We start from the raw sequence: 138,380 nt of genomic DNA on the forward strand, positions 1-138,380 counted from the left end.
GTCTGGAGGCCATTAGCTCCTCCTTGTTCAGGTCAGCTGTCTCTGTGTGTTTCTGAAACCTGGTCTTGTCCTCTCCATCTGCATTTGGATTCTAGTTAGACTCAGTGTTTAGGTATGGGTGTTTGCTTCTGTTTCCAACAGGTACTAGATGAGGGCTCCATGATGGTGGATAAGTTAATTGTTGATCTCACTATCTGGGAAGGGCATTTATGGTAGCCTTTCCACGGATGCTCAAATTGTTAGTTGGCGGCAGTCTAGTAGGCCTCTAGACCTTTCTTTAGGTTTAGTTTTCTCTTCAAACCAATACTGGCTCCCTCTTTTATGTTTGTTCTCTCTCTCTCTCTCTCTCTCTCTCTCTCTGTCTCTGTCTCTCTCTCTCTTCTGTCTTCTATTCCTACCCTGACTCAATCTTCCTAGTTGCACATGTTTTCCTCTCCTCCCCCTCTCTTTCTCCTAGTTCTTTCTCCATTCACTGCCCCCCCACTTCCCCTGTGCTCTGGGGGACTTGTCCCTTCCCCCTTCTGTGAGTGACTTTATATGAATCTCTTAGAAAACACCTTGTATCCTAGTTCCTCTGGTGGTGTGAATTATAGGCTGGTGATCCTTTGCTCTAGGTCTAAAATCCATATATAAGCGAGTACATACCATGTTCCTCTTTTTGTGACTGGGTTACCTCATTCAGGATGGTTTCTTCAAGTGCCATCCACTTGCCTGTGAATTTCAAGATTCCACTATTTTTTTCTGCAGAGTAGTATTCCATTGTGTAGATGTGCCACATCTTCATTAACCATTCTTCAATTGAGGGGCATCTAGGTTGCTTCCAGGTTCTTGCTATTACAAATAATGCTGCTATGAACATAATTGAGTATATGTCTTTGTTGCATGGATGTGAATCATTTGGGTATATGCCTAAGAGGAGGGATTGCTGGGTCCTGTGGTAAACTAATGCCCATTTTCCTGAGGAACCGCCATACTGATCTCCAAAATGGCTGTACGAGTTTGCACTCCCACCAGCAGTGGAGGAGTGTTCCCCTTTCTCCACATCCTCTCCAGCATAAATTGACATTGATGTTTCTAATTTTAGCCCTTCAGGCAGGAGTAAGATGGTATCTCAAAGTTGTTTTGATTTGCATTTCCCTGATAGTTAAGGATGTTGAGCACTTTCTTAAGTGTCTTTCAGCCTTTTTGGTTTCCTCTATTGAGAATTCTTTCTTCAGTTCTGTACCCCATTTTTAATAGGGTTATTTGGTGTTTTGTTGACTAGTTTCTTGAGTTCTTTGTATATTTTGGAGATCAGTCCTTGGTCAGATGTAGGATTGGTGAAAATCTTTTCCCAGTCTGTGGGCTGCTGTTTGGTCTTGTCCACTGTGTCCTTTGCCTTATAGAAGCTTCTAAGTTTGAGGAGGTCCCATTTATTAATTGTTGATCTCAGTGTCTGTGCTCCTTCAGTTATGTTCAGGAAGTAGTCTCCTATACCAATTTGTTCAAGGGTACCTCCTACTTTCTCTTCTAAGAGGTTCAGTGTGGCTGGATTGATGTTGAGACCTAGCCAACTCTTATTCAAAAAACAAACAAACAAACAAACAAAATTTAATTGGGGACTTGCTTACAATTGCAGAGGTGGAATCCATGATCATCATGGTGCTGGAGATGTAGCTGAAAGCTACATCCTCATCCACAGGCCAAGACAGAGACAGAAATACTGAGCCCAGCACTAGCTCTAGGCCTGAAAAGAGGGAGTCCAGAGTTTCTGCAAGTTCACAGGAGCAGAAATCCACTCATTCAGACATTCTTATGATGATGGAGCTTCAAGCTGGCTAATGTCAACAGTGAAACCTCTAAGGGAGCCTGCACCCTCTGAAGATATGATCAATATCAAGCCAGAACCAGTTGATCTCATTGATGAGGACCTCAATTCTGTCCAAGAGAATCCCTTATCTCAGAAAAAAACAACAGTGGCACTTACATATGGTTCTTCTCGCCCTTCTATTGAAATTTATCGACCACCTGCAAGTAGAAGTGCAGACACTGGTACTCATTTAAATAGGCTGCAACTTCATCAGCAGCAAAACAGTTACTCACACTGCCAAGCAGCTAGATGTACAGAGCAGCCAGGTATATGAAGCAGGCTGTTTGTGTGAACCAGAAGTGCTTAGCAGTGTAGACGATACTTACAGCCCCTTCTTCAGAAACAACTTGGATAAAATGAATATTGAGGACGAAAACTTTTGAAAGAGAAAGTTGCCTGTGGTAAGTTCAGTTGTAAAAAGTACAAAGATTCAGTCATGATGGAGGAGGAGGAAGATGAGGATTACGGCTCCCGGATAGGAAGCTTGTCCAGCAGCGTGTCGGTGCCAGCAAAGCCTGAGAGGAGACCTTCTCTTCCACCTTCTAAACAAGCTTAACAAGAATCTAATTTTGAAGGCTATCTCTGAAGCTCAAGAGTCTGTAACAAAAACAACTAACTATTCTGCAGTTCCACAAAAACAGACACTTCCAGTTGCTCCCAGAACTCGAACTTCTCAAGAAGAATTGCTAGCAGAAATGGTTCAGGGGCAAAGTAGGGCCCCCAGAATAAGTCCCCCTGTTAAAGAAGAAGCAAAAGGGGATAGTACCGAAAAAATTCAAGGCACTCAACAGGGGCAGTTATTATCCCGACTGCAGATTGACCCAGTAATGGTAGAGAAAATGGAGATGAGTCCAGCTGAGATGACTGATCTGAGTGTGGCACAAAAACCAGAAAAGCTTTTGGAGCACTGCAAGTACTGGCCTGGCCTGCTTGTAAAAATGGGGATGAATGTGCATACCATCACCCCATTTCACCTTGCAAAGCCTTTCCCAATTGTAAATTTGCTGAAAAATGTTTGTTTGTGCATCCAAATTGTAAATATGATGCAAAGTGTACTAAACCGGATTGTCCCTTCACTCACAAGAGTAGAAGTTTTTTTTTTTAATCCCAGCTATACTCTCCCTGCAACAAGACCACTCCTACTCAAACAAGGCCTCCTAATTCTTCTACTCTCCTTCTAATCCTTCTCAAATAGAGCCACTCCCTGATGACTAAGCATTCAAATATATGCACCTATCATAGCCACTCTCATCTAAGCTACCACATTAGCCAACCACATACCTCCTAAAGAAGAAATGCATTTGATTAAAACATAAGCATCTCTGTGTACATTGACATTAACTCAGCTCCTACCACATCATTGTTGCCACAGTGCACCACAGATTAAGATCTGCCCCTGCACCTTCACACCCTACTTCCTGCCAACAACACCCCCACACACACAGTCCCTACTGGTTGATTATAACAAACAGCTGAGGAGAACCTTTGGCATTTATACATTGGCAGGTCCAGCCTCCAGGCTTTGAGAACACAGTCCTAATCTAGTGAGACACCAAACAGCACAACTAGGGAAGCCAAAGCTCACAGGTTTGCTGAGATAAGTGGATTATGAAGATTCACTAACTTGTCTAGTAGTGGTCACCTAAAGAAAGGAGAAATGGGGTAGTTTTGAGCCACTCAGGACCACACACTTACATCAGGACCCAATAAAAGCCAGTCACCAAGATGCAGGACCATGGATGGAAGGGTGCTGTTGCTACGTGGAAAACTTTACAGAACTACAGAGAAGAGTGAAATTCTGAGAAATGGTAAGACTATAAAGAAGACAAAACAGGACATCTGTGTGTGACCTGGGACCTGGGACCTGGGGGAAATGTCTCCATCCACACACTGCCAGGCAAAACTAACAGGACAGACTTCAGACCGTCCTTCCCTGCTTACTGTGTGTGGAGGGGTTGGGCTCAGTATCTAATGGGGAATTTGGGGATTTGCCTTGTGAGATTTTTAGAGATGTTTTGTTAATTTTACAATTTATGTTCACCAGTCATTTATTATATGCACCCATGGGCACCTGGAGATGCCTTGATGCTACACTGGGTCAGCTGTTTGATGTTAGTGAGACAGATGTCATGTAGCATGAGTGAAACTTCATGCATGACAGAACCACCCCTACTAAGGAACTCCAGAAGGTAACACAGTGTTACATTTCTCCTTCTCTCTGGAGGCAGGGAAGGGGAGGGAAGATTCTAGGGCTATGAGAAGAGGCAGGGTGGGGATAGTCTCTGAGGCATGGAAGGAGAAGCTGGAGGGAAACTGGTTTCGTTTCTCTCTCAAGGAAGAGTAAGGTGGCTCCTCCACCCTGCCGCCAACTTGAAATAGCCCCTGGCAACTTCTCAAAGGCAGGTTCTTCCGGGAGCAGGAAAAGGACAGGCATTGTCAGAGGTCAAAGGACAATGGGAATGGAGATCTGGGCAGCATGGACGGGGTGGGGCAGCAGTGGTCCTTGAAAACCATCCTAATTTTCAGACCTACTGGCCATAAGCTTCATTTCTGCAAATGCCTATGTATCTATCTCTCTAGGGCTGGCTTTAGTGAATATGAGGGTAACCCACATACACACCATCCCTTCACCGCTGTAAGGTGAGCAGTCCTCCATCCCTCCCCACCAAACAAAAACACCTGGATGCTCCCCATCATGTTTCCTCCAGTGTCTCACCTTCCAGACATCACACAGCAGGTGACCACAGTGACAGCCCTGCAGTAATTCACTAGCACTCAAGAAAATGCAGAGAAAGGTATTTTCCCCCAGATTCAGGCTTTGATTGGCTGCATGGTCTTGGAAACACCACTGGCCCTCTCTGGACCTCAGACCCTTCATGATAAGCTAAAATAATTTTTCCAGCAATTCCCGACAACCCTTTCTGTTTTGAGAGAGGATTGCACAAGTTCTAAAACCCTAGTCCTCTTTCAGAGATGCCAGAGCTAAGAGTTCACAGCCTTTCATTCTCAGGGGCTGTCAGTTCTACATAAAGTCTGGAGACATAAGAGACACTATTGCAGCACCTTATTCTGCACTATGGTTGAAGCTGACATGATATGCAAGTCAATGTAGACTCCTCACTTGTGATGACTGTCCTCTTTGGATGGGAGGTTAGCAGTGGGTCAAGTCATATAGAAACCTTGCACCCTCTGCTTGATTTCTTTCTGAATCATCAATTCCTGAGAATAGAGAGATGGCCCAGTGGCTAAGTATGTCAAGAGACTCAAAACTGCACCAGGGCACCTAACACCTACTTCTGGCCTCTATGAGTACCTGCATGCACACACACACACACACACACACACACAGAGAGAGAGAGAGAGAGAGAGAGAGAGAGAGAGAGAAAGAGAGAGACAGAGAGAGACAGAGAGAGACAGAAAGACAGGAGAGGCATATAGACAGAGACAGACAGGCATATACACAAACATTTAAAAATATATCCTTTTAAAAGTAAAGTCTTTGATTACAAAAATTATCACAACATAAGTAGACTCTCAATTCTTTTAATTTGTCCTCAAATCCTTGCTGTTCAGCAGGAATCTGGAGAAGGGAAGATGCTGTGTCCTAGGATTCGCCATCCCCTCCCCAGAGCCTTCATAGTGTCCTAGATGTTGGCCAAATCCCTTGGCTTCACATGTCCAAGCTCATCCTCAGGAAGAACCCCCCACTCCCATGTCCTATGTGAGGTCATCATGCAGTTACCCAGTACTCATCCTGAAAGACTATTGGAGACAGGTAGCCCCAAATTACCATCCCTTCAAGGGGTCATCTATAGCCTACTTGCTGATGGAGTCTCATGATTCCCTAATTCCAAAGGGGAATCTCCCCGAAAACACTTCCCAGGATCCTTTCCTCACTTCTTTCAGTCTAGTTTAGCCAAAAGGAGGCTCTGGTGGATGATAGAGGTGGATGATCCAAAAACCAGGTTCTTCCTTCCTGTGCCCGACCCACAGCATCTTCAACTGTCAATCCTTGCCTCTCTGCTTCCTGTTTTGCTAACACACTTCTGCTGGGGAGGAGCTAAGCCTGAAAACCTTGTTGTTTTTCACTGTGCTGTGAGTCAGTATATAAGCCCACTCTGTCCCCTCAATAAACAGCATTCAGCATTCCGACATTTTGCTGTTGAACGAATCACCCTATGTCTCGTCTCTTATTTCAATCTCTAGGTCTACGCCTGATTTGTGGAACAGATTTCGTAGTGTGTGCGCTACAATGGGGGAGGATCTTGTGAGGCCCAGTCCTACCCAGGGGAGCTAATAGCAGTGGAGGGCTGATTGGGGAGAGGAAGTCATTGTCTTCAGTGACATCATCCTGGTGAGCTTCTCACATTCCAGTGGATGGTGTCACACCCATACTCACATGAGTTGGCTGGCTAAACTTGATGGGCTTATAAAAAATAAAAATAAAAACAAAACCAAAAAAACATGAAAGTAGAAAAGGACTTGATGAGAAGAGGGGAAACCAGGAGGTGGATGTGTCTACAAGAAGATAAGGGAGGATACAAATGTGACCAGAATGTATCACATACACTTTTGGTGGTGCACTCCTTTAATCTCAGCACTCAGGAGGCAGAGGCAGGCAGATCTCTGAGTTTGAGGCCAGCCTGGTCCATAGAGCAAATTCTAAGACAGCCAGGACTACACAGAGAAACCTTGTCTTGGAAAAAAAGAATAAATTAATCTTAAAATATCAAGGATTTTCCTTTTTCTTCTTTGGCTATCTAAAGACAAGGTGGGTCGCCAGCAGCTCTACTGGGGTTACCTGCAAGGAGTTCCATCAGGGTTCTCACTCTGGCCATGTCTGCTCAAACCTCCATGGTCTCACCTAGAAATACAGGCTGAACTTGTGCAGGCATCATTTCCATGAGTACAGGAAGGATATCAGACTGAGAGGCCTTCCTTGAGGATTTATTCCAGACCATCTACCCATGAAAGAGGTCATGCTTGTCTTTGAAAAAAAAAAAAAAAAAGAGTAAGAACTTCAAAAACATTCAAGTATTCTGACACCAAGCAACTACCACTGCCCTGCACACACAACCTGAACACTACAGCCCTGTATATCATAGCCATCAACAAGGACCCGCCTTGGGTCCTTACGATGTTCTACAGTAGCCCCAACATATATGGCAACAACTCATGGCATAGTCCACAGGCTCCTATGGGGAGCTTAAGAAGCATACAATGCTTCCCCAGTCTTTCAATCCCTAATTTTTGTATGAGTGGCACTTGCTTACAGTCAATTTCAAAGATTGACAGGGAGGGTTAATCACTAACTGCATTTCTCTCTAGATTTATAATGTAGCTACTATAGTAACCTGGGACTCCAACCCATAGAGAGCCACCTTTGGAAATTCCCAGTAAGAACCCTGCAATCTAGTTTATGATGCCCTACATGAAATGGCACCTCATCATGGAAAGGTGTGGTGAAAAGTAGGGGTGGTAGAACAGTGGTAGGTCTCTTGGCATAGGCCATTCTCAAGTGGGTTTTGTTGTCTGAGTCCTGCAAAAAACCACCACACAAACACACACAAGGATGCAGTTAGTCCACTAAGCCATCTAGGGCAGTATGTCAACCAGCTTGATACACATTTCCAATAAGCTAAGAGGCATGGTGAGACAAACTTAATAAAAAATAACTAAGGACAAAACTGAAGAATCCTTCCACTGAAGGACTTTCAAAACCATCCCTTCCTATGGTCTCTGACTCCACTTCATACCTCCACACACATGTTGGCCACTCTGGGGACTCCCCCAGCCACCCATCTCTCCCTCTTCAAGTCCCCTGACCTTCAGCTGCCAGACCCTTCCTGCCACCAAATCCCCCAGAGGGACCTGGAGGCAGAACAAAGCACCCAGCATCAACCACTATTCCTGTCTTGTACCTTCACCCTCCAGGAGACAGGAGAGGATAGAGCCTTGAACCCATACCCACCAGGAGAGGGAGACCCCACCTGTATCCACTGGAAGAAGGGATGGGAATAAGACAGTGTAAGAACACATCCACCAACAGAAAGACTTATATGACACAACCAGAGAGTAGAGATTCTGTACCAGCAAGACCTGAATATCCCAACACAGATGAAACAGAAGAGAATGACATTAAAAACAACTCCATGAAAATGATAGAGGCCCTCAAAGAGGACATGAGAAAATCTGTGAAAGAAATGGAAGAAAAAAACAAACTAAAAAAAATGCAAGAGATAAACAAATCTCTTAAAGAAAGCAAGGAAAGCCAAGAACAAGAATCAAACAGATGAAGGAAACAATTCAAACAGTCCATCACCTGAACACTGAAATAGAGACAATAATGAAAACGCAAACTGAGGGAAGGCTGGAAATAGAAAAACTGGATAAACGATCAGGAACTACAGATGCAAGCATAACCAACAAAATGCAAGAGATGGAAGAGAGAACATCAGGTGCTGAAGATAAACTAGAGGAAATAGACTCATCAACCAAAGAAAATTTAAAATCGAACAAATCCTTAACACAAAATGTCCAGGAAATGTGGGACACTGAAAAAAAAAAAAAAAAAAAAAAAAAAAAACCCAAGCCTAAGAATAACAGGCATAGAAGAAGGTGAAGAAAACAACTCAAAGGTGCAGAAAATATATTCAACAAAATCATAGAAGAAAACTTTCCCAACCTGAAGAAGGACATGCCTATTAAAGTACAAAAAGCAACTAAACATCAATAAACTGGACCAAAAAAAAAAGTCCCCTCGCCACATAATAATCAAAACACCAAACATACAGAAAAAAGAAAGAATAAGAGCAGCAAAAGAAAAATGCCAAGTAACAAATAAAGGCAGACCTATTAGAATTACAACTGACTTCTGCATGGTAACTCTGAAAGCCAGAAGGTCCTGGATAGATGTTCTACAAACACTAAGAGACCACGGGTGACAGTCCAGACTACTATACCCAGAAAACTCTCAATCGCAATAGATGGAGAAAACAAGATATTCCATGATAAAACCAGATTTAAACAATACATCAACTAATCCAGCCCTACAGAAAGTTCTGGAAGGATTACTCCAACACAGAGAAGTTAATTACACTCACAAAAACATAGGCAGTAGATAATCCTACTTTATCAGAAGCCAAAAGAAAAACTACTCATAATACCAACAACAACAAATCCAAAACAAACAAGAATTAACAATCAGTGGTCATTAATTTCCCTCAATAGTAATGGTCTTAACTCACCTATGAAAAGACACAGGCTAACAGAATGGATATGAAGACAGAATCCATCCTTCTTCTGTATACAAGAAACACAACTCAACTTCAAAGGCAGACGCTACCTCAGAGTAAAGAGTTGGGAAAAGATTGTCCCATCAAACAAACCCAAGAAACAAGCTGGTGTAGCAATCCTAATATCTAACAAATTACACTTCAAACTAAAATCAATCAAAAAAGATGAAGAAGGTCATCTCATATTCCTCACAAGAAAAATCCATCACGATGAAGTCTCAATTCTGAATATCTATGCCCCAAATTCAAAGGCACCCACATTCATAAAAGAAACATTACTAAAACTAAAATCCCACATAAAACATCACAAACTTATACTGGGAGATTTCAACACCCCACTTTCAACACTAGACAGGTCCACCAGAAAAAAACTTAACAAAGAAATAAAAGAACTAACAGGACACAATTGGGTTTAACAGACACCTACAGAACATTCCATCCAAACACAAAAGAATATAACTTCTTCTCAGCTACACGTGGAACCTTCTCTAAAATCAACCACATACTTGGCAACATACGAAACCTCAACAGATATTTAAAAATTGGAATAGTCCCCTGTATCTTATCAGGCCACCATGCTTTAAAGTTAGACTTCAGCAACAACGCAAATTGCAGAAACCCTAAAAACTCAAGGAAATTGAACAATGTGCGATTGCACCATTCCTGGGTCAAGGAAGAAATTAAAGACTTCCTAGAATTCAATGAGACAGAAAACATAACATACTCAAACTTATGGAACACTTTGAAGGCAGTGCTAAGAGGAAAGTTCATAGTACTAACTGCCCACATGAAGAAGCTGGAGGATAGTCACACTAGAGCATTAACAGTACAACTGAAAGCTCTAGAACAAAAAGAAGCAAACTCACCCAGAGGAGTGGATGCCAGGAAATAATCAAATTGAGGGCTGAAATCAATAAAGTAGAAACTAGGAAAGCAATATAAAGAATCAATGTAACACAGAGTTTTTTCTTCGAAAAAATAAGCAAGATAGGCAAACCTTTATCCAAACTAACCAAAAGGCAGAGAGAAAACATGCAAGTTAACAAAACCAGAAATTAAAAGGGGAAAATCACAAAGGACACTAAGGAAACCCAGAGAATCTCCAGCTCATACTCTGAAAACCTGTACTCCACAAAATTTGAAAATGTAAAGGAAATGAACAATTTTCTTGATAGATATCACTTACAAAAATTAAATCAAGAGCAGATAAGCAATTTAAATAGCCCTATACCCCCTAAGGAAATAGAAGCAGTCATCAGAAGTCTCCCAACCACAAAAAGCCCAGGACCAGATGGCTTCAGAGCAGAATTCTACCAGAAATTCAAGGAACAGCTAATAGCAATACTCCTCAAAGTATTCCACATAATAGAAGCAAAAAGGATCATTGCCAAACTCTTTATACCAGGCCACACCACACAAAGACACAACTAACAAAGAAAACTACAGACCAATATCCCTCATGAACATTGATACAAAATTACTGTCAAATCAAATCCAAGAATACATCAGAGGAATCATCCACCATGACCAAGTAGGCTTCATCCCAGGGATACAGGGATGGCTCAACATATGAAAATCCATCAACATAATCCACCATATAAACAAACTGAAAAAGAAAAACCATAGGATAATCTCACTAGATGCTGAAAAAGCCTTTGACAAAATTCAACACCCCTTCATAATAAAGGTCTTGGAAAGATCAGGGATAACAGGAACATACCTAAACATAATAAAAGCAATATACAGCACACTAACAGCCAACATTAAACTAAATGGAGAGAAACTTAATGTGATTACTCTAATATCAGGAACAAAACAGAACTGTCCACTCTCTCCATATCTCTTTAATATTGTACTTGAAGTACTAACTAGAGCAAAAAGAAAATAAAAGGAGATCAAAGGGGTACAAATTGGAAAGGAAAAAGTCAAACTTTGACTATTTGCAGATGATATGACAGTTTACATAGTGACCAAAACAACTCCACCAGGGAACTCCTACAGCTGATAAACACCTTCAGCAAAGTGGCAGGCTACAAGATTAACTCAAAAAAAAAAAAAATCAGTAGCCCTACTTTATATAGACAATAGAGGGGCTGAGAAAGAAATCAGAGAAACATCACCTTTACAATAGCCACAAACAACATAAAGTGTCTTGGGGTAGTACTAACCAAACAAGTGAAAGACCTATTATAACAAGAACTTTGTGTCTTTAAAGGAAGAAATTAAAGAAAATATCAGAAAATGGAAAGATCCCCCATGCTCTTGGATAGGTAGGATCAACATAGTAAAAATGGCAATCTTGCCAAAAGCAATCTACAGATTCAATGCAATCCCCATCAAAATCCCAGCACAATTCTTCACTGACCTTGAAAGGATAATACTCAACTTTATATGGAAAAACAAAAGAACCAGGATAGCAAAAAAAAAAAAAAAAACCTGTACAATAAAGGAACTTCCAGAGGCATCACCATCCTTGACTTCAAGCTCTATTATAGAGCTATAGTCCTGAAAACTTGGTATTAGTGAAAAAAATAGACAGGTAGACCAATGGAATTGAATTTGAAATCCTGATATTAACCCACACACCATTGAACACCTGATTTTTGACAAAAAAGCTAAAATTATACAATGGAAAGAAGAAAATATCTTCAACAAATGGTGCTGGCATAACTGGATGCTGGTGTGTAGAAGACTGCAGATAGATCCATATTTATCTCCATGCACAAAACCTAAGTCCAAATGGAGCAAAGACCTAAACATAAATCCAGCCACACTAAGTCTCTTAGAAGAGAAAGTGGTAGTACCCTTGAACAAATTGGTACAGGAGGCCACTTCATGGACATAACACCAGTAGCACAGACACTGAGATCAACAATTTATAAATTGGACCTCCTCAAACTGAGACACTTCTGTAAGGCAAAGGACACGGTCAACAATATAAAATGGCAGCCCACAGACTGGGAAAAGATATTTACCAACCCCACATCTGACAGAACACTGATTTCCAAAATATACAAAGAACTCAAGAAGCTAGTCACCAAATAATCCAATTAAAAAGTGGGGTACAGAACTAAATAGAGAATTCACAATATAGTAATATGAAATGGCTAAAAGACACTTAAGAAAGTGCTCAACAACCTTAGCCATCAGGAAAATGCAAATCAAGGCAACTCTGAGATACCATTTTACTCCTATCAGAAACGCCAATGATAGTTTATGCTGGAGAGGATGTGAAAAGAGGGGAACACTCCTCCACTGCTGGTGGGAGTGCAAACTTATACAGCCATTTTGAAGATCAATATGGTGGTTCCTGGGGAAAATGGGAATCAGTCTACCACAAGATGCAGCAATTCCACTCTTAGGCATATACCCAGAAGATGCACATCCATGCAACAAGTACATCTGTTCAACTATGTACACAGCAGCATTATTTGTAATAGCTAGACCCTGGAAACAACCTAAATGCCCCTCAGCTGAAGAATGTATAGAGAAAATGTGCTACTTTTACACAATGGAGTTCTGCTCAGTGGGGAAAAAACAATGGAATCTTGAAATTCACAGGCAAGTGGATAGAACTAGAAGAAACCACCCTGAATGAGATAACCTAGCCACAAAAAGACCAACATGTTATGTACTCATTTATATATGGATTTTAGACATAGAGCAAAGGATCACCTACAATCCACACCGTCAGAGAAGCTAGGAAACAAGGAGGACCCTAAGAGAGACATACATGGTCCCTCATAGAAGGGGAAAGGGACAAGATCTCCTGAGCAAATTGGGAGCAGGGATGGGGTGGGGGTAGGGGCGGTGAGTGGAGAGGAAGTTAGGAGAAAGAGAAGGGGAGAAGAGGAGGGGAAAGGAGAACATGAGGGACCAGAAAGATTGAGTCGGGTTCGGGGGAGGAATAGAGGAGAGCAAGAAAAGAGATACCATAATAGAGGGAGCCATTATAGTTTGAAGAGACATCTTGCACTAGGGAAATGTCCAGAGATCTACAAAGATGACCCCAAGTAACAATCTAAGCAATAGTGGAGAGGCTATCTTAAATGCCCTTCCCTGATAATGAGATTAATGACTACCTTATATGCCATCCTAGAGCCTTCATCCAGTAGCTGATGGAAACAGAAGCAGAGACCCACAGCTAAACACTGAGCTGTACTTCTGGAATCCAGTTTCAGAGAGGGAGAAGTGATGGGCAAAGGGGTTAAAAGAGGCTGAATAAACCCACAGAAACAGCTGATCTGAACAAGGGGGAGCTCATGAACCCCAGACTGATAGCTGGGAAACCAGTATAGGACTGGCCCAAACACCCTGAATATAGGTCTCACTTAGGAGGCCTGAGCAGTCTATAGGACCTCTAACAGTGGAGTCAAGACGTATCCTTGGTGTACAAAAGGACTTCAGGAGCACATTTCTCATGGAGGGATACTCCTTTAGTCTAGAAATACAAGGGAGGTCCTAGGCCCTACCCCAAATGACTTGACAGATTTTGTTGATCCCTCCTGGAAGGCCTCACCCTCCCTGGAGAGTGGATGGGAGATAGGATGACGGAGTTCCAGGGAGTGTGGGAGGATAGGAGAGAGAGGGAACGGGGATCAATATGTAAAATAAGAAAAAAATATAAAATAAAATAATGGAAAAATACAGCCCACCACAGAGACCAGCCTGGAGGATTGGGGCAAAGATGGGTTGGGGCAAACTCTGACTGCAGTCTAAGGGGTGAGTCAGTCACAGACACCTGAGGCTTGACCAGGAGGATCTCCAGCTTAGACTTTCTGAAGTCAGTGCTCAGAGTGTTAATGGCCACCTAAGATTCTCAAATTGGCACTTAGTACATCAGAGTTCAGAGGTGGCTTCTAGAGACAAGACTGGATCTTGAGGGATCTGACCTCACCTATGGGTTAACACAATCATGAATCCATAACTGAACAGATTGACCATTAGCTGGTAGGACCTTCTTGCAGGAATTTGGTCACTAGGTTCATGCAATAGAACATTTCATGTTTTATTGGATTGGCAGAAAACCTATGAAGTAGATGTTAACTTGGGAGATATATTTACCTTATGGTAATTTAAGTAGTGGGGATTTTGCTGTGGAATAATACTTCTGAACAGTGTGAGTATGTATTATTCTCATTGGTTAATAAAAAGCTGACAGGCTGGTAGCCAGGCAGGAAATATAGGAGATACAGCCAGACACAGAGGACTCTGGGAAAAAGAAGTCATATGCAGAGGGAACAGGAGATGAACATACCATGTTAGGTTAGTAAGGGACTGACATATGGCAGAGCATAAATAAGAAATATGGGTTAATTTAAAATGTAAAAGCTAGTTAGTAATAAGCCTGAGCTATTGGCTGAGCATTTATAATTAATAATAAGCCTCGGTTGTTTATTTGGGGAGTAGGTGGTTGGGACAGGAAAACTCCTCCTACAATTGATGCTTTCAAACTGCAATTGAGCTAGACTTTATAAAAAGGCATGGTAGGATGTAGGAAAAAACACAGTAGATAGCTCAAAAAACAAGTTGAAACCATGGACCCAAGATATTGGAATGTCTCCAGGAGTCCCATGCTAGGGAAAATAAAATTTCCAGAATGAGATTTCACACAGTTCTGACTTGTCAGGCAACAATGAGTCAGTGATGCACAGGACTACACCTTGACCACTACACACACCTTTTACCCTCTGTTTAAACTTAAGCCTCACATCAGAGCATGATATCGTGATATCTCTGTTTTTCCCCACACGGCCACATTGACTGACTATCCTTTCTCTGGTTGTCACTATGATTTGTCTCTTTATTGACATTTTAAGGATAGATGATCAACTCTCACTTGTTCGGAATACAGGGCCCAGGCTCTGGCCCTGGCAACTCTGGTAAAGACCCAGGTGTCCTGACTTCCTCATTTGCCCATTTTCTCCATCAGCTTCTGTCAACATCAGACTATCCAGAGAAGAGCTGGTATGAGCCTTGCTCCAGATCTACTTCCCAGTTCTGAGAGAAAATCATACTCTCAGATCCAAGCAGGGGCTGAAAGTGTGGGACATGGGGCACACTGTACAGTCCTGCCTTACTGATGTCAAACTTGGTCTAATGGTCTAGCTGGAGTTACATCACAGTTTCTAAAAGCACTGCGACAGATTGTCTTACTGTGAACTCAGGGGGTCACAACTGTGCTTCAAATCAGGTCAGGCTGCCTGTCCTCAATAGGTGAATGAAAAGACCAAATTAGAAGTGAAAAGCTGAAAAGAGAGATTTATTAAATGTGGCCACATTGGAAAGAGGGACAAAGAGATTTAGTGAACCCCTCAAGTCTGTATTCTTAGGTGCTGAAGTGAAACTGAAATTTAAGTAGACAGTCATGGATACACACACCTGAACAGTCCCTGTCAGGGTGTGGTTCTGCCCACTACTGACCTGCCATGATCTGGGTTGCAGTTTTATCCTGTAAGGTGATCTGATGAGTGGGTAGAGCCCTGGTGAAATATCCTTCTGGGAACCTATGAAGTCCCATTCTGGCTGGCACCTTTAGTTTCTCCCAGAATGAAATTCCTGGCGCAATCCCTATTCCTGGGCAGTCCATTGTTCCAATAGATTGATGGACACAAATGTCTCTTTAGAATAACTTCATTTCTGCTAGGCCTGTTACAATGCTCCTTTTTTCTCACCCATGACAATCAATAATTCTTTTTGTTGCTGTTATTTGATAGTTGATCTTTGGTTTTTTGTTTTGGCTTGGTTTTGGTTTGGTTGTTTTTGTCATTTGTTTTTGAAACAGAGTCTCTCTACTTTAATCCTAGAACTCACTATATAAACTAGGCTGGTCTTGATTGAACTCAGAAATCTGCCTACTTCTATCTCCTGAGTGCTAAGATTAAAGGCATGTGCCACCTTGCCCAGCTTTCAATAATTCTTCATGTAGAATATTTCCTTCCTTTCTTCCTTCCATTTTTCCTTCCTTTTTTCTTTCTTCCTTCATTCTTTCCTTCCTTCTTTCTTTTCCTCCCTCCCTTTCTTCTCCCTCCCCCTCATTTTTTTCTTTTGATTGGTTGATGTTTTAAAACAGGATCTTATTATACTGGCTAGCATGGTATTCACTGTGTAAACCATGCTGGCTTTGAACTTGCAACAATCCTCCTGCCTCTGACTGTAGAATCTTTTCCCTTAATCTAGGCTGAGATTACATGGAACAGAAAAATGCAACCAGCTCAGAATACATATGCAAGAAACAAATCTGGGATGTTGTAACCTCTAGTACCTTGGAATGGCTTGTTACATCGACCTCACCTATGATGACTGATACACAGAATAACATGACTATTGTCTCTCCCTCGTTATCCACACTGCTGGCAACAACCATGAAGTTGCCATAATACTGCAACTGCCTTATGCAAAGGGAAGAAATGTGTTACTATATCCCAAAACCTCAAAATGCAGGATGCAGACCTGCAGTGGAAGAAGCTAAAAGGCAGAGGCAGAAAACAGCTACATAACTGCACTCATCAGTGTGGGTGGGGCATAGGCCAAGGGCCTGATGCCCTGGGCTATGAAGGAAGGCTTTTCTTAATGAAGGACCCTTTTAAACATAGGTTGGTCTAGTTAAAGGAGTCACATTCGATTTCCTCATCCTTAAGAGAAGTGGACAGAAGAAGAGAAATTGGTTGGAAGTCTTAATCACCATCCTCCTGTGCCAATAGACACAGGCAACGAAATGCAGAGCTGTGCTGATGCCACACTTGCCTAGAATCACTCACTACTTTTACAGCTCACAGCATCCTGACACCCAGCATAAGGTCTCACAAGAATAAAAGACAGGTGGCATATCTCAAGGACACATCCATGACGTGCAAAGTTGGAAGAGGAAATAAGACTCTGCAAACATTCAATCCCCCTTTATGACACTAGTCATATGCCTGGCAGCCAACCAAGTCATTTGAATATGTTCTTCCTGGATATATGCAATGGCCAGGAAAAAGTAGTCAGAATGTGAGGGCCTAGAGTGGAAGAGCTGATCTGGACAGGATACAATGCCCTGGTATGGCCCATCAGAGAATAAGCAATCAACTGTGTGGCTTTCTCCTGACTTCAGGAGCTCCCAAGAACTTGCCAGATCCATGAAGCTACTTATAAGAGCCCAGACACAGGGGAAGATAAACGTGTATGATTTTCTTACATGAACTCTAGTTCCAGAATGCCTATGAGTAAAGCCAGGTACCTGGTATGATTCATTCTGGATATGTTCTAGCTGCTTCTGCCCCAACACTGTCTGGGTCAAGTGCTTCTGTGGAGCTTCTAATTGACCTGTCAGGGCTGGTCTGAGCCTGAGGCTGATAAGATGCAGAAGACTCAGCTGGGCCCACATAACACTGCGGAAACCCCATTTTCAGTAGCCTTAAAAAATTAAGAGCTGAGCCAGGCGTTGGTGGCGCATGCCTTTAATCCCAGCACTCGGGAGGCAGAGGCAGGTGGATCTCTGTGAGTTCAAGACCATCCTGGTCTACAGAGAGAGTTCCAGGACAACCTCCAAAGCAATACAGAGAAACTCTGTCTTGAAAAAAAAAACATAAATAAATAAATAAATAAATAAATAAATAAAAATGAAGAGCTGAGCAGGTTGTTGGGTGAGGGGAGCTACCAAACAAAGTCTAGGAAGTCTAAACCTGAGCTCAGAGAGTGCCACAGTGTGGAGGTCCAGGACCAAAGTGCATCAGAAGGCTTGCAGTTGCTTACCAAAAGTGGGGAACCAGATTGGGAGGTAGCAGCAAGCAGCCTGGAGATGGCATGCACAGTGGCAGATCTGGCACATCGCGCAGGACATCACTGAAAGTGACCTGGGGAGACCATGGTTCCAGGGCATGACAGGACGGCAACACCATCAAGGAAAGCCTGGAGAGAAGATGCAGGTGCCTTGGGGACCTGAAAGGAAAGGCTGAAGTTGCCTGCTTTCTTGCCTCAAGGCTGTGTTTTCTACTTACTGATTCACATTTCCAGAAAGAACTTCCTAGCTTCTGTATGAGCACACACATAGCAAGGTGGGGCAGGGTGTTGTGGAGTGGGGAGCTTAATTGCACCTCAGAAAAAGCGATAGAGTGGAATAAGAAGGGAGAGTACATTAGGTGTGTGGAGAATATGCCCAAAGTATGTTATATACTTGAATGCAAATGACCTTTTGTAAGAAAGGAGGAGGAGAAGGAGAAGACGACGACGAAGCCAGGAGAGTACAGGAAATATGGGAGTTTCCAGACACAAAGGATGAGCCTACAAACAAAGACATAAATAAAAGGTAGCAGGACTTGAGAAATGGCTTGAAGGGGACCTGAGTTCAGTTCCCAGCACCCATTGAGGCAGCTCAGAACCACCTGCACCTCCTGCACCAGGAGATCCAGTCCCTTTTCTGGACTCCAAGGACACCAGCACACATATGGCACACATACATACACACTGTAACATCCAAGTGCCCACACATCAACAAATGATGGATGGATAGATAGATAGATAGATAGATAGATAGATAGATAGATAGATAGATAGAAAGAAAGATAGGTAGGTAGATAGATAGATAGATAGATAGATAGATAGATAGATAGATAGATAGGGCGTACTCATTGACCTACAGGCTTCTCTACCAAATTCTGGAATCTCTTTCATGTGTCCTAGAGACAAAAGACAGTGAGAAAAGACTCCAGCCATCAGGAAGAGTTAGACCTTCTTAGGACTAAAGGTGTGTGTTCCTCTAAAGTACAAACTTCCCTTACATACGACGTTGAGAGATCTTTGAGCATAAGAATGCTCTAGAAACAGGCAGTGGAACAGAGCAGGTTGTCGACAAAAGTCATTGGGAAGCAAACTGGTAGATAGACTCATGGCAGATAAACACCTCGAATTTATATACTGAAATCCTAACCCCCAATGTAGCAGTATTTAGGGGTGGGGGTCATTGAAAGGTCATTAGGTCATGAAGGTGGAACCATTACAAAAGAAAGCCCAGATGAGTACCCTTCTCCAGCTTAAATACGAAACAGGAAGTGGATTGTTCACAACCTAGAAGAGGCCTCACCACAGACTGTCCATGCTGGCATCCTGCTCTCAGGTTTCCAGTCTCCCAGGCTGTGAGAAATAAACTTCCACTGTTTCCTGTTAGTATGGTCAATTCTCACTGTCAACAGAACTGAGAACCACCGAGGAGGCTCACCTCTAGCTGTGGCTAGGAAGGTGTTGCCAGGGAGGTTTTTCTGAATAGTAAAGACCATTATCACCACCTATAGGTTCAGATTAACTCCCATAAAAATAAATCTCTTTATTTTAATGAACTCACAAATGCTCAAACAAACGTTTGTCCAGTCTGAAACTCCACACATCTTAAGGAACATTTTGTATACAGTCAGAATGACCACTCTGAAGCCATGAGCTTCCCATGGGCTTTTACACTTTCATTATCAATTAGGTCTTTAGGCATAAAGAAAGAAAAAAACTAGAAGTAACGACCTTCTAACAGGATATAGTACAGGGTGTAACTATGGTTACCAACAGTCTGTAGTAAAGAGAATAACTATGGTTACCAAAAGTATATAATACTGAGTGTAACTATGGTTTCAACTAAGTGAACAATAGAAAGGATTTTCTTTTTATTGTAATTGTCTTGACACAGTGTCTAATCTTGCTGTGTAGCCCAGGCTATCTCAGAACTCACAATTCTCCTGCCTCGGCCTCCTGAGTACTGGAATTTATAAGCAACATCAAGGGCTGGATTAGGTAGAATCTTGAATGTTCTAACACAACGAGATGATAAATGTCTAAAATGATAATAGCATAATTTCTCTAAGTGAACCATAACACATTACAGGAAGGTACTGAATAATGACCACATGATATGAATTACTATTATTTTGTGTCAATTAAAAATAAAAATACAGGGAACATGCATGGGACTGGAGAGACAGCTCAGCAGTCAATAGCACTTGCTACTTTCACCAAGACCTGGGTTCAATTCCCAGCCACCTACACCATAGCTGCAGTCCCAGAAGATCCAATGCCTTCTTCTGGCCTCAGAGGGCACCAATTATGCACACAGTACACATTCATACTTGCAGACAAAACACTCATACACACAAAATAAAAGTGATTAAACCTTTAAAAATAAAATAAAGGTGGGGAGGGGAGCTGTGACATGCAATCTTCTGAACACTACGCAGCTGTCACACTCCTGAACTCACTAGGGTCACATTTAGAACCCAAGACAGGCACCAGATCAAGACAACAGTATCAGTCAGTAAGTTCCAACTGGACTGTGGGTCCACGGACACCTATGCAATATGCTGCACATACATACATACTCTCAGGCACATGCATAAAATGAAATGTTTAAAAGTCCCACTTGTGGAGAGGGCTTCTGCTCAGGGCACCAACGAAGGAAGAAAGGAAGGAATGAAAGAAAAGAGAAAGAGAGAAAGACAAAGAAGGAAGAGGAAGGGGAAGAAAATAAATTTAGAAACTTTATAAAAGTTCAAGTTTTATCGGGGGCCATAAATGTATGATATTGTGTTGTTTTATTTGGTTTGTTGTAAAGGCAACTGCTACAATGGAGAATTGTGGGGGACTAGCAGGTCTAAAGAAACAGTAAACAGAACCAATGAAGGCAGGCAACATGAAGGGAATCTATCTCCAGTACCTGCTCCCCAGGCTACCAGTACCTTCTGAAGCACCGAAATAACTTCCCCTGACTATGGTGCTATTTTAGGAACTGTGTGAGAATTACCAACAGTGATGTTGGTGGCATGGGAAGTAGAGAGCCAGTATTCACATCTGATTTCCCTAGGCTGTCATTTTGATGCAGAACCAGTACAGCCACTGCTATGTCCAGAGTTCACCCTGGCTTCAGGTGCACAACTTCAACCCAATTTAAGCCTTTTTTTTTTTTTTTTTTTTAATCTCAAATATGTCCATCTGGCTTCTGTAGAACATGCATGGACTTTTCCAAAGTTATAAGACCTTTCCAAAGCTATCTTGTGGTTCAGAAATTTTCATAGGGATGAAAGGAATTCGAAGCTGCTGGCACAAGTACTCCATGGCCAATAAAGGCCCTGTATGCAAAGGTGGGCACCATGTATGAAATGGCAGTGTCATTTCCCAAGGCAGGTCCGCTGAGTCAGGGGAAACTATTTTAACCAACAACCAAACAGCCATCTCTGAACTTGTACATCGTGCAGATGAAGAGGTATTTATTCAAGAAAATCCTCTAGAATGTTTGAAGACAGCAAGCACCTGAAACCCTTTGAGGAAAACGCACTTATTTTATCCCCAGCCCAGGGGTAATGAAAACAATTCCAAGTGGGTACAGGCAAGCCTGAAAGACCTCTGCTCCTGTCGGCTCCCAACTGAGGGCTATAGTTCACCATACTATGGGTGTTGGATGTTCAACCCTGAAAAAGGGGCATCCCACGTGGCACAGTCGTCTCACAGCCCGAGAGTCTTCCAGAGGGCAGCAATGTTTTCTTCATTATTTAGAGAATGGAATATTAGCTTCTGCAATCAAACCCATATAGATAAGGCAAGTATTTAGTGCCTCTTGAGTTTGCTCTAAATAGGGGGAGGGGTGAGTTTAATGTGTCTAGACCAATACAGCTGTTAATTTCTCAGCAGAGTACCACGAGAGGCTTTTTTTATATCAAATTTGACAACACAACTAAATTTCCAAAACTTCAAAATATATGATGGTGCATGTGTATTGTGTTAAAATACCAATAATAATAGTATGTTCTACATCAATAACAGAGGCACTTGCTGGGCTCTGTAGTCTCCTGAACATAACTTCAGAGGAGTCCAACACATTCCATCAAAAAAATAAACAGTAAGGGGCTAGAGAAACGGTTCAGTTGTTAAGAATACTCTCTGTTCTTGCAAAGGACCTGCTTGGGTCCTCAGCATCCACATCAGGCACCTCACATCTGCCTCTGACTCCAGCTCCAGGACATCTAATGCCTTCTCCTAGCCTGTGAAAGCACTCACACTCATATACAAATGACCACACAAACACACACACACACACACATACACACACAGATACACACACAGAGTGAGAGATACAATATACACATACTTCCACACACATCTATCTTTTCTAAATAAAAAATAAGTGAAGAAGAGATGCTTCGGCAGAGGACCTGGGTTCAGCTCCCATCACCTGCATGAGGATCAACACCTTCTTTTGGCCTGGCCTCATGAGCAGGGCTCACACATGGTGCACAGATACACATGCAGACAAAAGACACATAATAAGGCGGGGGTGGGGGGGTGGGGGGTGGGGAGGACACGCAGCCAGAGGGTGAGGGGGGTGGGGCAAACTTTAATCCCAGAATTTGGGAGGCAGAGGCAGGCAGATTTTTGTGAGCTGTCTCAAAACCTGTCTCAAAAACAAAACAAAACAAAACAAAAACAAAAACAAGAAAGACACATAATAAAATGAAATAGTTAATAAAAATAAAAATCCCACAAAACATGAAAGTTCCATACTGAGCATCTGCATTTTCTTTGACTAGAAAATGGCATGTTTTGAGCTGGCTGAGTTCCAGGCATGTGACTTGTGGAATTGACAGGCAACTCATCAGGCATATTCTCCTGGTCCTCTTCCTAAAGCATGTTATTTCCAGGGAAAAGGGTTTTTGTTGTTTTTTGTTTTTTTAATTTTTTAATTAAAAGCCCTAAGATATAAAGAAAACCTCCTGTTTTAATACTTTATTTAACTTTATGTGCATTTGTGTGAAGGTATCCCATCCCCGGGAACTGAAGTTAAAGACAGTTGTGAGCTGCCATGTAGGTGCTGGGAATTGAACTTGGGTCCTCTGGAAAAGCAGCCGGTGCTCTCAATTGCTGAGCCATCTCTCTAGTCCCTCCAGGGGAAATTGTAAAGATGTTCCAGGAATGTGACTCCTCTCCCTCTGCCTTCTGTATACTGCATACTCTATTTCTCTCATGGGGTCTGGCTTCCTGGAGCCAACAGAGGGTGGGACCGGTCTAAAACTCCACTTATCAGTGATTTCTCTGACTCCAGATCCATAAACCTCTTGTCTGTCAACAGCTGGAGAATTTCAGTGAGCCCCAGAACAGCCCCACACCTAGGAACCTAAGGCAAGTCAAGATAAGCCAGACTAATAAAGCTAGTGTGGTTGTGTACAGTACTGGCACCATTTATGCAACAGGCCACTGGGCGTTTCCCTAAGGAACCTTCTACCAGCTAATCACACAGACCTTGGAGCTCACTTCCTCTGCTGCTGGACAAACATACTTTGCATTCTCTTCCATTGTTACCAGCGGTTTTGTTTATTTTTAGAGTACCATCAAGCCTGAACCTAACAGCCTCAACAAGCTAGGTTCTGCCACCCAAGCTCAATATGTCAATTAAAAAGGCCAATGTGGGGCTAAAGAGATGGCTCAGCAGTTAAACATGTGTGCTGCTCTTCCAGAGGATGTGAGTTCAGGTCCCAGCACCCACACAGGGCACCTCACAGCAAACTGTAACCAGTTCCAAGGGATCTGGTGCCCTCTTCTGGCTTCCTCGGGCATACACAGAAACATACACATAAATAAAAATAAAATTTAGATAAATTAAGTGTACTGATAGTTTATGTCGATTTGACACATACTAATATCCTCTGAAAGGAGGGAACCTCAATTAAGAAAATGCCTTTACTCCCAGCACTAGGGAGGCAGAGGCAGGTGGATGGATCTCTGTGAGTTCGAGACCAGCCTGGTCTACAAGAGCTAGTTCCAGGACAGCCTCCAAAACCACAGAGAAACCCCTCCCAGACCTTGTCTGGCAATCTCACAAAACATATTCTATGCTAAATTCAGCCTGTGCCCTGCTGTAAGTCACCCCAATACAGTGTAAAACTTTTTTTTTAGGTTGTGGTTGTACCTTGCCCTGAGAAGGTAAGTAGCTTTTGATTCCATTTTAGGATGTACCTGGGAGGATAAACAATGAAAACATCTGTCCTGCTCCACCCACATGACACAGGCTGATAAATGACTTAGTCCTGAGAGTAAAGAGGGTACCACCTATAAATTTATCATGATGACTAAGACTATAGACACATGTAGGTATATTACCATCCTACCAGGAGGGCCAGTGAGATGGCTCAGCATTAGAGACACTTGCCACTGAACCTGAAGATCTGTGTTCAATATACTCAATCTACAGGGTAGAAGCCAGCCCATTCCCACAGGTTGCCCTCTGACTCCCCACACAGGCTGTGGTATGTATGCTGCTTCCCCACCACACCAAACACACACACACACACACACACACACACACGGGGGGGGGGGAGGGAGAGAGAGAGCAAGCTCTTGGCTGTGGCATGTATGCTGCTTCCCCACCACACCAAACACACACACACACACACACACACACATGCACGCACACGCACACACACAGAGTGCTCTTAACTGCTGAGCCCCTGACTTTAGTTTTTAGGGTAAGTTCTCCTGTGGCTCAGGTAGCGCTCTAACTCACTGTGTGGTCCATGCTGATCTTGAACTCTGATCCTCCTGCTTCAGCTTAACTGCCGAGATCCCACACTTAACGGGATTTCTAAGGATAGACAACTGTCCAACCAACATGCAAAGACGTCAAAGACACATCAAGTATAATTGCAGTTACAAAACAGTGTGATATCAGCCAAATGGAGGTGAATTTTGCATGTGTAGAAGAAAAGATTTGGAAAGCCAGGACCCAAATAAACCACACAAAGAAGTGGCTTTTCGTGAGATGAGATGTGGCGCAGAGCAGACTCACGGGTCCTTCTCTCTTTATTTCAGTCTGTCCTGTATGGATCTTTTATAAGCAGCTGTTACTTTTGGAATCTGAACTCCTAGTATTTTCCTAATGTAACGGCTTAGGCAAGATGAAGGTGGAGCTCAATGATGGGGAATGGGGTGTACATCAGTGGTGGGGAGCAGGGTGTGATGCAGTAGCAGATCATTCGGGTTCATCAGGTTCAGTACCCAGTACTATAAAATGTTCAAATGCCTGCAAAACTATTTTCTCTCAGCTATATATTTAATCTAAGGTAGCTAGTTAGGTTTTTTAGTAGCAATCTGCAATCTGCATGCTTTGTGGATGAAAAGTATTTATGTGTTTTTTTTCACCAAGTAGACAATATTTTTTATTTCAAAATATATTTACCTATTTTCAAAAAAGTAAAAAGGATAGACTGTGGCCTAGACAGACATTCACAATGAGGTAGCAGGTGAATCCTTCTCTCAACCTTCAATGCATCCTAGGTCTAGAATGTCCTTTTCTGCTTAGGGAAGAAACTCAACTTGACAACCCCTTCCTCCAAGTTATACTTCAATATATCAACTGGTTATTTGTTTGTTTTCATACTGTGTGGCGAATACCACCTGTCTACCCCATGAAAGGAGACACTCAATGCCAACAAGCATCACTACACACACACACACACACACTGAATCTCAGCAGGTGCTACTACTCCAAGCTGGACTTCTATCTTCCCAGTTTACCCCTCCCCATTCTCTGGATGTCCACATCACTACCTTACACCCCCCCACACACACACCAAATGCCCACAAGGCCTAATCTTCAGTGCCTTAGACTACCTGAGGTTTGCTATCTAGTCCAGCCCTCTCCCTGCACACAGAAACAGGAACTGGGAGCTGCATAACTCATCCATGTACACACATCAGGGCAGAGCCATGGTCAGAATGCAAGGGGATTTCCAATGTCAGGTGGCTTCTGCTTCCTGCATGTAGAGCATGACTGATAGCCGGAGAAGCACCCTCCTGCTCCAAGTTACAGGTGTGATGCTGTCAAATACACCCAAGAGAAGAAAATGCAATCGCTGCATATAATTTTTCTTGTCATGCACAAGGGCAGGTGTTTGGGTTTACACATCTGAAGCTGCAGAGAATCAACAAGAGTCACCAGGAACAGTCACTGTGGCATCCACGCTACACACAGTTGCACTGGGATATAATTTTGAGATTTCCCCCAAAAGACTGAGGACTTGACTCTGGGGCTTTGTACCATTCAATACGACTGATCTCCTAATCAGTGTGAAGATCAAGTCAACTGCTGTAGGTTTGAGATGCAAGAGGGACAAACAGCAAAAACACCTTTACAAATTACCAGGTGCAGAGTGTGTGCTCAGCATAGAAACTGAAGTCCCCATCCTTCTAGAGAAGACACCACATAGAACTCAGCCCAGGTAACGTGGTATGACAGTGTGGAAATGAGGATGAGACCTCAACAAATGGGTGTGTGTCCGGTTAGAGATAGACCAGTTAAGTAAACAGCATCGTTGTTAGCAAAGGAGCACACCTTTACAGCACTTGGCTGTGGGGAGCACCTCAGAAGAGGCTGGTCTTTTCATTTGTAGGAAACACTATTTTCTGACCTTCCTGGTTTCTGCTCACTTACCTTATTCAGCAGGTGACTAAGCCAAGGACAAACTGCAAGGAAAGAGTCCTAGCATTCTCCTCTGAGGCCCTTGCCTGTCCCCAGGGGCTGGCCAGCACCACCTCAAAAGCTCACTCCTGAGAACTGGAATTAAGTTTGCTAAGAGTCATTTTAGGTGGGGTTTTTTGTTGTTGTCTTTAACAAAAAAGAATATAACCATACAAATACTCCATTAAGCTTAACTATAGTAACTATTTCACTACATCCAGCGGAATGCCCCATTCTATACCTCAATGTAGACAACTAATTTTTAAGTCTGTCCACCCAAAGATGTACGCCATGCACTCACAGTATTTCCTGATAGATCAGGGAAGGTGGTTTCAAAGGAAGACCTGGACAGTGCCTGTCAAAACGTACAGTGAATGTTCAGTTGTACTGGCTCACGACAGCCCTGGGTATCCAGTGTGCACAAGCTCACTATTCCACTTGTATCTCTCATCTTTGGCCTCCATCCTGCCCTTCCCTGCCACTGGAAGACCCACACTGGTAATTCTCTTTCGCTCCTGGGCTGACCTCAATCCAGTTCTAAAGGCTAGCATGCCCCACCTGTAAGAGAGCACAAAGTCTTTTGATCATGGCTTTGTTTTTGAGAGCCTCCCATAGCATAGGCATCAAACTCACTATGTAGCTGAAGGTGACTTTGAACTTGTGATCCTCCTTCCCTCACCTTCTGAATGATGGGATTATGGTTGTGGGCCACATCTATTTACAAGACACTGGGAGTGGCAAGTCTCAACTCCAGACCAGTCTTCACCTCCACCTCCTTGTGGACCCAATTTACTTGATGTCTCTCAGGCATCTCCCATCCGTGTCTAAATACACTCAGACCTCTCCCACCTATAACCAAGCATACTCCAACTCAGGAGTCACTCTCTGTGTGAGTATGTCATGATATTGCAGTAGACAGAGACCACGGTTTACTGGAAATTCAAGATTCAGTGCCATGCCATACTTAATAAGCAAGTGTCCCTACTTTGATCCCTCCCCTTCCTTAATGCTTATGTGCAGACACACCCAGGATACTCTGTGCCATGCCAACACTCAGGAGTCTTAGCCCCAACAGTGGCCACTTCCGACTATGCAGGCCCTCTGCAGCAAGCCCAGCCCTGGCACCCATTACTGCACAACACACCTTTCTGGGTACTGCCCCCCACCAGCCTTGTACATTTGTGTGACCACCCCAAAGCTGGCACCTGTTTCCCTCTTCTCATTGGTGTGTACAGTCTTGACTTCTTGACTGCTTAGTCTAAAGAGCCCTCTACCTCAGCCTCACTTCTCTTTCAACAGACGGTAATCATCAGCGTTACATAAACTATTTTATTTAAATAAAACCAGGACTGACCCTTTCCCACACACACCAGCACATGCACTCGCACACGCGTGTCCTCATTTCTGTTCTGAACAGCCACCTCAAACCCCACAGGTTCTCATTGTGACCATCCTCAAACCTGAAAATTGGGAGATCCCATTTGAGACATGGGCCCGCTTCTCCCAGCCCTGGGCAAGCACCCTCCCCATCCTCCTGGTGGGGCAGGAGGTCAGCAGCTCTGCCAAGGCACCAAGATCTGCTGTGGTTTCCCTTCATACAACCCAGGAGCACCAGCACCCAGAGCTCATCTTTGAGGCCAGGACCCCTCACTTCAGGTCAACTCCTCCCACACAAGGGAGGCTTTGCAGCCATGCTTAAAGTGCTTCCCAAAGGTTCCTGGAGTAGGTACGTACTGTCTTGTGTGAGGAAGAGTGATGGAGAGCAATTGAGCACCAAGTTCCCTAATGCCTCCCTGGAGGAGGGTGCCAAGCTCCAGTTCAACCTCCACCAAGAAAAAGCAAGACCAGAGCCACACACACGAGGGGGCGGGTAGGGGTGGCAAGGTCCCAGCCTCGAGAATCTCCCATCTTTACCCTTCGGCATAGACCCCATCAGGGACCTACTAGCACCTTGGCAATGATAAGGGCCCAGCCCAACTGGAGACAAACCACACAGACAGGGGCCATTTGGAGTTGGTCCTAATTGCCACGTTGATAACAGGGTTTGGCTCCCCTGACGCCGAATTATGGACACAGCACAGCAGCTAAGGTCACAAGGGGTGCACGGACAGAAGGTGGTGTCTTCCAGAGGCACATGGACATTTTACACATTGCTCACAGGCAGGCTAGGACAGGACAAGAGCACAGACTGCTGGACTCAGCAGTATACCGGGGCAGCCTGGGGAGCTGCCTTCTGGGAAGACAGTGCCAGTAGTCAACAGGTGAGGGTCTGTCCAACCACTTGGGCTAGGACATGTGTTCTCACATGACCTTCCTGTGTCTTCTAGACCAAGTTCCCTGAGGGGAAAAGCCAGACAGATAGAAGTCAGGTTGGAAGAGGAAATTAGAGAGCATCAGAGACTCAAGTGCCAGGAGGGGACGAGGAGACAGAGCCAGAGCGCAAGCCTTCTGGGTGGGTAAGGCAAAGAGAGAGCTGCCTCCTGAGAGGAAGGACAGTGAGAAAGCTAGGGAGACGGGACTGAGACACAGCTGCCCTTGCCCAGGGAAGGCTGCAGGCCAAATCTGGGGCAGACAGGACTCGAGGAGAAAAAGGCCTATGGGGCCCTGATTGCCCATAGAAGTCAGGCCAGCACACTGGCAACAAAGCTACAGGCTGACACTGCGCTGGTGCCGGCCCCCTCTGACTGTGCCGTCACTTCCCCGGCGTCCCCGGCTCTGGGGTCCCAGCTCTTGGCCATCCAGACTGGCATGGTCTGAGAGGCCACGCAGGTGCTCCACTGAGTCACACTTCTGCAGGTCAGAGGCCACAGTGCGAAGGCTTAACAGGCTCAGCGTGTCCGTGTCTGGGCCTGCACCAGGCCCAAGGCTGCTGCCCTCCTCCAGGCCCCCACCCTCTGCCCCTTCGATCCCACTGTCCGCATCCTCAATGCCCTCAGGCCCAGCTTCAGCCCCGACAGGGGAAGATCGCCGTGGGCCCAGAGGGTGAGGAGGCAAGCCCCGGCGCCGGGCATGAATCTGCTCGCTGATCTGCTCCAGGTTTCGAAGAGCCACTGAGTAGCGGGTCTTGGCCTGTGCCACCTGCTGCTCCAGTTCTGTCACCTTGGCCTTGTGCTCCTGCAGACGGAGACAGGAAACCTATAAGATGTCTTGAACCCATTCAGCACTCTTCCCTAAGGTCAGGCCTCCTACCCCAGAGGTCCCAGATGTCCTCAGCACCTCTAAACTGCAATACTTTGTCCAGTTCTACTACACCCTCTGAATGTCCCTCCTGACCTGAGCCCCACTCAGCCTTTCTCCCGGGTCTTTAACCCACTGGCCCCTCCTCCCTTCTCTCTATTCTTCCTCTCCATCTGGCTGGTCTTCCCCATTCCCAGCTTCCATCAATTCTCACTTTCCTCATTTACCTTTGCTTCTCGATCAGGGACCAGCACAAATCGCTCACCTCGGCCTCCCACTCCTGCAGGGTCATTTTGAGTATTAGCTAGTCTGGCAAGGTTTTACCCTCATCAGGCCCCAGCACTGATCAAAGAAGTACACCAGCACTTCCTCTACCTGCCCATTCTCCCATTCTCCCCACTGAGTTACCTCCAGGATTTGGCTGAACTGGGCCTTGAGCTCAAAGTAGGGGCGGCTCTTGCCAATGGCCCGTCGGAGGGTCTTCTGCAGGGCCTGGACCCGAGCTTCAGCCTGCTGGCACAGCCGAGTCACACGCTGATGTTCCCGCTCCCCTCGAAGACGCTCTTCCTCTGCCTCATTTACCTGGTCCAGGTTGGGAGGTAGACACACATCAATGAACTGGCACACATACATTCCTGGAATCAGCCCTAGGCTGCCAATATGCTCATTGCCCTGGGGGAACCCTGAATAGCATTGTCTGCAAAGTCCTTCCTCCACCCCTGTTGTCTACAAAGTGAGACAAGAGGGATTCAAGTTTCTTACCATCTCTTTTGGTCACAGATCTCAAGCACAAGCCTCTTCCCCACGGTCTCGCCTGTCATCACCTGTATGACATGCCACTCAGCTTTGCTGATACCATGGAAGGGTGCTACAGCTAGCTTACTCCCTAAGCATAGCTGAATACCCTCAAGCGCACTACAACTGTGCAGCCAAATAATCTTGACAGACCCCTCAGTGCCAATGGCTAGAGGTCAGGGACAGAAGACACTGCCTGTGGAAAGCCACAGAGGCATGCTAGGTTCTCCCAGTTCCCACAACAGCATGTAACCAGGAGACAGGAGAAGGCTTCAGCTACCTTGTCTCCCAGGACCAGCCAACCTCATGTCTGCTCCCATTCCTATGGTTGTCCAATTCATCTACACTCATTCATAAAGCACACAATAGAACAAAGTGTCTTCTCTAGGCATTCCAGACACACTCACTACACTCATTACCCAGGAGTTGATACATGCCATGAGCAAGCTGAGGGAGGCAGAATAAGCCCTTGCCAAGATGCCCACATTCCTAATCTCCTTTTAGGAGCCTGGAAGTAGTACACAAATTAACCCTCCAAGATATACTGGCAGAATGCAAGACCAGAGAAGGGAAACTTCCTAGAAACAGGAACAAGGAGTCACATGGCTGAACCTAACACATAAGTACTGAATCCAGAGCCACTGCCTGGAAGAAGCTCATGGTCAGCCCCACCCAGAGGAAACAGGAGAGTAGAGTGAAGGGGACCTCCTAGCAGCCCCTTACCTTACAGGTAGCATGGTTGAGCATCTCCTGCCACGTAGGGTCCAGTCGATTTTTGTCAGCCATGACACCCTGCTCAGCCACAAAGACCATCTCCCGGGCAGCATTGTGCATGCTCACAGCCCGCTCATAGCGCAATGCTGCCTTCTGTGTCTCCTGCTGGGCCTGTGGGGAGAGGGCCATCAGGATGGAGAGCCCTGAAAGGGCTAAGGACAAGAGAAAGAGGAAGACCCACTTATAATGTCAGCTTCATTTCCTAAACCACACTAAGGATAGATGCCATCAAAGCAACTCTACAGATTAGAAAAAGAATAAGAAGAAAGATACTGTCAGTGCATGGTGGCCACATGAAATTTAACCAGATTAACATATACACATACACATAAATAAAGACAAAATTATTAAATAAAAATATTTACATCGATTGGGTTATATTTATAGGATATCTGTCAAATTTACATGAATTCTCTATTTGGGTTTGATTGTCATCTCCAAGGTATGTCATTATATACAGGCACATATTCCAAAATCTAGGGGGGAAAAAAAATCTAATATACTTCTTAGCCCAAAATTAAGATAAAGACCACGTCTCAGCTCACTGGCTATGATCAAGCATAGCATCTGTTATCACTTTAACATCTGATAACTCTATCCAAAATTAAGGTAAGGGATATTCAACCAGTATTAGCCAAGAAAAAATGCTGGAAGCAAACACAAGCTTCCAGGTCTATAGGAAACAGGCTAAAAGAGCATGTCTTACAAATGGAAACAACGCAGCTGGGCATGATGATATGCATACACCTTTAATCCCAACACTCAGAAGGCAGAGGCAGACAGATCTCTGTGAGTTCAAGATTGAGGCCAGCCTGAGTCCAGGACTACATGGAAACCCTGTCTCAAAAAGAAAGTAACTATTGAGCTTTACAAAGTATGACACAGGGCTAGGGGTATGGCTCAGTAGCAAAACATTTCTTAACAACTGAGCCATTTCTCCAGCCCCACAAAGCACTACATCCCCAGAACATGCCTATCTACTGCTTTGCTATTATGCCATAATACAGTAACACAGATAAGATGAAGGAACAAAGATAACACATATTATATGACTTTGTCTTTGTAAAGTATGCAACAAAGTAGTTTTTTAAAAAAAAAAAAAGGCAAAACATAGAAATAATAGCAAAGGGAAATACATGTTTAGTTGCTTATAGCATACAAAGAAACACAGATTCACAGCAACTAACAAACTGGCTTTTAGAGTTAGTATGATATACACTGGGCACAAACAGGGTTAAACAACCACATGAATCAGAAATCCGTTCAAGGATTTCAACTTGTCAAATTCTGCATGGATATACTTTTTTAAAAATCAGACTTTTCATTCAACTTCACCAATCTCCTGCACTTCTCTAAAAGCAGGCATAGTTTGCACATCTGACCAAGTGAATGGCATAAATTATCAAGTCAAACTTTTTGTTACAGATTGTAGAATAAATGAGTTTTTTATTTTTTAATTCATTTTCCATACCCACAAGTTCTCCCCTCCTTCTGCTCCCCAACACCTTGTGGGACCCCTGGCAGTGGGACCAGGATCTATCCCTAGGGCATGAGCTAACTTTTTAAATGAGATTTATAAACAGTGTTACTGTAAAAAAAAACAACTCTACCAAATTAGGCAGTGTCAATAAAATTATATAAACTCAAGAAGAAATAATTGTAAAAACTCCTAAGTAGAATTTGCTCATGCATTTGTTTTCAAATGAATGTTAATTATCAATTTATATTATTTAAAGCTAAATCTATCATATACAAATTTAAGAAATATCTGGGGAGCAAACACTAGGCTGCTGAGAGGAGTAAGAGAAGAAAAATCAGCTTTTTCCCCCTTACTATTTCTATATTTTGTTTAATAATTAGAAAGTCTCTTCTGTCACCAAATTTAAATTTGTTCAAAATGAAACTCTGAAAATATGCAAGTTACTAGGAAGTGGCTTTTATATGCAAAATGTAAATGTAAAAGGCTAGGCTGGATGAAATTTTGTAATGAAATTTGAATTATAGGTAATAGCATGGTGATAATATATACTAAGTGGATAATATAGTGTAGAAACCATATTGGTCACATATTTTGTGATAAACAAAGACCTAGTCCCATTAATAATAATAAATATTAACATAACAAATGACCAAAAAAAAAAAAAAAAAAACAGTAGTAGAATTATTGAGCCAGGTGTGGTGGCCCATGCTTTTAATCCCACCACTAAGGAGGTAGAGGCAATCAAATCTCTTGAGTTTGAGAACAGCCTGATCTCAATGGAGTTCCAGAACAACCAAAGCTACATAGAGACCCTGTCTCATAATGGAAGGGGAGGGGAGCGGAGGGGAGGGGGAGAAGCTGGAAAAGGGAGGGGAGTGCAAGGAAAGGGAGGAAAGAGGGAAAGCAAAACAAAGAAAGAGAAAACAGTAGGATGTCAGAGTGGATATCCTACATACACCCTGAATCCTCACTACTTAAACACAGAAGACATCTAAACATCAGCAGGTGGAGCCTGTGGGTGAAGCTCAGCAGTTCTTGTCTGGTATTCCCAAGACCCTGGGTTTGATCCCAGTCCAATGAAACAGAGGAGAGGGGAGGGGAGGCCAGGAAAAGGAAGTGAAGAGGAAGAGAAGAGAGAAGGAAGGATAGAAAGAATGAAGTCATTAGTGAGACTGAACAAATTTCCCTGCAAGACCCAATGCCTCCACACGACCTTTTCTTGACCATGAGCCTATTCCTATTTTCTTATGTATTTGTATGTGCATGCAAGTGCATGTGTCAGCACAAATGCCACACCATGCATGTGGAGATTAGAGGACAGTGCACAGGAGTCAGTTCTCCCCTTTCACCATGTAGATCCCAGGGAATGAACTCAGGTTATCAGGCATGGCAGGAGGTGCCTTTATCCACTGAGCCATCTCACTGGCCCCCTGAACCCATCTCCTACAACTGTAAGAACATCCTCAACACACAGGCTACTATTCTCCACTCCATACACAGACTGGAGAGTCCAGAGAGACCCTGCAAGAAGCCCTCCCCGATTGTAGGTCAAACTGACCCACTACTTAACTACTTAGTTAGATCAACCAGATACAGTCTAGGGTCACCTGAAAAGGGAATCTCAGCTAACAGACTGCCCAGATCAGATTGACCTGTGGACCTATCCATAGGGTACTGTCTTGACCGTTAACTGATGGAAAAGGGCCCAGCCTACTATGAGAGGCACATTCCCCGGACAAGTAGTCCTGGACTACATAGGAAAACAAGGTGAGTATAAGCCTTCAAGTGAACCAGCAAGCGGGGCTCCTCATGGTTCTGTTCCAGTTCTTGTTCGGGTTGCTGCCCTGACTTCCATTAATGACAGACTGTGACCTGGAAGTGTAAGTTACATAAACCCTTTCCTCCCCTAAGGTCTTAGTATTTGTCACAGTAGCAGAAACTCAAGCATACCTCCTTAGCCAGTCGTCGAGCCTCATAGTAGGGCCGGGCCTTCTCAATACAGCTCCCCAAGTGAGAGCCCTGTGTGTTAAGCTTTCTTGCAGACTCCTGCAGGATCCTCCGATAAGTGGTCCTGGCCTCCTAGAAGGGAAGATAGAAAACAGGCATACAGGTCTCAGAACCTCATTTCTCAGACATACCCCTTTCTCTACCACTGTCTCAATCTAAGAAAACACAAATGGAGACATCTCCAAAGGCCAACCCAAGGGTGTGAGGAATGAGATACTCACATCTAGCTGTAGCTCCACCTGGTTGATCTCCTCACTAGCCTGGTTCAGATGCTCCAGCTCCTCCTGCCAAAGGAGGGTGTGAATTAGAATAGACACAAGTAGCCTCAAGTGAACTACACTAGGCAGGGAGGAAAAACAGAGAGAAAGTTCCAGCAGACTGGAACGTAAAGTGAGTCACTTGGAAAATGGATAAGAAATGCAGCAGGGACTGTTCCAATCACACCCTGTCTAGGCCAGAGAATAGTCTCACGTAATCTTCACAGTTCCACATAACTGAGTAGTCAGACCCCCACTGCAAGGATGAGGAAATTCCAGTTCAGGGAATGCGGTACTACCATGCACAGATCAAGTGGCAGTGAGCCTCGCTCTCCCCCAGGGTGCACCAGTTCGTGATGGGGGGAAGGGTTCTCCTGCCTAGGCCAGGAGGCCACTCACTCAGCTCATGCTTACTGCCTACTTATTGCTCAGTACTTTGAGAACAATGTGGAACATGGGCCTGGAGAGATGGCTCAGGGCTTAAGACTACTTGTTGCTCTTGCAGAGGTACCAGGTTCAGTCCCCAGCATCCACATGGTAGTTCACAACCATCTGCAATTCCAGCTCCAGGGGATCCAGTGTCCTCTTCTGGCCTCCAAGGGTATTGCACAAATATGGTCCACATACATATATGTAGGCAGAACACATACATAAAATAAATAAATCTTTAAAAAGAATGTAGAACACAGCACACACAGAGGTGGTGACTCACACCAGTGAGTAAAAGGCTCTTGCCAACAGTAAACCAGTGTGAAGATGGTCACAGGTGTACCATAGGCAGCAGGGTCACCTCCCTGAGCAGGAGAAAGCCAGGGCAAGATGCCTAGAGTACATCTTCCCAGCAAGAAGGCAAAGGAGAGCATGTGCTCCAGAGAGACAAGGTGAGAGGCACAAAGAAAGACCAGTAAAACAAGCACCAAAGGAAGAACAGAAAATAGAGGTCCAATGGCAAAGTGTCCCCAGAGCCTGATGCAAGATAGGAAGTCTGAGCAACGGAAGGGAAGCTTGGAGGAACCACAGAATCCGAAGTAAAAGCTATTTACTGTGTTCTAAGTGGAAGAAGAGGGGGAAGGCCCCCAAGGAAACGCAGGACACAGAAAACACAAGGGCTTGCTGGATGATCAAGACCGGGTAAGGGTTCCAAGAGGTTTTTTGACCAGATACCATCCAATGAAGTACAACTTTCCTTATCTATTTATTTTTTTTAATTATGAGCATGGGGAAAAAGGTACACATGTGAGTGCAGGTACCTGCAGGGGCCAGAGGCATCAAATTCCCCTGGAGTTACAGGTGGTTATGGGCTGCCCAACAGGATGCTGGGAACTTAACTCAGGTCCCTGTAAGAGCAGTCCATACTCTTAACCACTAAGTCATCTCAGAAGGCCCCAGTGCATGATCTTGTATCTCTGAGACAAATCACTACACCTACTTACTAGTCTGAATGTCTCACTGGTCCCTGGGCCTGAGAGAAAAGCAAGGAATCACTGGATCTTTCAGTGATGGGGCAGGGATCTGGGAAGGGTGCTGGCCACAAATCATTCTCCCTTGCCTAAGAAAACACATCCAATTCCAGATCATGGTGGTCTGAGGATACCCCTTAGAGTACTGGGCTGTGCCAAGGGCTCTCTGTATCTAGAAATGCCAGGTACTTAGCTACAGGCTCCACAGGGCAGGTGCCCAGCTCCAGGCACTGCCTCCACCAGCCCATGCAGTATGACTGCTGCTCATCCATGACAAGCATTGGACAGTAACTCCATCTTGCCCCATCGGCATAAATGTAATGTTGGCTACCATTCACCTTGCTTGGCACTTCTAGCAACCCAGTGGGAGCGGCGGCGCTGGAATAAAAGAGCTCACTTATTTCTATAATGCAGACAGGAATGTACATTTTGAAAAAATACTGAAAAACTAAAAGTACAGGAAATTGCTCCCATGCATCCAATAAAATAAAAAGAATAATACAAATGCAGAGACCTACAGTGGAACTAGGAACAAGGACATGAAACTGTGCATAATCTACCTCAAAAGAACCATGAATCAAGCTGATTTGAACCAGTCACAGAACAATGCTGTGAGCTCACATGGAATGGTTCATTTTCTGAAAGCCATTTTTTAAAATTCTTGATCTTCCTGACCCAATATCCCTAGTGCTGAAATTTAAAATGTGCACCACCACACTGAGCTATCAACCTCACCTTTAAAAAGTAAAAACCAGCCTGGGTATGGTGGCCCATGCTTTTAATCCCAGCACTTGGAAGGCAGAAGCAGACATATCACAATCTGTGAGCTCAAATGTAGGAACTAGCACCCCAGTGGCACCCCTTGCAATCAAAAAGAAAAAAAAATCAAATACCTGATGCCAATTACAGTGGGTTACACCTGTAACCCCAACACTTGGAAAGCTGAGGCAAAGAGATCCCAAGTTCAAGGTCAGCCTGAACTATAGGGTAAAGCCTGTCTCAAAAGTTCAAGTTCCAAGTTCCAAGACAGCCAAAGCTACATAGAGAAACCCTGTCTTGAAAGAGAGAAAGAAAGAAAGAGAGAGAGAGAGAGACAGAGACAGAGACAGAGACAGATGACAGACAGGAAGGAAGGATAGAAGGAAGGAGAAAAAGCCTACTGAGAGGTCTAACTAGTGCTCAAAGTTCAAACAGAACAAAGAAAAGGCCCCACTGAGAGACGGACACAGTAAGCAGGGAGAAACAGCCAAACTGCAGCATCACAGCAAAGCACAACAGGAAGCCACTGAGCACCCAAATTGTTGTTTGTGGACAGTCAGCACCACATTCCATTTGGCCTGTTCCACCAGGGACTCCTGGCACTCGCGAAAATGGAATTCGCAGAGGACAGGGTCTGAGTCAGCATGCATCATCAGTCAGAAGCCAGCAGCCAGCAGGAGGATGACCTTCTTGGGGCATTCCCAGAATGCCAGGCCACTGAGTCAAAGCATGGATGCTTGACTATAAATGTGTCTGCTCCACCCTTGGATGCTCCAAGTCCTCTTCCACAAACCACTACGGGCCCAAACAGATGAAGAGTAAATAGGGCCAGGATGATGATTACTTTACTTTGAGAGTTAAACCAACACTTGAAGATGAGAACACTGAGATTGCAAAGTCACCCTGAAGAATTGGGAGTAAAGCAAGTGTGTTCAACATAACTTAAAAAAAAAAAAAAAAAAAAAAAAAAAAAAGAAATGTATCCATCAAAAAGGAAGGAGAGCCAAACATGGTGGCACACACCTCTAATCCCAGCACTTGGGATGCAGAGACAAAAGGATCAGGAGTTCAAAGTCAGCATGAGCTATATAGTGAGTTCAAGACCATCCTGGTGAGACTATCTTACCAAACAAAACACAAACAACAGCAAAAAAAAAAAAAAAAAAAAAAAAAAAAAAAAAAAAAGGGAGGCAGAGAAAACTGGAGACGGGGCCAGGCCCATACTAGCACCACCAACCCCTTTGACCAACACACCCCACTCCCATCCACTAAGACCCTCTTTCCAAAAGTCGGAGGACTTGAGGAACTCCAACGAGCCAATGAAACCTTGATGGAGACATAGCCTTTTCTAAAGAGGTAAACACATACTACAGGCAAGTATGGGCTAGTCTCCAGTCTACTTCCAGAGACATCCCACCAGACGACACACGTGAGCTACCTGCCTGTCAGCCACAGAAACCCAGCCCTATGTCAGGGAGACCCCACCCTGAGGATAAACATTTCCGAGAAATTAAAAAAAAAAAAAAATCCCAAAATAGGTCAGAGCCCTGTGTCTCGGCTACCTCTTGTCTAGTGGGCTCAGCCCTGGCTGTGCTCTAATTTCACATCTTATCCTATTCAGCTGAGTAAATGAAAATGTTTTTTAAAACTCCCTAGTGGATTTTGATGGATCTGTTAATGGAGACACATTAAATAGACACTCCCTGAAAGGACTGAAGCACTTTTTCAAGACACATTATATGGATCACTATCAACACTAAAGCAAACTTCAATCACATGCTACCTCACCTCCTCGGCACAAAAGAACACAACAAACACTGAACGGCAAAATGTTGCAGCCTCCACCATCAGGCTGCTTTTACGTATGACTGATTCTAAATCCCTAGTGAGGGCTGAAGAACTGACCCATCTGTGCCTGTGTCATCAGATGAGGCCCTTCCCTCCCTGGGCAGCCCGCAACTCTCCACTAAGTGCTATCCAGCTTAGCAAGAGGAACAAGGATCTAGTATGCCCTACTAGTACCAGACACGCTGCAAGTTCAATGGAGATAAAGCAGACCTTATACATCCTCAGGGCACTCTGACACCCCCAGAGCCCATCTGACAGAGCTGTGATGGCAGAAAGATCCCATTAGCACCATCACTGCAGTAGAGAGCTGCAGTTTTCATCTTATCTGATTATATTTACTCTGGTGGTTACCTTCGGGACACTGCAACTCGAGTGTGCCTCTTCATTCTACTGCCTTTGCCTAATGATGGCTGGGAAAGTCCACAGGACAAGAGGCTGGTGGAGGAAGCAAGAAGAGCAGGCTTTTCCAGAGCAGAACAGGAGGTCTTCAGGAAGTGCGTTATATGCCCTTCTCCTCAAGGAACAGAGAGAGTTCCATCTTAACAATCTATAAACTCTACCAAAGAAATATACAAACGCATTTGTAAAAGAATTCTGGACTTCTGTGCAGTGAATGGGAGCTGTGCAAATCAGACAAATCAAATCCTGAACTTTACAGACAAACTGAAGTTCAAAGAAGTTAACTTTCTCAAAATTCACAAATCACAAATCATGGGACTGAAGTTGCTTGAATATCTATCCCAAGACTTTTTTTTAATGTATTTTCTCAGTGGAGAGCAAGTCTTTAGAATGAGCAAGAGAAGCTGAGTTGTTTTCAATTCAGCACTATGAAGCACAGCAGAACTAAATTACTGACTCATGCCAGAAAAGAATAGCTCACCGATGCTCCATTACAATCACACATACAGCCCAAGAGGAGCCTTACCACATACACACAAACACACACACACACACACACACACACACACACCAGGACCAGCTTTGCTTTCTTTGCAATTCATTGTCATCACCTAGTAAGACAGAGAATTCAACTCTAGGATGCTCTGGCTACCCACAAGGAGCTAAATCATGGCCCCAGACAACAGAACCTGAGAGACAACCTACCCAAACGATACACTTGGGCCTCAAACACACAGGCAGATGCTGCCCATTACCTGCCCAAGAAACTTCACCACAAAGTCCTCCTGAGACAGTACCCTGAAACACTAGAGATGACCTAGTCAGCCATTTCCCTCACAATGCCCAGTCTTCCTCATACCTGCTTCCCTGCTGTCTCTTACACAACCATCTCCCTGTCTTACCAACTAGACTGGACACATCCCATGGCAATGAACTGCTCCCGATTAATCGAAATCCTTGCAATTAGAGATTTCCTGCTGGGCATGATGGTACACACTTTTAATCCAACCCCTTGGGAGGCAAAGGCAGGCAGATCTCTTGAGTTTTAGGCCATCTAGGTCTAAAAATCAAGTTCCCAGACAGGCTACACAGCTAACCCTGTCTCAAAAAAATGAAAATTTAAAAAAAAAAAAAATAGGAAGGAAGGATAGACAGACATACAGACATGAATTTCCTTTCAGGTCCAAGGCTTATATTGCCTTCCAAATCCCTGAAAGGTCTCACAACGAGATTCTGAGAGACACTGCTGAGAAGGCAGAAAAAGTGGAAAGCTCCCCTTCTTAGTCTCAAAACTGCCTCCCAATCTCAGTCACCTCCAGTGATATCAGGGATACCAGATATCAGAAGGAACGACGGTTGTAGGCCTAACATGTACCGTCATCCAGCATACTCCAAGCACTCAGGCAGGGTCGGCTCTCCCGCCAGGTCTTCTATTGGCACTTAACACGACAAACCACAATGTTTTGTGGACATACTTGTTTCCCTTCCCAAACCCTGCCCACAGTGATAGTCTAAGGCCTCTCACTCCTCTGTCAGCTCTTCACCAAGCCTGGAATCTGGGCTTCCCGCCCCCTTCTTCCTCTCCGTCTTCTCACCTGTATCCTAGGGTCCAATTCTTCCTCTTCTCTAGGGGACAATTTGGTCTCACTGCTGTTGCTTCCACCTCCTCCAGGCTCCTCTTCGACAGGGCTCCTAGGGACTTCATCCTCTACCGCCTCTGGCCGAAGTTCCCCCTGTGGAGTCTCTCGGCCCCCCGGAGCCTTTTTGAAATCAGCCATGCTGGCTGGAAGAGGGCAAAGCCCTATGCACAAGAGAGGGCTGACATGCTGGGACCGGGGCCCCAGCTTGAGGCTTCCTGGGCTTTGGATGTCAAACAGAAGGGTTTTCTCTTCTCAAAGGCAGAAAATAAGGGGCACGGGAAGAGCCTCACGCTCGGTTAGAGGCTGAGATTCAAAGTGTTAGGAAGGTCCCTGTAACTAAAGCCTCGTGTGTGCAAAAGTTCTTCACACCCCACCACAGGGAGTCCACCGAGAGACCCCAGCAGCAACAGCTCCAAACCAAGGAGCAAAGGGGGCCTGGATCCTGGGCCGAGGCCTGCGGAGAGGAGCACCATTCGGGAGAGTGGAGGCAAGCGCCTCCAGGCTGTGGTGGCAGATGTAGAGAAGGCTAAGTCCGACCAGAGGCTAAGAGGCAAGCCTCTGGGGAGCTGCAGAAGAAACAAAGGCCAAGTTACATATGATGTCAGCATCAGAACCTTGGCCAGCAGCCTCCTCCATGTCCTGGGTCTCCCAAAGACACTAATGTATCCCCAACATGCACTTGTGTGGTCCGACCAGTCCCCACCTCAACTCCTTTCCTCGGGCCTCAAGGACTTTAGGTCCGACTCTGCTCCTGCCCCTGTTCCTCTCACTCCAGCCTCTCCCTCGTCAACACCTTCCAGACTTGAGCCCCACCCTCTCATCCACACCCTCTTTCTCTCCAGCCGGTCCCCCAACACCCTCTCCGGCTTAGCAATTCACCTTCTAACCCTCAACCCCGCCTCACCAGCCCTGCGGACCATCTGAGCCTCCAGGCTCCAACCCCACACTCTGCCGCAGTCCCAAGGTCTCAGTCCCAGCCACCCCATAAACCAAGAACAAAAACTCCCCTTCCCGGCTTTACCTCAGTTTACCTTGCTATGCGGGGAGCGTCTAGGGAGCAAACAATCTTCCCCCTCCCTCCCCGCAACAAGACTGTCCAACCAAAAACGCCCCAGCGGAGAGGAAACGGAAATACGCCATTACGTAAAATCGCTTTTCCCTCCCTTTCTCACTGACAAGCATTGCCCCGTGTGGGCTCAATGCACGGAATGCTGGCTTTCAGCGTCCGTACAAAGATGGTGCCACCCTGTGTCCAACGTCGCTTTTCCTAGCTTCCAGTTCACAGCCAGCGAGTCCAAGTGAAACGAATGCATGAATATGAGATCCTGAGGAAGACTACAGCGTGTGATGGAGACCTATAGTCCCTCCCGACAGAAGTGCAGGCAAGAATGTCGTAAAGGAGAGTGGCCATCTTGCTTTACGGCATAGAGGCGGTGCCTGTAGACTGACACTTCCAAGCACGAACCGGAAGTGGTGTTGCGGACTTCCGGTATTGGCGGCCTCTGCTCTCTAGGGATTGCTATTAAAAACAACAGTCGTTATCCAAAGGCGGTTTCTGTCGCTTCAGTGAAGCCGGCGGACTCGGGGTCAGGAAAGGTGAGCGAACCTCTCCCGATACCTGCAGTCGGCGCCATCGTTCCCGCTAAGTAGCTGGCCTCACTGGACGCCAGCCACGCCGTGAAAGTCGGGGATCTCAGCGTTAGCTCGCTTTCAGGAGGAGGACGAGGAGGCTCAAACTTCTCCCAGTGTATCACTCACTCCCTACTCCATAAATGGGTGGTCTGGATGCCCCTGCTACTTAGGCAAGAGGGAGCTAGGCTAAGAACTGCAAGGTGGAGGTGTTTGTTTGGTGCATTAGCCCGACTGCTTCAGCAGGATCAGGCTTTTCCCTGGAAACGAAGCACGCACGTGGGCCAAGTTCTCTTCCCATTGGGTTCTGTAGAACACATCCCGTGTTTGGGAAAGTGGTTAAGGAAAGATTTTGTTCAGTTAAGAACTGCATTCCTGTTTGTGTAGTGGTCTTTAGGTGTTTAAAAGGGGCATGTGAATGAGGAAGGAGAACTGGAGTGCTGTAGTGAGTGGATTTACAGGGCTGGTCAGGGTCGATGCTGTAAGGCCAGCGTGCTTCTAGTTGGCAGTTACGTTAGGATTCTGTTCCGTGCTAAAAAGTATTGCGTGGTTTGTTAAAGAACGACAAGGAAGACTGTATAAGGATTGTAGAAGGAGATATAGGGGCAAGTACAGTTGGGGAGATTGGACTTCAACTACAGCGTGAACAAAGTGAATTTTATAGTCAAAGATCGGTATTGGGGTCAGTGAGAATGCAGGGTAAAACGGAGCTGGTTAAGACAACCTAACTGGATTCATGCTGAAGACAATCCTGGAAGGCTGTGTCTATACTGAGGAGCCTGACTGCACAAAGTTCTTTGTTAAAACTAGGTTTTACAAGATAGTGTACAGGTAGGCCTAGAAAAGAGGTCAGAGACCCGACCAAAGTTAGACCAAAGAATCATTTTCATGTCTCCAAGACTAGTAGATAGAGGCCCTGTCTTTTCCTAACTATGTTGCAAAGATACATACATACATACATACATACATACATGAATGAAACCTTTGGCTCTTTGAGAAGGACACTCCTAAAGTCTAAGAAATATGTACACTGCCGTAAAGGGACAAAGGAAGGATTCAAAATTGTAGGCTTTTTAGTAAGTGCTTTAAGAAAAGTTAGTTGGTAACCTGTTACTGGCAACCAGGTGTTGCCCAGAATAAACAGTATATTCTACTGACAGCATGAGCTTTCTCAGGCATTTTAATGTGGCATAAGGGGCTGGGTTATTCTAGGGGTAGGGCTGTTGGTGCTAGAAACCATGATAGTATTTGGCGCTCTCTTTCTCTTTCTCTCTCTCTCTCTCTCTCTCACTCACTCACTCTCTCTCTCCCCTCCCTCCTCTCTCTTTCTCTCTCTCCCCCTCTCTCCCTCTCTTTTCCCCTTTCCCTCCCCTTCCCTCCCTTTCCCTGGCTGTCCTGGAACTCACTCTATTAACCAGGCTGGCCTCAAACTCACAGAGATCCACCTGCCTCTGCCATCCAAGTATCTTGGCAGATGTGATTATCTCATAGTAGACAGGTTTGGATGGAAATATTAAGTGCCAAGAGTTCTTCATTTCTCAACTCTGTTCTTCCATTCTAACCTTGTAAATAACCACTTAAGGGTTGGGGATGTAATCCACTGATGGAGATTTGCTTAGAATACCTGAGGCCCTTGATTCAACCCCCACCACATGCACCTCCAGAAACAAAATATTAAATAGTATGGACTGGGGAGATAGCTCATCAGTTAAAAGACACCGTCTGCCAAATCTGACAACCTGAGTTGGATCCCTGGGACCCAAACAGTGGAGGAGAGTACCTAGTGCCATGACCCAGCACATTCGACTATACACACAAATGTAAGAAGAAAGAGCTAAGTTAATTGTGTATACCTGTAATCCTAAAACTTGAGGGGTCTAAGGCAGGAAGGTTGCCACATTGGGCAACAATGGGATACTGTCTCCAAAAGAAGTCAAAAGTAAAAGCTTAGTGATACATACTTGCCTACATGTGAAAGACCCTAGGCTCTGAGTTCATTTCCAGCACTGCAAAAGTTGCAAGTTTTAGTTTTTAAATTCCTTTTAGATTTTGTTTATTTTCTGTGTTCGTAGTGTTTTGCCTGCATTTATGTATGTGCACCATATGCATGCTTGGTGCCCTTCAAAAGAAGACAGTAGAACACTTAGAACTGGAGGTATACATGTTTTGAGCCATCATGTGGGTTCTGGGTACTAAATTCAGGTCCTCTGCAAGAGCAAATCCTCTTAACCACTGAGCCATTTCTCCAGCCCAAGAACTAGTTGTTGTTATATTTTGTTTTTTGAGACAGGGTCTCACTTTGTAGCTCTAGCTGCCCTGGAACTCACCGAGATCTCTTGCCTCTAATTCCTCCCCAAGTTCTGGAATTAAAGGCATGAACTACCATACCTGATGAAAAACTAGGGTATGTTGTGAGGAAAATAAAAGGTGACAACAAAGGTCTGGGCTGTTAAGAGGCCCAGTGGATAAAGGCATTGCTGTGCAAGCCTGACAACTTGATTTGTTCTTTGAAAGGACTCAGCTTCAGTTCTCAGAATCCACATGGTGGCTCACAACTCTCTGTAACTCCAGTTCTAGGGGCTCTCACACCCTTCTCTGGTCTCTGGGCACCGGGTGCATGTGATGCACATGCATATATACATAGATTTTTAAAAACTAAACAGATAAAATTTAAAAGCATTAAAGAGAGAGGGGCCATAGCTGGGTCAGGTAAGGTTCAGAAAAGAGGGACCCTAGAAGGCTAGCAGCAGTAGCGGGTTGTTGGGAAGTTTTTGAGATGCTTTCACTGTACTCCAGCCCCGGAACTGCCATGACCCTCTGCCTCAGCTTTGTAAACATTGATATATGCATTCGTTTGGAACATAATTTTTTTCCCTAACCTTACTATACGCCTAATTTCATCCTTAAAGACTAAGACATCATGAACTCTTTTGTGAAGTTTTTTTCCCCCCCAAGGGGCTGATCTTTAAATACCTCACCAGTGTTACATCTTTGCACTGTACCAAATCATGGCGCTTACCTGTCTAATTTATGGTAGTTCTACACAGTTTACTTACAAAGGTGTAAAAGGAAACAGGCTTTGTGTTGGAATAAGTGTTTGACACCTTGAAGTTGACCAAACCCTGTAAGTAGCAGGAACGGCAATCATTATCTATTAAGCTTATATCTAATTCTTCCAGAATGAATTCAGTTCCTAGCTTCCATGTCAGGAAGCTCACAATTACAGTACTAGCGGAGTCAGTGCACATACTCATGCACATAGACAGTTTAAAAAAATCCCTTAAAAAAATTACTGTCTGACTTAATTTAAAAGATAATTGCCAAGCCATTAGAATCACTTGTATTGTTGATGTAATTGGTAAGTTTTTGCTTATTCTTTAATTTCCTGAATTTGATTAAAACCTTCATTCTGAGGGGGTAAAAAAACTGAGGTCTGCAATTCAGGACTTAGTTAATCCAGTCATTCTGTTCTAGTTCTAAATTATTACATTGCACTTTGCCTTACTGGAAACTCAGTTGACCCCCATCAAGTTATTTGAAAAAGAACTAGAAACAGGAGGCAGACATGTTTTGCATTTGGAACTAAAATTGAAACATAATGAAAAACATATTTAGTCATGTAGTAACATGCTGAATATAACTGGATTCCACCCTTACGCAGTAGTAACAGTAAGCCTTCTATATTCACAGGGCTCATGAGATGCAGCTGATCCTGCCATTGCTACTGAGGGACGCTCACACTCTTGGGTATGGGATAGGGCTTGTGATGTTCTATTTATATTCCATTAACCAGCCATATACAGACACTCTGGCACCAGTAGAAGCTTGTGAAAAGTTAGTTGAGGATGTAGCTCTGTGATGGAGCACTTGCCAAGAAGGGTCTGGGTTCACGTTTCAGCCTTCTGGAAAAGAGGGGTTCCATGATTTGTTAGCTCTCCCAAAATCTTTACCCACTCCACTTCTTAGCCCTGCTCCACTCTTTTTGCTCTACAGCTGGTATCTGACCTTTTGTCTTCTCTGGTCCACATTAGACAAGAACTATCATTTTACCTAGTAAATACACAACACTAGCAAAAAAGTGGGGGGGAGGGAGGTTTCCATGTACAATTGATGATCTCTGCTAGCATATATAAACAAAAACGTTTTGCATAATGATTCCAATTATGCAGCATTCTGTTCAGAGAGTCTTAAGATTATTGGGCTGGTCCTAGATAGTGGGACATTTGGAGATCTAATACATAAATATGTTTCCGTGGAAATACTTTCAGTTCTCAGATGTTTATCTGATTTTGATTATACTTCATTCTTGAAAATAGTTTCTCAAATGTAGCTGCTACCATAAATAAGGTGTGATCCTAAGGTGAATGATACCTGTATCTAGGAAGATAAAACCTATAAAAGTCAGACATGATCAAATTTTTCTTTAGCTTGAATGTCAGATTACAGCTCTGTGTTCCATTTGAAAAATGGCAGGTAATGTAGTAACTGAAAAGAGACAAGGAAGGTGTACCAAAATGAAGTTTTCCAGTGGCTTTTCCTTACAACACAACCCTTGATAAGCACCTAATTTGGCAGTGTGTCTTTGTATATAATGCCTTTCAAGTCATAGTCTTAAAAAACTTGCATGAATTCCCTACAAACTAAGCAGAGTGCCTCAATGAAAATGTAGTCACCTGTCCATTTTGTTTGTTTTTGTTTTATGAACAGCCATCCTTCATATGTAGTTTGTCTCTGGAGTTCTGTTTTAATTTGTATTTATTTTGCTGTGACAGAGGCAGGTGGATCTCTGTGAGTTTGGAGCCACCCTATTCTACATAGTGAGTGCCAGGCCAGCCAGGACTACACAGTGAGACCATCACAAAACAAAGCCTACCTGTTCTGCAATAACAGGTTAAAACCTCAATAACCTTTCACTCAAGCCAGTACAAACATATGTAATATCTGGTTGTGCCAGTTCACTGCACCTAGAAGATAACACCCTGGAAACCAGCATAAAATTAAGCCTGCACGTGCCTACATACAACAAAGCCGTATTTTTATTTTGTGTGACCTATAAATCAATTTGTTGTCTAAAAATAAAGTGTAAAGTTGTTACAATAGAGGTCACACACAAAAAAAACAACTTTTAAGGTACATTTTTGTTATTTCAACACAGGCCTGTTCCTAGTTTCATGTCTGATGATGTAGTAAAACACCCTGACAAAGAGCAACTAAATGGAGCAAGACTTTGGCATACATACAAGTCTAGGTTATATTCCGTTACTGTGGAGGAATCACAGCAGCAGGAACTTGAGGCAGCTGGTTGTCCCACATTCCACATTCATGAACAGATTGAATGGATGTATACTGCTTTCTCAGTCGCCTCTCAACACTTGCATAGTGCAGAACCCAATCCATGAAATGGTACCTCCATGAAAATGTCTCACAGGTTTGCTCACACGTCAATCCAGTCCATACAATTCCTCACTGAGACTTTTCAGATGATGCTACATCCTATCGAATTGAGTTTCAGGTAGGAAACCAGCTAGGAATTGCAGAAGCAAGGAACGACTGAATTCTGATCCTCCTGCCTCCACTTTTGATGTACTTGATTCTTTCAAGTCTGCATGGCACCAGTGCGTTTTATGTGGTGCTGATAAGTAAACTCCGGACCCTGACTAGTCCAACAAAACAGCCTGCCAACTGAGCTAACTCCCAAGCAGGTTTACCGTTTGTGGTTGAGCCGCATTCCTAGGCGTCCAAGGCCATTGCACCCTTGCTCTGCAGTGTCGGGAGCCATCTCCACTCACACGTCTCAGCCTGAAGCACCTGTCCAGCAAGAGTACCGCTGTCCCTGGCAGGTCATTAATCTATGGGGAAGATTAATCAAGATAGTGGACATCCGGTCTGGCCTCACTGTATAGGAAGGCACTAACTTGGTAACGGCCTCTCTTGAGTAACCTGCTACGGTCCAGACCCATCTCCAGTGACCCTGGGCTCGGCGCCCTTTCTTCTGAATGGCAGGAAGGGACCCACGTGTTGACACCTGAAACGGGAGGCAGGTTAACTGAGCGTTGCAGGTGATACCGACGCCAGGTCAGGTCAATAGTGCGCTTGCGCAGGATCGATACACCAGCAACAGCGATGCGGTGATCCCAGGCAGAGCAAGCCAATCAGCATGTTGTCTTCTGGCCCCGCCCTGCCTGCACCCGCCCCTTCCTCCGCACGCTGAGCCCAGCACCGTCCATAACGCGTTGAGGCGAACGCGGTTTGGAGCGGCCCTCCGGTGACTGGTGAGGGGGATGAGGGCCCCAAGGCAGGGCGGGCGGGGCCGCGGCCCTCGACGGCCGCCGTGTCCCCTCCACCCCGGGTCGAGCGGCCCAGACCGGAGGGCGACAAGCGGCGCTCGCGCGGGGGGCCAGTGCGCCTGTGCAGGCCGCTCCAGGACGGCCGTGCTGTCCGGCCGCGCGTCCGCGAAATCGCCTGCCAACCAGAGCGGGTCACGGGGCGACGACAGCCACCGGCCTGTAGTGACTGTTTCGGGAGACCCGGGGAAGCGGGTGCTGCGTGCCGTGTTGCCTTAGTGCTTGTGCGCCCCGCAGTTTCGGTCACCCAGACGCCAGCACCCGCCTGTAGCTAAGGAAGGCCCGCGTGCGCCTACGCGCTGGAAAAGGGTTCTGGGGCCGAGCGAGAAAGTCAGAAAGATCTGGCAGGCTGTGGGCCAGTAAGTTAAGCCTCCTATTCAGGGCCTGCCTAAATAAGGACGGTCCTGAAGAGTTAATCGCGAATGCTGCACAACTTAAGTTCTCAGGTTTATGGCTGCTTTGACCTTTATCTTTTCGTAGAAAACTATGCTGATTTCCTGTATTGAGTTATCCCAGGTTGTAGGGACAGGTAGCCTAAGTCCTGTCCTCAAGGTCACACAATTAATTAGTCATAGAAGAGCCAGGATTTGGATGCTTGCCTTTCTAGGCCCTCTAAGCGGGTTTGTCAACATAAAACGAAACTCTCCAAAGGTAATGTGAGATGTAGGCAGGCTACAGGGGAGATAGCTGCTGTACGTTTTAGATGCTCTATGATTATAGTCTTAGCTTTCAGGTTAGTGGAAGCTAATGTTGTAAGGCTTTGCCTGATGGTTCAAAGGCTGTTAGATACAGAGGCGAGAGATAAATGACTATTAAGGCCGACTGGAGATGGTGGGGCAATGATGGCACATACCTTTAATCCCAGCACTCAGGATCTCTGAGTCAGAAGCCAGCCTGCTCTACAGAGCAAGTTCCAGGGCAGTCAGGGTTACACAGAGAAACTCTGTCTTGGGGAAAAAAAAAACAACAACAACAACAAAAAGATAGCCACGATAAATGCATCACCCCTCCAGTCTTACAGCCTCGAAGTAACAGTTGTTTTTTGTTTGTTTAAAAAAAAAAAAAGCTGGGTGGTGGTGGCCCACACCTTTAATCCCAGCACTCAGGAGGCTGAGGCAGGTAGATCTCTGTGAGTTCGAGACCAGCCTGATCTACAAGAGCTAGTTCCAGGACAGCCTCCAGAGCCACAGAGAAACCCTGTCTCGAAAAAACAAAACAAACAAAAAAAAAAGTATTACCTAAAATAAAGGTGGCAGATGAGAAAAACCTGCCAACAAAAGGGATGGGAAGACTGGTTTTGGTTTAAGATTTATCTTTATTTATGTGTGTATTCATGAACTCTCCCATGGAGGTTAGCACCGGGCCCCCTAGAGCTTCAGTTATAGGCATGTGAGCCACCCTATGTGGGTGTTCAGAACCAACCAAAGTTTGGTCCTTTGCAACCTATGCTATGTATAGGTTTTAGATACTATCTGGTGTCATACTTAGCTTCTAAATTAGAAGATAACAGTCTCCTAAATTGATACATTCTAAAGGACCTTAGGTGAGATGCAGAGGTGGGTAATTTTCAATTGAACTGGGACTACAAAAAGATCATTTGCACTTTATGTCTATAGAGAATAACAGAAACAATTTTTTTGGAATATTGATGAACTTTTATCCTGTTGAAAATGTGATACACCAGTAGGCCAATTTACTCTTTTTCATGGAACATTTTTTTCTGGATGAATCAGCTTTTTTCTTCAAATGTCTCATTTGTCCAGTGGTCTTCAGATTCCTTAGTTAGATGCCTTTATTCTCTGGAAAGACAAAAACAAAACCCTGCCTCAACCTTAACTTTGGGGAGTTTCCCTTTTGGCAAGTTGTACCTGATCAAATGAAAAGCATTTGTCAGTCTTACAAGTTAGATTGAATGGTCTTGCTGTTTGATGAACTATTGCCTCTTCTAATCAAGAAGTTTCTCTTGTTCAAATCTAATCTTTATCAATGTTGATGGTATCTGTAGGTTTTCTTCTATGGAAACAAAAGAAAAACCTCTTCCCCATCATCGTAACACATATCCTGGTTTCTGTCCTGAGGTAAACACATCTTTAAAGTATACAGACTAATTTAATTCAGTTTTTTTTTTCCCTACCATCCAATGTCTCCACAGCTGTTGTTCCTTTCTCATTAACATTTACAAAATTTAAAGTTAATAAAGCATTGTGCAATCTATCTATGGGAGGTCTTTATTACCTCTTGTGTTTGATTAGATCTTAACTGCTTGCCCTTTAGGATTGTGTGATATACCTGTAACATACTTTATGTTGTAACATGCAAAAAAAATGTTTCATTTTACTGGAGACATATGCTGGAGCATTGTCAGTCTTGATTTGTGCAGGTATCCCCATGATGGCCTTCTAATAAATGTGTGATTACAGAATCAGCTTTTTCAGAACTCAAAGCAGTTGCCCATTGAAGTCCTGAATATTTATCTGTGGTATGGTATACATATTTTAATTTTCTAAACTCCACAAAATGAAACACATATCCATTTGCCAAATTTCATTTGTTTGTGTACCCTTTCAGTTATTTCCTTCCTGTAGGTAGTTGAGTTTGGTTATACAAAAAGAAAAAAACAAGTAGGACATTTCCTTTAATTTCCTTGGCTTATTGCCAAATGATAGAAAAATTTTTTTCAAACCCTTGCTATTAATATGGTGCTTCTTATAAATTATGAGGCTTCTAGCATATTTCCCACCAAGACTTAATAGAACCATATGGAATCTGATATATGTTATATACAAGAGGTGGTTTCTATCTCTGTCTATTTCTTGTAATGGAATAAATAACAAAGTTAATTCTGAACCATCTGGAATAAGTTCAGTAGCTTCAATATGTAAAACAATTCTTTCTGCATATTGAGAGTCAGTAACTATACTAACAGGTTCTGGAAAATCTAATAACACCATGAGAATAACATATAATTCTGACTTCTGGACAGAATCATAAGGGTTTTAGTTACTCACTTAAATTTTCTGATTTGTAACCAACCTTTCCTGATTTGTTTGCATCAGGATAGAATATAGGGCTTCCAGAAATTGGTGTGCCCCCTACAATGTGAGGAAGGATCCAGTTCTCTTTATAAACTGAAGGCTCTTGCTTTTGGTATACTTCAAGCTCTTTGCCAGTGTTCATTTTCTGTCCATGATGAGGAAATGTCAGCATTAGTAAAAGGTACCACAATTTCTGCTGGGTGTGTTCCTGCTAATTGCTAAAGTCTTAATTTTCCTTTCAGAATCAACTTAGAAATCTTTTCTATATAGGCCTTTAACTTTTACTCTTTTTGTGTGGTAAAAATATCTATTCTAAGATATTCTCTCTGCATTAGAATTCCAGTAAAAGAATGTATAGAAGGTAAAACAACCAGGATACAATCCAGCTGTGGATCCAAATGATCCACATGTGCAACCTGTAGTTTCTTTTCTACCAAAGCCAATTCTCTCTCATCTTCAGCTGATAATTGAACTATGTAAGTCCTTATCACCTTATAAAGTTTGAAATAAATTACTTGGTTCTTGAGTTGTCAGTCCAGTTGTGAACTGTAACCAGTTAATTAATATCTTCCAGCAATTTTGGACAATCATCAAGAGTTTGTAATTGATCTTTCCTGGTTTGTGCTTTCTGTGGTCTTTCCACATCAACATAATGGCCCTCACCACAGATTTGATCTTGGGAAATAATCATAACTTCTAACCTTTTCTGCTCGATGGCCCTAGCTTCATCAATCCACCAGGTAGTCCACTGTAATTGAGAACCAGATTCTAATACTGCTGTAACTAAACCTTGTGGAATAATTCTGTTCTGAGTAGACCATGAATTTAACATATTTCCCAAAAAGATGAATGCATGCTATATGAAACTTGCTTCCTTAAATCTCTTCAAATCTAACATTTTTATGGATTGCCAATTAACTTCTGAATAGCCTTGGAGTGCCTATCATCTGGAGGTCATTCTAGAATGGTAACTGGATAAATTAAGGTTGCTTTTTTAGTAACCTTGGCCCTTTCAGTTTCATAATGCCATGGTGTGGTAATTTCTGCTCTACACTCTGTGAATATTTTTTTTAGTTCCATTAGTCTGTCTAAAAATTTTATCTTGGTCAATTTTTCATATTTGCCACTGGTACCAAACAGCATTATGGCAATCCCAGATAAATTGGCTTAAGTGTTCCGTTTTCATACCATCCATTGTGGAACTATACAGAGACCTAACTCAGTGCATCATAATGTTTCCCATTTTTTTAAGATGGTTAAAAATCCTCTTCTCTCCGTTTGTTTGTTGTTTTAAGCTAATTCTCCTTCCCCCCCCCCCTTTAAGAATTCCCAGGTGTCTGACCAGATCTGCTGACAATGACAGTGAAGTGTGAGGCTGACTGATTCTTCATAGCATGCCTGGGTGGAGAACACAGGTGGTGCACAGCTTGGCTGAGGGTAGCTGCAGCTGCTCTCATGTAGTTGTAAGCTGAAAGTATATGCAGTTGCAGCAACAATAGAAGCCAGAGCTGGTGTTGAGGTGGTTGACCTTGTGTGGCAGAAGCTAGAGGAGGGAGTCCAAGGAAAGCCCACGACCCACAGGGAAAATGAGCCAAAGAGCCAGCCATCTCAAGGGTGGACATGGGGCCGTGTTAGAATTGCATGAGTGATGGGCAGGAAATGAGAGCACAGAGCTGCCTGAAGCCAGAGCCAGCAGGCATCTGTGGAGACTATTGGAGAAAGTTCTAATGATCAGATGAGTTCAGCAACTTTATTCCAACAACAGGCCTCTTTGGAACTCTAAGGTAGACTCCACTTCCTCTCATTGTTTCAGGACTTGGAAGGTTTGTATGGTTGCTCCACTAGAAGTAAAATGGTAACCATATTTATAATCTTACATTTTTTTCATGTGTATAAAATGCTAGGTACTGCACCCAGGGCCATATGCATACTAGATAACAACCTAGTTACAGCTCTGCCTCTAAACCTTGCTGATGGTACTTTGCATGTCATTTTGAGCATCACAACACTTCCAAATGCTTAGTAGCTACATACAGCTCTTAGAAAGCACATCTCTGAGCAGCTTCCTTCCTACTTGGTCAAACAAGAATTACTTAACTTTAGCTTCAAGATGGATATCATCTATGACTCCTAACTTGGGTCTCTCTCATTCTACCCAAGAAGTATTGGTACAGTAGAACAAACCCAGAGGGAAACTCTCCATTCTGACTGGATTTGTACAATGGAGTGTTAATAAATGTAACAAATTGTAATTAATTTTGATATTCCTTACTTGCAGTTGTGATAAGATATGCTTGAAAGATATTAAAATAATAAAGTATTCAAGTTAGGATTGTTGCTCATCCCATGTAATTACCCTTTTACCATTTTCTCCAAAGTAAAGCATACTGTTTAGACCTTTGAGACTCACTCTGGGCTGGCAGGAAGACAACCACCCCCACCTGATGCTTAGGCAGGTGGGCCTCATTATGATAAGGATAAGTGGTGGAGAAATGGGAGAGATAGAGAAGCAGAATGGTTCCTGCTCTGTGGAAAGGCACAGAAAGGAAGAAATGAGAAGGCAAATGTTGGAAGCCTGGGGCCATGGTGAAGACTTTGAGGAGTAATCTGGGGGGGGCGGGATTCAGTCTGCTCCCCACCCAGGGCTATGGTGATCTTAAGGGCCATATCTGGGTCCCTGGTCCTACAGAAGCCAGGGTCTTTGTTAGTGCCCAAGGTTCCTGTTGCCATTGATTGCCATGCTGATTCCAGTGGGCTAGGCTGCCTCCTGTGGCAGTGTTTGTGTCCATGGGCCATACCGACACTGGGTCTGTGCTGATGTGGGTGGTCTTTGCTGCCACCTGGAGACATGGTGACAAACAGACCTAGGCTGCTGCCAGAGACATCCTGATCTGGGGCTGGGGCTATCACTTGAAGCTAGGATGTCAACTGTTCCTGAATCTGTGGTCTGTGTTGAAGTCTATGACCTGGGTTGCCACTATGGCCCACACAGAGGCCTCAGATCTGGACTGGAGTCTGGGGGCCATGCCACAGCAGGGGCCATACAAATATGGGTGGCCTGTGCTGCCACCCAAGGCCATGGTGTCATCCAGTCCAAGGCTGCTGCCAAGGACCATGTCTGGTTCCATGGCTCTATGCAGCTAGGGTCTGGATTGACATATAGCTTGTGTTGCCACTGAGTGCCCATAAGGATACCCAGGGTCAGATCAGCCACCTGAGTCCAGCTTGGTGTCAGAGGGCCAGGATGAGTGCAGAACTGAGTAGTGTCCGCTGCTTTTCAATGCAGTGGTGACATCTGGGCCAGAGCTGCAGCTGAGAGCCATGTCAGCATCTGTGGTCCTACTGCAACCAGGGACTGCTAGTGTCCAGTGCTTCTGCTACCATTGAGACTGTTTTGCTGTCTGAGGGCCATACTGTTGTTGGGACAGTGGTGACATCCAGACCCAGCTGCTGTTGAAGGCCATGTTGAGATCCTGTGTTGCCACCAAAAGTCACATAGAGGCATACATAGGCTTGGGGCTGCAGCCTGAGACCTTGGTAGTGTCTGGCAGCCACCTGAGTAGTCCTTGCACCCAGAGCCAGAATGTCATCCAGGCCCAAGCTGCCACCATGGGCCATGCCTGGATCCATGGCCTAGCTGCAGCTGGAGTCTTCATTAATGTCTGTGGCCTGTGTCACCTCAGGAGGCCTTAGGAACAATGCAAGATGAAAGCAGGGCCCTGAGAAAACTGGCCTTGCCTCTCTATAGCCACCACACCAAGAGCAGTCCCCTGTAATTGGGAGAGATGGCCCACACCCCTCACCACAGGTGAGGTTGGACCAACCCTGAGAGCATGCATGTAGGGGAGCTGACTCCGCCCTGTTGCCCAAGGCTGGTGGCCGCAGTGGCCTGGACTGGCCAACTCAACTACCACCCAGGCCCCACAGCCTAGGATCTACATCTGTTGGAGCTCACAAAAGGACTGGTCCTGTGACACGATACCCACAGGATATCCCAGAGGAGTTCTGGTGAGGATCCGGTGGTGATGGTATACCAGAAACCAGAGGCCTTGAACCAGACCAATGACTCATTGCAGTGAACATTTGCTAGTAAAGCTGATGGGACAAAGGGGTACACTGTATGATACACCAAAGACCCCGATGCCACCAGGACAAACGAAGAGGCATTGGTGAGGCAAGAAAGGAGAAGTCAAGGGATTGTGGTGGTGGTTTTCCTTTATTTGCTTGTTTATTTTGTTTTCTTTTGTGAAGGGAGAATATGGGGGGGGTGTCAGGAGGTGAGCAGAATTGGGGTGCATGATGTGAAACTCCCAAAGAGTCAATGAAGTTAAGTTTTAAGAAATAATTAATTTTTAAAAGGACTCACTCTCGGAACAGTGATATTTAGGGTGATTTCTAAGTGCTCTAAGCATTACAATTTTTTTTTTTTTTTTTTTTAAACAGGTTTCTACCCTAGGAACAGACCTCTTTGTTCACGTAATGGGATGAGGTAAGAGGAGATATGAAAAGGCCAAGCAGCAAGCTTACACCCTACACTCCTATGTGTTACATTGAAGAGATGGAATTGGTTTTTTGCCTTTTATATGCATGTATGTGTTGTGTGTTAGGGTTACTTTCCTTTGGCATGTTCCCCAGGAAGCACTGGCTGAGAGATGCCAGCCTCTCGGAATGTTCTCGGACATTTGGAGCCAGCCACTAGGTTTTAGTTTCATGAGGCAACTATTTCTTTAAATGACTAGTACTCAGGAGGTAGAGGCAGGCAGTTCTCTATTCGTTCAAAGCCAGCCAAGGCAACATAGTGAGAACCTGGCTCAAAAATCAAATTAAGGGCTGGAGAGGTAGCTCAGCAGTTAAGAGTAACTGCTCTTTCATGGGATCCAAGTTCACTTTCCAGCACCCACTTCAAGTGTCTCAGAACTACCTGTCACTCTAGTTCCAGAGGATCTGCTACCCTCTTCTAGTCCTTGGGTACCTGCACTCTCATGCATATATCCTTACACATACAAGTAGGCATACGTACGCATAAATAAAAATAAGATAAAAGTTTAATTAAAAATAGAAGCAAAGCTCCCCAGGAGGATTCAGAGTTAACTACTCGGAATTCTGCTCTGTGGCTGCAAAGGTGCCCATGTTTGCTGGGCTTAAAAAAAAATTGTCTTTGAATAAAGTGTCTGTGCTTAAAACAGTTCAAATTGGCCAGGAGTAGACACATAAAAAGTGAAATGGCATCACAGGCAAGATGTAGCAAATGAGCACTTATGGCACTATTCTCCCTTGGTTTTGATTTTTTTTTTTTTTTTTTTTTAAGATTTATTGTATATATAGTGCTCTGCCTGTACACGAGAAGAAGCTACAGATATGTGAGTCGCCATATGGGTACTGGGAATTGAACTCAGGACCTCTAGAATAGCATCCTGGGCTCTTAACGGCTGAGCCATCTCTCTAGCCCATTTGGAAATAACTATTTAAGAAATACATTCCTCCTGTTTAGTATGTGATGATATAGCCTTTAATCCCAGCACTGGGGAAGCACGGGCAGGTGGGTCTTTGGGCATGATGACGCATTCCTGAAATCCCAGCACTCTAAGGGCAGGCAGGTGCATCTCTGTAAGTTTGAGGCTAGGCTGTTTGTTCTTCCTGTCAGAACAGGCAGAACTACATAGATAGAACCTGCCTCAAAAACTTGAAAACAAATGTCCCTCCTTCTGACAAAAGGGACAAGAGGAACATATCCCTGGTGGTCCTTCCACCCATCATGGAGAAGCAGCAGATACAGAGTTTGCTGTTGGCCAAGCATTCCATCCACTTGATTCCTTCCACTTACATACAGAAGTAGATGCCCAGGCCTTGGGTACTTCAGCCAAGCCAACTAGGATAGATTTCCATTTCCCACAAGAAAATGACTGTTGCTCGTTTTGTTTGCTTTTTTCCCATAATCTATGAGCACACTTAGAGGTTGTGTGCTGTCCCATGCCTATAAAAACAAAGGCTGACTGATCTCTCACCTGTTTGTCCTTACTGAATGACTGTTCTCTCAGGGCCTGGGATCTCTCACTAGCCCAGGACCCAACAGTATGAGGTATGAACCTTAGGTCAGTATAGCTGTGGCACTGTATCAGCAAGTGTGCCAGACCTGTTTTCTGGTGGATAGTGAATGCATTAGGAAATGACCAAGGAGGGGTGCCAGGCAATGAGAAAACACCAGGGGCTTAATAAATCACACCAGAAAACAAGTTGGGCACTTCTCTCTTTGGCCTTTCCAGCAATGCTGGGTATTCCTAGTTCTAGCAAAGAAGCCCCTTACATACTCCTTGAAATCTGTACCTGCTTGTTTCCTGGACAGGTGTAATCAGTACCGCTTGCCATTCCAGGCACTTCAGAGACACCCCTCTGAATTTCTGGGACTCTTGTAGCTTTCCTCTCTTGAGAGCTGCTAGAATAGCACAGGTCTAGAGAGTTCAAGGTGCCTTTTCTGTGTCCCCAGCCAGGGCTATTGCAGCCAGTGCTGAACTGACAGTGACCGCCCTGCAGGGATTACAACGATGAATCCAGCTGCTGCCTGCCTTTGGGACAGCAGGGCCATCTGCTCTTGAAAGAAGAAACCCAAGAATCTGGCCACCAGTTTTCAAGGCCACCGCCTTTTCCCTCTGTTATTTTCCAGGCCTTAAAACTACAAATTATTGACTGGAAAAGGTAGACATCATGTTCACAGCACCTGGCTTGGCAGCGATTGGAGGAAGGCCTTATTCCTGCAGTGTGTGTGGCAAGAGCTTTCGGTACAGTGCAGTGCTGCTGCGGCATGAACGTGCCCATGGTGGTGACAAGCGCTTCCGCTGTCTCGAGTGTGGTGAACGCTATGCTCGAGCCTCAGACCTGCGTGCACACAGGCAGACCCATGCTGGCCAGACCCTATATGTCTGCAGTGAGTGTGGCCAGAGCTTCAATCACAACAGTCTACTGGACCTGCATCTAGGGACACACAGAAGGCGGAGCCGCACCTGCCCTTGCCGCCTCTGCGGCCGTCGCTTCCCTCATGTCCCTGCGCTGCTGCTGCATCGGCTCCATCAGCATCCACCTGAGAAACCCCACCGCTGCCCACTGTGTGCCCGCTCCTTTCGGCAGAGTGCTCTTCCTTTCCACCTGGCACGGGCACATCCCCCAGAGACGACCACTGCCACCGCCCCTTCCCCCAGTCCGCTGCACCACTGTACACAGTGCCCACGAGCCTTCCGCAGCAGTGCTGGGCTGCGGAACCATTCCCGCATCCACGTAGTCCTGAGCCTCAGCGACCCTGGCGCTGAGGCCCACCAATGTAGTGTGTGTGGTAAGAGCTTCGGCAAGAGTTCCACACTCACACGACATCTCCAGAGACACTCGGGGGAGAAGCCTTTCAAGTGCCCAGAATGTGGCAAGGGCTTCTTGGAGAGTGCCACGCTGGTGCGGCACCAGCGAACACACACTGGGGAAAAGCCATACTCCTGTAGTGACTGCGGACGCTGCTTTAGTGAGAGCTCTACACTGCTGCGTCACCAGCGCAGCCACCAGGGTGAACGGCCACACGTGTGCCCCACTTGCGGCAAGGGCTTCGGACAGCGATATGACCTTGTGGTGCACCAGCGCAGCCACACGGGGGAGAGGCCCTTCCCATGCCCAGAGTGCGGACGAGGCTTCACAGACCGCTCAGATCTCACCAAACACCTACGCACACACACTGGGGAAAAGCCTTACCACTGTGAGCTGTGTGGCAAGCGATTCACCTGCATCTCCAACCTCAATGTGCATTTACGCAATCACGCAGGTCATAAACCACACAAGTGCCCAGAGTGTGGCAAGTCCTTCAGTGTTGCCTCCAAGCTTGCACTGCACAGAAAAACACACCTAGGTGAGCGGACAGCAGAGTGCACAGAGTGTGGCAAATTCTTTAGCCATGGCCGGTCACTGTCACAGCACCAGCGGTCCCACAGACGTGCTCGAGCAGCTGCATTGGCAGCCACTACTACCACCACTGTAGTCACGGAGGTGACAGTGGGTCCTCCCCTTGCCCTCACAGGGCCAAAGGAACAGGAGAAATCAGGGCTCTTAATGTCTCCATTTCAGGAAACTTGCTAAGATGGCCCCATGAAGTAGCTGGGTGAATACACATTCAGTCCCAAGGAAAAGGGCATATCAGATGGTTTGTAAGCCAGACCTACTGCTGTTGCATTGTTAGTAGGTGTTCACCTAGCTTGCCTTGCCTCTAAACCGAGATTCCCACTAGCTCTTCCATCATCCTTGTATTCCCTAACTCTGAGTACGAGTCAGGAAGCCAACACCACACCCCTATGCAAGACAGACCAGGTGGTTGTGTTCTGTTGCTGCCACTCCGTTCCCTGTTGTATGAGCTCAGTTTTTTCCCTGGCTCTTCAGGCAATGTATTTGGTCAGTTAGGTGTCTTCTTATCTGCCTGTTAATCGCTCCTACTTTCTCTTGCTTGAGACACATAGTTGCAGAGGTGAGACAGAGGCAGTGTGGAAGGGTGGAATAGCTAGCTCTTCATTAAAGGACCAAGACCTGTTGCAAGTTCCTCCTTTGAAAAGGTAAAAGCAGGTAAAGGCACCAGTTGACCTGAATTTGACTCCTTGAACCCACATGTGTCATGACACATATTCACACACAAAGAAGTAATTTTTTTGTCAGTAAATGGCTCTTAGAACAATTTTCTTTAGCCAGGGAAGAAATGATTGCCTCATAACACATATGAAACAAAAGAATGTTATTTCCAAATGAGGCTTCAAGGTACAAGGAAACAAGTTCCCTGGAGTCCTGGGCAAGGGCAGAAAGTAAAGCCTGGAATCCATCAATGACTGCATATAGCTGGTGAAATTGTTAACTTGTTTGGGTTTGTGATACCAAGAACCCCTTTGTCAAAATGAATTCCAAGTTCTCATCCCTTTTGGTGGTGGTTTCTTCATTGCTGTAACAAAATGCCTGAGAAAATCAACTTAAAGATTTATTTTGGCTTGTGGTTTCAGTAGTGTCATTCTGTTGTCAACTGGTTTCATTTCTGAGCCTGAAGCAAAGCGGAAATGCTTGGGAGGCTACCTACTTCAGGGCAAGGAAATACAGGAAGGATCCAGAACCAGATTATCCTTCAAAGGCACTTCCCTGGGGACTGTGGCCTCTCTGCCTAATAGGCCTGCTAAGAATTTATCAAAGGGTTAACTCACTGACAAGTCATGACCTACAGTCCAGTTCTCTCTCAAAAGCCTACCCACTATAGACTAACTACAGCTGTTTTGCTGTAGGCCTTGGTTCTATACTAAAAGGCCAAACTGCAGGGCTCAATCAGAGGCAAATGCTAGAACAAGAGGAGGTCATCTGCTTCCTGGTCCAGCCTGCTCCTAGACTAAGGCAGATGTTACACTCTTCAGGGAAGATCTAGAAAGAAGTTGGGCATGTGAATGGGGTCAGCTGTGCTGCATTCTGGAACAGTTAACATCCTGTTTCAAAAGATTCCCAGATTCTTGAATCTATAGCATTAAAGCATATGCTCTGCCTACACTTGCATAAAATACCATTTATTGTTTCCTTGGGGAAGGGCTAAAGCAAGGTATTTGGAGCCCAGTCATGGAGCCCTACCTTCAGCTTCTTTCCTAATACCTAGTTCCTGGTGACCATCATCTGACTTTTCTCTGCGTCCCTCGGGTCTGGCAGCCCAGGTTGTGAATTGCTGGCTGTTGAAGGGGCAGGATTAGAGTCAGAAGAGGAAAGGCTTGCCCCCTCAGGAGATTGCAGGGGTTCAGCAGCAGAAACCCTGGGACTAGACTCCAAAGAGCCAGGTGACTCCTGTGTGGGGAGCAGGGTTGGGTGGCTTTTGCTGCAGTGAGCTGCCACACTGTCTGGCTTCTCAAAGCGTTTGCCACAGAATTCACAGGGGAAGCGCAGGGCAGCTGCAGTCTCTGCATGCTTGCGCCGGTGCCAGTTCAGAGAGGCCTTCTGACGGCAAGTGAACCCACATATCTCACACCTGCAGCCACAAACAGGAAGAAGCCTTGGTCCACCTTCACCTCCCTGGAGTTTGCTGCCCACTTCCTGACTGCCAGATACCAGCTCCCTCCTTGGCCCCTGGCACTCACTGCAGGGGCTTCTCTCCTGTGTGGATTCGTCTGTGGATGACAAGGTTGCTGCTAGTGCGGAAAGAGCGAGCACAGAATTCACAGATGTAGTCCCGGGTATCTGTAGATAAACAGGGGGCATTCAGTCATCTATCTTCAGGCTTTAGCCCACCATCCCCAATAGAAGGTGAGTACTGGGGCTCGGGAGTCTTGAGTTCTAATAAGCATCTGGACATCACGCATCTGATTGCTCCTGAAAACTGAGTGAGATAGACAATGGGGCATCTAAGACTGTGCTCTAGTCACCTTTAGTCCCTATCTGTGTCTTTGTCAAAGGAATAATGAATGGAGAGCTGGAGCCTTGTGTGGACAGGAAGTACCAAGTAGCAGCCACATACAACCCTGGAGTCAGTTGGGGTTTCAGTCCAAGCTCCAAGGATACCCCAGAACTACAAATCCTCAGGGTGCATATTGTACCTGCCACCCCCAGTCCCATGTGTGCAAGTGGCCAGTCTTTTACTGAACCTGCTAGTTCCAACAGCACTTGCTGTCACCATCATTACTGATCACAGCTTTCAGGCTGCTGTGGTTCCTCTCCTATGCCTAAATGTCTACAACAGAAACATTGTCCTTGCTTCTTGTGGTACCCTTCGGACTACCTCACCAGCTCTCTGAAGACCTGCCCAATAACCTGCAGACTTTTTCTCCATCTCCATCACTCCCCCTCACACCACAAGCTCTGGTTCAAGTCCTCTACATCTGCTGTCATACAGCAGCACTCTACCCATATCCTCATCACTTCATCCTCCACTCTACTCAGACACCACTCCCAAGCACTGTGCCACCTCAAACACTTCAAGCATCCTGCCTTGTCCAGTGTGACAATCTGATGATTCCAGGCCACCATCCACGGTCCCTGTCTTCTCACAGCCCCTTCCCCTCTCAGCTCCATTTTCACAGCCATCGTTATGGCCTTTCACATTACCATTCTGTCCTGTCCCTTGCCAGTACTTGCTTGGTGAAAGTCCAACTCAGGCCAAACTTAACCCCTGACCTCTAAGACGGGGCATGAATATTTAACCCTCCCCATGGTCTTCCCTTTCATTGATGAGATCTGCAGTAACCACTGGTCAGAATCCTGAAGAGCATCTGCTCTCTCCAACACTCCTAGTACCACATTCTTTGCCCCTCAAATCCAGCAGTTATCTAGTACGCCCTGCCCATATAACATGAGTATGTGGATGCCTTCCCCATGTCTCTCAGAATTCACCTCTTCTTATCAAAGCTTCCACCCACCCTGATGTCAGTAAGCCTTCCTTTCCCACTCTGCATCTTAAACTCGTAGCCTTCCATATGAGACCACACTCCTCTGCTCACCTGCCCCGCAGAACTCCAGCATCTCCCACTTCCTCAGCTCTGTTGGCATTGAACTCACTCCATTCTGGCTGTCATCCCCAGAAGAGAGCTCTTGTCACACTGCCTTATTGTTATCTAGTCCCTACTCCTTCCTTGGCCTGCAGTTTTTGTCAACCTGTTCTCCTGCCTTCCTGGAGCAGTTTCTGCACTTGCTTCCTCGGGTGCCACTTTCTTTGCCTTCCTCTCTTTCTCCCTGGCCTACCCTCTGAAGGCAGATGCACTGCATCTGACCAACCAACCAACCTCCCTCCCTCCCTCCCTCCCTCCCTCCCTCCCTCCCTCCCTCCCTCCCTCCCTCCCTCCCTATGCAGGCACACTCTAGCCCCATGGCTCCAAACACTAACCACATGCTCATGGCAGATTTCTGCTCACTCTATAAACCCTATACTCAAATCCTGACATCTGTTTAACACATATTAAACCAGAGTCCTATGCCACCAGCCCCTTTCCTTGCTTTCAGGGACTCATCACCTTTGACCCAGCTGCCCAGGCTGGAACCTTCTCACGCAGCCCTTTTACATTTTCATAGGAGCCTCAGCCTTAGTTCACCAACTATGATGGGCAAACCCAAGCCATCATCATCAAGGTACACCCATCTCTACTCATCTATGGTCCCTGACTCTCCACATAGCTGCTACAGCCATCTCTATAAGTCAGCTCTCTCCCCACCGTGGAAGACCTCGAATGGTCTCATTCCAAAGTAGAAGCCACATCATCCTTACTGTGGCCTTGGAGGCCTCCTCTCCATTCCTGAGCACACAAATGCTTCCTACACGTGCTGCCCTCCACTTCTCACTTCACTCAGGTCTTGCTGCAAGGCTTCTTTGGCCACAGAAGCAACTTGCCCTCCTTGCTTTCCACCCTCCCCCTCTTTCCCATCTCTTCATGGTTCTACGTGATTAGAATTGACATTTCACAAGGATCAGGTTACCCAGAACCTAGTAATGATCTCAAGGAGGCAGGGGCTAATAAGGCATTCAGGGACTAAGGGATGGAGTCCTCCGCAGGGGAGCTGAAGGGTTCTGGCACTCACCGCTGTGCAGCTTCACATGCTCCTTCAGGTGCTTTTTAAAGTTGAAGGACTTCCCACAAGCTGGCTCAGGGCAGCAGAATGACTTCTGGTGGATGTGCTGGTACTTCTTGTGGTGCTAAGAATGAGTGACGGAGACAAGAGGCAAAAGAACTGGCTGCCTCCCCGGGGAGACTGACAGCTGGGTGAGCAGGCAGGCTCCTCCTCCACCCTTGAGTCCTCACCACTGATGTCACTGTCTGAGCCACCTTCCTGGCCCCACCCTCACCCACGCCCTAAGCAGCACAACTCTCCTCCCACCCTGACCACTAACTGCCCTCATCTGTTCCCTCTGGACGCCTACCCACTAGACACCATCATTGCAATGTCCAAAGTTCCCTGTACAAAATGCCATTCCATGTGACACTCATGGTGTGTCCTGCCTTGTCTGTCAGGGACAGAACAGAATTGAGGTGAACATGATCACCGGCAGCAGTGTGTCTCTGGTTATGCTATGTATATATACCACTGTGGGGTTTCCTCCTACATCTGCTTTGCAAATACACAGACCTCACAGGCTCTCAAAAGAAAGCACTGTTTCTGGGGAAAGGGTTCTTTTGGGGTTTGGGGGACTTCTTGTTTGTTTTTCTATTTTCTGTTTTCAGTTTGGTATTTTGACCCAGGACCTGGCATATTACAGGCAGGTGCTCTACCACTGAGCTACACCCCCACCTTTGAACTGAACTTCCCAATGAGGAAGTCCTTCTTAAGTGATCTAGTCACATCCTAGAGCATGCATTCCTGGATGCCGCCTGCATCCTAATCTGGTGTTCCCGTAGTTATCGGCACAGCTGCCAAAGTCTCCTACATAAAAGGCTCAAATCTGACCTGCAGATACCCTTCTCAGATAGGTCCATCCTGTCTACCTATACCTCACCACTTCTCTGGCCCTCCCTATACTTGGAGCCAGAGGCCATTACTAACTGTGGAGCTTGGGCCTTTCGCCTCTCTCTACACCAAAAGCTGTGTGTGTTGCCTTGTACATGCTAGACAATAGTACTACAACTAAGCTTTATTTACACCTCAGCCCAGGGGTGTTTTTGACCCACCCCCCAACCCAGTGGTTACAAAGGCCTCAACTTGTGTCCCTCACATTCAAATACTGCCGGTTGGAGAAGATCCTTCCACAGCCAGGGAAGTCACAGGGCATCAGCTCTCTTTTGGCAGCTTTCCTGTGGGAAGAATGAGAGCAAGACTCATGTTCTGCGTCACTCCTGACCCTCCCCAGAGTCCCATCTCCCCAGTCCTACCTCATTCTCCTGAGCCCGATCTGGGCAGGGTCCTCATCCCAGGTTGGCTTCAGAGCAGACTGGGCCTGACTCCCAGGGCTATGGGTAGCAAAGAAGCAGCCAAGGGCCTCAAGAGTGGCACATCCCAGGACACCCCTGCCCTCTGTCTCAGCCATCGGGTTACCTGTCCAAAGACTCGGTCATTTGCAGCTCTACAGAGGCCTGAGGGGTCCTACTGAGTTCCAGCCGCACCTCAGTTTCTGATGTCAGAGCAGCTGTAGAACCCAGAGAGGAAAGAACAGCACAAGGACTGGGGAGAATTGGCGGTAGTGGTGGGCTCTCTCCCTCCTTGGGTGTGTGGTTAACAGGGGATGGAGGTGGCTTAGGAACATCTGGTTCACTGCTGGAAAGAGAAGCAGGAGGAAGAGGGTATTATCCTTCTGGGCAATCAGTCAACCCTAGCCAAGTCCTGGCCCCCAACTAGAAAAGAGAGCCACAGCAGGCTCTCATGCACTCAGCCTCTCCCAGAGCCTGACTTAATCCCTTTTCTACATTCCCAATTCAAAGCTTACAGTGCCCTGCCCACCCCCCAGCAAGTCCATCACTCCAGCTGACACATCACTGAATTATAAGGGGCCAGCTGTCTCCTCCCTCTCTCAATCTTCAGCCTCCTCCCTCAATCCCAACTGGCTCATCTGGGGAGGAGCTGTAGGTCCATGGGCTGGCATCACTGAGCAGCTCTTCATCCTCATCCTCTTCCACATCCTGTTCCTCTCCTGGGGCTGGGAAGGTCTCCAATGGGGAGCCTACTCTCCTGCAAGCTCAAAAAAGACAATCCTGAGAAACTGCCACCATACTCCCACTTCCTGTGCAGGTCTGTCCTGTCCCTCACCTCCCATCCTCACCTGGACAGCCTGGTTCCTTGAGTCTTCTCATGCTGTTCACATTCCAAACCTGTTGGCACAAGCAGCATATGAGAAGGAGGCCTGTGCTCAAAGATTGAGGACAGTTTCTTCCCAGTGGCAACCTGCTCTGCAAGGTGGTACTTTTTTAAAAATCCATTCTCTTTTAAACCTTATTTCCAGTTTCTGTCAAAGGTGGCATACCATCACTATACAGTTTTACTTTCTATACCTAACAACCCATGGGAGGATCTGTTTCCTTACTGACATAAAAGGATCATTCCAACACTTGAAAGATGGAGACCAGGACCAGGACTTAAAGGCTCCTTGGCTACATGAGACCCTATCTCAACCAATAAATTAAGAAATAACAAGACCTTTTTTATAAACCAGTTATGAACTAGAGAAGATTGGAAAGCTGTTTTCTTTCACCACAACCCTTCTCTCCCTACTCACTGTCAGGCTCCTTCCTCCTGGCCCCTGAACACCAGGTCCTCTCAGTAGTGTGCGGAAGAGAGTACTGCTTCGGCACCTCTGCAGATGTAGGAATCAAAGAAGGTTCCCAGGAGAACGTGTGTCCTGCTGAACACTCCCATACAAGCTCCCCATCGCCACCTGCAGGCCCCCGAAGCCCAGGCACTAGGCTGCACTCCCGGCTGTGCCTATGAGACAGGAGCACCAGGTACTGCAGACCCTTTTGGGGCAGAGGCTCTGGACCTGGAGGTAAGATGATACAGTCATGCAGAGTTGGAAACCCCTCTCACCCAGAACGCCACTCAGAGAATCCTAATCCTTCCAAACCCATGGGCAACCTCAGTCTAAATCTGATTTATCTTTTTTTATTCTTTTAAAAAACATATCTTATTTTAAATTAGCTTGGAGGGGGGGGGGGGACGACACGGTGTACATAAATACAGGTGCTCCTGGAGGCCAGAGGTATTGGACTCCCTGCAGCTGTGAGCCCTTGCCATGAGTGCTAGGGAATGAACTTGGGTCTTCTGCCAGAGCAGCATAGCTCTTAACCACTTAGGCATCCATCATCTCTCCTGTCCCTGGGGAGTTTTGGTTTTGTTTGATTGTTTGTTTGGCTCTTGTTTTGGTTTGGCTTTAAGTCTAGGCACACCCAGCCCAAAGGCTGCTGCACTAGGTTATTTCGGGCTTATCCCCTTCCCAAACTCATTAAGGACTTTGGATCCAATTCTCTTGAGGCGTACGTTTCTGGGAACCGCCAGTACCACTACCTGTTGCCACCTTTTACCTACCTGCACAGAGGACACAGCCTGAAGAAGTATACCTGCCAGAGAAGAGGTTGGGGTCAGCTCAGAACCTAGGAACCACCCTCACCCAGGCACTCACACACTTAAGGGGCCAACCCTACAGACCTCCTATTCGCTAGGGCTGTGAGGGGAGGAGCAGCCTGCCCTGCCTAAGCGAGAAACCTAAGGCTGTAAGAACAGGTTGGGGGCTCTGCCTCTGTGCCCATCCCAGTCCCTCCCGGCCCCTAACCGGTCCAACAGGAACTTGGCGAGCTGTGAGTGCAGGGAGAAGCCCAGCCGCTCCTTGAGGAGGCACCACTGCTCCATGTGGCCACCCAGGCGGATGCGGCACTTGCTGCGGCGCGCGTCCAGCTGCCTACGCTTCTCCCGCCGCCGGCGGGATGCATCTGCCACCGGAGAGGCCATGCGCACCCGGGCCTGCGGGAGGACGTGGTGCCGTCGGGACGTGCCGGGCAGTCACAGCCCCAGCTCCGTCTGCGCTAAATGGAGACCAGACCGCACTGCCTCCAAAGCACTTGCTGCTCTTGGGTCCAGCCACCCATTCTTAGAGCCAGGGTGGGCACTCGGGGTACGGAAGTCGCAGGCAGGGGCAAGAGACCTCCACTGGGAACCTTGCCCTCCTTGTCCGCGGGTGGTGGGGTCGGCATGCAGCCGCGCCTTGGCCTCTTCGCTGCCTCCCTTGCAGAGGAGGCCCGCCCAGCACTGGCCCACCCTGGGGTCTTACCTGCGCGCCCCAACCCGTCTTCGTCTACACTGCGCGTGCGCCTCCCGGTCCCGCGTGCTCCCTCCGAGAGCCCGGGGAGGATCGGGGCCCACCGCGCGCCGCCGCCGCTGTTTCTCCTTTAAGAAGAAACCGCCCCCCTTGGCGTCGGAGGTTGCAACTCTGACTTGCAGAAGAGACCAGCAGCCTGCGCCTGCGCGCCGTGAGCCCCGCGCAAAACCTGCCGGGAAGTGTAGTTAGCCTTGATCTTGTGTGACTGTTTTCTGGATCCTGCTGTAATTGCTCCCTTCTCTACTAGCATCTCTGTCTCTTAATTGCCACCAAGCAAACGCGAGCTGCAGCATTCGTCGCCTGAAGTCATCTAGAGCCCTTTCTGAACCCTAGCGCCACCCTCCAGCTGCAGCCCATAACCTGCCGCTATCAACATTCCTTCACGAAGTTGCCTAGATTCTGTGCAGACGCTTTCATATAACATTATCTACAAATAGCTCAAATGGAGTTATTTCCATCCAGCAACCGCAACAGGGCTTTCCAGAGTCACTTTTTTGTTGTTTTTGAAACAAAGTCTCATGTTATCCAGGCTTTTCGCCAAATCGCTACATAGCCAAGGTGACTTTGAACTCCTGCCTCCACCTCTGAAGTGCTGAGGTTATAGGCCTGCACCTGTGTTGCTAAATGAAGTGCCCATTCTTCTACCTCTCTGCCCTAAAATGCAGGGAACTTTAGCTCTCTCCTCTGAAACTGCATTCCTCTCACTTTCTCTTCAGCTTCGCTCTCTGACTTCACCTACGGCTGGTATCCTCCCTTTCGCTGGCTTTTCTTCTCTCTTGGATTCTTCTGTTATCAGAGGATGGAGTGTACCAGGCTCAGGCCCTGGCAAGCCTCTCTTTTGGATATGCTGTTTGGGGGTAATCTAACTAGGTCACCCCACCCATTGATAGCCCCCAGGTTTATGTTTCTGGCTACCCTCTTTGGATTTCAGACTCGTTTGACTGCTTAGTTGGCTCTCCGTGGTTAACTGAGGTAATACACACATGCACATAAAGAATTTAGGGTAGTGCCTAGTACAAGGATATTAACAGTGAACAGCTGCAGGAGTGAGCCCAAACCTCACTCCAAACCACTTGCACTACTGACTGCTTTTCTGTGGCAAGTCGATACAAACTTGACATCTCAAAACATCAGAGATTCACTCCCTTACAGTTTTGGAGGTCAGAAGGCCAGCACCAAGTACTGACAGGGCCTTTCCCATCTTCCAGTGGTGCCTAGCCTTCCCTGACTTCTGACCATGTCACATCAGCTTTTGACTCCATGGTCATTTGGCCTCCTCTTAGGGGAAGCCTTCCTTTGCCTCTTTCAAACACAGAATCCACTGGGGTAACCCAGATAATCTCCCCCACACAGTGCTTCAAACAATCATCTGCAAAGTGTTTGCTACAGAAAGCAGTTTTCATAGAGTCCACTAGTTAGAACATGGATATGTTGGGGAGACTGTTTCAGTGACAATAACCTCATCGTAAACTGTGAGGTATCCCATCAGGGAAAGGTGCTTGCTGAGCAAGTCTGGAGGCCTCAGTCTCATCCCTAGAAACTACATAAGAGTCGAAGGAGAGAATGGACACGAGCCACGGCACACATGCCCACACATGTTATGTGCATACAAAATAATAATTTTTATTTTTAAAGATGATCACCAGCACCTAAGAGGCAGAGGTGAATGGATCTCTGTGAGTTGCAAGCCTAGACCAAGCAGAACTATAGAATGATACCCCATCTCCAAAAAAAAATTGTTGAAGACTGCCCTGGGACTGGAAGAATGGTTTGGTAATTAGGTGTACTTTCTGCTCTTGCAGAAGACCAGACTTGGTTCCTAGTACTACCACTTGTAACTCTAGCTCCAGGGAACCCAACACCCTCTTCTGCACTTCTGTCCATAAACCCACACCCAGACACATCCCCATATAATGTTTTAATTAAGATTTTTTTTTTCCCCCCTGCAGCCAGGCATGGTCACCATGTTGGTATTCAACTTTAATCCCTGTACTTGGGAGGCAGACGCCAGAGGATCTCTGTGAGTTCAAGGCCAGCCTCATTTACTTAATGAGTTCCCAGGACATGTAGAGCGATCTATGTAGAGATACTCTTCCTGTCTCGAATCAATCAATCAATAATATAAATAGGATTTTTGCTCTGGCATTAAAAAGAAAAAAAGACAGTTTTGCCTGGCGGTAGCAGGGCATGCCTTTAATCTCAGCACTGAGGAGGCAAGGACAAGATGACCACTGTGAGTTCAAAGCCAGCCTTGTTTGAAAAGCAAGTTCCAGAACAGCCAAGGCTACACAGAGAAACCCTGTCTCTAAAACCAAAAAAAAAAAAAAAAAAAAAAAAAAAAGCTTCAAAGAAGCTGTAAAAGGTCAAGCAGTCAAACATCATCACTGGGGACATGAACTCACCCAAATCCATCAGCAACCTCTTTACACCATGTATTTATTTATTTATTCGTTCATTAATTTGGGTACATGAGGTTTTTGTTTTTGGTTTTGGTTTTGTAAAAATATCTCTTGAAACTTTCCTCTATGTGGTTATAACATCCTATAAATCCATCATTAACCAACTTTTAGTTCTGCTCCTCTGAGCCCTTTGACTAGGCCTGAATCTTGACCTCCACCTGTCCCTGGCACTAGCCACCCTCATGAATTAGTCTATGGAGAACTCCCCACCCCTACTCCAAGAGATAGCCTTTTATCATCATCCCTTACCTTTGACACCTAAGCCTTTGGTTTGGTTTTTGGAAGAATTCCGTAGGGCCTGTTTAGTGGGAATCCCTTTACCCTTGATTGACATCTCCTCTTAAGACCTTTCCACCCATGCTGGCCACCATTGCCCTGGCTGCAACCCCCAGCTATCTGCTTTCTCTCTTTTTCTGCGATACAAGAGCAGGGTATTTTTCTTTAGCGTCATTTGTTAATTAAATAAAATCTCGATATATATATATATATATATATATATATATAGAGAGAGAGAGAGAGAGAGAGAGAGAGAGAGAGAGAGATTGGATGGGTCGTGTGTTAGTCTTTTGCTTCGTTTTTTGAGACAAGGTCTCGCTTTTCCAAAACTCGCTGTGAAGCTGCGAATAATAACCTTGAACCAATCCCACTGGCTCCACCTCAGAGTAATGATATTGTGGGCTACGCCCTGTCTGTGTATATTAGTTTTTGAGGACTACTTTTTCAATAAGAACTTGCTTTAATGAGGCCTTCCGCAGCAGTTCTGACCCCTCTGCCTGTCATAACCTTTTGTGTTTTTGTTGTTGTTTGTGTCTCGCGGGCAAAGGGAAGTTTTGGGGTGACGTTAAGGAAGGGGGGGGGGGGGGGGACCTGGATGGAAGGCGTTAACTCAGCCAACCGTCGGCCTGTTCAGGACTGTTCTGTAGGGAGGTCCTGGGCCTTCCCTTAGCAAGCTAAAGCATTCAGAGTTGTGTCGCCGTTGGTGGAGCGTCGCTCACCTAACCCAGGTCCCTCAGAGAGGGAAGCACGGAGCTCCCAGTCTGGACTCCGGTTGTACCCCGAAAGCTGAGCGCGTTTGCAGGGGAACAAGGGTGAAGTTACTATCCGCGGCTACTGCTCCATGCTGCCGGCTTCTCTCCGGCATTGCATTTCTGGGTTTAGGGGCGGCGACAGCGTGGAGCTCGCTCACGGTTGGACGCTGGAGCAAACTGGGAGGGACACTGTAGGGCAGTCACACGTAGCAGCACGCACAGCACAGCACAGGCTTCAGGACAGGCGAGAAGCAGCAGGCTTTCAGGTGTCAGGATGGCCGAGTGGTCTAAGGCGCCAGACTCAAGGCGTGAGCCTTCCCCTGCGGGCGTTCTGGTCTCCGAATGGAGGCGTGGGTTCGAATCCCACTTCTGACACATGATCTCTTTTTGCTTGCTCCCTGCTTTTATTTTCCTCTGCTCAGGACCCTGTCTCTCCCATGCAAAATTTCTTTCAGTTGCTGGTGTTATCGGGTCCTCCAGGGCGACGAGTCGTCAGATTGCCTAATTGCCAGTTCCTTGGTTATACTGTAGTTGCCCGTCATCCTTGCCATCATCTAGTCTAGTGAAGTTACAAGGAGCAACTAGTATGTCTTCCCTGGTGGTCTAGTGGTTAGGATTCGGCGCTCTCACCGCCGCGGCCCGGGTTCGATTCCCGGTCAGGGAAGTTGCTGTTTTCATTCCCTTCCTTATTTTTCAAAGAAAGTTCCACTGTTCAGGAAATATCAAACTAAACACTTGAGAAATAAAAGTACATTCGAGTTCTTTACATTCTGTTTTAACCGACACCATACTGAGGATGTGAATACCAGCAGACTAGCCAGGAAGGCGTTGATGCTGAAATACAGTATCTTCAGAACAATCCAAAGCAGCACTCCCGGCCGCCCCGGCTCTTGCTGGAAACCATGATTCCCTAGGATACCAGGGTGCCCTCACAGCAGCTCTGCCAGCGCTTGCCTTCCGAGTTAGAAAATAAATAGAAATAATTCAAACAATGTTACCTAGAGTCAACGCTGGTCAATATTTTGTCACATTCTTTGCCTCTCTGAAGATAGATTAATGAAAATAAACAGATAAATGATAGGTAGACAGTTAGGTGATAGATTATGCATAATGATAGACAAACAAAATAGATAGATGGATGAACAGACCAATTAGCAAATGAATGATGGCTAAATGAAATGTATAATAAAATAAATACGGTGGTGGTGCACAGGCAGAGGCGTTTGAGGCCAGCATGGTCTAGAGAGCAAGTTCCAGGATGGCCAGGGTTACACAAAGAAACTCTGTCTTGAAAAACCAAAACTAAATAAGTAAATAAAATGATAAATAAATTGTAGTGATTGCAGATAATAAAAAGATTAATATAAAATTAATAAATAACTGATAAACCGGTGGTTAATTGGCAGATGGTAGGTAGGTGATACATACATACATACATACATACATACATACATACATACATACATAGGCAGATGATAGATAAATACCCACAGGTGTCCATCTCTCTGTCCTACCATTTGAAAGTCGCATACTGTTACTTCACACAGACACCTAAGAACATTGACATTAGCTTGTCCTCCTACATTCTTTGGGATTTTAGTGCAAAATTTCAGTCACAACTAAGCCACATTCAAGCTCCTCCTGGCTGTGTAGATAGAGCCCTCCACAGTGTTCATGCTTTTCATTCTAGGAATTTCCATTGCCTGCGGAAAATAATTTGTATTAACAAGTGCAAGTATTTAGATGGCTCTTGTGTTCTAAATATCAGGCTCCTTTTCCCCTCGGTGCTGGGGCTCAGCCAAAAGCCTCCAAGTAGCAGGCATGTACTTCTTAATTAGCTATAGCTTGTCAGTGAGCTATGTCTCCAGGCATCACGTGTTACCTTAACATCCTCACCATCTTCATAAGATTGTGAGTCTCTAACATAATTTCTGTTGCTATCAATTAAAATATTCATTTCTCCCTAGGCCCCTCTTCTAGCTCTCCAGATCAGTGTTGTGTACACTCTGTGTGCGAGACCTGTACCATCTTTTCCACCAGGGTTAAACATGACAAGGGAAATGTCATTACAATTTTCAAATTCTTTTTAACTATGTGTGTGCATGTGGACGTGTATGATATGGACATGTGAGGGCACTATTACCCTGACGCTAAAACCAGACAAACACACACACAAATATTATAGACCAACCTCTCTGATGGGGATAGGATGCAAAAATTCTCGGCAATGTATTTGCAAATCAAATTCCAAATCACATCAAAACGATCATTCTCCTTAATCAAGTTGGCTTTATTCCAGATATGCAGAGATGATTCAACATAAGCAAGTCTATAAATGTAAAACATCATATAAAGGGACAAGGACAGAAATCACATGATCATCTCAGTAAGATGTAGAAAAGGCTTTTGACAAAATCCAACATCGCTTCATGATAAAGCTTTAAGGAAATACTGGAAGGGACATATCTCAACTTTAGAGACTACACGTAACAAACCTAAAGCCACCATTACACTAAATGGAGGAATCCATGAAACTTTTCCACTAGAATCAGTGTTCAGTTTCTCCACTCCTATTCAGTGTAAAGCTGGAGGTCCCATAGCAATAAGAGAGAACAATAAGAAGGGTACAAGAGGGAAAGGAAGAAACACAGTATCTTACTTGAAGGTGATCTGATTCTATACATGGGAAACCCTAACCACTCCCCCAGCACACACTTAGAGTTGATAACACTTTTAGCAAAGTGACAGTATACAACACTAACACAAAAATCAGGAGCCTTCCTACATACCAGTGACAAGAATACCGAAAAAGAAATCAAGATTGGCTCAACTTTTTTTTTTTTTTAAATACCTTGGAATGAACCTAACCGATGAAGTAAAAGATCTTTACAATGAAAATGTTAAAGACAGTCAAGAAAGAAATTCAAGAAGACTCTAAAGCTGGGAAGGCTTCCCATGCTCATGGATTCAGAAGAATCAATATTGCAAAACTGGCTATTTTGCCAAAGGTTATCTACAGATTCAATGCAATCCTCATCAAAATCATGACACTCTTCACAGAAATAGAAAAGGAGCCTAAATTTTATTTAAAAACACAAAAGATCACGGGGTGGTGGTTGCCCATGCCTTTATCCCAGCACTAGGGAGGCAGAGGCAGGCAAGTCTGTGAGTTCAAGGCCAGCCTGGTCTATATCAGCTAGTCCCAGAACAGCATCCAAAGCCACAGAGAAACCCTGTCTCAAGGGGGGGGGGACCACTAAAAGATCTTTGATAGCCAAAGCAAGACTGAGCAAAAACAATCCTGGAGACCTTACTAAACCTGATTTCACATTGTACTACATTATAATTTGATATAATATACAGAGCCATAGTAACAAAACAACATGGTACTGAAACAAACAAAAATCAAATCTTTACATAAAGAACAGAATAGAAGACCTAGATACAAGCCCATACACCTGATTTTCCATAAAGATGTCAAGAATCTGTATTGGAGACAGTCTCTTTAACAAATAGTAATAGGAAAGCTGAGTGTTACCTATAGAAGAAACTAGACCCTCACTTCTCACCCTACACAAAAATCAACTCCAAAAGACCGTAATTTAAGACCTCATTCTGAAAATAATAGAGAGAAAGATAGGAAAACATTTTAAGACATAAACAGAAATAAGAACTTTCTTAACAGGACTCCAGTTGCTCAGGGAATAAGGCCAGCAATTGACAAATGGAACCTCATGAAATTGAAAAGCTTCCCTACCGGTCAATCAGCTCACAGAATGTGAGAGAACCCTTGCCAGCTATACATCTGATAGAGGGTCAATATCTAGGATATACAAAGAATTAAAGCCTAAACAAGAAAACAAACAACCCAATTTTAAAAAATGTTCTAACAAACTGAACAGAGAGTTCTCAAGAGAAGAAATACAAACAGCCAATAAATGTTTTTAGAGGTGTCCAGCGTTCTTAGCTACCAGAGAAATGTAAATTAAAACTATTTTACTTTGAGACTCCATGTCAGCCCCGTTAGAATAGCAAGAAAACAAATAATGGCAAATGATGGCTAGAGTGGGGAGAGTGAGCCATCCATTACTCACTGCTAGTGGGGGTATAATCCACGGCTGAAACCAGTATGGAGATTTCCCAAAAAACTTTCACATGTCCCAACCACACCACTCTTGGATATAGTCCCAAAGGCCTCTCCATCCTGCACTAGAGATACTTGCTCAACCATATTTATTGCTGTTCTGTTTACACACACAACATAGAAAAATAATCTAAAATATTTTTAAATAATAAAATACAAATGTAAGTGCAAGTCTGGGGAAGGTGGAAGGTGAACATCCCAGCCCTTCCCTGTGCACTGAGCTTTGGGGTTAAATAGGGGAGACATGGGCCAGGGAGTGAGGCCTGCACACCTGCTCCTGCTCAAGGTGTGGTCTGGTTAATCCTTGCACCCTGACTCTGCAGGACAGCTCAAAGAAGTGCTTATTGGTGGAGGGAACAAGCTGGTTCCCTCACGGTGACTTCTCCTCAGCACACAGGGATCTATCTACTAGACAGTGTGTAATAGGCACCACTATTCCTGAAATCCAAAGTGACTGTTGAAGGTGGAGTGACTCAGAGCATGGGGGCAAAAGAATTTACCAGATCAGAATTGATATAAAAGTTTTAATAAATAATCACTCCCTTGAAAGGTGCTGGGATTTTTTCATAGCAATTGAGTAAAGTCACCTGGCATGGCCTCCTGAGCCCTTTGAGTGGGGTTGTATTTGAAGGACTTTAGAAAGGCAGTTCTGTGTCCTGAGACTGTAAACTCCTTATTTCCCCCCTTAACTGGTCTATTCATTTAGTTCTCTGATAATTTCATAGTGCATATGATGCATTCCAACCACTCCCTGGTCCTTTCTTCCCTCTTTCCCACCCCTATTGCCACCCCCAAGTCTGTTTCCCATTCATGCTTTTCTGTTATGTTGTTACCCCTGAGTTTAACTAGGGCTGTGTGACCATGGGTCTCAAAGTGTTCGTTAGAGCCTAGTGGGTTTACTGAAGACAATTCTGCCTCACCCCCAGAATCCATCAGTATTCCAATAGTTCAACGTGGCCAATCCCTTACCTATGATTGATGTCTTGTACAGACCCAGTCTTATGCATTCCCACTGCAGTCAGCACTATGCTTTCAGATCATGGTTGCAGTGGTTATGTCATGCTCAGAAGAAGGAATTTCACAGCCTTTCTCCCTGTCTTCTGGTCTTACAGTCTTTCTGCTCCCTCTTCTGCATTGTTCCCTTTGCTTTGTTAGAGGGAGTGGTATCAATATTCTGTTTAGAACTGAGCATCAACCATCACGTATTCTCAGCACCATGAGCAGCCATGTCTCTCTACCTTCACCACCATCCACCGACAGATTCTCTAAGATCAAGAGTAGCATTTGTCTATGAATGTGAATGTAAATACATACACTTGGCATTGTGTTGATTTAGGTAAATGGTAGTAGCAAGTTTGCTTAGGGCATAACACCTCCTTGGCCATATGTTTCTAACTGAGTTTACAATACCAGACATGAATTCCATATTGCGTAACAGGCCTCAAAACCTATCAGAGAGTGTTTGGTTTGCCCTATTGCATTAGTAGGCACATCTTACCTGGAGGGTTGGTTCTCAGCTGGGTGAGACTATCGATGCTTTTTCTCTCCTGGAAGTCTGCATTGCACCTTCCTGCACTATGAAAACTGGTCAGCAGATTTAATTTTTCAGTTCCAGTTTGATTTCTCTGTAACTTGCCTTGAGAGCATGTAATGTCTTCAGCAACAGGGTCTTATTAACTAGTTCTGGACACCCAAGAGTAATAACAAGAAGCCGTAAGGTCTCTCAGAACATGTGTGTGTCTATTGGAGATGGATTTAATTGAGGTAGAAAGCCCCAGGTGAAGGAGGGAAGCACCACTTCCTGGTTTGGGGCCCTGACTCTGTAAGAACAGAGAAAGATTTTCAGCACAAAGCATGCATTCATCTATTCTCTCTTTGCTCTTTTTTAAAAAGACTTAAGAAATAATGTGTGTATGTATGTATTTATTTATTAGACTTACTTATTTTATTTGTATGAGTGTTTGGTCTCTATGTAGGTAGGTAGGTATGTCCCTACCTACCTGAGGGTACATGTGCATGCCTTGTACCCTCAGAGGTCAAAAGAAGGCACTGGATCTCCTGGAACTGGAGTTACAGATGGTTGTGAGCTACCACATAGGTGCTGGGAACAGAACATGGGTCCTCTGCAAGAGCAACCACTGGGCCATGTCACCAGCCTCATGTTGTTTTGTTTTGGAGAGAGAGAGACAGACAGAGACATACACACACAGAGAGAGAGAGTGTGTGTGTGTGTTCTTGAATGTATGCACACATATGTGTGCAAGTGCCCAAAGAAGCTAGAAAAGTGCTGACCCTCAGAGCTGGCGTTATGGGCACTTGTGAGCCACCTAACATGGTTCCTGGCAAGCAAACTCTGGTCTTCGTGAGTAAGCAGCAAGTGCTCTTAACCACTGAGCCATTTCTCCAGGCCTTGTCTCTCTGCTCTTGACTATGACTAGCTGCTCAAGTTCCTGCCTAGGCTGCCCTGCAGTGATGGGCTATAATTTAGACCCTAACTTCCCTAAGCCACTTTTGACAGAACTACAGAAGGGGGAGGACACAGCTCACTGCTCTCTGCAGGGGGAGAGAATAAGGCAGTGGATTAAAGGTGTGTGCCACCACCGCCCAACTTTACGTCAGCAGATTCCTGAGAGTATCTAGTTGCCTTTGGTTTTGAACTGTCACCTTACTATGTAGCCACCAAGTCTCTTCCTGTGACCCCCAGGGAGACTAACTCACAACCCCGAGTTCCCTTCAGGACAAAATTCAGGCCAAGTCACTGCCAAATGATGGGCTCCTCTAGAACGTATCCATCTCTACACCCTTCATCTTGTTATCTCTCTGATGAAAAGGCGTCATCAAGATCAACTCTGCCATCTCTACACTCCTCCTCTTGGGTCTGGGGACAGGGAGGGGATGCATCCCTGTGCCTTCTGAGACACTGTATTCATCAAACACTTAACCTACTCATTGTGACAGGCTCCCAGTATGAATCACTAGTTATATGAGCACAAAGGAGAATAAGATAGAACCAAGGACTTGTAGTGATAGCTAGATTGTTCTGGTAAGAATGAAGGTTCTGCAGAGAGGCCTGGGTGTCCTCCCTTTAGCCATTAGACTATTGAGACAATGGGCCCCAAGGAGTTGGAATTCTTCCAAAGTCTCTTACAGGAAGAGGGCAAAGCCAAAGAAAGCCTGGTGCCAGGCAGAGAGGGAGCTTGTCTCCCAGGAAGAGCTGAGACAGTTATGGGTCAATGTGGGCAGGGCTACACCTTGACAGGATTGCTTAGTTATTCAAACCTGGTGCCTTCTATTTACATTTTTTTCAGCAGCCCTGAAGATGGACTGACTTTATTCTCCCCAGTGTGACTACACTGATAAATCTCTCTCTGCTTTAAGCTATTACTATCCTCCCCTTTCATGGGGTCTCACTATGCAACCCTGGAAGGTCTGGAACTCTCTATGTAGACCAGGCTGGTTTCAATCTCACACAGATTCCTCTGTATCTGCCTCCTGAGTGCTGGAGTTAAAGTCATGCACTACCACACCTGGATTACTGTTTCTTTTCAAAGGTATTTCTTATGTATTTGAATATTTGCCTGCATGTATGTGTGTGTGTCTGCACTACCTTCGAGCAGTGCCTGTGGAGGCCAAGAGAGTGGATTGGATCCTCTGAACCTGGAGTTACAGGGGTGTGTGTGTGTGTGTGTGTGTGTGTGTGTGAGAGAGAGAGAGAGAGAGAGAGAGAGAGAGAGAGAGAGAGAGGTGTTCTATGGGCATGAGCAGAGGTCAGAGGACAACTTGTAAGTCAGTTCTCTCCAACTACTTGGGACCTGGTGAGTGAACTCAAGTCATCAGGCTTTGTGGTAAGTGCCTTACCTGCTGAGGCATTTTGCTGGTCCCATTACTTGTCCCCTTAAACAGTCTGTTAAGGATGGTTGGACAAGCCTGAGTTATTAGGACTTAAGTCTTGACCCTGAATATCACAGAAACTATTATAATTTGTCCACTGAGGCTGTTGGAACAACACAGGAAGCATGGAGCACAGTGCTGGCCACAGTGGCCTCAAGTGACCAACATCTCAGCTGCCCTTAAAATTCAGTCATGGCCCTGGGTGGTGGTGGCGCCAGCTTTTAATCCCAGCACTGAGGAGACAGAGGCAGATGGATCTGTGTGAGTTCGAGGCCAGCCTGGTCTACAGAATGAATTCCAGGACAGCCAAGGCTACACAGAGAAATCCTGTCTTTAAAATGCAGTCATGTAAGGCAGAAAACCGGAAAAGAGGTGGGGAGGCGGGGGTTTGAATGAGAGCAACCCCCATGGGCTTTGAACACTTTGAACATGTGTTTGAACACTTGACTCCCCCGTTGGTGGAACTGTTTAGGAAAGACCAAGAGGTGTGGTCTTGTTGGAGGAGGTATGTTCTGAGGTTTCAAAAGCCCACACTATTTCCAGCTAGCTTTCCTTCCCCCTCCTCCTTTCAAATGAGGATGTGAATTCTGAGCTAATGCTCCAGCACCACACCTGCCTGTCTGCCACCATGACGATCATGGACTCACCCTCTGAAACTGTAAGCCACCAATAAACTGTCTTTTCTGTAAACTGCCTTGGTCATGATGTCTTCATATCAATAGAAAAGTAAGCCAGAGAGTTAGGACTAGATAAAGGGTAAAAGAAGAGGCTCAAGAGAGGCAAGGGTCTCACCTGCCCTTGGGACTCAAGTGTAAAATTATTTAGAGACTCTAGAACCTCATGAAACACTTGGGCTGGCCAGGCTAAAGATGCCTGTCATGAAACCAGTGATCTGGGCTCAATCCTAGAACTCACATGGTAGAAGGAAAGAACTGACTCCCCAATGTTATGCTCTGATCTCTATGCCTCAAACCATGGCATCTGCACACACACACACACACACACACACACACACACACACACACACACACACACTTAAAAAAATTAAGTTTAAAAATTTGTAAATGAAAATAAAACAGTGATAGCTGAATTCAACAATGGCTTTATTGTTTTTAATCTCTGTGCCACACATTCTTCCTGAGCCACTGTCATAAATCTAGGGGTCATGGCAGTCTGGTACTCTGGGGCTGAAATCATGGGCCTTGGATGGAATCTCTGAAGATGGGTGAGAGTGGGTTTTGCATCGTCTCCTGATGGACAAACTTGTTTGGAATCACCCCAGTTCCTGAGGCCCATATGCTTGTTTACAGTTCACTTTTGGGGAAGTGTTCTTTTTTGTTTCTGGGGTTCCTTGTCAAAGCCAAGTCCACAGCCTCCTGAATGTCCTTTGCCACCCTGAGGCCTGACTTGATAGCAGTATCAATCCAGCCATGGGGCATATCTGTGTGCTCACCTGCAAAAAAGACTGGCCCCTCTGGTTTGCTGAGTTCCTGGGCATAGTCCACATATTGGTAAGGGGTAAAGAAGGCAAAGCCACCCATGGAATATGGGTCCTGGCTCCAGCTCTTGACCGCAGAATAGGGACAGAGGGCACGGAGTTCTTCTTTGTTTCGATTATGAATAGCAGTGAGGTCATCCAGAACAATGTCTACTACTCGGCTTTGGTCCAGGGCTGTAAAGAACGTGGAGTCATCATCCAGGGTGTAAGATGCTAGGACAACCCCCACACCATTGGGAAAGATGTGGTTGGGATAGTAGATGAAGCGGGAAGGCCGGTCAGTGCTAGACTTTCCACTGAAGATGCCATCTCGTTCCCAGAAACGCTGTGTGCAGGCCAGGATCACTTTGGTGGCACTATTGTAATGGACAGAGCGCAGAGCATCCTGCTTGCTGAGAGAGAGAGATGGCTGGAATCGGAGGAGCCGGGCAGCCTTGGCAGTGGTGGCTACCACCACAAAATCTGCAGTCAGCCGGGCCCTGGGCTGCAGAGGGTCAGGTGTCCTGTAGGTCACGTGGACACAGTCTCCAGACATCTCCACTTCCTCTGCTGGTGAGTAGAACCAGACAGTCCCTGGGAGGAGCGAATTGTGTAGGGCCTGGGGGAGCTGGTCAAAGCCACCAACGATTTCATCAAACCTAAAGTGAATCAGCAGAGAGGGAGATGAGTGGGTTGACGGACAGGGCTTTCAGGGGACAGGCTGTTGGAACCAGACAGTGTCTCAGTCCCTTCACAGGCATGTCCCAGCCATATTTTAGAGGGGCAAACTGTTGACAAGGAGCAAGGGCAAGCAGAGTGTCCATTAGCTCCAGGGAACTAGAGAAAGGCACTGCTTTGAGGTGCCAGATCAGAAACATCATCTACTCTGAGCTCATGCAACCCCCTCCTGTGGGTCACTCACCTCCTGTTGCCACCCAGGATGCCTGGTCACAAGCTGACAAACTTAAGAGCTGACAAAAATTGAACATCTGATCCTCCTGCCTCTACCTCCCAGGTACTAGAATTACAGGCATTTGTTACTCCTAGTTTTATGTGGTGCAAGGAATGAAACTCGGGACTTCATGCATGCTAAACAAGCAGTCTAGCAACTAAGCCAGAACCCCAGCCAGGCCCAGGGTTCTTCCAGCCACTTCCATAATGCCCTCAGGGGCTACTCAAGGAAAGTAGCTAACTAAGCACTAAGGAGTGTTTTACCTAGTCTGTCCTAAAGCATCCTTCCCTCCCATGCTCCCTGAGAGCTTGTACTCGAATTAATAAGAAGGGCAAGAGTCCTTGCCAGAAGACCAGAGTGTCTAAATAAATCAATGCCCCAGGCTTCCGTTCAGCCTGTATTTATATATATGTATATATATAAAACCAGTTCGTCTTTATCCTTTTGTTGTTGTTTTTTGAGACAAGTTGGGTCTGGAACTTCAGATCCTCCCACCCCTACCTCGTGAGTGCTGGCATTACAGGTGTGCACCACCTTGCCTGGCGCCCTTTTATCTTTATAGCTGTAGACCACATGGTCAGTGACCAATGGTGACTGGAGTCCCAGGTTTGCATCCCTAATAAGCCTTCCTGAGTTGAAAGATGAGAAGTGTCCTTCCCTTGAAGCAGGGCCGAGGCCACAGTCCCTGTCACAGAACACATGAGGCTCACACTCTCATTAGTCTATCCAGAGGTTCTCAGAGTGGGCCCCGAGGTGGGCAGCATATCAGAAGGCATCTCTCTGGGTACTTCCCTAGGTGTTTTACAGCCCCATCCACTCCAGTGACTCTGAGAGTCTTGGAGTCAGGATTCTCTCCTTTCTCCTTCCTTCTTTCCCTGGTTTGTTTGTTTGTTTGTTTTTGAGACCAGCCTCCAACTCAGAGATTCCCCCTCCCTCTGCCTTCTGAGTACTGGGACTAAAGGTAATGTGCAGTACTACAGCTGGCTTCCCATTTTGGAGCGATTTTTCCCCTTGTTTTGTAACCCCTCCTTTCACTATTATCCTCATCAGTAACTAGGGACCCCCTGTCCCTGCACCATTTCTCACCGGGGCTCTTGGAAGAAGGAGATGATGCCACGCAGGGTCTCTGTGAAGGCCTCATAGTAGCCAGAGTCTGTGTTCAGCAAGTCACCGATCATCTGCACAGCCCCACGGCTCAGGTTCCCCACCTTGATCAGGTACTCCTATCCAAGTGCGTGAGGAAATAAGAAGGCAAGCAGATGAGAATGTGTAAGGAGCTAACATGTGCACCTTGCTTCCTATCCAGGGACAGCAAGGGACAGACCTGGACAAGGTAGGAGGACAAGTATGTACTCTCTGGGTCCCAAGGCTGCCTTGTACATGTATCTAGACATGATCCCCTTAGTCCCCTGTATAGAGAAAACATCTAGCACTAGGTAAAGTTTTCAGCCTTTCATTCATGTAATCCTGGAAATAATAGTGAGGATTCCTACTTTGCCAATGGGGAAACTGAGGCCCAGTCTCTGTGTCTGCCCATGTGGACCCAGCCCAGTTTTTCCGGAAGACTAGTCTAGGAAGAATCTGAGTATCAAAACCTCCTCATCCTATCCTGACCGCCTAGTCCTGCCCCATCACCTGCTGACCTAGCCACTCCATCAGCCAGTGACCTTGGAGCTGGCTCATATTGCACCTGTTGCCCTGATTGTGCCCTGTGCTTTTTGCCTCTTCATTGTCTTAGATAAAGCCAGCATGGACATGACAAAGCTGTCTGGAATGGTTCACCAGTTAGAGTGGGTGACCATCCAGTTTGCCCGGGGCTGTGCTGTTCAATGCAGGGCTAGAGGCCAGGCACTGAAAGAACCTGCTAGGATGTCTGGATACCGCTGGCTGGGGAAAATGCTACTATTCAACATATTTGTATAAACCAGAAGTTAAACCACAGGTCAGTGAAATCCTAGGAACAGCAATACCAGGGTGCCCGAAGACATGCTGGATCTGTTAGGATCTTCCACACCAAAGGTCAAAGAGGTTATCTCTGCTCCAAATCTGAGGGCGTGTTCAGTGGGTGTGGGTCCTAGTGATCTCTGACTTGTCTCTATTCTCTAATCTCCCTCTTCACATACTTGAGTAAACAGTGGTCAGACCACACTTGGCAACAGGCTTTGATCCACCCAACACGTGAAGCAAGCAGCCCACAGAGGCAAACCATGGCCTTCTTAGAATGGTCAAATTTTGGAAACGACTATCAGCTTCTCTCTCAAGATCAGCTAGAGAATACCTATCACTCTCCTGTTCCCAGGCCCATGGGTGAGCTGGTTCCAACACCCACAAGCCAACAGCCTCCAATTATGACCACATCTGGAACCTTCCTTGTGTTTTTATATCTGCAGTGCTAGGGATTGAACCCAGAGTCATACATGACAGATCAGCTCTTACACCTTTGAGCTATACCACAGGCCCAGCCTTTCCTGCTGTTCACTGTAGTCACATATTACAAAAGTTTGCTTTTATCAGTGGTGACCTGCATACAGCAGAGGTCCCCAGAGGTTATTTAGCCAAGTGACACTGTAGCCATCTTGGTTCATGTGAATAAACATTGTGATTTTTGCACAACTACATAATCATCTAAAGACATTAATCCCTTGTTAAGCAACACACACCTATATAAGGCTTTCCCACACCTCTGTCTGCCTTTGACTCTGTGTTATGGTTGACCCCTTGATACAGCAAGCTGTGCATAAGTAGCCTTGATTGCCCCCCTTAGAGTGGCCTCTGTTTAGTCCCTTCCCTCCCCAAATGGAGCTTGCATTCTATCAGGGCAGACAGTTAAGCTAGACAAGTAAAGTGCAGCACAATATGCCCCAGGTAGCACTCTCGCTGGGGTGGTTTCAGAGCACAGTGGGTCATGAGGTCTCAGGACTGACCTTGGTGGAGAAGGAGTCATATTTCTCCAGGACTTCACGGCAACTGCTGTTCTTCAACTCTTCCACAATCTTGGGAGGGAAGAAGACAGGGAGGACAGGTGGTGAGCATCAGCCCACATAAATTGTCAACCCTTCCCCAACCATCCTCATGCACCACACTTGTTCAAAAGCCTGTGTGTATGTGACACGTATGTGAATCCTGGCTTCCAAAACTATGTCCTAAATCTGGGATGGTAGGAATTTCACCTCTTCTTGAATGGACACCAAGTATACAAAATGTAGGCGTCTAAGCTCCTTGTTAGCCTTGAGGTTCTTATACATGGGAAGTCTACCTCCTTGTCCTGTGTTGGGGACATTTCTGTGGACTTCTAGGCCACTCTGAAGCATGTAGATGCTAGAGGCTAGCCCCACAGAGCTGCTGAGAGAGGCTGGGTCTGTTGACCCCAAGTGAGCTACAGCAGGACAATATTGAGGAACACCTGGGCAGAGACCTCCTGGGAGTGCTAAGCTTAGTTTATACTGAGGTCCTTCCAGGTCATGGGTCAGAGGAGATAAAGGCATTGTCACTGCTGGGACAGGTAGAAAACATGGATGGGCAGAGTACTAAATGCTCTTCCTCGACAAACTGTCAATCATTACAACTGTAGAGTGAGCACTGGTCCTGTACCTATCACCATTTTATCCTGTCACCTAATCCTCACAGCAACCCCGGGAACAAGAGGTTCTGGGAATAATGGAGAAGAGAGAAGAGAGCCAGCCTGGAGTCACACAACACATTCAAACCTAGAGCTTGTTAAGCTCTTTCTGGAATGAACCTGGTCCCAGCATGATAATTTCATGGCTGCTACTTTGTACATGTCTGTACAGGCACAGGTGTCTGGGGTCTGAGAATATATATATATATATATATATACTGTCTGCAGAGCCAGTGGCCAACACAGGACAGAGGCATGAGATGGAGTGGAGATCAGTAATGGCCAAGCTGGTGTAGGCTTCCTGCACTCAAGGATCTGGGGTCCCCTAAAGCTCCTCCCTGGGGAATAAGAGGGTATTCATGCAGGGTGGCCCCAAGGAAAGAGGTCAATTGCTCTCCACTCTGCCTTACCTTCCTCAGTGACTTGTCAAAGAGCTGTTCTGCTGTCTTCCCCACCTCATCAGCTCTGACTGGGTAACCCAGCAGGCCAGGGTCAGCCTGCACTGCCCCCGAGCGCTGCCGAACTCCATTCACCAGCACCCAGGTCTGATTGTTGCAGGGGCAGAATTCCTTTAGCATCAGCCCAAATTTTCTGATGAGCTCATGAGAAAGCCTACGGAGGGAGCCAGAGACGTCAGGCTGAGAGCCAACAGCCCTTGTTTCCTGGACTTACTTCCCGCCTCCTTTGGATTCACCAAGACCACTCCTGGCCTCCCTCCATGCTAGGCACCCTGGTCATTACACTGAACTAGAGGCCATAAGGCCACAAGGGAACTGGACTTCCTGCCTGTGGCCCTCTCCGATGGCTGAGATCTCTGCCGCTTTGTGTGGAACCTGCAACCTTCACACTTTCAAACGTGAACATTCTAGTTCCTGGAGACACAAGGAAGGGGTGATATGCAGAGTGTCTGTGGAGCCATCCTTCCTGGAGGCTGTGTTCACCACTCCTGAACATCTCCAAACTTCTCACCCATCCAGAAAGGATCTCCTGGAAGGATACCAGGCTTCCCATCATTTGCACACTCAGTAGGCTACTTCTGACTTTCCAGCAGGTTCATCTTGGACCACCTATCTTCTGCAGTCTTCAACCCATCCTCCCTGGCAGTCAAATCTAGCACAGTTATCTCCTTACTTGGATTAAACCCTGAGACTGGGAGATGCTCCTGGGCTGCCCTAGGGCTGGGAAATCATTTGGGCCAGGCCCTGACCCCTGAGCTTCCAGGAAGGAACTCCATCCACTGTCCTTGTGGTGTGATAGCCCTCATCCCAGCCTTCCTCCTTTGCCACTACTGTTCTCAGAAGTACCTGTGGTTGATAGGGATCCTCATGGCACCCAGCTCTATGTACCAGTGTGCTCCAGGAACTCTGTGGGTTTCAATTCTGCCACCTACACGCCCGGAGGCCTCCAGGACAGTCACCTGGAAAGACAGGCAGCTCTTTAATGAACTCAATGAGGCTTGTCACAAATCCTCCATACAACACCCTCCTCCCCTGTGGCAAACCAGGTTTACCCCCCTTCCTTCTTCCCTCTCTCCTTCCTTCCCTCCCTTCCTCCCTCCCTCTCTTCTACCCTTCCTTCTTTCTTTCTTTTTCAGTGCTGGGATGGAAACCACTCTATCACTGAGACACAGCCCTAGGCTCATCCTGCCTCTTTCTGAAAGTTGCTCTTTGTTACTGGGTAAGCTTACCTGCTCTCCTACCCCAGCTCCCCTAGAGCCCTAGAGCTTCACTTTGGCCCCAGCTCCCCAGGGATGTCCTCAGCTTAGTCTTTTATCTCCCCATTTAGAGCCCAGTCTTCCCACAAGAGATCTTCCCGTGCCCAATCACATACCTGGTGGCCAGCATCCTGCAAGATCTTGGCAGCAGTGAGCCCAGCCATGCCTGCCCCAATCACCACTACTTGTTTCCTCTCTGCTGTCTGCCCCAGTCCATTTCGAGCCAGCTGCAGCAGCTCTTCATACTGGGGATCTTCAAAGCACTTGACAAGCTGGCTGTTGAAGGCCTGGGTATCCAAGCTCAGCACAGACAGGAGGGTGAGAGCCAGCCAGCTTGGGAACATAGCTGTGGATATGGCAGTTAGGCAAATGGCTAGGGATGAAGGAGGACTAGCCATAACCCTTGATCTGAAGAAGATTTATCACTGGACCTATGATGCAACATACTAGACACTCCCCTATCAAAGAGAGCCTTAGTCATGGGTCCTCCCAAGTACCTGCCACTCTTCCTGCTAGCCCACAAATGCCCCTCAGGTACCAAAACCTCTCACTTAGGGAGTGACACATGTGTGTGTGTCTGCCCAAGGTGCCTTCCCTCCCCTCAGTCAGTGGGACTGCCACACACACAAATGAGGTAGACCTGCCCACCATATTGGCTTTCCCCATTTCCACCACCATTGAGGTGGATAGACCCTTAATTTAGTACCACTGTGAAATACAGAAGATTGGAAGCAGGAAACCTTATATAATAACACAACAGTCCCCAGGATGAGTGTGATAGGTCACCATGTTCCCAAGACCCGAAGGATCTTCACAGATGGGCACGGCTCCCTGAAGTGAAGGTGTGCCTGGCAGTGGCGAGCCTGTGCTTTCACACTTCTCTGATGCGCTTCTGTCTGTCGCTTTGGGCTCCTCTGTGGGAGAGGCAGGCCATACCTTCCCTCTGAGAGCCCATCAAAGGCGTGTGTTTTGTGGTAGTGGCGTTCATGGTTTCAGAGCTATTGTCTGTGTTATGGGACAAATTGTGTTTCCCCAAAATTCTTGTTGAGGCTTTAACCTACAAGACCTCACAATGCGACAACTCCGTGTAGGGACAGTGGCCTCTGAAAAGATGACTAAGTTAAAATGAAGCTGGGGGGGGGAGGGGTTCTCCCAAAATGTGATGTCCTCATAAGAAGTGGAAGTGTGTAGACCATGGAGCCTACATTGCCTCCTTCCTAACCCAGTGTACTTTCTGAGTGCATCCTAATCGCCTGTCCTTAGACCAGCAGGTCCAAGACCCTCAACAAGGAGGTTTCTTCTTGCAGCAGAGACTATAAAGGAAGTCACAGTGAAGAGAACAACTGACTGTGGGGTACCCAGCCCCAACTGATACATCCACAACACAGTCCCTACAAACACAGTCCCTACACCTACAGCTCAAGAAAGAGCTAGAAAGATTGTGAGAACCAAAAGACCAGGACATCTACTTTGAGATAGTCTCTTTTTAAAAAAAAAACAAGACAGAACACAGGGGTAAGGAGGAGATGGATCTGGGAAGTTAAGAGGAAGTGTTAGGAGTGACTACATTGTATGAAATTCTCAAAAAAGTAATAATAATAATATTGTATTAAAAAAAAAAAAAAAGGAAGAGGAAACGTGAACCCTAACAAGAACACCGAGATGCCCACACAGAAAGGCAATGCCTGTGAGGACATAATGAAAAACCGTAAGAGGCCAAGGCCCATCAGCAATACCTTCATTGAGACATCCATCTGCTATGAGACATACCATACTCAATGATTTTCTAACACAGTTTGAACTAATACAGGTTGTTTCTCTGCATCTTTCCCCATGTTGGTAGAGAAAAGATCACTTGGGTACCTCTCTCCAGGAACATAGTTTACCACTGAAACGTGTAGTAGCATTGCAGAAAATGGAGGCAGAGGGATTGCCACTTGTGTATGACTGGTTGATCTCTCACCCCGTTCCACCCATCACCATGTCTCCGTGTTCCTGTTCAATGCTAGTACTTGGTATGTTAGGTAATCAATTGCTCAACCTGTCTTATCCAGCATGAATCAGAAATCAGTTCTTTCTGCACAGAGAATGGCTCCTAGGAGTTCTCAGAGCAGTTGAGGAATATGAGTGTGGAGTAGTGAACAGAGGGTAAGGTGGTGGGTAAAGGAGTGGATGAGTAGACAGAGGGAAGGACACATGGACAGAGGCCGTCCTCCAGCTTCTGCAATCATCACAGACACCAGTCCTGGGGCCAGGGCCAAGGGCTGGGGTTCCATCTGGACTTGTCATTGCTCATCCTTCAACCCAGCTTTACAACCTCCTTCTGTCTGCTTTCCTCAGGGCCTGCCTGACTCTAGACTCCCTCTGTGATCCTGTGCACTGGGCATTTAACTTTCTAATTATCATTGAGGAGTGAACACACTTAGAGGTGCACACACACAAACACATACCACCATGACAAGAGCCCAGCCTTCCTTCCATGCTTTGGATTCACCCATCTCTAAAACTAAGGAAGTGGATTCTAACTTTGCAACCTGAAGCCTGGGGTTTTCCCACTTTGCCCTCTTGTGATGCACTTATTTACATTTATTCCTTGTACACAGGAACGTGATTCAGGATGACACTGTAACACACACATATGGTATGCACCTTACTGCATTGTTGTATTGCTGGAAAATGGAGCTTAAAATTCCCAGCAACCATCCCTTTAAAAAGGCTGGGCCCTCTGGGAAACACAACTACCTTGAGTTGTTTTCCCTAATGGAGGAAGTTTGCACTGGGTTGCTCTCATTTTCCTGTCAGTTGCCCTGCCCTGGAGAGCCATGCCAACAGGGTGACTACAGAGCTCAGCAGAGAACAGAGTATCTTTGAGCTTCAGGAGTTGTCAAAACAACTCACAGTCCCTAACTACATGCAAGAAGGAGAAGGAGGAGAAGCTGGAGAAGGAGGAGAAGCTGGAGAAGGAGGAGAAGCTGGAGAAGGAGGAGAAGCTGGAGAAGGAGAAGGAGGAGGAGAAGGAGGAGGAGAAGGAGGAGGAGAAGAAGGAGAAAAAGAAAAGAAAGAACGGAGCCAGGAAGCCTGTGGTGGCCCAAGCAACCACAGGCGTTTACTATACAAGGTGAAGCCAACACCAGGCCCACAGCCCTAGCGTCCCTCCACCCACCCTTGGCTTTAAAGAGTGCTCTGGCCTGTCTGTTGTAGGATAACCACTGAGAAGCCCATGTGTTTGCTGGAGTCAGAAGCCATGCTGCATCCTACTATCCATACTGCATCAACCCTGAGCCTCATGTGACCACAGAATTAGTGTGGATATGTGTGTAATGACTTCGTTGGAGGAATGGATAAAATCTGCAAGTGAGGAACAGGACATGGGAATCTCACATCCTGAATCCATTTGTTTCTTTGAAATAAAGCCTCACCTAAAGCAGCTCAGGCTGGCCTGGAAGTTACTACAGGAGATCCTGACTCAAAAAAAAAAAAAAAAAAAAAATCTACCAAGGACTGAATATGGTGGCATACCCCAATCCCTGCACTCAGGAGTCAGAGGCAGGCAGATTTTAGAGTATGTACTGCCATGCCTGGCTTCCTTGTATATTTTGTAAGGAACAAGAAGAGGGGAATTTGAAAAGATATTGAACAACAACAATTGTGTAAATGGATGAAAACACTGTCTATGCCCTATGATTACACACTGTATTACATACTAAATTATCACACTGTGTTCCATAAATATATGTGATCATTATGTGCAATTAAAAAAAAAACAGAGCTGGCCATGGTGGTGAACGTTGTAATCCTTACACTTGGGTGGTGGAGGCGGAAGGACCAAGGACTCAAGGTCCTCAGCTCCGGTTTGAGCCCAGAGGGGGATACATGAGACCCTGTCAAAAAAAAAAAAAAAAAAAAACTAAAACAAAGGCCAGTCATTGGTGGCACACACCTTTAGTCCCAGCACTCGGGAAGCAGAGGCAGGTGGATCTCTGTGAGTTCGAGGCCAGCATGGTCTACAGAGTGAGTTTCAGAACAGGCTCTAAGCTACACTGGGAAACCCTGTCTCAAAAAAACAAAACAAAACAACTACAACAGAAAGCCTCACTAATACAAAACAACAAATTAATTAAAACGAAACCAACTCTATCTCCTTGTCTACTTCAAAATATATCTGACAGGTAATTTCACCTCTGTTTTTGGTTTGGAAACCAGAGTCACCTTAGGTCTAGAACTGGGCAGTGGGAATGACAAGGGACGACTGAATGTGGTCCAGAGCCCTGGCCTAGCAGGTTCCTGGGGGTGTCACAGAAGCTCAGCATGGATTTCAGGTCTCCAGGGGCCAGCTGGCTCCAGGTGCTAGAGTCTGGGCAGTCTTGGTGTGTCTCTCTCCCACCACTCTGCCACAGGGGTGGGGGTGGGGTGCTGGAAAAGAGAGCCCAGGTCCTGGGGGATCATGCACAATCTGTCCCAGTTATCACTCACTAGGGGTGAATGAATCCTTCCTCCAGTTCTTGGGCACAAACCTTAGGGGAGATTTGAACCGTCCTGAGTTTCTGTCCAGGGCTCCTCGGTATTACCTCAGCATCTGCCACTTCCTCATGCCCATTCCTTACTGCTTCCACCATCTGGACTGAGGGTTTTATGATTTCCTGCCCGTGTCCTCTCTCTCTCTCTCTCTCTCTCTCTCTCTCTCTCTCTCTCTCTCTCTCTCTCTCGTGTGTGTGTGTGTGTGTGTGTGTGTGTGTGTGTGTGTTTGTGTGTTTCTCTCTTCTCTCTCTTTTCATCTCCTCTTTGAGAAAGGGTCTCACCATGTAGCCCAGGCTAGCCCAGAGCTCACAAGTATCCCAGTCTGGCCTCAGACTCTCTATCATCCTTCCCCTTCTCTTAGATTTTCCTCTTCCTAAAGATGACATCTCTTCCTTCTTCCTCCAGTGCTCCAGGGCACTGGGAACAGAAACTCTAGGGTTGCGCTGGTTTCCTGCTTGGTGCTCCCCGAAGTGTGCTGCTCTTCTGACACATCTCTCGCTTCCAGGACTTGAGCCTGTTTTTCCTGGAGCCCTTCTGAGAACTGTCACCCTTCGCTGTCCCTCCCCTTGTGAGATGGAGAGCCTTGGAGGTGTGGTGGAGTCTATGTTGGCTGGTGTGCCTGCAGAACTACCTGCAGGAGCGAGCCTGAACCTGGTGGGAAGCAGAGGTGCGTGAAGAGAGCAAGTATAAGCGCAGGTGCCCGGCGCCCGGCACAGCCTTGCTCTGGCCCTCTGAAATCTAGAGCCATGGGGGCTCCTGTAGCTCTACCGCATCCAGCAAGAACATCACCAGACTCTGGGTTTAGACCCTCAAATCTTATCTCACACTATTCCAATTTAATTACCTCTCATGCTCATTAATCAGACAGATCTATATCAGGAGGGCATCATCAGAGACAGACATAGTACCAGTCAGGACGACGCTTCAGGCTGCTTCCTAGGGTTGCCTGAGTGTCTCCAGAGGACCCCAGCAACACCATGAACTAGAAGATCGGGTAACATATCTATAGTGATTCCCCACAGACTTCAGAATGGAGATAAAGTGACCATTGGAAGCTCACATATGCCATCCCTGCACTTCAGAGGCTGACGCTGGAAGCTTTCCATGGCATTGTGGTCAGCATGAGCTACACACTGAGTTCCAGGCCAGCAGAGCTAAGGGTCACTTTGTCTCTAACAACAACAGAAGTAATCACAGAGCTGAACTTCCTGGACCTAGGATAAATTCTCTACAATGTCACCAGAGTGGTGGTCACATGAGTGTGTCACCAAGTTAGATATGTATGCAGGGCAGTATATGCTTTATAAAAATTTCAAAAGCCAGTTCTAAACCATAAAAGTAAACCCAATGCTAACATTAAAATTACATTTCTAAAAAGTTTTTAAGACGGTGTCTCATGTAGCTAGGACTGGTTCCAAACTCACTATATAGCCAAGGCTGACCTTAAACTACTAATTCTCCTGCCTTTGCCTCCTAAACGTTCAATTAGAAATGCATATGCTTGGCTTAATTTTTTTTTCTTTCAGGGACTGAGGCAACAACTCAGTGTGTAAGAGCACTTACTGTGTAATCATAAGGACCCAAGTTCAAATCCAAAGCACCCACGTGAAAAGCCAGATGTGGCTGTATGCACCTGTGACCCCAGTGTTACAGGAGGTGACTCACTGGGGCTTACTGACTGGATTCTAGCTCTAGGTTCTGTAAGAGACAGTGTCTCAAGGGAATAAAATGGCACTTGGTACATCAGAATATCCAACAGCCTCCTCTTGCCTCCACACCTGAGCAAACACACATGCACATCACACACACACACACACACACACACACACACAGGCATGCACATTGCTTTTCCTAGGTTCAAAAGAGGGGCTGATCCCAGCATTTGGGAGGTGTGCTGGCTAGTTTTTATGTCAACTTGATACAAGCCAAGGTCATCTGGGAAGATGGAACTTTCGCTGAGAAAAATGCCTCCTTCAGATTGGCCTGTAGACAAGTCTGTGGGAGCATTTTCTTGATTGATGATTGGTATAAGAGGGCCCAGCCACTGTGGGTGATACTACCCATGTGCAGGTAATCCTAAGTTGTATAAGAAAGCAGACTGAGCAAGCCAGTGAGCAGCACTCCTCCACAGTCTCTGCTTCATTCCTGTCTCCAGGTTCCTGCCTTGGCTTTCTGTATAAACGGATGACATGGGGAAGGTTTTTTACTATAGATATAAGAGAGAGACCAGCCAGAGGCATTTGGAAGAGTCCAGCACAGAAAGAGAAACACAGCCAGAAGACTGGACCTGGCCCAGTGTATCTGCAAGAGATGGGAGAATAACAGGGGACCGAGAATACATAGCAAGAGATACAGGAGCAAAACAAAGATGGGGTTGGGGCACATACCAAGAAAAGCAGGAGTATAAGGAGAATAAGAAGCTGAGAAGAGAGCCCATGAGCTGGAGGGAGGTTAGGGTACTATAGGGGCTGAGAAGAGCTAGGATGCCAGCATGGACAGGTACTAGTGATACGGAAGGAGCCTGAAGGCCGGCATGTGCTTTGGTGTGCTAATAGGTAATGCAGATAGCCATGTGTCTGTTCTGCCAGAAGCAAGAGAAATGACTTCTTTGGTAGGTGGGAACCAGTTTCACAAGTTGCTGAGAAAAGCTAGGTTTTTATCTAACTGCCAGAAATCCTTCTATCATCCAGGTGGAGCTCATTTCTAGGTATTTGGACTGCTTTTAGAATTTGGGGAATTTGAGTTTCCTGTGGACCCAACACTTTACTCTTTGATGGACCTAAGAGTTGTAAGCAGAAATATACCCTTTTCTCTCCAAGTTGCTTTTGGTTATAGTGTTTATATGCACACGTACACACACGAAGAAAATAAAACATAATAACTGAATAAAATGTCAGGGGGTGTTGGGATGCTTCTAGTGTGAACTGGGCTCTGTTTTTATACAGGGGACTATCTTCTGGTCAGGGCTGTCGGTATCCTCATCACTTGCACCAGGAAGGAAATCACATCTACTATGGGCTTCTGTCCCCTGCTCTGTGTGTAGGAAGGAGTCATGCTGCCCTGAGGATGCAGAGTTTGGTCAACATGAGATTGGCACAAATAGGGACTAGCTTAACAAGCCAGGGCCCCATCTGTGCCAGGCTGCATGTACACCTGCTTCAGGCAATGGAAATAAGTTCCTCTTATTTGCCACCCCTGGTAATTCCCCATTTCTGCTCACACATCCCCTAGAACACATCCTGAAACCAAGAGAGTTGGGCTGAGTCATCCTAGACAAGTTTTAGGTGACATGCATAATAAGACAAACTGTGTCCCCTGAGTAAGCTATTTACCATCTTATACCTAGGCATAATTGGGCATAAATATGATTAAAATCAGATGCATTGTGGGAAAGGATGTGCACAGTGAGCTTACATAACCCAAGCCTGTCAATCAAAACAAAAAACCCACCCACGTGACACCTCCTAGCAACTAAACTCCTCCTTATACTGAACTTGATAAAAGGAAAGCCCCAAACAGTGACCAGGGCCCTTGAGTGCCCTTACTCACATGGCCCACAGCTCTCTGAGGGCACATTCTGACCTGCATTACCATTTTGCTTTGATAAATTCCTCTCCACTTTTGCAATTTTATGTGTGCCTCTGTTTCAGTTTACTGAATAAGATGCCAAGAACCTGGAAACTCCTAGACTAGACTCTGACCACCAGTAAGAAAGAGATTCCCGCTCCCCTCACCCCCTGTGTGCTTGGAAGACTGGCGTGGATCTCTGTCTGAAAGATACTGTCTTGCTGATGGTTGTCCCAGGATGTCTGCTCTCAGGGATCTATCTAGGAGGGTCTGTGCTAGGGAATATGATGGCAGAGTCAGTGTGAGGGTGTGTCCTGAATGTCTAGCTTCGAGATTTGTCCTAAGGGTCTATCCTGGGGGTGTCTGTCCTGAGGCCTGTGCTGCGGTCTGTCTTGTGGTTCATCTGTCTCTCTGTCTGAGTATGTGTTATGTGTGTATGGGTGCCCACAGAGGCCAGAAAGGATGTCCGGTCTTCTGGAGCTGGAGTTACAGGCTTGAGTATGTTTACTATGAGTAGAACATTTAAGGGTACAGGAAACCACAGAAGCGGGATGAGGAATTGTGGGTAGATGCTCTGTCTCAAAGTGCTGGGGGCCTGGCCCCTGCCCTTGCGGCATGCCTTTCTCCTTTTGCACCTCTTGTGTCTACACCCACTTCACAGGCCATGTGGGAATCACCTGTGCCCTGCACACAGAAAGAGACTGGGACAGAGCAGTCAGGTAAGGCACAACAGGTCACTACATGGGTCAGGAATCTGGCCCTGGGCTGCATGCACAGTATAGAAGCTCAAAAACATCATGACGGATGGGGTAGAGGTGGGAGAATGTACGCAGAGAAGGGAGAGAGAACAGAAACCCAGGAAAGCAGAGAGAAGTCCCCAAAACAGCTCAGAGAAGGGGGACACACAGCTCACACCCTTCCTTTGTTCAGTCCCAGACCCAATTAGCACAGACCACACACTCAAAAGACACACATGTCACATATAACATGCAATACACCTATGCCACATACAATATGCATAACACACAGCACACGTGCATAACCCAACACATTACAGAAAATATACACACAATTCTCTCTGTGTGTGTGTGTCTCTCTCTCCTCTGTAGAGTGACTCTGGACCGTCTCACTCCTATGACATAGCAGAAGGAGAGATGGGTCCATCCTGTGTCACTGAAGTCAGGGTTCACCCCAGAGGGACCTTCACTATCCTGTGTCCTGGTATCCTGCCTGGTTGCTACCAAGAAGCTAGTCTTAGGATGTTGTGTCCAAGCAAAGAGAGACCTGGCGCAGGCAGAAGAGGCAAGCATAAACTTCTAGGGTGGCAGACAATCTGGGGAAGAGGTCATTTCCAGGGTGTTCCATCCTGGGAAAGAAGGCAAGGGAACCTACCTGGGAGCCTTCCTGGAGCTGGTAGCATCCATGTCCACAGAGCCAGAGCTTGGGCAAGTTGTCAATGTTGAGGAGGGTGAGTGGAGGTCAGAGTCCTGGACCAGGAAGTGACTATCTCTGCTCCTCCATCATGAGCCCATGGCCTGGATGAAGCTGGGCTCTCTTGAGTTTTCTCTACTTTCCAGGTCTGACAACAGGCCCTGCCAGCGAAGTTTGGAGAACAGAGAAGAGGGTGGGATCAGACCAGATGCATATGCCTCTGTGTGACATCCAGGGCAATGCTTTCATCCTGATGCAAGCAAAGGCATGGTGCAAGAGGGTGTGCCCGCCAGTGGCTCAGCAGGACCTGGCACCTCTGCCACTGGGTGGGGGTGGGTTCTCAGTTCTGCTTCCCACCATCAGTAACCCAGCTCCTGGGCTCTGTGTCTTCGCGTCCTATAGGGAGTGAACTCGAGTGACCTGCTGTGCCTGTGGGGATGCCTCTGTCCCCACCTTTGCACCTGGCATTTCCCTTCTCAAAGCTGCATAAGGAGAGAAGATTCTAGCATGACCAGCAGTTTTGAGGTGTCTCCTGGGAGACGATGGCACAGCAGAGGGTCCCCTGGGTGGAAGGGGGCTACAGCCTGAGCCTGCTCTGTCTCATCTCCCAGGGGTCTGTTTCCTCTGCCCTTTTACACAGAGCTATGCTCTCTTGGCAGATGTGCTAGCAGCAACGGGGGATACCCTGCCTCTTGTCTTTCTGAGCCTGGCTCGTATCAAATAAAAGAACTATTCATGACCCTTGTTAAAGACTGCAAGGTAGTCCTAACTCAGGAAAATGTTATCATGACATATATCATTTTCATTTATTCTTTCAAATTTTCATAGAACTATACAATGTATTGCATCTTCCAGTGCCTCTGTCTAACACTTCCTAGTGCTCCCACCCCATCTCCCACCCAACTTCAGGTCCACCTTTGTCGTTGTTATTAATAACATCCTGAGTCTATTATTGCATAGGTATGTGTGCTCAGGGCACGGGCAGTGTGCCAGCCCCCATCTCGCTAAGGGAGAGTGCCCTTCAACCCTCAGCACCATCAATGATCAAAAGCTCCTCCACAAAGGAGCCATGCTGAGATGTCACCTGGCTTGGTCTTATGCAAATCTTATACAGATGCCTAAAGCTGCTGTAGGTTGATGATTTCAATAGACATGCCATGTCCAGAAGCCCACATTTCACAGCTCCCCACATCCTCCAGCTCTTTCTTTCCACCTCCTCTCCCTCAAAGGAGAAGGGAAGAAGAGAGGTTGATACAGATGATCCTTCCACAGCTGAGCACTCTTTGACCAGTCCTGCACTATTCACTAGCCACGGTGAAAGAAGCTTCTCTGACTGAAGTTGAGGACAACACAAAACTATAGGTATAAACATAAAAATTCAGAAGCAATATTTATGTTCTGCACATGACAATGATAGTAAGTTCCCCACTATGGCCTGTGATCTCCCCATTCATGGACTTTTTGACCAGTACCAGGCATGAAATTCCTCCAGTTGAGCTGGTCTCCTTGCCACCCAGAAGGCAGTTAGTTACTCCCATGACTGTCGTGACACTAGTTCACCAGATGGAACATCTTGCCAGTCAGCTCAGCATCTTACAATGTTTTTTTAAACAAATAAAATGTATTACGTGTATTTGAAGTTCATACATAATGTCATGGGTATGGTAACATTCCCTAGCTGTCATCCTACATGGGTTATATCCTGTGTGATGTGTGACATGACCAGATAAATCTATTCAACAACAACAACAACAAAAAAAAAATCCCTATTCCAATGTAATGAACTTGGTTCTCATACTGTGTGTTATATTTCTAAACTTGTTCATCCTATCTACCCCTGTTATATATTATTATATAACTTTTAACCTATATCTCCTTATCTCCTCTCCCTTCCCCTTGCCCCAGTCATGAGAACCACTGTGTCATTTTCTATCACCATATATTTTAGATTTATGAAATTTTAAAATACATTCCACAAATAAATGAGCTCAGGCAATATTACTTTTTTTCATGTTTAATAGTCTATTATATGCCACGTGGTTGTGGCATACACCTTTAATCACACTTGGGAGAAGGCAGAGGCAGGCAGATCTCTGTGAGTTCAAGGCCAGCCTGGTCCACAGAGTGAGTTCCAGGACAGCCAGGACTACACAGAGGAACCCAGTCTAGAAAAAAAAAATCCATTATGCATATGTACCTGTATATATGTGTATGTGTGTGTGTGCGTCATATACATGGATATGTATATGCATGGAGAGATATGCATAGGTATATGTCATATGCTTAGATATATCACACATATATGTAGATACATATGTATAGTGTATGAATATAACTGGTATATTTTCTTTATCCATTCATCTGCTGATTGACATTTATTTCTATAGCTCAGTTATTTTTTGACAATTCTGCAATAAATATTTCAGGGCAGATATCTTTAAGAGGTGATAATTTCAAGTTGGGAGTCATGGTGCACACCTTTAATCCCAGCACTCAGGAGGTGGAGGAAGGTGGATCTAGCCTAGTCTATATAGTGAGTTCCAGGACAGCCAGGGCTATGTAGAGAAATCCTGTCTGAAAAAGACAAAAAGGACAAAAAAGAAAAAAAGGTCATGTTTTCATCTCCTTTGTGTATACATTCAGGAATGAGATTGCCAGCTCATCACTGTTTTGCACATAGAAACACAATTTTCCCAATCGCATCCTGTAAGCAACATCCTTTCCCCATCACATGCTCTTGTTACCCTGCAGTGGGGTTTTGTGATACGGTAGACACTGGACAACAGGGACAATTGGAGATTTACAGCCAAGGAGTCAAGTGGATGTGAGAGGGTAGAAAGTTAAACAGGAGCTAGGGGTATAGCTTAGTGGGTAGAACACTTGCCTGGCATGCAGGAGGTCCTGGGTTCAGCTCTTAGCACTGCATAAAGCAGGCATGGTGGCTCATGCTTAGAATCCTAGTGCTTGGGAGGTAGAGGCAGGAAGATCAGGAGTCGTCTTTAGCTACAAATTGAGTTCAAAGCCAGCCTAGGATACATGAGACCCTGTTTCAAATTTTGAGGGAGATGGAGGGAGGAGCCGAGGAGGGGAGAAGAGAAGAAGAGAAAAGATGAGGAGGTAGGGAAGGGTGAAGGGGGAAATGGGAGGTGGGGAGGAGGGAAGAGGGGAGATAGAGGGGAGAGCAGACTAGGAAGCTATATCATTCATTACAGTGTTTGCTCTGCAGCCACAAGAACCTGAATTTAATCTCCAGGAACATGTGAAAAAACCAGAAGTGGAGCCAGCAAGATGGCTTGGCAGTCAAAGGTATTTGCCACCCAGGGATACTAACCTGAGACCTGGTGGAGATGGATGGCTAGAACTGACTCCACAGAGTTGTCTTCTGACTGCCACATGCATGTATGGCACTCACCCTCACTACACACACATGCTATTAATAAATAAAATAATAACAAAAGGCAGGTGTGCTAGTACAGCCTTGAATTCCAGCACTGGAGAGGAAGAGACAATGGATCTCTGTGACTCACTGGCTAGCCAGTCTAGGCTTCTTAGTAAACTCCCAGTCACATATAGTGTCTGCCTCAAAGTGAGATCAGTGGCCCATGGTGGTGGCACACACCTTTAATCATGGCACTTGGGAGGCAGAGGCAGGAGGATCTCTGAATTTGAGACCAGCCTGGTCTACAAAGCAAATTCCAGGACAGTCAGGACTACACAGAGAAACCCTGTCTTGAAAACCCAAAAGAACTGTATAATAGTTAGTATTTGGCACAATATTCTGTGGATTTAAAAGACATGAAATAAATGTAAAATTGTGAAATGATGTGTACTAACCACTGCTCCATTGTCTTTGGGTATGAGGTGAAATCAGAATGAATACATGGGGCTTCACTTGTTTTTCTAAAAATTGATACAAATACATCCTATGATTTAACAAGATACTATGTTGGATTTTTTCAACTGTTAAAGTCTATCAAAATAAACAACAATTAACCACGAAAAAACAAACAAACAAAAAAGTGAGATCAGTGGTTCCCAAGGAATGACACCTGGATTGTTCTCTGGCCTCTACATACATGTACACACACAGGCATTCATGCACTCACAGTAACATGAATACACACACACACACACACACACACACACACACACACACACACACACACTGAACAATAAAGAAAATGATGGAGAAGAGACACAGATGGTAACAGGACTCTCACCCCACTGAATCAGTAAGAACATTGAAGGCAGGTCAGGGGGATGAGATCCTGAGAGCTGCAGGTGGTATAGCCAGAGCAGAGATTTGAAGTACTAACTTACCAGGAAGAAGGTTTGGGGGAATCAGACTTGTTAGGTCAGATGGGAGAGTCTTCATTGGCACCCCCAGTCATAAGCTTATTGCCTGAAACAAACACATTTGTGTTTTTCCATAATGTCAGGGTTTATTGATCATTTATTAATAAATCCATAAGGTACACTAGGTTCATTGGCAACAATTTCCCAACCGGTTCACCTTTCCTTGGTAACCTGGCCAAGATAAACACAGGTTCTTTCATTCCAGTCTTACTGATTAATATTAACTTTCAAACCACATAGTATATAACACAGTAAATAAATCCACCCATCCATCATCCAACTCATCCATCCATCCACCTACCCATCCATCCATCTACCCATCATATATATATATATATATATATATATATATATACACATATATATATCTTATCTATCTATCTACTATCTATATACTGTTTGTATGTAGGTTACAGAATGGCTACAGATGGCTGAAAGGCCAAAGCAGAATCCAAGGGGTTTCCAGGAGGTGTGACAGAGTTCTGTATATACAAGATGCCACAGCTTGTGAACTACAGGCTTGAGTTATGATAGAGGCAGTGGAAGTGAAGGGTAAGGTGATGTGGGATAATGTTCTTGTTCACTGTAAAAATTTGTCACTCATATTGGTTTAATAAAACGCCGATTGGCCAGTAGCCAGGCATGAAGCACAGGTGGGACTAGCAGACTAGGAAAATTTGAGGAAGAGGAAAGGCAGAGACACAGTCACCAACCAGGCACAAAGGAAGCAAGACGAGAATGCCTCACTGAGAAAAGGTACCAAGCTGTGTGGCTAAACATAGATAAGAATTATGAGTTAACTTAAGTTGTAAGAGTTTGTCATTATAAGCAGAGCAACAGGCCAAACAGTTTATAATTAATATAAGCCTCGGTGTTTTCATTTGGGACTGAATGGCTGCAGGACCCGGTGGGATAGAAACATCTACATTCAGACAAACTAATAGAGGGACAGATGGACACCAGATTCAGATGGATGAACAAGCAAACAGGCAGATGACAGTTCATTAGGCCACATCTACTACAAGACCAAACTGAGCTGAAGCTCCTGAGACAGTGGAGAGTGTTTTGCCTGAAAGTCACTTGACACACAGGGCTACTAAAGTGTTAGATGCCCCTCCCTTTGCAGGGTCCAGGTGAGCATATTCCACCTTTTCTGGAGTCTATGTGTCCATTAAATTCTCAAGTCAGGGCTTTCTACTAGATTTTAATACACAGGTGTGTACCTACAGCCCCAATCTGGCACCAATTGTACCTTTAGGAAACAGCCATTTATCAGCTTGTGCTATATGGGTAGTACCAGACATGGTGTTATCCACCTGTCCACCCAGCTGTGGAGCCAGCCTTGTTCTCAAAATGGAATCAAAGCCAGGTATCGTGGCTCATACCTTTAATCCCAGCACTTAGGAAGCAGAGACAGGTGGATCCTCATGAGTTTGAGGCTAGCCTGCTCTACAAAGTAAGTTCCAGAATAGCCAGGGTAACATAAAGAGAGCCTGCCTGGAAAAAAAAAAAGCAGAGGTGGGGGGAGGACATACACAAACAGCTGCTTCCAAATATGGCAAGGAGCAACTTTAAAAAAAAAATCGCATCTGCTTAATGGAGAGATTTAAAGCAGGGCACAGCCTGAGCTCAAATCCCCTGTTTTTTAAGAGGAGATATCTTTCTTTTCAAAGATGTGAGACAATTTCTCATTTGATAGGTTACATACAACTTCATGAAGTGGGAGTTTCTATGAAAATAAAATGAGAACAGTGCATTGCTGAACACAGAGTGCTGCTGGGTGAAATTACCAGGTGAGGTTAGGCATACAGCATCTTTCGATGGTCAGAATGAGGGTAGCAGAGGCACACTTTGGACATAGTGCTGGGGGTTCCTGTTAGTTCTCCAAGTGCCCCCAGGGTAGCAGGTTCACACATGGATGAGTGGATGAGGTTGCTGAAGTCAAGTCACCCAGCATCTGCTTTCAGGACTTGAAGAAAAGGACAGAGAACATCCGTTCTCATTTGACAGATGATAGACAGATAAGCAGGTGGTTATTGTGTTGTGTAAGAACTGACTCCAAGTCAGGAGTGGGGAGAAAAACTGGAAATGTAAGTTTGGAGCACAGGAACCAGACTCCAAAGGAAGCTGTATGAACTGAGACTCTGTGGGAGACCCATAGCTTTCCACTGAACCACACAATTTCTGCTTACAGTCACCCTAAGTCTTTAAAAATATGTGTTAGTATGTATGCATGTATGTATGTATGTATGTATGTATGTATGTGGCTGTATGCATGCCTGCATGAGTTTGCATGTACCATTTGCAAGTAGGTGCCTTTGAAGGCCAATGGATATTGGATCCCCTGGAACTAGAGTTAGAGGAGTTTGTAAACTCCTGATGGGAGTGCTGGGGACTGAACTCAGGTCCTATAAAAGAGCAATTTGTGCTCAGCTGAATCTGAGTCCTCTGTAAGTCCAGCAAGGGCTCTTGACCACTGAACTATCTGTCCAGCCTCATTATCTTTACTTATTATTTATTTATTTATTTGAGACAAAGTCTCACTACGTAGCTCTGGCTGTCCTGGAACTCACTCTGTAGAGCAGGCTTGCCTCTAAATTCACAGAGCTCTACCTGTGTCTGCCTCCCAAGTACTTGGATTAAAGGTGTGTGCTACCACACCTGGCCAGCACCATTGTTTTTAATTATGAATATGCATGTGTGTCTGTTTGGGGGTATACGAACATAAACGCAGTGCCCACGAAGGCCAGAAGAGGGCATCAGACCTTTTGAAGCTGGAGTTGCAGGCAATTGTGAGCTGCCTAATGTGGATGTTGAGAACTACACACAGGTCCTCTAAAAGGGCAGCATGGGCTCCTAACCACTAAGCCATCTCTCTAGCCTTCATCACCTCTATAACCAATGTAAGGTCACTCTTATTTAACAAAAAGGTCTAGTTTCATTATATTTGGCAATTGGTTTTTGTTTGCTTGGTTTGTGTTTTGTTTCATTTTGTTTTTTGAGGCAGAATCTCACTCTAGTCCAGGCTAACCTGGAACTCTCTCTGTGGCCCAGGTTGACCAGGAATCCACAACAGTCCTCCTTCTCAGCCTCCCAAATGCTTGGATTACAGGCAGGGCCTACCACACCTGGCAGTTCTGTTTGTGTTCAGGAGCATACATAGCAAGATGGCAGCTAACCACACCAGCCTTTTCAATGTTACTTTATTGCAAAGTCACACGAGGGACTTCAGATCAGCTTTTGCAAAGCCTCTTGAGGCCAGGGCAAGGACTTGAGGCCCAGACAAGGACTCTTCCCCAGACTTCTCCTTCAATGTTGGTAGGTTGGGGTGATTCTCTTCCAAAAGACTCCTGGGGCTTGGCATTCAAAAGAAGTGAACTTACTCACCTGAGACGCTGGGAATTCTGAAGTTTCCAGACTAGCTTCTTAAAATTAGTTACACATAATAACAGGTTTATTATGACATTATCATACTTGTACGTAATGTATCTTAATCATATTCTCCCTCTTTTGTCCCATCCCTACTCCCACTGACTTCCACCTCTCTCCAACTAGTCCCTCTCCTACTTCATGTCTTTGTTTTTATGAACCAGTGAGCTTCACTTGGGTTGCTTGCAGGAGAATGGTCGGTTTACTAGCTGCCACAACACTAAAGAAAATGTCTCTCTTCCAAAAACCATTGGCTGTGTGTAGGCAGACCCTGGGGGAGGGGGGTTCATGATGCCCTTCCCCAATCCATGGTAAAATCCACACCTATTTTTGCAAGTATAAGCTCCATGAAGTCAAGCTTAGCTCTTAAAATCTGCCTGCCCGTACCACACTTCATGAGCTATTACCTAATACATTATTCACGTCCAAGTGATGGCAATGTGAGTGACATTTCCAGCTTTGCCCTCTTACAGTGAGGACAGCCCCTTATTGGCCTTATGAAAATAATCATGTGTTCATGAAAACAAGAATTCTCAAGTAATGTTTCCAAATTATAGAGCTATCGGTTAGGAAGAAAGATAACCACTGCAATCTCACTTGAAAGCAAGAAGACATCAAAGTACAGCCGAGGCTCTGTGAGGACACAGCACAGCACCAATCAAAATAACAACCCTGAAGCCGGCCATGATTAGGCTGCAGTCATGGCTCAGTGCATAAGCTATGCAAGCATAAGGACCTGTGTTTAATCCCTGGCACCCACGTAAAAAGCTGGGTGTGGTGGTGCACGTCTGCATCTTGGCACTGGAGAGATGGAGACAGGCAGGTCCCTGGAGACATTAGCTAACCAGCATAGTTAAATCAATGAACTCCAAGTTCAGTTACAGGCTGCTTTTGAAGACAAGATGGGGGCTTGAGAGACGGCTCAGTAGTTAAGAGCACTGGCTGCTCTTCCAGAGGATACAAATTGGATTCCTCATACCCATAATCTTCTGTAACTCCAGTCTAAGGGGAATCTGGCACCTCCTCTGACATCTATGAGCACTGCATGCAGCCCAAACACCCATACATATTAAAAACTTTTTAGAGAAAATCAAGTAGAGAGTAATGAAGGAAGACACTTGACATCAACTTCTGGCATCCATGCACATGCTCGTGCATCAAAATGTGGCATGAGCTCAATGTAGCATAACAGACAAGGAGATTTGTCTGTTTTGTGACATGCAACTGAAATAATAACCTAAAATATAGCTTCCTGCATGATAATGGGACAGCATGGGCATTGGTGGATTTCAAACAGTTTCTGAGATATTTCTGTCAAGTATATAAATATCATCATGGCAGCTTTTCTCTGTGATGGTTAATTCTGTGAATCATTTGGATTGGTCCTAGCTACCTACTGCATATTTCTGGGTGTGACTGTGAGGACATTATCAGGTGTTATTATCATTAAATGGGTGGTCTGTACAGCATGGGGCACTCTTAATGGGCAGGTCATGGACATCACACAAGCCACAAATATATGCCTTGGTTCCATTGGTCCCCAGATCCTCAAGGGATTGGAGCATGATGCTGTCTTTCCTCATTGTCCTGCATGCCTGCCTTAGCTGTGTCCTTAGTTCAACTTCCAGGCCCTCCCGGGCTTGTCAACCATCCTGTACTTCCCTTTCTCCACATGCAGGGATATCAGAGGCTGGCCATGTTGCCTTCCTGTGAAGCTTCCTGTACACAGTGATAGAGTAGGTCCAGGATGGTTGGGAATGGGAGGTCCTGAGAGGCAGCCCTTCATAATTTCTCATCTCCCTGGTGGCAGCAGGAGCTTTGAGTAGAGAAATTTTGCCCAAGTCTATGAGGCCTAGGAGCAGGACTCTGGAACTTGCTCCAAGGCATCTGTGTCCTGGAAGCCCTGAGCATCATCTCTGGACCCCCAACTCCAAGCCACTCTCTGTCTTCACCTGTTCAAACAGGCCACACCTCCACATCCTGCCTTCCAGCATGAATCTCCGAGGTATTGTGCGAACAAGGTGAGAGATGACAACCGGCTAACAGAGAGACAACTGGCTAACAGGGAGCTGGCACTCTGAAGTCTGAAGGTAACGCTGATTTTTTACCAGCGACATGCCATGACCTACCTCAGTGTGCTTGTTAGTTTTTACCAGTTTGCCCAAATTAGAGAGTCTCCAGGGAAGAGAGAACCTCAACTGAGGACTTTCCTCCACCAGACTGGCCTATGGGCTGGTCTGTGGGACACTGTCTTGACTGGTGGATGATTGATGTGGGAGGGTCCAGCCCATTATGGGTGGCGTCATCCCTGGGCTTGTGGTGTTGGTTGTAGAAGAAAGCTGGCTGAGCACAGGCAAGGGAAACAAACCAGTAAGCAGTTTTCCCCCAGGGCTCCTGCAGCAGCAGCTGCTGCTGCTTGAGGTCCTGCCCTGACATCCCCCAGTGATGGACTTTAATGGTGAAGTATAAGCCAAATAAACCCTTCCCCCTCCTCCCAAATTGTTTCTGGTCATACTGTTTTGTCACTGCAACAGAGAGCTAATGGGGACAGTGAGCATCAGTTGACACTGTTGACCTTGTCTGCTATAGGTGAGATTAAAGATGGCCAGTGAAAGCCACTAGTGTGACCTCTGACTTTTTGACACACCTGTTCCCCTAGTGGGACTGGGACAGAAAGCTTAACATTAGGGAGGAATGGGGAAACTTCCGGGAATATGTCTCCACTTGAAAAATATAAATGGTGTTGCAATAAGATATACATAACTTGAAATGTATCACTTTATTCTTTTTTGACACACAGTCTCAGGTAGCCTAGACCAGCCTTTGAATTTCCTTATCTATCTAAGGATGAGCTTGAACTTGTGTTCCTCTTGCTTCCATCTACTAAGTGCTGGGATGCCAGACATGGTCCCCCATGCCTGCTTTTGCAGTGCTAGGGTTGGAACTCTGGGCTTCATACCTGCTAGGCAAGCATTTTATATCAGCTGAGCTACATCTCCAGCCCTGCTTTTAAAAAGACCTGTCTTATTTTGAATCGTGTGTGTGTGTGTGTGTGTGTGTGTGTGTGTGTGTGTGTGTCTGCGTGTGTGTCTGCGTGTATGTCTGTACAGAAGAATGCAGGTGCCCACACAGGGCAGAAGAGGGAGTCAGATCCTCTGGAGCTGGAGTTACAGGTGGTTGTCAACTGCCCATTGTGAGAGCTGGGAGCAGAACTCAGGTACAAAGAAAGAGCAAACAGGGCTTTTAAGTGCTGAGCCATCTTTCCAGCCCCTGTTGTAATCATTTTTAAGTGTACATTTTAATAGTGTTTAGTGCCTCTGTGGTAATGTCTGCCATGCATCACCTTATACAAATAGACTCATTTCCCACTGTGTGTGTGTGTGAGAGAGAGAGAGAGAGAGAGAGAGAGAGAGAGAGAGAGAGTCTTTTGTTTTCCTTAGTTTAATGTTCACAGGGCTCAGCTATGTGAAAGACTTTCCTTCCTGTCCAAGGTTTAGTCATAACCCACTGTTGTATTACTCCATTCATCCACTCACGGTTATTCAAATCCTGTTTTAGATTAGTATGTTGGCAAAACAATTGATTGCTGATCTCAGAAATGAAAGTAGACAAGCAGAAGAGAGGGACACAAGAGGTGATTACGGTCTGGGGGTGGGTATGGTGGTGGTGAGACAATGGCAAGGGTGAGTCCTTCTCCCTGGATCACTGCTTTGGTATGGCTCACTAGGAATTCCCATGGCTGGAGCTCAAGGTGCCCTGGCCCCACCTTCCTGCCTGCTGGAACTTCAGCACTTGCATGCCATCCTTCATCCTCCACCATCACCCCCATCCTTCACCCCTACTCCCACCCTCCCCACCCCCGCTCCCCTGCACTCCAGTCCCACTGTTGGTCACGGAGCCTCATCCTCCACGAGGCTGAGCCATCTGGAAAAGCATCCCTGTTGAGGACTTTCCCCCTCCCTCTTAGGACTCAGCCATACAGGTGGGTAGTAGGACCAGCTGAGCCAGTGAGCCCCTCCGTGGGTTTCCAAGGATGGCAGGCCCCAGTTGCCTGGACAAGCTTCTTTTCTAGAGGCAGCATCAGTGTGAGTGGAGGACTGAGGCTTCCCTGCACTGGCAGATGCTGGCAGGAGAAGACTATAAAAGAGGGTTACATAGAGTGGTGGAATTACAGCCCCACGTGCCTGCCCAGTGAAGCCAGAATAAAGTTTAAGCCTTCCGACTGCCACAGGGATTGTTCACGAATGTATCTGCTTCTTCTGGTCTCCCTCCGCTCCTACCTGATAAGGCTCCTCCTCAGGGGTCATAGCCCTCACCTGGCTCTATCCCTGTTGCTCTTGACCTCCCTTGCCTCTTTTATTCCCACTGCCTTATTCAGATCACTGGATAGTGTGATTTCTGTCTCTCCTCGGAGTTACTGCAAGAAAAACTGCCCATCTGTGTCTAGGCCAACCCATATCCTCGGATACCCTCCCTTAGAGCAGCCTAAAGGACTCATTAATAAAGGGGGTTAAGGGGAAAATGCTCACTAACCCTGGGCTGGAAACAGGACTGAAGGGGGGCTTTTCTGGACCTTCTCCCTCCTTCCACAGTCCTTCATTAGTGCTAAGAGCTGACTGAGTAAATGATCAACAAAACCCCTGCATGCCTCCAGGAGATCAGAGGGCAGGCGGCAGGAAGAAATGCAAAGGATACTGCACTCTTCCTGGGCTGGTCACCCCAGTGTCAGTCACAGTGTGGTTACAAGAGAGTGCTTATCAAATGACTGAAAAGACGGTCCTGGTCTCCAGGAGCCTCTATCTGTGGACAGTGGAGAGTCATGAGGAACAAGAACCCCACCATTCCAGTATCCCTCAATTACATGCCTTCCTCTCCCCTGCAAAAAAGATAGGCTTAATTAACTGCTGAGTAAAGAAGGCAGACAAAGGGCTCTGGACATTATATATCTGCAGTGTAATGAAGACAAACTAGAGAATGAAGCATCCCTGATCCTGTTAGCAGAAAAATCAAGGCAAATTGTGACTTGAGATGAGGTGGAATGTTTGGAGGCTGTGATGTATGTGGTAGAGGTATGTGTGGTCCAAGTGTGCTTGAAAGAGGCTCATATGGTATGTAGGAGACTACTGCAGTGGAGACACACGTGAAGGAGCGTGTGTTGAGGAGCATTGTGGAGGAGCGTGTGAGGAGGAGGGGCGTGGGTGGAGGAGGGGTGTGGGTGGAGGAGTGTGTGTGGAGGAGTGTGTGTGAGTGTATGTGGAGGAGGGGCGTGGGTGGAGGAGGGGTGTGGGTGGAGGAGGGGCGTGGGTGGAGGAGGGGTGTGGGTGGAGGAGCCTTGTGGAGGAGCCTGTGTAGAGGAGCATGTGTGGAGGAGCCTGTGTAGAGGAGCATGTGTGGAGGAGCCTGTGTGGAGGAGCGTGTGAGGAGGAGGGGCGTGGGTGGAGGAGCGTGTGTGAAGGAGGGGCGTGTGTGGAGGAGGGGCGTGGGTGGAGGAGCCTGTGTGGAGGATCCTGTGTGGAGGAGCGTGTGAGGAGGAGGGGCGTGGGTGGAGGAGCGTGTGTGGAGGAGCCTGTGTAGAGGAGCGTGTGTGGAGGAGCGTGTGAGGAGGAGGGGCGTGGGTGGAGGCACAGGTGGAGGAGACACATGTGGTGAAGTTTTACCTGTGGTTGAGTTCTGTTGGGGATGCCATGCTGGTATGTGTCTGCCCTGGGCATCTATACAGGTGTCTCTGGAAGCAGCTGTCCCCATTCCTGTGTCACTCATCTTGGGTGTGGCCTGTCCTTGCACAGGTTTCCTACCCGGCACACCCAAGAGTGTTCATCTGTCGGCTTTCAGTGTGACCTGTTCGGATGGGAAAAATCAAGTTTAAGAGTCAAAGCTGCCAGGACATGGTTTGTGAATGTGTTAGGCCATGGTCTACATCTTGGGGCTGCCCTCCCCTCCTGAGCTCTGCATCTTGGGGCTGCCCTCCCCTGCATCACATTCTCATTCAGAAAGAGGATGAGTCGAGGACCAGAGCCCCCACATGCTTCTGCCCCTAATACTCTCAACCTCCTTTCCTCCTGCCTCCTTCAGGTCACTAAGTAGTCCAGGCAGGCTGCAACTTCCAGGCCTTGATACTGGTTGTTCTCTGTACCTAAGTTAGACTTCCTCATGGTCCTCGCTAAGCCACACACATGCCTCGCTCCACAGCCCTCACCCAGACTCTTTATCCCTTCCACTGTCACCTTTCAACAGCCTAATCTCCACATCACGAAGGAGGAAATGACAGATTGGGTAAGATTGGCAAAGCTAAACCATAAGCTGTGTGTTGAAATAAGAGGCAAATTTTCCACAACTGGAAAAGAAAAACATTTCTAGTTGTGTCTTAAACCCCACTGTGACAGAGAACATACAAAAACAGTTTTCAAAAAGAATGTGAAGAAGCCAGGCTTGGTAGTTCCGGCACTCAGGAGGCAAGGGCAGGTGAATCTCTGAGTTTGAGGCCAGTCTAGTCTATACTGCAAGTTCTAGGACAGCCTGGGTTACACAGTGAAACCCTGTTTCCAAAAAAAAAAAAAACCAAAAAACAAAAAACAAAGCAAAATAAAACAAAATGAAACAAAAATAATGTAAGGAACACTGAGGGGATAATTGTGACAGCTTCTGGGTGTCCCTCCCACAGATTTAAAGACGTCAGATGTCTGAGACAAGAGTGCACTAACAAAGTCCACAGAATGTAAATATCAGGGCTGGTGAGATGCCTCAGTCAGTAAAGTTCCTGCCACATAAGCAGGAGGGTCCGTTAGAGCCCCGGGACCAGGGGAAAACAAACCTGGGCATGGTGCCACATGCTCGTAGTCCCAGTACTAGGGAGACCGAGATAGGAGGAGCCATGGGAGCTTGGTAGATAGTCAGCCTAGCCTACTTGGTGAGATCTGGGACACCTTGTTTCAAAAACTGAATAGACAGCCCTGAGCTATGGACCCTGAGGTTGTCCTCTGGACTTCACCCACACCTGCATGTGTGTGTGAAGCCACCTGTACACATGAACACCATTCACATGAACACACACATACACATACAAAATTCAAATATCTATCTTATGTCATTTTTAAAGCTCTTCTAGGAAAGACCAGGAAAAAATGTTAAAAAAAATAGTATATGTTGTTCCTTTATGTATCATTTGTTAATTACACTAGTATTTGTTGCTAAGTCTCACTCTTAACAGGCCCTGTTTTTGCTTTATGGGATTTGTTATGAGTAGGTTTTTCACCAGCCTGGTCTCACTGTCGCGCCAGCCCCAAATAACACACAGAGACGCTGTATTAGATATAAAGCTGTTGGCCTGTTTCTAATGTTTCTTATCTTATTAGCTAGCTTTGTCTTAAATATTAACCCATTTCTATTCATTTAAGTATTTCCACGTGGTCTTATCTTACCAGAGAGAGGGGCCAGTGTTCTACCCTGTTGGTCCTACATCTTGAAACTCCTCCCTACTTCTTCCTCTCTCCTCCTAGTCTCCTAGTCCCACCTATCTTGCTTTTCTATTGGCCAACAGTGCTTTATTCATAACCAATACAAGAAACATATTTACAGAATGACATCTCCCATCAGGGATTAAGAACACTGATACAACAGTAAAATGACTAATGAAGAATATGAAATAATGTAAACTTTATTAAACATAGTTTCAATGTCTATAGGTAAAGCACAAATACATATCACTATCACCTAGCGAACCATCACTTTATCTTTGGCTGTCAGGGACTGGAAGGACGGCTCCTCAGTTAAGATGGTTAGCTGCTCTTGCAGAGGATCCAGGTCCTCTTCCTAGCATCCCCACGGAGTGGTTCGAGACCACTTGTAACTACAGTTCCAGGGGCTCTGGTGCCCTCCTCTTCTGGCCTCTGCAAGCACCTGCCCTTGTGTGCAGAGACACATGTAAATAAATAAATAAATAAAAAACAAACGCAAATCTTGAAATAAAACCATGACCCCGGGATGAAGGGAACACTTGGGTGTCATTTTTACTTTTTCCTTGCTGTTTGTGAGTTTAAGAAAGTAGTGCTTTGATAACTATAGGGTTAGCCAAGCAGGAGTGAAAAGCAGAGACTTGGAGGGGGGGCCAGGCAGAGGCATGAAAGGAGCATCCTGAGACAGATGGTGGAAACGGAAAGCTAGGCTGCACACAGAACCCAAGCTTGGAAATGGGGAGTCTGCATCTATATCGCTCTTCTGAACTTTGAGATGCCTTCATGATTTTGAGCTTGACTCCAATATGTAGACCCAGGTTTCAAAACTTTACCCTTTGTTTGTGGGGGGAGAAAGGTCTAATGTAGCCTAAACTGGTCTCAAACTGTCTATGCAGCCAAGGATGCTCTGAAACTCCTGATCTTCCTACCCCACCTCCTATGTACCTGGTTACAAGGATGGACCACTATGGTAGGTTTATGTGGTGCTGGGGATTGAACCCACAGCCTAACTCTTTTTTTATGAAGACGCTAAAGTTCAAACCCAGGTCTTTGTACATACTAGACAAACATTTCAGCATTGAGCTAAACTCCAGCTTTTTTATCTTTTTATTTTTTTATTTTTATCTTTTTTACAAATAACCAAATTAACTCCCATTGTCCTCATCACTGTCACTCATAGAATTCCAAGAAGCTCTGGACCAGAGGAAGAGGAAGCAAGTCCATCTCCAGGTGCTCACACAACAGCTCAACCCTTCCCTCTTTCTTCACTGAAGAGACAAAGAGAAAGAGAATCAGAAAGTACAAAAGAGAGCTGGGTGTGGTGGCTCAGCTGGGCATCCTAGCCCTCAGGAGGATTGCTGTAAGTTTGAGGCACAAGCAGGCTACATAGTGAGTACCAGGTCACGTAGAACTACCTGGCAAGGCCTTGGCCAAATAAATATACACCAACAATTGTCTACCCAACCAGAAAAACAACTAGGAAAATTACAGGATCTCAATAATAAGCCTAAATGTAGTCTTAATTATCCAATTAACAGATGCAGACTAGCTGATGAGACTACCTGCTGTCTCCAAGAAACACAGTTCACTGACAAACATACACTCAGACCAGATAGAATGGAAGTTGATATACCAAGCAAGAGGAAGCAAAGCCAAGCAAACTATCTACATGCAAAATTAGTAAAAAAAAAAAAAAAAAAAAAAAAAAAAGTGGAGAGATCACAACATGCTATAGAGAGAACAATTCCTCAAAAGGGGCAGCAATTGCAAATATATACACACCAGACATTAGCATACTAGATGTCATAAGGCAGACACTGAACAGAAAGGAAAGATGGACCCAAACACAACAATAGTGAATACCTTCAATATGCCAGATAGATAGATAGATGACAGATAGACAGACAGACAGACAGACAGATAGATAGATGAATAGATAGATAATAGATAGGTAAACCAGTAGACAATAGATGGATAGATGATAGATGAATAGATAGATGATAGATAGGTAGATAGATAGATAGATAGATAGATAGATAGATAGATAGATAGATAGATAGATCAGACAGACAGAATCAACCAGGAATCTTCAGAGGTAAGGTGTACCATAGATCAAATGGACTTATATAATATCTACAGGATATTCCGTCCAATAGCTGTGGAATATGAGTTTTCTCAGCAGTCCACAGAACCTTCTCTAAAATAGATCCTATTTCAGGACACAAAGCAAGCCTTGGGAAATACAAAATAAGGGCTGGGGAGATGGCTCAGTGGTTAAAGTGCTTGCTGCATGCACTTGTGAATCGGAGTTTGGGTCTCTTAGAATTCATGTAAATGTTGGATGGGTGTGGTAGCCCACCCAGAATTCCTACTTGCAAAGATGGATACAGGGAATCTCCAAAATAAACTGGATAGTAAGACTAGCCTTCTCTGTGAGCTCTGGGTTTGATTAAGGGCCTTGCCTCAATGGATAAGATAGAAGAGAGATGGTGAATGATTTCAGACATCAACTTCATGTGTACCCACGTACTCATGCATGCCCATACTTGCAAACATGCACACTGCACATGCATGAAAATGAAAAAAGCAAAAGTACAAAACAATATATTTTATCTTATCAAATAATAATGGAATAAAACTGGACATCAACAGCAAGAGAAACCATACAAATACATAGGTAGTGAACTCTTGTCATTGAAGAAATCAGGAAACATAAAAATTCTTAGAATAAAATAAAAATGAAAGGATAAATCATAATTACCTTTGTGATTCAACAAAATCAGTTCTAAGAAGAAAGTTCATAGCTGCATGTTTGTCCATTAAAAGAATTAGAGATTTCAGATAAGTCAGTAATGCCTCTCAAGGTTTTAGAAAGGTAGGGAGAACAAGTTGAAAATCATTAAATGGAAAAAAGTAATGATTAGAACTGAAATTAACAAAATAGGGACTATAAGAAAGAGCATATGCCCATACAAAGGCAATGAAACAAGAAGCTGGTTCTCTGAAAAACACAAACAAGATTGAGAAGCCTCTAATCAAACTAATCAAAAGAAAGAGAAAAGCCTAACTAATAAACTTACAGGTGAAAATGGGTATTCAACAACATAGGAACAGATAAAGAAAACGTGGTCTGTGCATGTGAACACTCGAAGTTTTTCTTCATTAAGGAAGGGTGAAGTTCTATTGTTCCAGGAAAGTGGAGGCAACTGGAGGTGCATACATTAAGCAAATTCTGTCTTGGAAAAGCAAATACCACATTTCCTCTAATTTACAGATTTTATAGGTACATATATTCATGTATGTGCAGGTGACAAGAAAGTAGAAACAAAACTGTCTGGGGGCAAGACAAGAGGGACCAGTATGGAGAAAGGGCAGGGGTCTGGGGGAGATGTCCTCAATGAGCATTATACACTTGACGAACATGGCCAACTGTAACCCTGTATAATATGATTAAAGATAAAAACTCACAACAGATACCACAAAAATCCAGAGGATTGAAATATGGATAAACTCTTAGACACATACAGCCTATCAAAATTTAGCCTAGAAGTTACAAACCACATGACTGATCTATAGCCAACCATAGACTGAAATAATAGCCAGGTGGTGGTTGCATACACCTCGATCCAAGCACTCAGGAGGCAGAGGCAGGTGGCTGGATCTCTATGGGTTCAAGGTCAGCCTGGTCTACAGAGTGAGTTCCAGGACAGCCAGGGATACACAGAGAAACCCTGACAGACCTGTAAAGCAGAGCCAGCAATAATGCTCCTTAAAGTGTGTCATAAAACACAAAGGGAGCAAGCATGGCCAGGCTTATCATATGAAGTCAGTATTAACCTGATGGCAAACCCAGATATAGACTGAAGAACCACACAAAAGGGGGAAATGATGGGCTAATTTCCCAGATGAACATCAGTGCAAAATTTCTCAACAAATACTTGCAACATTAAACTAAATTTGATGATGCATCAAAAGATGGCACACTGTGATCAGTTAGATTTCATTCTAGCTTTGCGAGGATGATTTGACATACACAAATCAATAGAGTAACATAATGCATGACTATACTCAGGTAAAGAAATCACATGACCCTTCCAACAGAAAAGATTTATGAAAAATCCAACATCCCTTCAAGATAAAATCCCTTTTAAAAGAAAAAACTAGAAATAAAAACAATATACCATGTTACAACAAAAGACATTAGATAATAACCTATAGTTAACATTATAACCAACATTGTAGTAAATGTAGAAAAGCTGAATGCAGCTTCTCTAATATAAAAATGAGGCAAAGAGGCTGGAGAGATAGCTCAGCAGCTAAGAGCACTGGCTGCTTTTCCAGAGGACTTGAGTTCTGTTCACAGAACCCACATTGAGTGGCTCACAAGTCCCTATACCTCCAACTCCAGGGGATCTGATGCCTTCTCCTGGCCACTTCATGTACCTGAACACACATGGAATATACTCACATAAACATACACACATGCACATAAATAAAAATAACTTTTTTAACTGGGCATGGTGATACACTCCTTTGATCCCAGCACTTGAGAGGCAAAGGCAGCTGGCCTCTATAAGGTCACCCAGACTGCATAGTAAGACTCTCTCTGTCTTAATCCATCAGTCTTTTCTAAAAAGAGTGAGTCAAGGGTATCCCTTCTCCCCGTTTTTATTCAATATTATGCTAGATATTTTAGCCAGAACAATAAGGCAAAAAAAAAAAAAAAACTAAAAAAGAATTTAAATTTTCTCTATTTTCAGCCAATGTGATTCTTAAAAGTCCCTAAATACTAACAGAAAACCCTTAGAATGTTCAGCAAAGCAACAGGATCAAATTCCAGAAGCCATAAGTGGGTCTACATTCCAACAGGGGGCATACTAAGAAAGAAATCTGGGAAAATTCCATTCTCAATAGCCTTGAAAGAAAAATCTAGAAATAAGCCTAGCCAAGAAATGAAAGATCTCTACAGTGAAAGTTTTAAACAAACAAAAAGGACTTGAAGAAGGCACTAGAAGATGGAAAGTCCTTCCACACCCATACACTGACAGAATTAATATCAATAGGCTATATTATCAAAAGCAATCTGCAAATCCAGTGCAATATTCCAAATTCAACAACAAAGAGATCTTCAAAGAAATGAAAACAGTCCTAAAACATACAGAAGACTCCAAATAACAAAAGCAACCCCAACTAGAACAGACTGGAAATCACAGCATCTGACATGAAACTACACTTCAGGGTTGCAGTAATGAAACCAGTGTGGTTACATCCTCTATTTTTTTCCCAATAAGTAAAAAACAGACATTGTAGAAACAACATTTTCTTTATGAATGCCTTTGTGGAGATGGGATACCATGTTCAGAAGAAGAATGTAGTTTGGGTTAGAAGAATCAAACCAGATTCCTGTCTCTTGCCCTGTACAAAACTCAGTGGAAAATGGATCAAAGGCAACATGCCAGCCATGGTGATCCGGCACTCATGAGGCAGAGGCAGAGCCAGTCTGGTCTACTTAGCAAGACCTTGTCCCAAAAAGACAAGAAAGAAGGGAGAGAAGGAAGGAAGGAGGGGGAGAGGGAGGGAGGGAAGCAAGGAAAGGAAAGAAAGGAAGGAAGGGAAAGGAAGGAAAGGGAATGGAAAAGGGTAAATTAAAATGGCAATGCTCTGTTAACTACTGGATTTTGGCATATTTTGGGATATATATATCATCTCTCTCTCACACACACACACAAACCCGCATTGTCTTCTACCCAGAAATTATACTTCTAGAAATTTCTCCTGGGGAAATAGTCAAGTGTTGCAAAGATGAATATATAAAATTCATACAAGCATCATATTTGTATAAGAAACCTAGAAAAATACAGATGTGACTCACCCATTAGGAGTTTGCTAAGGAAGTCTTTGTGAGTTAAAATAATGGGTTGCTTCACCTTAACTGCCACCTGACTTCATTCTGTACATATCTGTTAGTCCTCTGATATATATGTATACATAAATTTATATAAACATATATTTGTTGTTGCGTGATATACACATACATATTAAATATATATATATGGGTGTGTGGATATTCTTTATGATGAATGTGTATGACACTTATAACTGAAAAACTATTCTATAAAAAATTTACAGAACAAGCTTTAGTAATTACAAGGCCTGGTTAAGCCCCTCGCTTGTCTGCATTGTATTTGTAGCCTACAGTCTCCTCCACACCATTTAAGTGTAATCATACACCTTAGTCACGCTTACTCACTAATGACTTTGTAAGTATCCCTGCAACCACACCCATGTTAATGCCAACTCCTGAGACTGCAGGTTGCTTTTTGGCTTCTTTGGCTTTTGGCAGCCACAGAATGACCATTTTCACCATTCGTGAAAAGTGAGACACATTTTAAAAGTTAAGCACATTTTACATGTTCCCATGGTCCCTTAAAAAATGTATCAAAGGTTAGTGAGCTCCAATCCATGGCTAAAAATTCAAAATGGTTCCAAAGCCACTGATGAACTGTGGCACCTGTGATAGATAGATAAATAGAATAATGACTCCCCATACCTGTCCACATTCTAATCCCCAGAGCCCGAGTTTCCTAACATAGTAAGGAGGATCAGGGTTGCACAAAGAATGAGGCTGCTTATCAGCAGAACTTACAGACACGCTGTTCAGAGTGTGGGCCAGATGTAATCACAGGGTCCTCGAATATGGAAGGAAATAGAACAGCTGGTATGGGGTGTGACAATGACTCAGCCCACACGGCTGGCTTTGCAAGTGGAGGATGGATCAAGTATAAACCTGAAGGGGGAGGGTGGTTGGGAATGCAAGGCAAGGAAGCACACTGTGTCCCAGGGTCTCTGGAAAGAAAAGCACCCCTTACCAGCAGGAAGTAGTTTGGAAAGAACGACACCCAAATTCCCAAATATTGTCTATAAATGTTTGTTTTCATTTAAATGGACTTGGTTATTAAAAACAAAAAAAGAAAGAAAGAAAGAAAGAAAGAAAAAAGAATTCTACCTGCCAACACTCTGACTTCTGACAGAACTTTAAGACATTTGTAACTCCTCTTTTCTTTAAGCCACCAAATTCATGTTCCTTTGTTACATCCCTGATAGAAAACAGATACAATCTCCAACAAGACTGCTCTATGACACTGTTCCTGAGGAGATGTGATTGGCTCCAACAACAGATCCAAGTAACAACATCACTGAAGTCTGACTTGATGAACCAGTGAGTTCATTTAGTTATCAACAACAGGATGGGTGAGGGGCTACTTACAAGAGTATAGATGACTCAAAGACTGAAAGCCCCCCACTACCCAGCATGGGTAACTACTCATGAGCCCTGATGCTCTGCAGGAGTAAAGGCAACTCAACAGGCAGGAGAGTCTCCTTTCTACTGCAATCTCCCTGGGAAAAAGATTCACAAATCTAAGCTTCAGGGATTTCCTGAGACTTGTGAATTGCTTACTTCTCAGGTCTCAGCTCTTTAGCACTTCCCTAGATATTTTTTTTTTTTTTTTTTTTTTTTTGTCATTGTTGTTTGGTTTTTTGTTTTGTTTTATTTGGGTTTTTTTTGTTTGTTTGTTTTTGTTTTTTCAAGATAGGGTTTGTTATGTAATAGCCCTGGCTGTCATGGAACTCTCTTTGTAGACCAGGCTGGCCTCAAACATGTGCTGAACTTCTCTAGTCTTAAGGAGCTTCTTTCTGGGTAGAATGCTTCAGTTCTGAGGAAACTGCTACACAACAAAGCTGTGATTATTGTCATACCTAAATCCAGTCTTGTCTAGAAACTAACTCCTTCCAAATTAGTCTGGGAACTAATGCAGGAAAATTCTTCCCACTCCTTCCCCACTGGAGGGACAATGCCTGATTTAAAAAAAAAAAAATCCCCTAGAGCCCTCATCCAGTAGCTAATAGAAGCAGAAGCAGACACCCACAGCTAAACACTGAGCCGAACTCCTGGAATCCAGTTACAGAGAGGGAGGAGTGATGAGCAAAGGGGTCAAGACCAGGCTGGAGAAACCCACAGAAACTGCTGATCTGAGCAAGGAGGAACTCATGGACCCTAGTCTGATAGCTGATAGCTGATAGCTGGGAAACCAGCATAGGACCCACCCAGACTCCCTGAATGTGGTGTTAGTTAGGAGGACTGGGCAGTCTATGGGGGCCTTTGGTAGTGGATCAGTATTTATCCCTAGGATACGAATGGACTTGGGTAGCCCATTCCACATAGAGGGATACTTTCTCAGCCTAGACACAGGAAGAGGTCCTATGCCCTGCTCCAAACAACATGGCAAACCTTGAAGATCCCTGTGGAAGGCCTCACCCTCCCTGGGGAGCAGAAAGGGGATGTGATGGGGGGGGGGTGGGGAGGAGTGGAGGGGAGCGAACTGGGATTGACATGTAAAGCAAGCTTGTTTCAAATTTAAATTTTGAAAAAAAGGACAAAAAGAAAATCCTACCTTACCTCTGCTTCTGCCCCAGCTCATTCTTTACATATTTGATCAGAAAGGAAGCAGAGACCAGCTCCCTTCCAAGCCTGAGCCTGTCATTCAGAGCTCTGGCTCCCACTCAGCAAGGCAACTCAGTTTAAAGGGGAAGCAAAAGAACCCACTTCAATCCTGCTACACATAGCAGTCGTGGTTGGCACACATAACCATTGCAACTAGCCTGTAGTGCAGTATGTTGTTGGAACCCAAGGTTATCCTCACAAGAGGCAAGCCTGTGTGTAAACCTCAAGCTACCATCTTTCTTAAGGAATTTTGTGCCACCAATGTTTGTCAAAGACCTGGCTGAGATTATTCCAACTTGCTTCATGTCTGAAGTAGGAAAATAATGAAGACAGGCTATTCCCAGTTCTTTCAGGAAGATTACCTGAAATTAGCATAGAGACAGAGGATAGGTGTGAACATAGGGCACATGTGAATTGCCACTATTGCTATAGCAAGCCTGATAATTGAGTGTGTGTTCACTAATAGAAATATTATCACCTATGATCAATCCTAATGGGCCACCTGAGTGAGGCCTTGCCTTTGGGGTTAATTACCCTCTGGCCTCATTAAGAAGTGAGAAAGATTGTTGATTCAGCAGCAAGGGACTCATTACTTTCTGGGCTCCTTTAGGGGATCTTTCTGCTCTATTGAAAGCTTCATCTCATTGGATTCAAATAACAGCCAACTCAGGTATTGAGTATAAAGTACAGCCACCTTAGGAAAGATCCTTCTTGGGCCCTGGGATGAGTGAGGATTGGAGGATCCAGTTTCCATGTGGGAGGGGGTGCATTTATACAGTTTAAAAAAATGCCCAGCTTCCTATGAGCCCACCCTGGCCTCTAGCTACTTGCTGGTTCTTGCAAATGGGTGTGGCTGTGGAGCTCAGCTTTCTGGGAATGGAGAGTGTTGGCAGGGGCAGAGAGAGCAGTATAATAAGACCTCATTAACCCACGCCTCTTGGGATCCTCCCTGGGGGTTTTATGTGAAACTTTTTTGTTTACATCCTACGATAATGAAGGCAGTCCACAGGGAACTTAAAATGAGAGGAATATCCTTTCTACACAGCAGCTAATGAGACAGTCTCAAGTAAGCACAGCTCTGCAGCATGAGGGTGGCTTGGCAGCCAGACATGATATAACTTTATTAACTTATATTCTTGCTTATTTTTAATTAGCTTTCATGGTGTGCTGAATGATTTTTTAGAAATCCTCTATAAATCACATTTATTCACTTAAATGCAGACATATACATGGATATACATATGCAATATGCAATTTACTTTTCAAATATTTCATTTATGTGTTTTCATATAGAGGGGGTTTGTGCAAATGAGTTGTGCTGGCTAGTTTTATGTCAACTTGATACAAGGTAGAGTTATTTTTATTGTTTTATTTAATGTGTATAAATGTTTTGCCTGATGTATGTCTCTGTATAATGTCTGTGCCTGGTGCTGTTAGAAGAGGCTATCCCCCAGTACTGGAGTTACAGATGATTGTGAGCTGTCTATGAGAATAGAACCTGGGTCATCCACAAAAGCAACAAGTGCTCTTAACCACTGAGCCATCCCTACAGCCCCTAAAGTAACTTTAAGAGAGAACCTCCATGGGGGAAATGCCCTGACTTGGCCTGTGGGCAAGCTTATAGTTCATTTTTTAATTGATGGTTGGTGTGAAGGATCCAGTCCACTGTGGGCAGTATCATCCCTAGGCTGGTGGTCCTGGGTCCTATAAAAAGCAGGCTAAGCAAGCCATATGGAGCAAGGTAGCCAGCAGTGTCCTCCATGGTCTCTGCTTCAGTTCCTGCTCCCCAGGTTCCTGCCTTGAGTTCCTGTCCTGGCTTCCTTGGATGATAAACTACAAACTGTAAAATGAAATAGACTCTTTCTACCCCAAGTTACTTTTGGTCATGAAGTTTTATCACTTAAGTTGAAACCCTCAGACACGAATGAAGTGTCCACAGAAGCCAGAAGAGGGCATCAGAGTGCCTGGAGCTAGAGTTACAGGCAATTGTGACAGGCCACATGCAAGTTCTGGAACCTCAACCTAGGACCTCAGGAAGAGGTAGTGCATGCTCTTACCCACTGACCAATCTCTCCAGCCCCTCAAAATATTTTAGATTTATAGAAAAGTATGTCTGTACAACGCCCACACACAGTGGTTTTTGTTTGTTTGTTTGTTTGTTTGTTTTTTATCATAGCTCTTGGGAGATGGAGGCAGGGGGATTGCTAGTTCAGGGCCAGCTTGGGACACATGTGAAACCCCGTTTAAAATAAAAAAAAAAAAAATGAGAAGGGCCAGAGACATAATTCAGCAGTTAAGAGCACTTGTTGCTCTTCCAGAAAACTGGATTTCAGATTCTAGAACCTGAATCTGGCCTCTGCATGAACTTACATCCATATGGCAGACACATGCATGTAAATAAAAAAATTAAAACAAATCTAACAAACAAAAAATTCTTTTTGGTTTTTTGAGACAGGGTTTCTCTGTGTAACTTTGTAAACCAGGCTGGCCTCAAACTCACAGAAGTCTGACTGCTTCTGCCTCCTAAGTGCTGGGATTAAAGGCATGTGCCCCAGCTAACAATCAAATGTTTTTAAATGAAAAGGAAGGAAGATGGGGAGCGGGGAGGGAAAGAGAATTTCTTATAGTCAAAGTTCCTAAGAGGCAGTGTTTAATGAGTTCAGGCTTCCCAGACTAGTACCCCACACCACGTGGTCCCTCACCTGCTGAAAGGCCACAGCATAAGCCAAATCACTCCTCCCTTCCCCCTCTCTCCCCCATTGCCTACCTGAATGTAGTATTTCAATTCCTTGAGAATTTCATGCAATGCATTTTGGTCATATTTACCCCCTACTCTTCCTAATTCCTCCCATATCCATTTTCATCTCCCTACCTTCCATTTCATGTCTTCACCCCCCCCCTTTTCTTTCCTTTTTTTGATAACCACAGAGTCTAATTTGTGCTGACTATAATTCCTGGGTGTGGAGCCACACCCGTAAGGAAAACCTACTCCCTTCCCCAGAAGCCATCAACTGTCACAAGTCCTTAGTTAAGGGGTACATTTGACTATGAACATCTGTTAACTTTTTTTTTACAATCTAAAATTTCATATACTAACTGTCTGTCAGATATATGGATATGTTTAAGGAGTGTCCAAACTTTTGAGATTGCGACATGATCATTTATCTTCAAGGTTTATGCTTGAGTATCATGCAAGTGAGTTATTTTGAAGTCATTTAAAAAAAGGAAGCTCACCTCACAATGTTTTAAGTAGTTCTACGGTTTTATGTTGGGTTGTGCTCACAAGCTGGGTAAGCCTGACTTGGTCTCATCATTCAGTCAATCATCATTCTCACGTATCCACAAATCAGGTTTTCGAATCAAGAACATTTAAGTTCTGCCCTTCGCTTGGGTTTTGATGAGTCACCCCAGGAACTCTGAAATCTCAGCATCATTACTGGATATTAAGGAGGGGGGCCAAAGTTAGCTTTTAAGAGGCGTTTAAGGTTTGGCTCTAAGTAGTATCCATTCATGCAATTAGTTGATTAATAAGTGAATGGATCATCATGAAAGTGGCTGACGTCAGAGCCAGTCTGGCTAAATCTCTTGCCCTGTCTCTCACCAGGGAACGCTTTAGGTCTGTCAACACCAGATGAGGCACTCTCAGCCTAGAGCTAGAACTGTGAGCCCTAACACCCCTAATTTCATTATCATTTACCCAATCTGTGGTAGTGTGGACAGAAGACAGTCTCCCAGCAAACTTTAAGTACACCATAGATATTATTTACTACAGTCGCTGAGCTGTACAATAATAGGTCGAACATGTTTATCTTGTGTGAAGCCCTTCTACCTCTTGACCATTCCTCCACACTCCCCCATCCATGGTAACTATCATTTGACTCCATGCTTATGAGTGCAGCCTTTTAAACATTCGTCATGTCAATGGAATCGTGAAGTGTCTGTCTCTCTGTGCCTGGCTCACTTCTCTTGGTATAATATCCTCCAGGTTCATCCATCTTGACACAATTGACAATTTCTTTTTTCTTCCTTCCTTCCATCCATCCTTCCTTCTTTCCTTCTTTCTTTCCTTCCTTGCTTGCTTTCTTCCTTTCTTTCTTTAACTAAGACAGGGCTTCTCTGTGTAGCCCTGGCTGTTCTGGAACTTGCTCTACAGACTAGGCTGGCTTCCAACTCAACCACTGCCTGACTGACAAGTTTTGTTCTTTAAAAGGCTGTATTGCACTCCGTTGTGCATGTGTACCACATTTTCTATTTATTCTTTTAGTGTGTGTGTGTGTGTGTGTGTGTGTGTGTGTGTGTGTGTGCTCATGTGTATGCAGGTGCTCCTGCACACAGAGGCCAGAAGAGAGCATCGGTGTCTTGTTCTATCACTCTCTGTCTCTCCCTCTGAGGCAGAGCTGAACTGGGCTCACAGCTAGGCTGAAAGCCAGAAACCTCCAGCAATCTTGCAGTTTTCCATTCTGCTGGGAGCTGTGGTTACAGGTGTTGCAGGGATAACTTCCACTCACATAACTATAGAACTAGCTCCCGGAAGACTGGGTCATCTCCTAGCCTCTGTACCACATTTTCATCAACTATGTATTGGTTAACAGGCACTGGTTGTTTCCATTTCTTGGTTTTGAGAATAATGCTGCAATGAGTATGGTAAGGCAGATGTTCTCCTATATACTGAGTTTATTTCCTTAGGATATGTGCCCAGTTGCTGGATCGTATGCTAGTCATAGTTTAATCTTTTAAGGCACCTCCATGTCATTGTCAACAATGGCTACTAATTCAGATTCTTACCAACAACTATTATATCTTCATTCTCACCAACCACTGTAAGGGTTCTCTTTTCTTTATATCTTCACCAATATTTGTTATATTTTGAATTTTATTCTTTAGATTTCCATACAAGTATATGCTGTGTCAAGCACATTCCTTCCCAGAGCCCCCATTGTCTTTTCTCATCTCTCCCCCTCCCATTAGACTCTGTTGTCACCCTAGCTGCATACATACTCTCTCTCTCTCTCTCTCTCTCTCTCTCTCTCTCTCTCTCTCTCTCTCTCTCTCTCTCTCTCTAGTACAATACCCTTGCCTAGAACAATGTCAGGAAGCATCCCAAGCAGGAAAAGCAGTTGAAGGAGAATCAAAGAACAAGGACTACAGGGAGGAGGGTGGACAGAAATATTCTTCTTCAGAAGAGGGAGTCAGCTCATAGGGAAATGCAGTCCCCCTGGGAGGAGGAGAAGTTTCTGTTGGAAGGACTGAAGCTCACAGGCCCTGTGCAACTAAAAATGGACAATTTAGGAGCAATTTGGTGGTGATCAATGTGTGTGTGCAAATTGGTATTTTAAAAGGGTTAAACCAGGCATCGATTATATATATATATATATGTATATATATATGTGTGTGTGTGTGTATGCATATATATATATACATATATATATAATCTTTAAAAATTAAAAACCCAAAAGCTTGGGGTCACTGGACCCTACATCTCTCTGTTCCTCTACCCAATGTGGCTGTTGGGGACTTTCCTCCCTCCGTCTTTCATCATTACAGCATTGCTCAGGTCTTTAATTGGCATATGGGGGCGAGTGGCCAAGGCTAACCTGTTGGGACCACCGAATTTGGGTGTTTGCCGCCTAAATATTAGTTATGCAAACACGAAGCCTTTGCTACTGGCCCTCTTCTTTCAGTGTTAAGGTAGGTTGATCCTCTTTTTGAATAAACCAAAACGTTGGGCAGAGCTGTGAAGTACTCTTCTGTATACTTCATGGGTGGGAGGCAGGATTCCGTGGGATAACATTCTTAGCAGAGCAGCAACTTTCGTGCAGCCTGGGCTGAGGTTGGACTTTTGATTTTCAAGGGACAGGGACAATTACCGTAACTGTAGTTCTCAGAATCCTGGGGTGCTCCACATCCTACAATTAATCACTGTATTTTAAATAAATAAACCAACAGGGTTGCCAGATGAAATACGGGGACTCACAGCAGTCTGAAACTGTATTTTATCTGGCAACCTGACAGGGAATAATTAATTACCCAAGCATGGACGTTTTGAGTATAGGGATTGAGAGACCCGCCAATAGCGGTCTACATTCGCTTTCTTCACAATCCTTGCAAGGCTCAGACTGCTGACACTCCCAGGTCCGAATTGTAAGCGAGGTCCAGGATCGGCAGCTCCGCCATTTTCCCAGGTGATGCAATAGATACTAAAAGTTTATGTGTGAGTATCAGTGCCTGAACTAGAGTATTCGGACTCTGCATTGCTGAGGAAGCTTCTGGGCCAGCACCGCAGGTGGTCCTGGTCACAGAGGCACTACGATCCTCTCGATCCTCTCTAGCACCTGGGAGGCCTGTACAGAATGGCTAGGGTAGGGGACGTGTCTGTCCTGAGGGCTTGGCCTAGCGGGGGCGTGGCATAGAGGTGGGCCCAGACATTTTTGCGGCTATCGCGGCAGCGATCTGAGCCACCTAGGAAGGTGTCGCCCAGTCGGCGCTCCAGGCAGTTTCTGGCTTTAGTGTGGCGGCAGCGGCGAGCCCTGATGCCTTCTCCAGCAGCTCCTAAGTCGTTCGCTGTCATTAATTGTGCGTGGATGGTGGGCTGACGGGACCCAGGCCAGGACAAGGGGCCTGCGAGCGCTGAGCTCCGAGTGCCGCCAGGGGACGCTGTGGCGACAGGCCTGAGGGCGGGGCCGACTGGGCAGGGGAGGGAGCCAGGTTGGGGTGGAAGACCTGTGAGCCAGGTCAATGGCAGGGCCGAATGAGTCCCAGTGGGGCGTGGTAAGAGCGGGGCGGGCTGAGTCCAGGTGGGATGGTGGATAGGGACCACTTGCTGGGGGGGCGGAGTCTTGAGAGGATTAATTGGTTTGTGGGTGGGTCAGGAGCTTTCTTGGTGGTGGTGTGGCAAGTAGGCGCGGTCAGGCTGATGCACTATCTAAAGTGGGCGGGGTCTGGATGGGTCTGGTGAAAGGAGCTTGGAGCTTGGGTCAGGATGACGGACGCAGAGCGTGTCTTAAGTCCCTTAATGGTGAAATGGGGCGTATCAGGCTTGTTTTGAGTCTGCTTTTCCGTAGGCGAGGATCTTTGCTCGTCCCTTTTTTGTGTTGTTTTGAGACTGGGTCTCACCTGCTAGCCCAGGCTGAATTTTTCTTAATTCTCCTGCCTCGAACACCTAAGGCTGGCATTATAGGATGGTGCTACTGTATCTAGCCCTTTGTTTTCTTTGGTACAGAAATTTTTAAAAAGGAAGGCACTTATGTTAACCAAACCTCTCTTGATCCCTCTTGAACATGGCTTAGGATTGAGGCATTTGTATTTGCAAAATGCCTTTATAATTAAAAATCACTCTATTGTAATAAACCCAGAAAAAAAAGTCACACCACTGTGTAAGGTAGTCACTCAACAAACAGTGCTCAGTCCTATCGTCTGTATATCTCAGTAAACTTCTCTGCGGTTAGAACAACCATTTGAAACCCTGGATTTCTTTGGGTTTTACACTTTTGTTTCTCTGGTTTCAATTATGTCATAGTTCTTTTTTCTTCTTTTGGGTGGGTCTTTTTGGTGTGTGTGTGTGTGTGTGTGTGTGTGTGTGTGTGTGTGTGTGTGTTGTTTTCAAAACTGGATTTCTCTGTGTAACAGTCCTTGCCATCCTGGAACCCACTCTGTAGACCAGGCTGGCTTTGAACTCATTCTGTAGACCACGCTGGTCTCAAACTCACTGATCCACTTGCCTCTACCTCCCAAGTTCTGGGATTACAGGTGTTTATCACCACCACTCAGCTAGTTCTTTCTTATTTGTATTGTAATTGATAGTGAAAGGTATAAAATACCTTCAAATTATTTTTTATTATTGTTCTGTCTCACCCCCTGAGGTCTGGATTTGCAGACATTTGCCTCCAAGCCCTGTTTATTCAGTGCTGGGGATAAAACCCAGGACTTCGTACATGCTAGGTAAACATTCTACCAATTGATCTCTAGTCCCAGCCCTAAAATAATATTTTATTTTTAATATTTAAACAATTTTCACAATTTAAAAGAATGTTGCAAAAGCAAGTTTTAAAGATCTATCTTTGATTCACCCAGATTACTTCAAGCCCTCCACTAAATTACCTAACCTTATTTAACAGAACAACAGACTTTGCACAAGTTGAAATCCCTTGTTGAAATCCCTACTCACCTTAAGGATTCCTTGTCGTGGGGGCAGGGTCTAATTATATTAAGATGCCTGTCTCCTTGGAGAAGTTTATGTATCAAACAGCACAGCTGCTGATTTCCTTTCCCTAAGACCTGTCAGAATGGTCCCTGAGGCTCCAGGTTTTAAGCCTCACCAGTTATACATGGCCACTGGGTCTTGGAACAATTCTGTCCTCCACCCATTTCCCCATATTCCCCTGCCCTTTATGCTGAGCTGTGCTTTGTGGGACTCTACTCCTCCCTTCCATCACCCCACCAGTCTTTAAAGACTCCTTCCACACCAGTCCTCTCCTTTACTCTGGGCTTCCATCTGGGTCAACCTTTTGTGGCTCTGTCCACAAATCCTGAGAACAAACACATTTATAAGGCTAGGCCAGGTGTCACTCCCAAACCCACAGGGCTCTCACTCTCAAGCCTGATTCAACTGTGCCTGGGCAGGTGTCCCAGACAGGCTGTGGCAGAATGACTGGTTGGGGCTTGTCAGGTGTGTTGGTAAGTAATCCCCTGCCTTGGGCACAGCAGAGGAAAAGGTATGAGCCAGTGAATAGAAGGCAGAGCACACTCCCTGTCCCAAACATGACTAGGAGTGGGGAGAAGGTGGGGTATCTTTTATCAGACTCATCCTAAAGCACCTCTTCATCAGACTGTTTCAAAGTAAACACGTGGCTGTCTGCGTAAAGCAAGTTATAGGACAGAGTAGATTATAAAGAACTTAAGTCTGCTCAGGATGTGATGCCGAAGAGTGTGTGGGCAACTCAGCTTTCAGAGCACTTTGACTTCTGTCATTGCATGGGAGAGGTTGGGATCTGAAGCAGTCACCTACATCATGAAATCATGCCCATCGTCCTTCGTCATACATAGAATAGACCCCCTGTTTCCACAGCCCAGTAACAGTGGGTGCCATTTGCCCAGATAAGGTAAATGACTTGTTGGTATCGCATGGCTTCTCACTGATGGTTTCATATTCCACGTTTCCACCAGGCTCATGGTGGGGGGGGCAGAGTTGAAAGACCAAGGTCTTTCCTAGAGGCCTGGCACTTGTTTAGAAAAGTAAGGACAGAAGAGGCCAGAGCCCTACAGACATGCTCAGATAAGCTGAGGCCACTGGGTACTTGTGTGAGGGCTTTAGTCATATGATGACTTCTTTCACAAGCCATGAGAAAGTTTAAGTGAGATTGATGGAAAGCTAAGCAGAGGCAGCAGGCAGAAGTCAGAGTAAAGACAGGATACCAGCTGGCCAGGCTTTGAGTAACTCGGGCACACACTTTCCTGGGGACTTTGAGGAGATGCCTCTCCAGTGGATATAGACTGTGGAGCACGGAGGTGACTCTTACATATTTGTCATCTTGTACCTTTGTGAAATCTCTCCACAGGGTGATGTACCCTTCCCAGTGCTGAGTGGGGCCACAGGCTTCCCACTGGGCAGTAGTGACTCAGTGTGGTCACGTGTGTTTCTTTGTAGGTGTCCCTGTGCTATGCCCTGTGCTGTGCATAACTATGACGAAGGAGCAATTGAATGGATCCTGAAACAGAAATAGAATTTCAGTGCCAGCAAGCCTTGCTCCCAGGGTCTGCAGGGTGGAAGGACAGAACTGAATCCCAAAAGTTCACCTCTGACCTCTACATGTGTACCACAGATGTGTATCCCCTCCCTACCTCACAAGCAAATGTCATTTCAAAAGAAATTGATCCCGATATGAAGGACAACTCCCAAGGAGCTGCACGATTGCACCTTTCTCTCAGAGTGTCTTAGTCAGGGTTTCTGTTGCTGCAATGAAACACCGGGACCAAAAAGCAAATAGGGGAAGAAGGGGCTTATTTGGCTTACATGTCCACATTGCTGTTCATGACCAAAGGAAGTCAGAACAGGAACTCAGACAGGGCAGGATCCTTGAAGCAGGAGCTGATGCAGGGGCCATGGCGGGGTGCTGCCTACTGACTTGCTCCTCATGGCTTGCTCAGCCTGTTTTCTTGTAGAACCCAGGACCACCAGTCCAGGCATGGCACCCCTACGATGGGCTGGGCCCTCCCACATTGATCACTAATTGATAAAATGCCTTACACCTCATCTGATGGAGGCATTTTCTCAACTAGGGCTCCTTCCTCTCTGATGACTACCTTGTGTCAAGTTGACACACAAAACCAGCTTGACTCTGAAGTTCTACTTAGTCATTTTCATAATGGTTTCACTGTGGGTCTGTTTGTATTTCTAGAGAATATGATTCTGGTTTTGTTTAACGTTTTGGTCCTTGTAAAATGCAAGAGGTTGTTTGTTGTGTTTGTTTGTTTGTTTGTTTGTTTGAACTCATTATGTAGCCCAAGCTGATGATCCTCCTACCTCGCCCTCCCAAGTGCAGGGATTACATCATTTCCAACCATGGTGTATTTTCAGGATCATTAGTGACTTGTGTGGCTGAGGCTCATTCTTTTCCTATTGTATCCATTACATCCATTCTGTAAGCCATTTGGTCTACATCTGGCTTCCTGTTCCTGCCCTGAGCATTCCTGGGCATAGAGCAGTATTCCCTCTAGGACAGGATTCTCTGAAGATGTGATGAGGGAGAGACACTCAGGGTCTGCGCAGCTGTCGTCGGGGTGCTGCTGCCATCTAGTGGCAAGTGCAGGACACGCTGGCCATCCTGAAATTGACAAAACAGCTTTCTGGCTCCCACAACTGCTAGGCCCCTCCCCACCATGCAAAGAATTGTCTAGCTCCTATACCAGGTTGGGAAACACTGCCTTAAATATGTGGAATGGATTTTGGCTCGGTCGGGTGCTCGATGTTCAGCTTGCACAACCAGCATAGCTCATTATTCAGTGGCCTTGCAGCCTCTTGTCTCACACTTACTTAGCTTCTCATTATACGCTTCGGGCCCTGATCATGCTAGCCTTTAAAAGTGTCTTGTTTTTTTGTTTTTTTCCCTCCCAGATTTTGTACCTCTAAAATGATAGCCTGTGGGTTAAATTTTCATGTCCTGAGTAGTGGAGATTAAATATGTTTTCACATTTATGTTTCTTCTGTCCCCATAATTTTTTTTTTTTGTCCATTTTCCTATTGTATTGTTGATTTTTTTCTTGATAGTTACTGGGATTTCCCCCTATGCCCCTGCATGCTCTAGATTCTTTATAATACCAAAAATATAAACATTTTACATTTGATACAGATGACTTCTGTTTGTGACTGTCACATGATAAACAGGAAAGTTCTTGATTTATTTTCAGATTTACCATTATCACTATTACTTTTGTAGTACAGGGGATATGCTTGGGCTTTCATACTTGCCAAGCAAGTACTCTGCCACTGAAAGCTATGTCATGATCTAAATATGATAGAATTTGCCCATCATTTTCCTCACAGTTCCTTGGGAGTTGGGTCCCTAATCAGTGTAAGAGTGAGTGCTTCAGTCATCTCTGGCTGTTGGCTAGTGACAAGATTCAAGTTCTTGTCCCACAGGCTTGGCTGTGGTAGCTGGCTTCTCTCAAAGTGCTCAGGAGAGACAGAGGCAGTAGAGCAGGCCAGGCTCTCTGGTTTCTTCTCAGAGTGACATCTCAGCACACGACCCTTTCTAGTTGTTGTGTTCCCATTCTCACACCATGGCATAGACACCAGGAGGGTGGGGCCATTGTGGTATAGACACCAGGAAGGGGATGGGCATCAGGGCTATCATAGAGGCTGCCTACTACAGATTTGTAGGAAGGCTGAGCACGACTCGTTTTTCTTAATTTTACATTCTTTTTAAAAAAAAAAACTCCCCTATACTGGGGGGGGTTCACTCATTTTTTTACAAGTTTAAAATTTTTTCCAAGTGGTGGCCTTTTATCCCGGCACTCAGGAAACAGGGACAGGCAGATCTCTGTGAGTTGACCAGTCTGGTCTACATTGTGAGTTCCAAGAAATCCAGGCTTATAAAAAGAGACTCTGTCTCAACAAACTAACAAACAAAAGTTTAACAACATAGCAGCACATATGTGTAACCCCAGCACTAGGAGGTAAAGGCAAAGAGATCAGAATTTCAAAGTACCTCTCAGCTACAAAGTAAGTTCAACTTCAACCTTGGATTGCATGAGACCTTCTCTCAAAAAGTAAAATACTTTCAAATAAAAAGCTTAAATTTTTAGTTTCTTCATGATTGGTTTTTTTTCAAGTTTTTAAAACTCTGTGTGTGTGTGTGTGTGTGTGTGTGTGTGTCATGTGTGTGCAAATGCTACAGAAACCAGAAGGGGGCATCGGCTTCCTTGGAGCTGGAGTTACAGGCAAGTGTGAGCCCCCCTGGTATGGGTACTGGCAACCAAACTCAGGTCTTCTGGAGGAGCAGCAAGTGCTCTTAACCACTGAGCCCCCACAATTAGTTCTTCATACATTTAGAATTTCACTGTCCAGTGCATTAACCATATGTGTCCATTTAAATTAAAAAGTCAGCATCTTTAGTCACATTTCAAGTGCCCTGTAGAGACTTGTGACCCGTGGTTGCCAAATTGGGTAGTTCTAAGGCAGAACAATCTCATCTTCACAGAAAAATCACACATGATTTTGTGCCCCATGCCAGGGAACACATTGAAATGTCTGGAGACCTTTGTTATGTTGTTAATGTGCTGGGAGTGGTATGTAAGTGCCACTGCAAGTGTGTGGCAGTCGAAACAACTTTGTGGAGTCATTTTTCCTCCTTCTACCTCCACGAGCATTCCAGGACCAGGACCAGGACCAAACTCATGTTGCTAGGCCTGTGTAAGCCATTGCCCAGTGAATTTTATTCAGCAGTTAAGGAGGCTGAGGTGTTCTGTAAGTACTTAGTGAGCAGAAACCAGGGATGATGCACAGGGCCCACTCCTAGCAGTGTGATGAAGAGCTTCCTGACCTTAGCTATCTCATGCTTTCCCAAGGCTGTCAGACCATGGGGACATAGATAATCTGCTGTGCCTTTATTCAGAGGGCCTGAGCGGCAAAGCTTATATTTTCTTGCTAAAAATGCTTTCCTAATGAGGCTGGAGAGATTGCTCAATAGTTAGGAGTATTTTCTGCTCTGTAGAGGACATGAGTTTACCTGGCACTGACAAGCCCTAGAGCCACTAGAGATATTGACATCACAATCTCTCTCTCCCAGACCACTCCTGCCTCCAACACAGTGTGCCACAGTATTCCTGCCCAGCATGCACAACCCAGATCCAAACCATGAAGAAAGCAGGCAGACTGAGATTGAGCAATGTTCTACAAAGCACATGAGTATGCCCTTGGGAAATGTAAGGGCCATGGAAGACAAGAGAAGGCCCAGGGTTACACTAGACCAAGGAGGTGAGACAATGTGAGCTGTGATGCTAGCTTGACACATACCAAGAGGCTTACAAAAGAGAGCAATGGAATAGCTGGTGAAGGTTGGAAAAAGCATGTAGATTAGCTCACAATATCTGTAAACATTACTCTCTGGCTTCCACAGTTGTGCATTGGTCACCTATGCAAGATAGATAAAGGGAGCCAGTCAAACAGTGGGAACTTTTTGTTATCTTAAAGTCATTAGGATACTATTCATGCATGTGAGGCTTTGTTTCCACCTTAGAACTCTAGCCTGGCAGCACTTGAAGTGCATCGTTTTGTTACATTTATTATTTATTTGAGAGACCTGTTTGTGACATATGAATGAAGGTCAGAGGACAACCTACAGGGGTTTGTTCTCTCCTTCCACCACATGGGGTCCAGGGGATTGAACTCAGGTCAATCTTTATAGTTGCTAATAACACTCACACACACACTATATGATATGTATATAAAGATGTGTCCTTTTAAAATTTTAAAAAGAAATCTAGGCCAGACACTTTCAATATTTTTTAATGTAACATAATTCTTCATTGGTTCTTTGGGAATTTCACATCATGCACATCATGCTCATCTCCCGGTCCCTCCATACCCTACCCTTACCCTTGCAGCATCCCCCCAAAAGAACCCCCACAAAATCCATTCAAAACAAGACAAACAAAACCCACCCACTCTTCTGTCTTTCCAACACCTCTTCATCCTAGTGGCATCCGAGGCTGCTGTGTGTTATGCAGTTTATCCCACCCACAAAATGTTCATTTCATTGGTCTGGATCAAGGCCTCTGACACACCATCTTCACGGACTCTCACTGACTCTTCTCAGATAGTCTACTGTGGCCCCAAGTCATGGAGATCCCCTGTTATTGTTCTATAGGACCAGAACTTTCGCACACTCCAGCAGGTCACAGATGGGATAGATCAGAGGGTGGGCCAACCCAAGGCCCAGGATGTGGGCCTGGGTGGTAGCTGAGCTGGTTGCTAAGTCACTGGAACTGCCCCCCCTCCAGGTGAGAGGCAAAGCCAGATCTCCTAGGCCCATGCCATCTGGGCCAGCTCTCCCATGACCATGGTGAGGTGTGGGTTCATCTCTCCAAAGTGTGTATGGGATCCAGCTCTCCTATGGGGGATGGGACTTGCTCTCCTGCTGCAGTGTCCAGCAAGGGGCAAGGCCAGATATCCCAGGGCCAGTGAGGGATGAGGCAGGCTTAGCACCTCCCTCAAATGTCAACATGTATGGTTCCTATGACCCCTTGTGGCAACACGGGCCATGGACATCATCACAGACCTCAGCTGCATCAGGAACACAGACTCAGCAGCAGCTCGTTCCTGGACATCACCATGGCCCCAGTGGCAGCACAGCCCACCCAGATTAGTATGGCCCTGGTGGCAGCAAGGTTCTTGCACACCAACATGGTCTCAGGTAGCTGCTAAGGCCCCAGGTATCTGCACAGTTCTCAGTGGGAAAAGGAGCCATGAACATCAACTCATACCCTAGCTGCTGCTTGATCATGGACCCAGACATGGCCCTAGGCAGCAGCCCAGGCCCAGATGACACCATGGCAGTATGTGGCAGCAAAGGCCACCTAGATCATCAGGGCCCAGGTTGTGGCACTGCCCTCAGGAACCAACATGGCCTCAGGTTATAGCCTAGCAGGTTTGGCCAAGGACAGAATTGTTTTGCTTTTGTTTTGTTTTTTAAATAGTCTCCATTCAGCCATTGCCTCCCCCTGCTCAGTGGGTCACCTGCCATAAGAGGCCAGAGCAAACCATGATTAAATAACCATGATTTGGGGAGCAAAGATTAATGAGAGACAAAAGTGGGAAAATGTTCAGCTGAAAATGGATTTATTTATATCAGCTTTCCCAAATGAAAACCAGCTGAGTCCGGGAAGGTCATGCAGAGTTCCTTCTGCAGGCTACTAATCTTTCCACTAGGGGGAGCCTCCGCTTCCTCACCGTTTTCAGACACAGGATGAGGCTTCTGTAGTTGTTTGCCCATGAGCAAGTGCCTTCCACGGAATCTGCACAGCATCTCAATGTTGGGATCCCAGCGTCCCCAATACCTAAAGATTTGTGAACAGGTGAGGGAAAGGAGGAAGATGAAGCAACAGCTTTCCGAATTAAGATTCCTTCATGAAATAGCATGCCAGTTGAGTAATCAGATGCCTGAGAGAGCTGGGATGGAACAGAAAGATACATCATCCAGCAGAAAGGCCATCTACAAGTGTGCATGTTCTGGCTTTTGCTTTATTCTTCACTTTTATAAAGCTGTTATTCTTCTTTAGATTATTGTACAAAAAATAAGCTTCATAATGGCTTTTCAAACTCTTCCTTTTTAGGACACGTCTATTTTTTGTTCACGTGGATGCGCGTGGGAGGATGTCTTGGTGTGATGTGTTCATGTGTTTTCATGTGCAAATGTGTGCAATTTGGTGAACCCTGGGTAAGCTAATCACTCTCTGTCACACAAATACCTCGTGAAGCTTTTCTCCCATTCTGTCCCTGTCCCTTCTTCACTCTTCTGGCTGTTCTGGCTGCCAGGCAGCCTTTTCATTCATACCCTTCCCTCCACAATTTTCACACGATCCCCTGAGCCGTGGAGCCCTTTCCCAGAAGTCCTTACCTGTATTTTGACATGTTTTTCCTGCTTTTCTCTAGTGGTTTCAAAGTTTTAGGTCTCACATTAATGTCTCTGAATGCATTTTGCATTGACATTTGTGCATGGCGGGAATACAAACATAAAAAGGCACAGCAGAAGCAAGAGACATTCTGAAGCCCAAGTCCTGGGGAGCAGGCTTGCCTATCTGAGATTCTCCCATCAGTGCTTCACTTACCACACACTGCTCCTCTGACATGGCCATCAGCAGAAAAGTATGGGCTTAGGACCCCCCCCCAAGACTAAGTCCTCAGCACAAAGGAGATTCATTTACCTCAGAGGGACAGAGGGCAGGGAATAAGAAACAAACACAGAAGATAAAGGACTAGGGAGTAGGGAAGGGAAAAAGAGAGAAGAGGCAGGGTATTTTTCCCAGAGGACAAAGGTCTGTATCTGGATAGAGAGGAGACATGGCCCTTAGGAAAATGGCAGTTTATAAAAGGGAAAGTCCATGATAGAATGGGGTGTTTAATTTTAATTGGGCGTGTGAATTAGGTGAGCCAAAGGGGGCCTTTGATTGCTGGACTTCAATACTCTGATAGCTGGACCTTGGTGGTCAGCCTCAGGAGGAGGAAGTGGCTAACTAAGGGAGCAGACGTTGGTGGCTAGCCTGAGGGATGTAATCCAATGGTTTATAGCAAGGCAGAGGGAATGGGGAGAAGGGCAAGGCCTGAGCCTTCAGGTGGCTTCAGATGGGTGTTATGAGCATGGGATAAGTAGGGCTG

At 45.5% G+C, this 138,380-nt stretch overlaps 4 protein-coding genes, 2 non-coding genes and 1 pseudogene across 11 annotated transcripts; 4 read left to right on the plus strand and 3 right to left on the minus strand.

Moving 5' to 3' along the window:
- Positions 1–1,788: 1,788 nt before the first annotated feature.
- LOC127219850 (zinc finger CCCH domain-containing protein 14-like) lies at positions 1,789–21,052 on the plus strand (annotated as a pseudogene).
- A 6,865-nt stretch (positions 21,053–27,917) lies between these two features.
- Positions 27,918–42,379, minus strand: Sh3bp5l (SH3 binding domain protein 5 like). Of its 3 annotated transcripts, none has more exons than XM_051180604.1 (7): positions 42,226–42,379; positions 41,160–41,770; positions 35,063–35,125; positions 34,785–34,913; positions 31,304–31,465; positions 30,194–30,367; positions 27,918–29,722 (listed from the first exon to the last, which is right to left on the minus strand). In XM_051180604.1, exons 2-7 carry the CDS (start codon positions 41,340–41,342, stop codon positions 29,255–29,257), a joined length of 1,179 nt encoding a protein of 392 aa, XP_051036561.1. In that variant the 5' UTR covers positions 41,343–41,770; positions 42,226–42,379; the 3' UTR covers positions 27,918–29,254. The 3 variants fall into 3 exon arrangements, with proteins under 3 accessions (XP_051036561.1, XP_051036560.1, XP_051036562.1); XM_051180603.1 differs by having other exon boundaries at positions 42,236–42,359; XM_051180605.1 differs by lacking the exon at positions 42,226–42,379 and adding an exon at positions 42,109–42,212.
- Positions 42,380–42,679: 300 nt separating this feature from the next.
- Positions 42,680–61,216, plus strand: Znf672 (zinc finger protein 672). 4 transcript variants are annotated; one of them, XM_051180600.1, is made up of 3 exons: positions 42,680–42,800; positions 56,656–56,701; positions 58,697–61,216. In XM_051180600.1, exon 3 carries the CDS (start codon positions 58,915–58,917, stop codon positions 60,319–60,321), a length of 1,407 nt encoding a protein of 468 aa, XP_051036557.1. In that variant the 5' UTR covers positions 42,680–42,800; positions 56,656–56,701; positions 58,697–58,914; the 3' UTR covers positions 60,322–61,216. The 4 variants fall into 4 exon arrangements, with proteins under 4 accessions (XP_051036557.1, XP_051036558.1, XP_051036556.1 ...); XM_051180601.1 differs by having other exon boundaries at positions 58,744–61,216; XM_051180599.1 differs by lacking the exon at positions 42,680–42,800 and adding an exon at positions 48,969–49,105.
- Positions 61,189–69,046, minus strand: Znf692 (zinc finger protein 692). The gene is made up of 12 exons (XM_051180606.1): positions 68,924–69,046; positions 68,429–68,616; positions 68,185–68,216; positions 67,379–67,639; positions 66,926–66,974; positions 66,712–66,834; positions 66,205–66,423; positions 66,042–66,119; positions 65,885–65,963; positions 64,756–64,870; positions 62,328–62,427; positions 61,189–62,218 (listed from the first exon to the last, which is right to left on the minus strand). The coding sequence occupies exons 2-12, from the start codon at positions 68,602–68,604 to the stop codon at positions 61,852–61,854; spliced, it is 1,599 nt and encodes a 532-aa protein (XP_051036563.1). The 5' UTR covers positions 68,605–68,616; positions 68,924–69,046; the 3' UTR covers positions 61,189–61,851.
- A 3,680-nt stretch (positions 69,047–72,726) lies between these two features.
- Trnal-caa (transfer RNA leucine (anticodon CAA)) lies at positions 72,727–72,833 on the plus strand. Its single transcript has 2 exons — positions 72,727–72,764; positions 72,788–72,833. It is a non-coding gene; the product is annotated as a tRNA-Leu (tRNA).
- A 217-nt stretch (positions 72,834–73,050) lies between these two features.
- Positions 73,051–73,122, plus strand: Trnae-cuc (transfer RNA glutamic acid (anticodon CUC)). Its single transcript has one exon. It is a non-coding gene; the product is annotated as a tRNA-Glu (tRNA).
- Positions 73,123–81,600: 8,478 nt separating this feature from the next.
- Positions 81,601–97,924, minus strand: LOC127219242 (L-amino-acid oxidase). Its single transcript, XM_051180607.1, has 7 exons — positions 97,733–97,924; positions 88,372–88,601; positions 87,846–87,958; positions 86,952–87,153; positions 85,847–85,915; positions 84,009–84,145; positions 81,601–82,629 (listed from the first exon to the last, which is right to left on the minus strand). Exons 1-7 carry the CDS (start codon positions 97,758–97,760, stop codon positions 81,798–81,800), a joined length of 1,611 nt encoding a protein of 536 aa, XP_051036564.1. The 5' UTR covers positions 97,761–97,924; the 3' UTR covers positions 81,601–81,797.
- Positions 97,925–138,380: the final 40,456 nt, after the last annotated feature.

This window comes from Phodopus roborovskii, unplaced genomic scaffold (genome assembly GCF_943737965.1).
Source record: "Phodopus roborovskii unplaced genomic scaffold, PHOROB, whole genome shotgun sequence".
NCBI classification, from domain to species: domain Eukaryota; kingdom Metazoa; phylum Chordata; class Mammalia; order Rodentia; family Cricetidae; genus Phodopus; species Phodopus roborovskii.

What these genes read in the sequence shown, in the direction of transcription:
- Znf692 (XM_051180606.1), bottom strand. Translation starts at nt 68,604, where the DNA reads ATGGCCTCTCCGGTGGCAGATGCATCCCGCCGGCGGCGGGAGAAGCGT. An exon ending in CAAGGAACCAGGCTGTCCAG is followed by an intron (nt 66,835 to 66,925) that starts GTGAGGATGGGA and finishes TTGAGCTTGCAG; the next exon opens with GAGAGTAGGCTCCCCATTGG. An exon ending in ACAGGAGAGAAGCCCCTGCA is followed by an intron (nt 62,219 to 62,327) that starts GTGAGTGCCAGG and finishes TTGTGGCTGCAG; the next exon opens with GTGTGAGATATGTGGGTTCA.
- LOC127219242 (XM_051180607.1), bottom strand. Translation starts at nt 97,760, where the DNA reads ATGCTACCAGCTCCAGGAAGGCTCCCAG. An exon ending in TGCAGGATGCTGGCCACCAG is followed by an intron (nt 87,959 to 88,371) that starts GTATGTGATTGG and finishes CTGTCTTTCCAG; the next exon opens with GTGACTGTCCTGGAGGCCTC. An exon ending in ATGACTCCTTCTCCACCAAG is followed by an intron (nt 84,146 to 85,846) that starts GTCAGTCCTGAG and finishes GCACTTGGATAG; the next exon opens with GAGTACCTGATCAAGGTGGG.
- Sh3bp5l (XM_051180604.1), bottom strand. Translation starts at nt 41,342, where the DNA reads ATGGCTGATTTCAAAAAGGCTCCGGGGGGCCGAGAGACTCCACAGGGG. An exon ending in AGGTGGAGCTACAGCTAGAT is followed by an intron (nt 34,914 to 35,062) that starts GTGAGTATCTCA and finishes CTTCCCTTCTAG; the next exon opens with GAGGCCAGGACCACTTATCG. An exon ending in TCAACCATGCTACCTGTAAG is followed by an intron (nt 30,368 to 31,303) that starts GTAAGGGGCTGC and finishes AACCTGGACCAG; the next exon opens with GTAAATGAGGCAGAGGAAGA.
- Znf672 (XM_051180600.1), top strand. Translation starts at nt 58,915, where the DNA reads ATGTTCACAGCACCTGGCTTGGCAGCGATTGGAGGAAGGCCTTATTCC.